This window comes from Accipiter gentilis, chromosome 7 (genome assembly GCF_929443795.1).
Source record: "Accipiter gentilis chromosome 7, bAccGen1.1, whole genome shotgun sequence".
Lineage (NCBI taxonomy): Eukaryota > Metazoa > Chordata > Aves > Accipitriformes > Accipitridae > Astur > Astur gentilis.
The window spans coordinates 5,747,350-5,865,432 of record NC_064886.1 but is presented as its reverse complement, the minus strand read 5'-3'; the positions used below and the strand labels follow the sequence as shown (position 1 = coordinate 5,865,432).

The following is a 118,083-nucleotide window of genomic DNA, read 5'->3' as shown; positions in this document are numbered from 1 at the left end:
AACCATCTATATGAAGCACATGAGCTGTTTGCCGTGTCTTTAGGGGTTCATTGCTTGCAGCGGCTCTGATGCAGGCTCAGGTTGCAACCTTGCAGCGCTCAGATGCGACGGCTCGGTAGCTATGGATGTCAAGGGGCTTTTCTGCATGTTATCTGAAAAATATTTCCTATCCTAGGGATGGATTTATACCTAATAAAATGCCATGTATGATTAAGAAAAGGGCATGTGGCGGGTCTGGCTGGAGTGTAATCTAAGGCTGTGAGCGCATCTCTGCCCAAACTTCATCCCCTTGTGTTTTGGGAGCTACACTGTCTGCTCCGGTAGCGCTAGAGGGGGCCCTAGGACAGAGAAGAACAAGGGAAAAAAGAAGGGGGGGGGGGGGGGAGACGGGAAAAAACCAACCCCCACCCCAAACCGTAACATGGATGACCAGGATCTATCTTTAAACTTCTGAAAGACTAAATTACATTGCTGGGTTTTGACCTTACTTACTTCTAAAGGCCTTCTGCTACTGTACCCCACGTCTTTTTCATGATACATAATCTGATTCAAAGCAGAGGGAATGAGAATCCTCATAGTCTGTTTACAGGATTCTGTCCCATGTTCCTGGCCATAGCAAAAAAAACCAAAAAAAACCCAAAACCCCTCACTTCTTTGCTGTTAACATTGCAACTTAGTACAAAAACAGATCTGCTATAGACTTGCTTTTCACACGAAATCCGTTTGCCCCATAACTACGGTGGGGTTTTGGGGGGTTTTTTGGTTTGTTTGTTTGTTTTAATTCCCCTATAAAAAGCCTACTGGGTGTTTTCCATTTTCTTAATGTGCAGCGTATTATAATGGGCAAGAGGAGTATCTTTTGACAGTTAATCTATTGTAAAAGGACTCAAATAATGCTTTTAGCTTCATCAGTGTAAATCTTGATTAATTCAATCCTGGTTCATTGCAGTGGCATGGGGTTTGTACTGGTGTAACTGAGCCCAAGAGTAGGTGATAAATCTGCAACTTGTGGATCTATGAAGTGTTTTTAATATAGTTTCATTAAAATAAAATTCTAATTAGGGATGAAAATGTGTATGCAAATGATGGAAGAAATACGTAGCTTTCAAGCCTGGAAAAAATCTTGTATAACAGCCTCTGTTATCTAAAGTAGCCAGGAGGTAAAATCAAGCACTGTAGTCATCTTGCAGAAATACCGATGAAATGGGATAGTGAGATGGCACTGAGGCCACGAACTGACTGCAGAATCAGAAAACCAAAGTCACTTCTACCAAGGGGAAAAGTAAAATCACACTTCTGCCTGCATTTAAGATTTATCTGCGCAGTTAAACGATTGCGTATACAGCTCGGTACAAAAGCATTCAATTATATAATCCCAGTGGGAGGAACACTTCACAATGTCTCTCTAAGTACATTGTCTTACTGAAGGAAACTGCCTATCTAAAACCAAGTCAATATACATGGTACAAAGTAGTTTCTGCTTTCAGATTGGACACAGGTATCCCCCTCTCAATTTTTATTTCTCAGCCTGTTTTTTTTTCCTCCCTTCTCTTTCAGAGACCCTGCAAACAACAGTGAATTCCAGTATAAATAGAATATAAACAAAGTTCATATATGGTATAAGCATATGAGAACCACATTGGAATGGTATTCGTTTAATTTTAGTTAGTGATATTATTCTAACTACAAGTGAAAGGCCATGTAGCAGGCCAAAGGTATTTTAGACAGTGCTTCCTGTGTGAGTGCGTAATTGTTATGTGTAACTACAGTTAGCTTAAGACCCTGACTACATATTCACATTCTTTTCTTTTTACTTCTCTGAGGTGTTTGACAGATATGGAAGGCTGTTCACAAGAAATAATATGCAACCGAGTTTTATTTGCAAATATGCATTGCATGAACCATTATCTAATATAGCACTGAACACATACTGTTCAGTAATAATTAGTGAAAGATGTTGTATGAGGAGAAAAGCTTCATACTTTAGAAATGTTTTTTGATTCCTTGTAATGCAAGTCACACCAGAGGTTTAATTTCCTTAAGTTACACTAAAATGTACGAAGAGTCACATTTTCTCTTCTAAACGCATCTCCTTTAATAAGATTGCAATGATCATTTTCTTTTTCCCTTAAGAAATAGCACTAGATGTATTCTCAAAGAATAGCTTAACTTGTTAATTGAGCCGACATATAAAACCACTATGCTATATGAACGTCAGAAAGCAGTAGTTTGAATATGGAAATTTGTCACTTAGGAATGTCTAGACTGTGTATTAGAATTCCATTAAGTTCAAGTGGGTTAGAAAAAAAAAATGTTTAGAAATTCATAGTGGAAGTTACTGAGCTTACAACATCAATTTGCAACGCTATGCCCTCAAGAAATCAATGCAAGTTCAAACAAATAGCAGTGCCGCTATGACTTTCCCAATAGACGGCACTGCTGGAAATGCTTCCTATACTTAATAAGTAAATGGGCTTTCCTGCGAACGCCACAAAAGAGTCTGATGTGTTGTCTCACAGCTAGTAGCAGTGGTACAAGATGACTTTTTCACTTTGGCTTTCTTGAACATAGTAACAGCTCGGGATCGCACAATGTAAAGTATTGCTGCAAAAAGAAGCACAGGAGTTTCTTGCTGATAACCTGGGTCCGGTGATCCCCTTGCTTCGCTGGCATAAAGAAGCCTTTAAATTGTGCCAGCGCAGTTAGAACTAGCCGTCGGCATCTAGGCAGCGCTGTCAGTTCATGTTTTAATCGTGAGAAGACAGAGATGTGGTGGGTCTTTCTGTAGAAGCCAAACAAGCCGAGTGCCTTTACTGGTGGTACACTCTCGGATGCACTGTTTCCAAAATCAATCTTCCAATGAACCGAGTAAAGATTCTCCTACAATGCCAAGTTTTACCAGGACTGTACTTCTCTTTGGAAGTTGTTAATACAGCGGGTTTTCTCAACGTAAGACGAAAAATGAGAAAGCGGTGCAGGGTTGCTAGAAAGCCTGTAGCCTCAGAATCATTTTAATCCCATTTAATCATTTCCACGGCCTCCCTCTCGGCCTCAAATATGTCCCAGTTCAGCTGGGCTGGCAGGTGCTGAGCCTGGTCTGAGCGCAGCAACCCTCCGCTGCGGGAGCAGAACGACTCCCCAGGCTTTGCTCCTCCGACATGTGGATTGGCAGCTGTTGAGAGGCAGACACAAGGTCCTTTAACAACTGCACATAATTCAGATGATGGCTCTGGAGATGTTGCCGTCTAAATTAATGAGTTCGCTTTTAGACAATTGATAACTCGATTAAAATGAGAGAGAGAGTAAATCCTCTGTGCTTATACGCACCCCTGCTGCATTTGCTTTTTTGGTAAGGTGAACTTGCGATTTCGGTGAAACTCAGAAATATTTGCATTACCATTAAAATGCCTAGTTTGTGTGTACGGTCACATTTCAGTAATGACAACTCAGATACAAAGGCAGCACAGTGTAGCAACTGTCGTGTTAACTGGTACTATGAAGACAAATGGAAAAGTAGCTGTAAAGAATATGAAAATATGGAAATGTTATTTCCAAGTGCAGAGAGTCTGCAGAGGAAGAGGGAGAGCAGAGGAAGACAATGTTTCTTCTCAGATATGTGCTTGATTGAACAAGGTACCTAAATATAAATATAAATTACTACTTTTGATTTCAATGAAGGTAGCGAAGGGCGTCATCAGCTTATATTTCACCATAGGCTTACATTGTATGCATTTTCTTCAGTGACCTAAAGTATTTCTGCAACTAAAATTTCCATTGAAAACAGATGCTTTAAAATAAACAGACTTAACTTCCTTAGTACTTGCCAGCTCAAAAGTTCACAGTTAACCACTGAAAAATGTGGAAGGCCAAAGAAAGGTGGAAGTATCTCGCTGGTAAAAATTTCAGCCCAAATGAAATTTGTGAGAAACTGAGTGACTATAAAGAACAGGCTTGGGTATGGTAGGGTGTGCAAATAAAAGGATAATGTAATGTGAGGTTTTGATAACAAATCAAAGTAAACAGGAACAAACTATAGTTTTAAAATTGTGCTACATCAGTTTGAGAGCAGTACTAAAGAAGTCAGAAATCCCCAATTAATTCTCCCTGAAATTATGATGGTTATGGCATATAGAGGAACTTTGGAGAATAACTGGCATTATCTACAGAAGTTCCAGGAAGGGAGATCATAAAATGAAGTTCCGTTTAGTGATACCTGTCTTTGTGTGATCCCTGGGGCAGGTTGTTTACTGAGAATATAATTTTCTTTAACAGCTTTTTTTCTCCCCTCCTCAGTGGTTGATATTGTTCCAGCAAGGAAGTCCAGGTAGCTTTCAGAACAGTAGCAGCAGAACTGGTGATATTTACTGAATATGATGGACTAGAAACTGGCTTATTCTTGGTGGGTTCTGTATCTGGGCTTTGTCAATATTCACTTTCCGCACCTATTTCATAATAACACCATTGATTTATTGGTTAAATCATAAGGATCAAGAGAACTGCGTTGTGCATCAGAGCTTTCCCACTACCTGGTGAGTTTTTCAGTTAACCATTTATCTTCCATTTTCTAGCTCCATGAAATGGAAACTTGTCCGAAAAAAAATAAAAATCCCCACCTCCACCACCCCAAATGGCCGCTGAATTTGAAGCGAGGACATTTTTATATAACTTAAGTTGTTTATAATTTTATTTTCTAACCAATTTTAGTTAAAACTATGGTTTTTTTCATTTTGAGTGAATGAATATTAATATCCACTAATAACCACTCCTATAGTAGAGTTAAACAAGAGCAATACAGAAAGTCACCTGGATTTTTGTCATGGTGGATGACACAGAGCTTCCCACGAGCAGAATTCTGGAGAAGACTAACAAGTGTCTGCTCATGTAGGTGTAGAACATGCTCAGTTTTTTGGAGAGTCCTTAGCCCCGACTGCTGAGAAATTGGGATAATTCAGTGTAGCAAAACCAAGTCTTTTTTTCTAACCAAGATTTACTTGGATTTTTCAGTTTTTCCCATTCCTCAGTTGAAATTTCCTGTGTCTTGTAACCATTTAACAATATGTTAGTAACCATCCATTATGTCCTGCCTTATTCTCTTTTAGATGAAAGAGCCATGTAAAAAAAGAATTCGCCAACCCCTGTGACTGAATTTGAGCGATAATGTCAATGGAATTAACACATTGCCATTGTTGAATGGTCTCCTGTGGCTATATAAACATCAAGGTAACACATTTCCAAAGCAGAAGCCATCACTGCTGCGATACTGTTGTTTTGAGAATACTTCCTTACGGCCAAAATACTAATGTCGATTTAGTATTTTGCCTGGTCGAGGATGATGTTGGAGGGGGGGAGGTTGATAAAAAGGTTGATTTTGCTGCTTTTATTTTTGCTGAATTCTGGTTTCTTTGCTGAAGAAAATCTATTACGTTGTTTGGCTAAACGTGGAATGAGATCACAAGTACATAGAGGTTTATTTAAGATGACCTCTCATTGGCAAATACATTTACGTGACAGCTTTCTTAAGGGCCTAATGCCATTTCTGAAGAAGACCTGGAAAAGCTGAAGCAGAATGCCTTCAGGAAAGCCAGGATTCTTCAGCCTGGGGAGAGTTTGCCCAAGAATAATTGTCTCCCGCACTAGCTTCAGCCATTAGCATAACTTTCATCTCTGAGAAAAGAGATGGACTTAGGCTCAAATACCTTTGGTACGTTGCTGAGTAGAATGTTAGTAAGATGCGAGTTTCAATTTTAACTTTGAGGATGGCAAACAAATTGTGAGGCCAGGCTAGTCAGAAAACTTTTTAACTGTGATGATCCCACTGTAGGCTCATTGTCACTGTCTCACATAATGCAAGAGAGAAATAACTAACATGGATGTTGCACAGAAACTATAATTGCTTGTGTCACAAAACTATTGACAATGGCTGCACTACAGAAGCCAGAGCTGGTCAGTTAGGACATTCAGGTAACAGTAATTATTTCCTTTATTAGGAGTTTCCTGATCCTGGTTGCAAGTGGAAAAGAACCTGTACTTTTGCAAGTATATTTTCATTTATCCTCATGCAAGAAAAAATTCAGGCAGTAAGTGCTAAACCAGAACCTGACATGTTCCTTTCCTAAATACCCTTTGTTATGTGAGTTTTATTTCTCTGCAGTCACCTTTAAACAATGAGTCAATGGGTTTGCTGCATTTCTACTAATCAGAGACCATAACCCAGGTATCAAAAGGTGGGAAGTCAATCTCAAGGTTGACCTCACCAGGCAAAGACAGACATAGCCCTCACCAGAATCCATGAAATGTACCCACTGCCTCTACCAGAGCTAAATCAGTTCTGGAAAAAAGGACTTCAGTTTGCAAAGCTGAATCTGGCACTTCCATGAACATTCAGGCTGAAACAAAAGAGAGGGAGGTATTGTCCATCCCAGTTGTTTGTTGCAAGAAACAACCCTGGGTTGGATTCCTCAAAGGAGAAGACTTTTCTGCACAGGGAATGTTCTGTTTCTGGACTGCTCTTGGGTCATAAGGGATAGAAAAGAAAGTTGTGATGGAAGGAGGGAGGAGCTGCCCATGGCAGGAGTTCGTCAGGACACTGAAAATGACTTGGTGAATCATGAACACTGTGCATGAATTAAATAAACTAAGTGGATGTGGTTTGTGTGAACTGAAGTCCTTTTTTTCTCCCATGAGGGCTGTTTGAAGCTCTCTGAAAGCAGAGAGGAGAACAGCTAGTAAACTTTGTGCTTCAGAATTGCAGAGAACCTTCTTCTTTTATCCATGGGTCAATCTTTTGTCAGCCCTAACACAATGGTTGATGGCTTTAGTGTATCTCCACTGTCACCGAAAGGCACTTCTTGGGAAATGAAGCCCAGTGGCTCAATAACTTGACACCTTTCCTATCACTCTGGCCTAGGCCTAGGAGTGGGGAAGAGAAGTGCTTTACCAGGCTCAGCAGCATTTAGATAGCAGTCACGCCTGCCTTGGGAGTCAATATCTGGTCTTTTGTAAATTATGATGTGTGGAAATATAGGCTTTTATTTTTGTAAATCGTCAGCTGGGTACGAAAGCTGATGGCAGGACCACTGAGGCCAACAAGAGGATACCAATGGCAGAAGCATGCACAGCCCATTGTATTTATTTTTATTTCACTGTACCTTACCTTCCATTTTTTCCCTTCTTTCTTTCTACCCTCACTTTTCCATACATTTTTTTTCTCCCACCGACCCACTCTCTCTCTTTTTTCTTTTTGGCAAGTACACAGGATCTCCTGAACAAGTAAGAGACAGCTCTTCTGAAGAACAGAAGTTACGGAGCCCTTCTGCGCTTCTTCTCTGGGCTTCTTCAGGAAACCTGTCTGCAGATGGCTCACAGCACCAGTGCCAAAACAGGCACCAGCCTTGTGACAGCTGCAGCTTTGGCCAGCGGCAAATAAGACCAGTGGCAATGCCAGGTAGGAGAAAGTCCATCATCTGAGTCAGCTAATATGCTCGTGATTTTATCACCTCAGTCTGTAGTAAAGTAGGTGTGTGTGTGTATTTACACACATATATATATATATATGTATATATACTGTGAGACCTAAACACCTAGCAGAAAATCTTGTGGGGAAAACTCAGCATGATTGCTGTGGTTTATTTCTTGTTAATTGACACTAGGTCTCTGTTGTCAAAATTCGGAACAAAAGGCAGGCCTAACCGCTGCTCAGGGTTGTTGTTGAGGTTCAAACTTGAGCATGAAAGATTATTTCTTTTTGCATTTCACTTGATTTGCACTTTGACTCCCTTCTGGATGATCAGTGTTTCAGCTCTGGAGCCCTCTTAAAAAACTTGGGTAGCTTTGAAATGTATCAGTGTATGGTGTGAGCAGATTATCTCAGAGGAGAGGCAGAGCTACTGTCCCAAGAGATAAATGAGGATGAAGGGAGTGGGTAGAGGGGAAGGCTTTGTGTGTTGTGTTAGCTGTCCAGCATGTTCTGTTGGCAGTTTCACTATTTTGCTTCTAGTGGAGCACTAGGTAAGTTCCAGTATCAACCCTGAAGCGACACCATTCAGTTCTGCTCTCACCGTTCAGTTCAGCACTGTGTAGTGCTGTAATCCACAGTCCGTAAGTAAGCCCTGGTTACGTTGCACTGGGAAGCAGTCTGTTCATATGCCAGTAGAACATACATTCTTTGTGGTCCCAGAATTCACTTAGTATTCATTTAGAGTCATAGGAATAAGACATGAGCAGGTATCTCACAGCCTTCTTTGCTGCTCATGTGAAGGCAGGGTTGTTCTCTCCGATACCACTGGTTTGTGCAAAAATCAATTAGAAGTCTAATACAATAACGGCTTGCCTGTTATTCTGTGAACAGGCTGCCCTTGCACAGCCGCTATGTTTTATCCTGGATACTCAAATTGCTTCTCTCTCGTTTTCATCCCTACTAATGAAGATAATTATATCCCTCTGTAGCATATTAATGCCTCTGTCATTTGTATGTTTACATGCTGCGGACATGTTCATTTCTTCCTTGTGCACAGAGCCATCAGTCAGTGAAGCTTTACTTACCAACTCTTCCAATCTTTTCTGATGTTCAGTTCTTCCAGTCTCCCTCCAGTTCCCCAGTAGCTTTGATAATCAGGTGATAAGAATTACATGTAGTTTTACCAGTTTGTTTTACAGCAGACTAAGAGAAAGAAGCCCTGCCACTTCTCCGCTCAACTATATGCTATTTTCAGATATGCATCCTCTGGTTATATGTGGCTGCTTTTGTTTCCTTGTTGGAAACAAATGCATCACACTTACTGCAGAAAACCGTATGAACTTTCTATATTGTAGCCTCCTTAATATTACCATGTTTTTTGTAGGTGGATATGGCTGAACATCACTGTCTTCAAAAGAAAAGTTTAAGTGATACTAAGCAGCTCTTAGGGGAAAACCTGGAGGCGGAAGCGAGGAACTGCAGAAGTCGGCAATTCCTCCCTTGAACAACTCCTTGACAATATGTTGCGAAGGGAGGAGAAGTAGTAGTTCCATCCTGGAAGAGGAAATACAAGACAAAGAGGTCAGAAAGACATAACAGGGGACCACAAATGGGCTTAGATGTCAAATTTTTGCCTCAGGTTTCCGATAATCTAAAGCAGTCCTCTCAAGCTGCTGTCATAACTTCTCCACTCTGTCCTGTAGAGCACAAGCACTCTTTAAATCTGGTAGGCTCCCTCTGGTCCATGAGTAGTTATTTGAAGATGAAGTAGAATATTAGCAACTTCTCCAAAACCATAGCTGCCTGCAGGGATGCAAGCAGGTTTGATACCATTGTCCAGTCCTCCTGATTGCTTGTGTCGTCTTTGGCTCCAGATCAGTTTGCACTTGCTGCACAAATACCAGCCCAGCTTCCATGTAGTGCTAACCAGCCTAGATGCCTGCACCTTACCCTGGAGTGTGATAGCTGCCTTTGCATTCCTAGAAGTGATTTTTTTTTTATGGCCATGACAACCTATCACAATTGCAGGGGGACATTTTTAGTGGTTTTTTCACTCCATCCATCTTCGACTTTGCATGCAACAAAGAAACATCTCTCGACGCAAAATGTGCATAAGCAGGGAGAGAAAGATGGGCAGAAGTTTTGACTCTAACAGTGTTAAGTTAGAGTATACACAATTTAAGTTAATTAATGTAAGTTAGAGTATATATACAATTAGTATAATTGATCATTTTTCCTACTTTAGACATAATAAAACCCCTAGAATTCTGCAATGGAATTTTGCCACAGCTTTGTCCAGTAGAAGACTTTGAAACCTCAGACCATTGCAGTGGGATATTCCCCAGAGCGCAGGAGTATTCTCAACATTTGTTCTTCTGAGATTGCTTCAGGTTAGCTCTTGATCACCCAGAATTCATGTGGCGGGAACGTTGTGGAGAGGCAGGGAAATTAAATGCTGAATTGTCCTGCCATAACCAGTCCTTAACAAGTATATGTGAAACATATCTGAAGATTTGCTTGATCTTGCTGCCTGCTTTTCCCTTCTAATAATACTTTTAACCCAGTCTCCCAGTTTCAGCCCAACTTGGCAGAAGTGTATTAGTCACACAGATGAGTTAGGTCCTATGGGTTTCTTGAAAACGCTCTGTCTGAGGGAATGGCTGCAATGTGAGTTAACATAGTAGTAGACAACAGAGAATCCAAGTAGGAAAGCTCCTTTTCAAATGCCTCAGTCATGAGAAAAGCATCAGTTGAAGCTCAGGATGGGCCACAAGGTGCACGCTGTAATAAATGCACAAGTGTGAGCGTTCCTTGCACCCTGTGATAATCTGGCTGGTTTGGATTTTTACTTTGTATGAAGAGGAAGAAACTGAGCAGCACCAAGCAGTAAAGCAAGCTAGCAGCGAGGAGGAGCTCCCTTGCGGTGAGTCCAAACCTGCATTGCAGGCAGACTTAACTCTCGCTGAATCTGACCCTGGCAGTAGCTCTCTGCAGAAGCTTAAACCAGTAACTGCAGTATTAGGGGGTGGCAAAACCAGTGACCTCATTATTGATAACCATCTAATCTGTGCTCACAAGGAATGCTTGCTCTCAAATATGACTTCGATTTCCTCCTGCACACTCCCCAGCACTCTTCTTAGCAGAATTTAAATATTTCTGTTGAATTTACATTATATTGTTGTTTGTATCTACATTTGGTTGGCAGGCATAGATTCGGTTGTAGAGTGCCAGTTGTTTAAAAACAGTTTTGCCATCACAAAAGCAAAGATTGTGTTTTTAAGAATGATGCCTATTATGTGTGTGTTAGTGATCACTAGGTTAGAGAGGAGAACAACTCTTAAGTCATTTATGCCTAAGTAGATGAAATCCAGTATTTCCAGTGTTGCACGTCTCTGTTGTCCTCACTCCAAGTGGAACTTGTCTGTGTAACTGTTTGGATAGCTCAAAGCCATGCGTCGTTGCTCGGTTTCTCAAGGAATTGCAACCAATGTATTTAAATCATTTCAAGCGCCTGATGTTCTTAACAACTTAGAAGCATTTGTCCGTTATAGTAGGGCTAATTTTTAATTTATTTTTCTAAACACGTCTATCCAAAATGATGCTAGGCTTTTATATTCACAGCAGGGAGCACTGTGAGGTTTAAATATCCCTTTAATCACTAAGGATGTAATAAAAACAAGAAGAGTTCTTTGAGCTGCAGAGTGTTACCCAGGGAAAAATCTACTCTGGAGCTTACAAATGTGAGCTGAAGAGACAAACTGGGCAATAAAATCCACAACTACGGACCAAACTGGCTAAAAGCTGGTCTGTAGCTGCCCATCAGGAGCTGAGACTTGGAGGGGGGAAAAGGCCATTCAGCACCTCTAGAGCCATAAGAGCCAGGTCATAAACATTTCACAATCTGCTGGGTAGGGGGAGGGAGCCCTGGGTCTGTGATCCTGCCTGGAGCTTGTACCCTGGCCCATGACTGCAGCAAAGGATGAGTATGAGGAATTTGCCTATATGAGAAGAATGGAGGAAAAAATCTCGACAGATTAGGGATTGCAGGAAAAAGTGGTAGCTGTGATTGATTATGTTAATTCATGTATGTTTATGACAGCCTCCTCCCACTGCTGACTTGAGGAATCCAGGAAATCTGACAGGTGCTTTTTTCTATTATTGGTGATGTTGAAGGATTCTTACCTGAATATTGTTGCTGTGGACCCCAGTATCATTTTGCTACAAGGTGATGAACAAGTTGGGTGAGAAAAAGAACAGCTCAGAGTTTATCCAAGGACTTTCTGCTTAAAATGAATGCATATTTCCAGCTCCTTGTTACTGACTTCAGACTTCCCTACAGATTGTGTATGTCCCATCGTAATGCTCTATATCAGCTTTCAAAAACTGTCTTGTGAGATGAATGTCTTGGCGTTCATTTTGATTTTTATGGGAGACCCTATAAGTAGCTCAGATCAGACTCTCTAGGTTAGTTGGACATCCTGTGGGTTCCATTCCCTTCTTCCTGTGAGATGTATGCGCAGTTTTATGTATCTTATGGCTATATAATTTTTTATAGTTCTTTTTTAAAGAATCAAAATCTACTGCATATGGTTTAATTGTTCTCTTCTCTTATGCTTTCTGATAATGTTAATTATCTTCCTCAAAAAATTCTTTAGAGTCAATAGTGATGTTGGAGGAACTAAGCTCTACTCGTAGAGCTTGCAACAGTTTTTATTTTTACATTCCAAACCCTTTAAATCTTAACAGTTTTAATTTGCTCTTTGAAGATAGTTCCTTTGATCGGGAATTATACTGTTTATTGATTTCCTGTTTTGATTAGAACCTTGCTGTGATGAACAGTATATGGAAACTTTCTTAGGAAACTGATAGAATAAATCTGTCTTGGCAAAACAAAATAACTTGCAAACTGACTTGTGTGATTGAAATCTGGCTTTTTACCTGTGGATTTCTTGGTTTTACAAGTGCTTGTGCACCAACAAAAATAATCTTTAGCAGAACCCAAAGTAGCGTGACAGTGTATCTGCAATCTCGAAAGTCCAAGAAGTTTAGATAAAAGCTTCTGGGTTTGAGCTGCTGCTTTTTCCTGAAAACGTCAGCTTTTTTAACTGAGGTTGTCGAAGCATTGTCAGCTGGGCTTCTGTTCAGCAAAATCCATTCTGCTCAGGATTTTGTTCAGGTCTCAATTCATAGTTAAGTGAACTGCCAGCAATATTCAAGCTCAGCGTGATGCTCCTCTTTGCATATGAGTGTGTGCGCTTGTGCATAAATATAGAAGTATTTATGTGCGGATGTTAAGCCAGAGCTATTTGCTGCCTGTTTTCTAAGGCTGATGCTTTATGGCTCCTGATGGAGAGCAGTGGGTTTGCTGTGTCCCCAGGTGTGGGGAGGCAGAGAACCTTCCCCCAGGCAGGAGAGCACAGGCAGCGCTTGCACCGTGCTGCTCGGTGGCCCTTTCCCGGTTGCAAAGCTCTTCTTGCTGCTGTAGAGTCCTTTCAGTATGTATTTTTTTGTGGATTTGAGTGGGACAGAGTGCTGAGCTGCGTCTGGGAAACACAATGGGTTGACAGGAAAACAGTGCACCTAACATCAGGAGTCTGTGAAAACTTGAAAGAGCTCTAGACAGAAATATTTTGCATTTGACTCTGGACTGTAGCCTTTGAGGCCAAACTCAGCCTTGGGTGTTAAGTGGCTGCTAAGTATTTCCCTTCTTGTCTCAATGCTAACTAACTGCTGGGAGAAGGGTGCATATTCCAGGAGGACTGGGGAGGGCGGATGTGATAAAGGGGAGACAGGAGAGCATCCTCTTTTTCTTCAGTTCAGGAGCACAGCTTTGTGGCCAGATACCTCAATCCACAAACCTGCAAGAGGAAAAGGCCTTGCGTTACGCTTATAACGTACAACTTCTCATTGACACGAGCTGCTTTCCTACGTTCCCTTCCAAACCAGATCCCATTGCTGCTGAAATACAGCCTCCTTCACAGCACACTGCGCCTCGGGCCGGGGATCCTGTTGGGAATTAGCATCGAGCTGTTACCAACACGCCCTCTCCAACCGGTCTGTTTCGCCAAATGTGATTTTTGCTTCTTGAGAGCACAGGGGAGATCGGGGGTGATACAAGCGGGGGCTCAGCATGGGGTTTTCGGCCCTACAGAGGTCTGCCTTCTGCGGGGTCCCTTGCATGGGCCCCAGGGTAGGAACATCTACAAGGCAATGCACATGTAACGTGCCTGATGACACCAGACAACTTTTCCCGGGACAAAGCAATCAAACCCAACTGTAAAAAAGTGGGGGAAAAGGCGCCATTTCCCGCCATCAGAAGAAAATGCTGTATTACGTGAGCTGCCGTAAGGAACTGGGTAGGAACTGTTCCTTATGCCACCACATGACAGGAAATTATATCTACTACTTCTCAGAGGACCTCAAAACACTTTGCAGGCTTTTACTATTCCTGTAGCCGCCCACAGAGACTGGCTCATAAAGCTGGCCAAATTCAGGCCATCAGAGCTCAGCCGCTCTGTCCTGACCGACCCTGCTCCGTTCGCTCCATCAGCTCAGTGCTGCCTGAGGAGTTACACTTGTATTTCCTTTTTTTCTCCGAGATATCGGTCACTAACGAGGACAAGGGGTCACGTGCTTCGAGGCTGGCACAGCCGTAGGAGCAGTTGTTTCATCAGGCTTTTTCTCTGGAAAAACACGGCTTTTCCCCATGGCCCTGTGTGCATCAACAGGCCCAGTTCGCTCCGCAGCGAGCTGGGGCTGTATTTAAGGGGCAGGTTTGTGGATTCTGAAGCCGTCTGGAGAATCTGAGGCTACTTCATGTTTTTAGTTAAGTATGAAAATAAGTAGCTATCAGTGTAGGGCTATCTATTTATTTTCTTTTGGGTCCTGTTAATGACACGCTGTCTTTCCACATTTTCAGCGTTCATCCCATGCAGATGGCAGAGTATCCTTCGTAAAGAGCTGCCAAGACGCTCTGGAACGGTGGCCTACGTGTGCCAGGTGGGAATCTGCCAAGTGAGTCACATTTAAATGGCAGCAAGGCTATCCTCATGTTTCAGAGGGGAGTATCTCTTAAATGCAGTTTGCACTTCTCCATGTTATTTTTTTCTCCAACTCAGGCAGACAACACTGCTTCGCTTCAGCCCGGTTGTATTAAAGCTGACAACGATAACACTTTCTCACAGCTGTGCGCGCAGAGGGAAGCCTGCAGGGGTTGGATTACTGGTTACTGCACCCAAGTGCTGATACACATGAGCAATAATCCAAGACTCCTTCTTTCCAAAGATTATTCTGTTGCATTTCAGCAGTCTCCCAGGCAGTAACTTTAAGCCTTGCACTTGAGCTTGCTCTCAGAATGCTGTCCTGGAAGTTTTGCCTGGACAGAGGTGGTGGTGCGTCCTCTGCAGCCACTTGCAGACGCAGGTCCTGCCAGCTGAAGCCTCCTGCTAGCTGACACACGTTATCTGTTCTCCTGCAGTCTGAGAGCCCCTGACACCAGCAAGATGATTACCTGTCTTGGAGAGCTCCCAGTTCAGGAGGTAGGAATGGGGAGGGGTATGTGTGCAGACCAGTTCCCTACAGGATCCTGTTCGGTGTTAAGGGTTAAAGCTTCCCGTAAGGCAGGAGGAGTGCCTGAAAACATTTGCCTTACTACAAAACCCAGAGGGGAATGTTTCTTTCTAATCACCTCCTCAAAGAGATGCAAAGCAAAAGCTCTTGGCCTCTGCTTTTGTCATCACACCTCCCCTCCCTTCTGCGCTGCCCTACCTCGTCTCCTTCACCTACTGTTAGAGCTAGGCACAGCAGGATTTTTACCTGCCGCTGTAAATGAGCTTGGAGCAGAGCTGTGTATGTCACTGACTTACACATGTCAGATCCACTCTCTCTCCAATCCCTTTCCACACCCCCAGCCTCCAATTTGCCAGTGAATTGTTAGACACCAGCACATTCACCTCTGACTTCCCAGTAAACTGCCTGAGGGTGCTGCACGGACAGACAGACAAGAGGGTAATGTGCTAAATTCCCCCTTTGCTAGTGATGAATTTCCTGGGGATTGCTCCTGTTAGCCACGCTTTCCAGCAATAGTAACAAATTCACTTTTTTTTTTTTTTTTTTTTTTTTTACTTTTAAAACCTTTGCAGTGTAACTAGAATGGCAGAGAGAAAGCTAGTTGTTAACTAGTCATGGGTAATTAATGATTCCACCTTCCCCATCAATCAGCTGGGAAAAGCCAAAAGGATTTGAGTACTTGGAGCAAATGTGTGTTCTCTAGACATGCTGATAAGCAGTGTGCAAATGGAGTGGCAGCAGGAGACCATCTCATACCCTTGCGTGGAAGAAGCAGCAAGTCATGATACACATCCCACGCTCTTGTCAGGTGAAGAGTCTGAAATTCCCAGTGCTGCTGCTGTTGTGCAGTTTCTGGCTGTGTGGGATGTTGATCCATCTCGCTGCTAGCTTGAAGCTGACCCAATTTTTGTTCTATTTTTCCTTTTCAGATTCTGATTATGGTTGTCTTTTCCACTTTCTACAATTAAAATACTAGCATTAGAAAATCAGGACGTGGGGTGGGGGGGCAGGTTTGATGCTGGCTCTCCTTTTGTAGCAGAGCAAAAAAAGCATTTCTGCATCCTGTTTTGTTTGTGTCTGGTAGTGGCTGTGCAAGTACAAGCAGAGGAGATTTGACCTTGATACCATTTTCAGCTATCTTTTTCCTTCCGATTTATTTTTCCACATATGTAATAAATAATCTCCAGTTGAGCTACAAGTTGATGTTGCTCCACCACGTGATAGTCCTCTCCTCGGTGGTACTGAGACTCCCCAGCTCTGGATGTCCCCGAGTTAGCTGAAGGAGAAGAGCCTGTGGTCTTCTGTATTATCCAGCAGTTTTAAAGGGATGTCAGGAAGGCTGGATGTGGTCCTTCAAAGGTGCCAGCAGCCAATGGACCATCTCCTGCTCTAAAATCCTCCTCAGGACTTCTCGAACTCTCCAACCCCTTTCTTTTAAACGTTCTTCCTTGCCACACTGGGCATTGGCTTTTCTCTCCCTGTCTAGTACTGGGGTGCCTACAATTCAATATACCCTTGAAAGAGAGCCAGTCCCTCCTCTGATTAAACTCCTTTGTCCTCTTTGCATGTCCTTGCACTGCCCACTCCAAACAGCAGTAAAAACAGAACTAAAGGGATGTTGTCTGGGTATAGGAACTGACTAAATAAATTCAGAATATGTTTTGCATGTCGGGCTAAAAACCAGATGTCCCAGTAACATCACTGACAAAATAAAAACCTGTTCATTTTCCTGGGAGCAAAACCAGACCATGAATCAGCTACAGCCTTACAGCAAGCTCTTTGAAATGTACAGAGCTCCTGAATTTGCTGTGCAGGCTCCAACACTGGCCCATCGAGACCCATATCCTGCTTTTGACCTCCACTTTCGGAACAGTCTTCGACCTTTGTAAATGTTAGTATAGCCATTTCTGTATGTGTGTGCGTAGAACTCCCTTCTTAACCGAGGTGTAGTGGCTGTTCTGTGCCCTGAAGCGTGAGACTTGATTGCTGTCTCTTAGCACTTGTAAGCACTTATAAGTACAAAAGCTAATGGTGACACTTGCAGAATAAACTAATTAAGGGAAAATGCTCCAGTCCTTCAGTTTCTGCCCAGCCTTCCTTCAGTAAGAGCAGTGCCTTGAACAAGGCCTAAAACCGGTGCCTGACCCACCGTGAGACTCTTGGATCACTTACAACAGCCCTGGAAGGTGCCAGCCGAAGGAGTTTGCTCCAGTAAAATGATAACGCTAGCATGGCTGTGTCATTAATTGCAACTTTCAGCGGTGAAGCTCAGCTGAAAAGATACTGCACGTAGAGCAGCCTCAGCCCTGAGCTTCAGAACAGATGGGGTGCAGCGGTGGGGACCCCGCCGCAGAAAAAGAGGAAAATTAACGGTGCGGTTAAGGGCTGTGACTGCAGAGATTGGGTAGGTAAGTAGCTTTATCTCATCAAATGGAGAAGGCATCTGTTGGTGAATGAATGCGTTGCTGCAGCATCCCAGTTGTGAGAGCAAACTTTACCACAGACTGTTAATCACCCACTTGGGAAGGAACAGGCTTGACACAGTCCTGATTCTGATAGCAGAAATCAAGAGTAAAATCATTCCGTGCTCTGGAGATGAAAATTCTATCAAATCCATGGAACAACCAGAAGGAGATTTTTCCTGCTTGCTGTTTAAGGGATTGTTTTATTTTGTAGGTAAGTCTTCAACTGACGTTTTTGGTCTTGTCTCTATTTGTTTAAAAGTGCGTTAGCAGTAAATCAAGGTGCATTTCCCCTGTAGGGTTTCCTGTATGTCAAAGCCATGTTAATTCTCTTTGATTTTCTTCCCTTAGCCCCAGCCATTGCTGCAGATCCTTCCTCTCTTTGTCCCTTTGGACATCAAAGGATCGCAAGGGGACAGCCCTGGTGAGAAGCTCCTCCCTGCTCATTAGCCTCCATAAAACAGGAACTCACCTTGGCTAGCTGTGCTTGGAGTCCCATCCTCATCCCCGTCACTCTTGACACTGGATCTCAGAAGGAAGGGCTTTTGCTTGCTTCAGGAAATCGGACCTGCTTTTGAACTGGACTATTTTGGCTCCCCTTGTAAGAACTCTGGTGACTCTCTTGGCCGTGCAAGCTCCTAGCTTCCACAGCACATGGAAAAATGCAAGCTTTACCAGGTAAGTAAAGGACTCCTTTCTTTTCCTTATTGCACAGAAAGATCCTAGACTCATGCCAAGAGTGTACAACCATTTTAGAAAAAGAACAAGTGCTCCTGAAGGGTTACCAGCATTTATAGGAGTCTGTGTGTGGCTAGAGAGGATTTCTAAAATGTTTTGGGTTTTGGTTTGGGTTTTTTTTTTTTTGTAGGAATAGATGAGAAATTGTGGGTTTGAGTGTTCTTTATGAGTCTTGGAAAATCTTTTGTAAGGTAGCAAAGTTTTACTCACAACTGTGTCCAAAACTCCCTTATCTGTATCACCTTGTGCAGTGTGATCATTCACTGAAGGCTAGAGGTGTTATTTGTATATAGTCTGCAAAGTAGAGTTCCTTCAGGCTGAAGGCCACGGAAGGCTTGGAAATACTTGTTATATTGCTAATGATAGTTCTGATACAAACTATCTGTTTTTTTCTTTTGGTTTTTCTCTGCCTTTTGGAAGTATAAACCCCAAGCAGGCATACCTCACCTCTAATAGGTTCATGCCCAAGCACAGGATTTTTGTGATTTCCTTAGGGTTTTATTTATGTTTTTCTTCATCAGTCTGTCTGATAACATGCCGTTAACCTCTTCTGCGTGGGGTGTGATCAGATTGGGCACAGTGACAGATATGCATTGGGAAACTAAGGGCCGGTCCAGAGGCATTTGTCAGTATAACTGAAACCCAAATTTAGTCTTGAGTTTTACTCTACATCAGAAGGAAACAACTCTTGACCTAGTTTAGGTATGCAGTTCCTATGTACACATTAGAGGTGACTGAGTATTCTCAGCTTCCTTTCTCTACTTCTGCAAGGTGTTATTTCATTCAGAAGCAAAATATATGTGCAGCGACTCCAGTAATTTCCACCTTCACTGTTGTTTTGGGTTTTTATAAAGCAATCTGTACTGTGTTGATCTGATTTGTACTGATTTCTGCCACTGCAAGAGAATTTTGAGTTGAAAAGCAAAAGAGCAACAATGAAAAAATACAGACTGTATTACGGTATTTTATCATGTTAAAAATTCCAACTATTGCAGAAGTCGCCTCATTTTCTTATTGAGTTGTTTCTGGTGTGTGACGCCACACAGCAGAAATACTCCAGGTGATGACTGGGTGCATATGAGAGGTGAAGCCATTGCATTTGTAGAAACACATACTTTTGTTATTGCCAAAACGCTTTCAGGTTCTGAGAAATGACGTTCCTTCCAGAGGGTTGGGGTGTTTCTGCTGACATTTATAAGATCAGAGAATGCGGGTTTGTTTTGGTTGCTGGCAAGATTAATTTCTCAGATAGCTTTATATATTGACGTGCATTTCTTCCTGGTGGACACTGGATAGCTGTTAGCGTTGGACTTCTTCACTCAGAAGGTAACAGCAATAAATGTAATAATAACTGATTTTAGTGAAGGTAAGAAGCATAGCTTTTGCCTTCTTGGAGTTTTTCCAGTATTGCAAACGCTATCCCATACATTTTGGGAAGGCTGCAACAAATTTTCTGACATCATAACGTTGTCTCAGTAATTGATAATGAATTGAGGGACTGCTTTAAGTGAGTGGATTATACTTTATACTTCGGCATCTTCTATGCAAAGATCTTATCCCCTCTGCAAGCGTTACTGAATTGACTCTCATTTCTTTTTCTTTCCTTTCCACCTTCAAGATAGGAAAAAGATATGTACAGCCTATTCGAGATACAGAAACTCAAGGACAAACTGCTCATATTTGTCTAGGGACTTTAAAATCAAGCATGGAATAGAGTGAAGATCTCTTAATTTTCAGTGGCTTTATCGTAGCAGCTATCTTCCTTTGCAACCTCATCTTGGCATAAAGAATATGTTTTAAAATGTGCCACGTGATGTTACCACCACAGTGATGATGATAATACTTCTAAAATAGCTTAGAACTAAAATTCCTGGAAAATGTTTAAATCTCTTTCAAATAATACTTAAAATAAAAAATAAGTTACATAGAAGAGGAAACAACAGAAGTACAGCTTTAACAAGTTCAGTTCAGTGCTCGGACACCCTGCCGCAAACCTCTTCGTGCTGTAGTTCCGACACGCAGGCATCTTTGAGGGGGAGATGTCTGCGTGAGTCTTGGCGTTGGTTACACAGGCACAAACTAGGAGTGAATTTGAAGTGTCTTGCAAGCCAGCCTTTGGCTCTGCGGAGAAAATCCAAAGTGGTTCCTACAAACGGATCCACCGCTGCAGAATCCCGCTGAAGCCGATTGCACGTGACTGTGTAGTCAGCTGTGTGGATCCATTAGCAAGCTCACACCATTGCTGGGGTCCAGATCCCCATGCAAACTGTTAATGTCCTGTTTTTCAGCCTCAGACTGTGCACAAAAACCCTGCAGGGTGAAAGGCATTAACTACATTTTAAAATCTTTGCTGCAATGTTTATTGTATGTGCAGCTCTTTTTCCCTGTCTCCTGTAGCTTCTCGCTCATACAGGTGGATTGTGGACTCATTTTGGTAAAAAGCGGATTATAGCATCTGCCTTTGATTTTTAATTCAGTATTGAACTCCTTTCACTTCAGTTCCTCCTGATTTCATTGGAAGTCTCCCCTCAGTAAGGACTCCTGGGATCTGCCTTGTAGTAGTCTCATTTAATGGCACTGGAATTTGCTTACAAAAATGTTAATTGTAAAATTCATTTGGGGAAGGAGTGAGCATCTGTCTAGCTAATCAAAATCTGTTTACATGTATTTGTGACTCAATGACTCCAGTGGGAAATCAGCCCAATTTTATTGTAACTCCTTTTGATACATGTGCTGCACTGAGCTACCGAATGCATCGTCTCATGGCAGCTTTCATGTCTTTGCAAGAGGATATGGGGGAAGCTTTAGTAAGAAGATGTTAACAGGCTAATCTTAGTGAGCAAACTAGGTGTCACTTCTTAGCCAGTTCATTAATGTTGGATCAAAGCAGAAAAAAGGGTAAGAGGATATTTTTTTAAAATGCCTAAAGACATTTACAAACTGACAAAATTACATTTAAATGGTTTTTACTTCCTAATACTGTGGGAAGAACCCCTGAGACTCGCATCGGGTTGTTTTTGTGGAAAGATGTCGCTTTCTGAAAAAAGCTAATTCCTCTGGAAATAGTTGTCTACCTTTTATGCTCATTCTTTTAAAGACATTACACAGGAAAGCTGTAACAAGGTGAAAATTCCCTTATTTCTGATATGCTCTGAATAAGAGCCGATCAGGCTGAGAGGCAGAAAAATCTCACTTTTAAACAAATAGCCGTGCATGATAATGCATCGCCCAGCAGAAGTGGCCAGCCGGCACTGAACTGAGGACAGCACTGCGGCTGTGAGTGGACCCAAGTCGAGCAGGCTTATCAATACCTCGTTCAGACCACAGGGCAGTCTTTGTAAAGCCTTACTGGGTGTGAAACCAGTCCACCAGTAGCTATACCAGGTCAAGTTTTGACCTAAAATGAAACTTTTTTTTTTTTTTTTTTTTTTTTTTGCCTGGGCTTTTCAGTATGGCAGCAGCACTCTCGTGTGTGTTACAATATAGTTAGGAGCGCCTCTAGGAGGTTTTTAATCCAAACAGCTTTCAGAAGTGGTGGGTACCATCGACACCAAAGACGGTTCCTCCAGAATAGCTTCCCTTTCCTCTTCCCCAGGACCGTAGGTAGTCCTCTGCCTGTAACAGAAAGCGCAGGCATATTGCAGGCAGCTCCTCGGTGGTCTCCATCTCCAAAGTCCAGTTCAGACCAGCCGTCCTCTTTTCAGAATATTCCATGGTCTGGCTGTCACCTCCCTTTCTTGCCTTGACTTACATTTGGGTCTCCCGTCTGTCCCTTCTTTGTCCTCTGGAGAGATTTTTCACCTCTGCTACCACCTATCTGTCGTTTTCTCCCACTACCCGCTGGTACACTTAAAATCTTTTCAGTCTTTTCAGCTTTTGTTTTATTCTCTTGGGTAAAATGCTTTGTGTAACTCTGATCACACCAGAACCGGAATGACAGTGGATTGTGGCTACCTGCCAGCATGAGTTTTGGAACAAAGGAAGTCAGGTTGTGTTTGTACAACACACAAATCTTTACAAATGAATTTATCAGTTGAAAACAAACCTGTTGGAAAAGCCTTTACGCCTTCTGAGCCTACTAAGTAACAAAAAGCTTTTGAAGAAAAAGAATGGATATTATTTAATTGTGGCACAGGCTCCCTCACTCTCAGCAGCGCCTGGACCTTCGTGGGTGGAATCCTGGCATTCGGCTCCCTGAGCTGAACCAGCACTGTGCACTCTGCGGTGGTTTGGGGCTGAGAGGTACCCTGGCCAGACAGGAGGAGCGATGGCCAGACGTACGGACCCCAACGGCCTGTGAAATTCTGTAGCTCCCTGTACTGGAGGCAGCTGGCACTGGAGGGTACTGGGAGGGCCGACGCGGGCGCTGCGTCCCAGGACCCTGTTCCTCAGCAGGAGGGGGCTGCTCCGTGCCGGCTCCCCTCCCGCCTGTCTGAAGTTACCGTTTTCTCTCTCTCCTGGTAGACGTGAAAGCGCCGTGTGAGGCACTGCCTTCCCCCAGCCTGGAGCCCTACCCGCAGAGCTCCATTGTGGTCACCCTCGAGGACATGGGTCTCTGGATGAAGTTTCATCAGATAGGAACTGAGATGATCATCACCAAATCTGGCAGGTGAGGGGAAGCAGGACAGCTGCCCACACCGCAACCCTCCATGCTGTTGTCGAAAAATCCGAGTGCTCGTTTTTTGAATGATGTTCCTTAAACTAGTTTTGTAGCCAATTACGCAATCTGCCTGCCCCCGCAGAAGGATGGCACTTTCAGGATGTCGTAGAAGGCCACGCTGCGAAGTGCAAAAGGTCGCCGTGGGGCTGATGTGCTGAGAAAACTTCTGTACTCTTATCTCAACACTTAACGCTGATGTTCTTCCTGTTGCTGCATTGCGAGGTTGCTCTGGAAGGTGCCCTGGGCTTCCTTTGCCTGTCACAGGCAGCAGCAGTTGAGCAGTAAAATACCTGGTTTTGAGTGTGCATTTGCAGACAAGAACAGGGTGCAGAATAGTAACGATCTGTGCGTGCAGACTACTCTAAAGTTTAAATGAGTCATGCATTGTGGAGCTTGCAGTGAAAGAATATGAAATTGTGAAATTGTAATGCATTATGTCAAAGCTGCTGTGAGCCGAAATAATCCCTTTGGGTAGGGAGGTAGGTGTCAAAGCTTTTTTGCAGAGTCAGAAGATGAAAGTGGTGGCAGGGAGTACTGGAATGGAAAGCTAGATGTGCTCTTAGATGAGAGCACGTTTTCTACCCACACTAGAAAATGCTCTAATCTATCCTCCAGGTCTGTGATAGCTGCAGAAGGCTAGGAACTATGTGCAAATTCCAAATACTTTAAGATTCCCACTGTTGTGTTACAGGAATCGGAACAATAGCAGTAACAATGTCAGGCCTTCGGTGGCTGCTGCCCTGTTAGTGCCTATTCCACCTAAACCCATAGGATTAGACAATACATCAGTAAAATGGCAAAAATGTTCAATAGGTGGCCTGTAGAAATGCTGCTACCAGAACTTTGCACAGTAGTGAGTAAACATGACCTGCTGCTTGATATTGGACAATATCCACTTCATAGAGAAATCCTTATACTGTATATTTCATTTCTCCTTCAGACGAATGTTTCCACAATGCAAAATCAAAGTCTCTGGCTTAATCCCATATGCCAAGTACCTCATGCTGGTAGATTTTGTGCCAATGGACAACTTCAGGTACAAGGTAGGTACTTGAAATAATAGAAGCTATGCTGTCCTTCCATCTCCATTTGAAATAGATTAATCTTTATGCCTCACTGGCCAGGCTGATAAATACATTGCCTGTGGACAAAGTTCAGAAGTAATTGGTGGATTTTATGCCTCTCTGGAGTTATTTGTCAGTTTTGCTTGGGGAGCAGCTGGAAAGGGAACAAATTTTCATTGTAAGCAGTACAGTCTTAATCATGATTAACGTCAGACTTCTCTGACAGCCACTGGGAGAAAGGGAGGAAAAATGAGGCCTAAACTTGGCGCTGTTTTGGTAACAAGATTATCGCTTATAAGAGACAATCTACTTCTTGTCAGGACTGTGCTTGAGAGGAGTCCACTAGATCAACAGTGAAGCAAAGTTGCTGGAGTTTTCCTATAATGAAAGTAATTTTTGCTAAGCTCTAGATTTCTGTCTTTCCCTTCGCAGTGGAATAAAGATCAGTGGGAAGTTGCTGGAAAAGCAGAGCCCCAGCTCCCTTGTCGCACCTACGTCCACCCAGATTCCCCAGCTCCTGGCAGCCACTGGATGAAAGAACCTGTCTCCTTCCAAAAACTGAAGCTCACCAACAACACTCTGGATCAACATGGGCATGTAGGTCGGAGCTGGCCTTTGTGCTGTGCTCTCTTGGGATTCGTTGCAGATGGATGTTAGGGGACGTAAGTGAGATTTGTGAGAAATTAGATCATGTGGAAGTTCAGACGTACTCAAGTGCCCTCTCTTCCTTCCTCAGCCCAGCCCTTGTGCTCTCTTAACTACCTGCGAGCGAAGGCTTTTGTCTGTACTGTCACTATAGAGGCATGGTGGGGACAACGTTCCCGGGCAGACATCCCTGGTTTGAAGTGGATGTCCTGGGAGTCTCCACGGGAGACTTTGCACGGCGTGTTGGCAATGGTTGCACGTAAAACTTTCTCCTTTGTCTGTCTCTGTGTCAGATCATCCTCCACTCCATGCACCGTTACAAGCCTCGCTTCCACATTGTGCAGGCAGATGACCTCTTCAGTGTCCGCTGGAGCATCTTCCAAGTCTTCAGCTTCCCTGAGACTGTCTTCACTTCTGTTACTGCCTACCAGAATGAGCAGGTACAGTGTGCAAGTACTGCTCTTGGACACGTTGCTACTCTGTCTTTAGAAGAAGGTGTCTCCTTCCAAGCTAGTCACCCTGGGCGCCTGTGATGGACAGTGGAAAGAAATAGGCACATTATGGTTCCTGTGGAAAACTTCTGTTCTGGGATGAGATGAATCATGCACCTTAATTGTATTAAGTGCACTGTCGGTGATTAACAGAACCCTAAATGCAGTAACAAGTATGGGCAAAAGTCCAAATATAGATACTGACCCTGTATATTTCTCTAGTCAGATGAATCCCACCCAAATTTCTGCTGACCCTGGCAAAGTCACTTCTCTCTGTCTGTCAGTTCCTAATCAATAATGGGAGCTGCTGGGAGAGCTCAGATATTGTGGCAAGGATGTGCTCAAAATCCTCAGGCAAGCTGTTGTGATAAATACTGAGGTGAAGGTCTTGAAACAACAGAGAACCCAGACAGTCATCATGATACTGAATCTTGTTCCTTTTATTTTAAGATTACAAAGCTCAAGATTGACAACAATCCATTTGCTAAAGGTTTCCGTGAGCATGGGAAGAACACTCGAAGGTAAACTGTTTTTTCATCTTTATTTATTTATAACTGGAGTTCACTTGTGAATTTTACCCAAGGCCATTGAGCAAAACTGTACCAGCTAGCTCTGCAGAGCCTGCTGCGTTGTGCACTCTGCGTTTCCCTGTATCTGGGAATGATGTCCCACTGTGCAGCCTCCTCCCAAGAGACTTGGGGAGTGGGAGGAGATACAGGATTTCCTACAGAAATGTGGGAAGTGTGACAAATTTGAGACCTGCACACCCTTGCGAGTTGGAGCTGGGCTGGAGTCTGACACGTGAATAGCAGTGATAACAGGAGTCCGCAGTAGATCATTGTGGCTCTTTGAGATCAGCTTGATTCTGACGTTTGGAGGCTCCCTCATCTCCTTTCCCTGTGTGTGGAAAGGCATCTCTTCCAACAGGAGATTTTTGTCTGCAAGAGGAAAGATGGATACCAATACCAGCGAGATCTTCTGTCTGGTCTGAGGGCAGCTAGTGGATGAGATTTAAAAACAAAAATGAAAACAAAAAACCAACTGAAATGCAACCATACCTTGGCGATAGAGAAGGAAAAAATGGTTCTTTCCAAGCAGAAAATGTTATGAAAATATCTGAGGTTTTGTTTTGTGTTGTTTTCTGGCTGAAAAAAATCTCATTTCCTGATGAAAAAAGGCCAAAACTGACTGTATTTTACTTAAACATTGAAAATGTCATGGATTTTCTTTCTCCTCCTAATAGGATCATTTCTGACTAAGCTTAGACTCATTTTCCATTTAGGAAAATCTGCTTTCAAGTGAAAGACCCACCCTACTGTACACCTACCTTTGTGCATCGTATGTATATCCAACATCAGACTACACTTACAAACTCAGTACCAAAACCTCTGGTGCTGAGTTTCCATGTTGACTGTGCCTTTTGTACAAACATGAAGTGGGCAACCCCTTTACAGATTTATCCCCAGTATCCTGCAGGGCGAGGGCTCTTGCTGGAAGCGCACGCTGATGGCAGGCAGCATGGCTAACCCTGTAATTGGACTGTGGCAAGCGTATTCCCCAAGGATGCTTCGCTAGGAGAGGTGTAAGTCACAGAATGTCAGAGAGGTTCATCCCATCTTTTTGTCTTCCAGGGCTTGTCCAGCATCCCTTGCATACTTATCTAGGCAAAAAGCTTACATACAAGCTACCCTCATGTCTTGTTTCTTTCCAGGGAAGGACGAGCCAAATGCCAGAAGCCCAGCCCAGCCAAAGGCCAGAAGAGAAAGCTGCCCGAGGAAAAGGAGTCTGGTGCTGAGGAATGTGGTAATATTGATCACAGCAAACGCAGGGAATGATTTCCAAACAGTGCGCAGGCCACAGAAAGGAACAGCAACAGCAAGGAACCCCCCTCTCTGGGTGGAGTCCCTAAAGAGTGCTGTGTACGGCTTTGAGTCTCTGACTTTTTTTCTGGGAACGATCCACAGGAGACTGCTCGCAAGTCGCTTGTCATTATTGACTACTCATCAGCTCTCTCACCACCCTCCCAGCCTGGCCGTGCTTTGTGAGCACGTGTGATTGTAGGCTGTGCTTTCATAACGTTCTCTTCAATAGCGATATGAGCTTGCGGTATCGCCCGGTGCTTTCTTCTTGGTTCTCATCAGTGCAGTTGTGCCAGCAGTGCTGTTTGTGCAGCTGGGTTGTGATGCAGATGTGGGAACTGATACCATAAAAAAAAAAAAATCTTTACTCTTTCTGTTAGGTTGTTTTTTAACTTTGATCATTCCTTCCTCCAGTTCATGGTGCTGCTTTCAGTAGCAAAAGGCAGTAGCACAGCTAAGGAGAGGACAGGGCAGGACCGGACACCACGGTGTAAGGGCAGAATAAGGCTGGAAAGGGCTAGTCCCTTCAGACAGTATGACCTGCAGAAGAGGCATTAGTGTGTTTCCTGCCACCGTCCTGCAGTTAATGCAGCTGCCAGTAGACCATTGTGAGCTCTGGCTCTCTCCTCCCCCTTCTCATTTTTTTCCATTCTTTCTTTTCCCCGCTGTGAGTCAGATTTTGAGAAAGATGAGAATGTAGATGTGAAGGAAGAGAGTAACCCCGTCGTGGTCAGCAGCGGATACCCCTTCTGGGTCTCGGAGCAGAATGGCAGCCATGCCTTTCCTGCGGCGTCACCGGTGCCAGCAGACCAGAGGGAAGGTCTGGCCAGAGAGCAGCAAGTGTCTACACCATCCTATCAGACATATCGGTGAGTCGTACCTCCTGGTGCTCATGTCCAAAGCCACCCTTTAATTGGTGGGATTCCTCCTCTTCTACTGGGTATTTCCTAAGAAAATCAGCCAGTGGGAGTAAGAAAGAATGCTTTTCTCTCGGCCAGCATACCTGGGTGGTAGGTGCTAGATGAGCATGGAGATAACTCCACTACAAAGCCTTTCTGTGTTACTTCAAACCCACTGATTCCAGGCATACTCATGTCTTGGTAATGCTCTTTATTTCCCTGTCCTGAAATGCTCCCCTAGCCAGCTCTGTGTACCTCAGAGCTTGCCTGTCCTTTGGAGGAAGTGTGTTGGAGGAGTGGCAAGACTCCGGTGATTTTTTTCCCCTCCTTCTTATCATTGCAAATTTGGGCATGAGTTCTAGTGAGCCAGAACTAGTGTAGTCTGGGCTTACCTTCTCTGACATTTAGTTTTTCTGTGAGTGACAGCGAAGCTTGGACTAAAATCCCCACTAACGATAAGGTGAAGCCGTAGGCAAGGGGAAGAGGGCATGCTAAGAGCTTGCCCTGTCTTTCCGCAGGGGATCTGTGTGGGTTTGCAGCGGTTTTCCGCTGCGGTAGGTTTTGACTCGCTCTTCTCTCTGCCCTCGGGGCTCAGGTTCCACGAAACTGGGGACAGCCAGCAGCTTCCCACCCGCGATGCCGCAACCTTGAACGATTTCCGGGCAAGGTGCCACCCCTTGGATCTCACCACGGTGCCCGAGCACGACTCCAAACAGCTCCCGGAGGGCTTCACCAACCTGCCTCCGCTCCCTCCGCCTCTGCCTCCTCCCCAGGACTACACAGGAGTGGTGAACATGGCTCTAGACTCTGTCGGGAAACCCGGGGCCCGAGCACCCATGTACAGTCCCTACGGCACCGAGCAAAGCCTCGGCCAGTGGATGGTGCCTTCCCACAGCCAGTACAGGGCAATGAGCTACTCGGCCTTCTCCGCAGAGTACAACACACAGGGGGCTCCAGGACATGCCCATGGGACCGTGGCAGAGTGGAGCCAGTACCCTCTGTTCCCTTACGCCTGCTGGTGAACGGGGAAGACCCTTCCCAATGAAAAAACTGAAAGAAAATTGTAAATGAGATCAAATTTGCTCTGGGGTGTTGACCTTTTGAAGCCTTGCCTACGCTGGGCAAAGAGGTATTGCTGCGAGCGGTAGCATGGGACACCTCCACTTCCTTGTCTCCTTGCACAACAACCCTCACCGTATTTCACAAGCAGTGGCTAAACTGGTGGCTGCCCCGGCCATGTCAGTGTGGGTCTGGCTGAATCAATGTGTTCCGCAGTGGTTTTTTTCACAGCAGGAGTAGGAAAGCACAGGAGCTGCAAGAGCAGTACTTAAAGAGCTGCCTAACTCTCAGTCCCGGGCTGTTTGCATCTCGCATTTGGCCGTTGCCAAAACCCTTCCTCCCAGGACTTGCATGCAAGGAGATAGGGGCTGAGGTGAGGCCATCCAGGCGGCCAAGAAGCTGTAGAGAATTATTGCAAAGACGAGCAAAACAAGCAATCCTGGTGTCCCCTTGAGCAGTTTCCTCACTTAGTATAGTCAAACTAAAGCTAGAGTCTTGCCTTCCTCCCAGCAGCGTATGAGAGTAAAATACACAGCAACGCAGGTGTGTCTGGAGCGCAGCAGTGGGTCCTGCAGGCAGGGAGGAATTTGTCCCGTGCAGGAGAAGCGGCAGCAAGGCCGTGTGTTGTGTCTGCATGTCCCCTGTGCCCGTCCCTCTTCTGTCACCCCTAGATTTGGAGGTTAGTGAAACACTCTTCTTTCTGCCGGTCGTGGAGGGAGGTTGTTCACAGAATGTGGGGGGCCGCTCTGGGCGTTTCCAAAGTCCTGTGGTTGTCAGCAACAGGGCCACAAACGGCAGCGCTGGCTGTGTCACTCTGACCTCTTCCTTTCAAGGGAAAGGAAACCTTTCACTGTGAACTTCTTCCTTCTTCCACCCCCCTGCCACCCCTGGAGAATATAATTTATAGTTGTGGTTACTGTGCTACACTCGGAGCGAGCTTCGTCAACAGAAAGTTCTCACCAGCCTGGCATTGCTCATCAGGCACGTACTTTAATTGATACCCTGTAGGCACGGAGCTGCGTGCTGCGTTGCTGGCGCGCTCGGCACCTCCCAGGCTGGTCGGCGAAGTCATCTTGCCGCTCTTTGGGAGTCTGTAGGGATCTGCTTCCATGGTTAGTTATCAGAGCAGTTTCACCTCCCTTACCTCTGTGCTCCCATCGTGGGGAGGAGCTGTTCTGCCAGCGAGCAGCCTGCGTGCTGCCTTGCCAAGAGGATTTCTTTTTATCTTCGTGTTAGAAGGGGCAAGCATCCCCTGTTTGCCCAAGTGACAGAGTGGCCCTGGCAATGGGGTCTTGTTTGAGACAGGCTCTTTGCTTCTCAGGGAGGATAGACATGTTCCTTGGTGTTATTTAGGGAATGTTTTCTTGTAACACTTTAAATAAACTGCTCTGTGGCTTGTAGCCATCACTACGCAGCGAGGTGCATCTTTTAGCTATCATTTAGCATGTACGCCAGATGGTTTTCTCTCTGTGTGCCCGTACGTGTGTGTAGCAAGATGTTGTCTATGAGCAGACCTGGGTGGGTTCGTGACCACCAGTGCATCAGGACCGGTGTGCGGGTACACCGGGAAAGGCTGTGCGCTGGTCTGGTCGGGTACCAGGTCGGCACTGGGCGTGTGCGTAGCGTAGAGGTGTCGAGCCATGTTTATTATTGTTAAAATGATTTGGAAAAGTAACCCTACAAATTTGTAAAACTCGACTACAATGACTACTTCCTTATTTAAATAGTATATTGCCAACTGCTTTTGTTACCACAATTACAATACGTGCAGAGCAGCCAAGTACTTCCCCTCGGGTTCACAGGATGGGTGTGAGATGTGCAGCGTTTAAATAAAGGTCAGACTTCACCACGGTATATGTATATAATACCCTAATAGCCTCTCCTCTGATAGCACCCTGGCCAGGATCGATTTATACCTGCTGTGCATGACACACACGTGGATGCGCGTGACTCACTAAAAAGAAATCTGGTTGGGGAAAAAAATGTGGAGGAGATTGTTTTTAACCCCAGAACATTGTGATTTCCTGCTGTCCAAATGCCAGCTGAGTGAAGGCAGGTCAGCTGTAAAAGGCCGTCCTCTGGGGATGAGAAAAATATTCTGTCTCTGACCATTAGTAGTTGATTTTGCCACCAGTGTTTTCCACGTCTTGGAAATCGGATGAGAAGGCTGGCTAGGGATTTTGGTGCCTTGAATCCCGAGTGTGGGGACCCTGGGGGTGGTAGTTTCTGCGAGGGAGTCCTCCTGGTACCCTGCCGTGATGGCTGCCAGTGCCATGCTAACAAGAAAAGAGAAAGTAATACATCACCCTCACAGGCTACTTGGTTAGATCTGTTTCTTTATCTTTGAAGTGGGGTTGTATTTCCCTCTTGTCACAGGGTGCTAATGAGGATGAAAACCATGCTGTGGTGAGTATGAGTAAGTGAGGAGAACTGGGCGGTACAGGGAAACTCCTCTGCAAATATGGGTGTAATGTTCTTTTTTTCAAACCTTCAGCATAGTGTTGCAAGTGGGCCTGTTGGTAGAGCCGATTTGGCAGACGGCTCTGCACCGGGGTAAAAGACTCAGACTTGTGCCTAGGACGAGCCATTAATTACTCATCAGCCTTCTGTTGCAACAGGACTCCTTGCCCTTTTTCAGTGAATCATCTGGCTTATTAGAAAAGTACCTTTAGTTTCCTCGCTCGCCTGTCTCTGGTTAGAGACTGCGGCTTGGCTTGTTTGTGTGAAGCCTTTGGAAATTTTTGCCCGTAGGTGTGTGCTCTGGACTCTGCTGCCGCCTCCTCCCTTTGCAGTTCCCACTGTCTTGTTTTCTTCAGCTGTGGCATTTAAAAGTCTGTATGAGCTCGACTGAAGCGCTGTTTTTGCACGCATGTGAGATAATGTAATGCCTCTCTGACAGCTTCAATAAAAGGAAATGAGACATGCGGAAGGCAGGCCATTAAGAGCAATAAAATAAACTCTAAAGTGTGTTTTTTGTGCATCTCTTTCAAGCACACCAGTGGCTCCACTTAAGTCACGTTACCTGGGGCCAGTTTGTACAGGCATGACACACGTTGATCTCACCATTCATTGTTCTCTGCAGCGTATTCAGCGAGCCCCAGGTTATCCGCTTGCATTGCTAGATGTGAGTCAGTCTCTTGCACTAATTCTTTGCAGCAAATTATTTATTTTCTCTGTGTTTTCTGCTCCTCTGCTGCAGAGGAGTTACATAAGGATGAGGGCAAGCGGACTATAAATGGGATCTAGGTAGCTCTCCTATGGGAAATAAAGATCCTGATTTATTTTGGTTTCTCCTCCTGGTTTTTGCAGCCTTAAGCCTTGTCTGACACTGCTTCAATGCAGATGGGAATGACAGAAAAACGCTTTCTTGCCAACGCTGCAGTTCTTCCACAGCCAGCCACGTCCCAGTGAGCAGCCGCAGGCTCGAGAGCGGCACCTGTGATGCCGCTGCCCTGCAGCGCGGCAAAGCACCCCATCTCCCCACGCCTCTCAAAAGCTACGGCGGGTCCTCCCAGGGGCGCAAGGTCCCCTCTCCCCCGGCCCAGGATGTGGCCCCTGCGCTTTTACCCACTTGGTCACCCTCTGGCTCTGTGGAAGAAGCTACCAGCTGGTTTCAGTAAGAGCTTCTCTGAATTCCAGGTGCTGGAGGGAGAGAGGTGCGCTCAGCTGGCAAAAGCCAAACTCCCCGTCTGGTGCCATCAGATCGACCTCCCGCGCCAGCTGCTCGCCGGCACCTTCTGCGGTGCCTGGTGTCAGCAGCGAGTCCTCACGTGCACGGCGTGGGACAGGGTCCGCCTGTCCCCGTGGGGGCTCGCTGGGGACCCGGGGAGGCTCCTTGCCTGCGGAGAGGCACGAGGATATCCTGGGGAGCAGCGTTTCTGTCCCCAGCTGGGCTGGGGCTCTTGAATCGCCTTGTAGCTGGACAGCCGGGCTGAGCCGGACTCGTCGCTTCTTTCGGGTTGACCCGACCGCCCAGCATGGGGGGTGTCTGTCATTTGGTCCTTAGTGAGCCTCCCAGGAGATTCCCGCAGTGCATTTCCTTGGTTAGCATATGTACTGGCTCACCTTAAGCAAATCCAAGCAAGCAGCGCAAACCCCCTTCCAGGAATAATAACATTCTTCAAGTCAAATGGCTTTTTATTGCAGAGCTTAAAAGCCACTTAATTCCCGAGCCCCAGGTTGGCATCCCATACGGAGCCTCTTAGCAGGGGGAGGATGCAGCATTTGGCCGACAACAACAAACAGCAGCCGTCACCCACCGTGCGGGGCTGGACCGGCACAAAGCCAAATACCTCCTGCCCGGAGCTGCAGGCAGCCGCCAGCCCCTCTCTCTGGGCTCATCAGCGGCCAAAAGTGTCTTCACTTACCTCCTTCCCCGCCCGCAGCCTGAATTTACTTTGTAAATGGCCAAGAGCACAGAGAGAGGGGGTAAAACTCTCCAGGGCCGGCTGCAGAAGGGAGGACAAAGGGCTTTCCCCAAAGCGTGGGGAAGGGGTGGTCTGTCGCGCTTTCCCCCTCTGCCCTGAGCAATGCCTGCCCAAAGCCCACCCAGAGGCTGGCCGGGCTCCTGCGGCGCTCGGAGGCACGACTTTGCCGCGGTTTTGTTGCGGCTGGACGGGGTGCCTGTTTCTGCCTGTTTCTCTAGGGCTCGGCTCTCGGTTCCCCGGGCGGTGCGAAGCAGGCGTGCTGCTGGCCTGGTTCCCAGCAACTCCAGGTAAGCTGGTTTTGCTGTCGTGCTTCGCAGAGATGTAGTAAGGTTTAAAGTTTAAAGTCTGCGGCTTCCAGACTTTACAGCAAATCTGAGCAGGAGAAACCCAGGGAGAGGCGACGCGGCTGTTTGCAAGCTCACAGGACAAAGTGAAGCAAGTCAAAAAAGTGTTTTTCCTCTGCGGCCCGTGCTCCCCGCAGCAGGCGGTGTGTGCTGCCCAGAACAAATACTGAAGCGTTCTCGAGACCTGGGCCTGAGCAGCACCACCAAACAAAATTTTAACCAAGGGTGAAACAGTCCTTCAAACAAAATTTTAACCAAGGGTGAGACAGTCCTTCAGTGCAGGGGTGAAGAGAGGTGCTGCAGCCATGATGAACAGTCTTGCTGCTCAGCTTGATTTAGTGTAGTTCCTTTTTTGTTTTTCCAAGTCATGCGAGTTTGGTTTATGGCATGAAGTACTTTGCTGTAGGGTGCTGGATTGCCTTTGACACTTCTGTAATACTCCGGTTTTTTTCTTTGAATGCGCAGGTGTACGACTACAGTGTTCCTGCCCAGACAGCACCCTGCTTGGTGAGTGTAATGGATGGATTTAATTTCCCTCTCCTACAGTTCTTTGGGGACGTGCTGAGATTTTTATTTCTTCCTCTCCTATTTTTACTGAAGAGGGAAAATGTTGTGCCTCCATAAAGGAGAGTGGGAGTGGGTAGCTGGCGACACAGGACAGGCGCACCATCAGTCACGCAGCCAGGCATAAAACATTGCTTAGTTTTGGTATCTCTGCCTCTCATTGTAAAAATAAGACTGTACATGTAAAACACAGCAGCTGTTCACAGGAGAGACCTCCTGCATGCTGGCACCGTCACTCCTCCAGCTCCCATCTGTGGGGTCACAAAGCGCCGGCACCTGGGATCTGCTCGCTGGGAGATGGCGTGTGAAGGGTAGACCTGCGTGGAAATGCTGGTGCAGAGCAGAAGGGGGTGAGTCAGGCCTGATTTCTGTCACACCGTGGGGTCGTCCCCGTGCTGGCTCTGTTCGTGCTGAGCAGCCAGCCCTCTGCTTGCCCACAATCTGGTTTTGGCTCTGTTTTACCATCTAGAAGAGGCTCTGTGGAGACAGAGCTGTCCAGAGCAGCTCGGGCAGCACCCGGCAGCATTCAGGTGAGGGGGTAATGAGAATTGCTGCAGACCTTGGTGAGTGTACGTCAGCCCTCCCGCATCCTTTGGGGCATCCCCGGTCGTCGTTCTCCAGGGATAAAAGCAGCGAACGACTGAGCAGCGGAGGGGATGCGATCAAAACTGCCCCGCGCACCAAAGGGCTATGCTGGCTGAGCGTTGCACTGACGTAGGCTGAATGACACTAATGCGCTCCCTGTAGAGCCCCTGGGGACACAAGGGCATTTTGAAAATCGTGGATGAGAAAGCTAGGCCAGGACAGCCCGCTTTTCAACTCGCCAGGCTGGGCCGGCAATGTCGCGTGGAGCCGTGCCACATGTTTCTCATCCCTCGCTTCATCCTGCCCGTATGTCTGTTAATGGCCCTGTCCTGCCTCCCTCCTCAGGGACTAATTGCCTCACACTTGAGCAAATGTGCTTGGTGTTTTAAAAGGAGTCTATCGATTTGTGCGTATTCCTGAAAGCCTCGCAGGGCCCTCTTTCCTTTGAAGTGTAAAAGCATCTGTCTGTCTCCGTTTCTCCAGCAGTCTGCTGCTCCATTTGCATCTCCTGTCCGGCTGGCAGGGGCAGCCGGGGGAATCCATCCCTGGCCCCATGCAGCGCTCCGGTTTCGGGCTGCTGAGAGGACTCCCTGCCACGGGAAGGTGGGACTTGAAAACAAAGGTGCAAAGCTTCAGTCTAGGCAGGGGGTTGAGCTCAGCTTGCGGCTCGGGGTGCTGAGGATGGAGCTGTTTCTGAAGGTTGGTTTCCAGTACTCCAGACTTTGGGAATGCTCTCGCTGCTCATTTATCTGCGGTGGGGGCGTTGATTAGGAAGAAGAGGAAACGGTCCCTGCCTTCTTCCCACTGTGGTACTTGGCTTCTCATGCCAGACAGCACTGGTCAGTAGGGAAATAAGGTCAGACCTGGGCTGCCCTGGATAATCCACCATCCAGGAGCTGAACTCCACAGGGGGGACCAGAGGCAGTGATGATTCTCTGACACACATTCAAACAAATACTGTTGAAAAGCAACCAAGTCCCAGCTCTCTGTGTGGACAATTTGGCCTGTGATTCTCCCCATCCCACCTGCCCTGGGCGGTGGGACTGGCCCTGGACGAGCTGCTTGTCCCCACCGGGGCGTTTTCACGTAGGCGCAACCTTACGGGAGCGACTGTATTTCTGGAGCCAGGACTAAAAGCTCTGTCACTCCTTGGTTATCCCCGGGGTGGTGGTGAGAGGACGGTACAGATAAATCCAGGCCTGAATTGCAGAGGCCGCCCTAGCCGCTGCCGTCCAGCACCTCCCAGATGGTTGCACTGGGTTTCCTATTTCAATGGGGCCTCGGCGGAGCAGCAGTGGCACCTCGCTGTTGGAGGCAGTAAATGGGCTCCCATCTGGTTTTAATGATCAGTAGCACTTCGGTGCTTGTTTATTCCCATGTTTTATGCTTCAGCAATAAAATACTGCCTCAGTTTGGTCAATCCATCCTGGTGCTGGATGGAGATGAGTTCACAGCCTCTGACAAAGAGGTCCCAGCGGTACGCAGGATGTTGGTGGTTTTTTTTTTTTTTTTTAGACAGCTGGGCAGGATCAGATGATGTAGTGGCAATTAGTTTGAAATACAGACGTCAGCGGACAGTATAGAAGGTAGGGAGGGCAGCTCGTCGCGTGCCTAGCAAAGAAATCTTGTCCTTGGATTAAGGGAGACTTTTGGTTGTGGAGCTGGAGCTGTCCTCCCTTCTGTCCCCCACGGCGCAGAACAGAGCTCTGGTGTGGACTCCAAATGAAGTTAGTCCTAACTTTAAAACCAGGTACCTGAGGTCATTTGAGTCCCAAAGGGCCACGTCTCGCCGTGGGCATAGACCAGCTCTGCTGCAGGTTACCAGCACCGCGGCACTCGCGGCAGCTATGGCGAGACTGGGAGCGGTTTTACAAAATTCTCTGGAGTGAATAGTGTCTAATATGAAATTACTTTCAGGAGGAGACTGTTTGTAAGGGGCTGTGAGGATTTCTGATGTTGCTCCCTCTGCCCCGCACGTGCATGTTACCTGCCCGGCGCGTCCGGGAGCAGAGAGCCTGTCTGCCGGCAGCTCTGGTGCCGAGGAGGTTGTCGTCCTCTGAAGGGACGAGCAGTAACACTGTGTGCATCGCTGGCAGCCGGCGTCTGGGGATCTTGAATCATTTTTGCAAACGCTAGTTAAGCTTTTCAGCACGTCTAAACGTGACTTTCTCCCACGGGGTAGGTGGGGACAGTAAGGCAAAGAGAGATTAAAGACAGTAAACCACAGAAGGGAGAAATGGGCTCTTTGTCTCCCTTCTGACTTTTATGGAGACCTGGAAACCTTTTGCTTTCCCATCTTCCATTTGTCTTCTACCCTAATGGTAGAGCAACAGTCTCCTCCACTTTATTTCCCAACACTATACTCCTTGGAGGATCTTTAACTCTTACCTCTAAAGAACATTGATTTTCAGCAGAAATATCCTTTTTCCCAACTCTGTCACAGCTTGGAGCTGTAGGTGGCAACTAAAGAGAAGGATTTCAACAGACTAATCAAGCCCTTTCCGAGTTGTTCAGGGTCCATTCCCTCGGTGCCACTGATGTTGCATTTGTGCTGATTTCCCCTGGGAGGTCTAATTTAGGGGAGCGATTAAAGGAGACTTTTTTTGGGCTGCTTTTATGCATCAGGAAGAAGGAAGGTAGGCAGCAGCTGCTCTGTTTGGTCACTGCTTTCCCCAAGGTCACCCACCCAGCCACTGCTGGAGCCAGGACCGGGCTCCCTGGCGTAGGTTTCAGGCTGATGTACATTTGGAGCACGCCACCGAGATCTGTCGGGTCCCAGCAATGCGCAAAGCGAAACCAGTCCCTCAAACCCCGCCAGGTACCCTCCGAAACGGGGCTCTGGGTTACGCCAAACGCGTCACCTCCAGCTTCCCAAACAAACGCGGGGTGTCGGTGTGGAGGGAAGGGGACTTTTACAGAGCTGAGTGGGTTTTGCCATCCTCATGTCAAGAAGGGCTGTCTGGTCCTCCCCAGGGTGAGCCTGGCCTCCCGCTTTCAATTGCAAATGAAGCAAACGGCAAAGTGTTTACGAAGAAACCTCCCCGGCCTCTGCCCTGGCCCAGATCTGGGTCCAGCATCTTGGCCCTTGACTTGCCCTGATGGTGTAAAAGTTCCCAGAATCGGGGCAGAGCTGTGTCACGGTGCCCTGGAAAGAAGAAAACCCTGATCCCTACGGATGCTCCTAGCAGCCTTGTGCCACTGGAGCCGAGTGGGACTCTGGCTGGCGGGAGACAAGCGAAGGCAGGCAGGCATCCAGGCGCCGCGCTCATCCTCACGCTGCTCCCAGCCCAAAAGGGGGGACGGTGGGGAGAAATAACGCTGCGATTCCTGGGATTTGGGGTTGGGACAGCCTGTGAGCTGCGGCGCGAACTCCTCGAGTCCAGACTATAAAATACTTCACAGGGCCGTCCCAATTGCCTGGCCTATTAGTTTTATGGAGGGGGATATTGTAAAGATGCAGTTGATCTCCTTTTGCCATGGTAATGAAAATGTAACCGTAGCGGGGAAAGGGAGCCTGGCAGGGAGGCAGCGGGAGCCTGTGTTTGGGTGCCGGGGGGTCATTTCCCTGCGGGATCCCGGGGTCCCCGGGCATCTGTCCCCTTCCACCGTGGCTGAGCGGGGCTGGCTGCCGTGCGTGGGTGCGATTTGGCGAGGAGACCCTTCCTCTCTTGCCCTGGCTGGGGGTTCCTCCAGGGTACCCAAAGAGGAGGAGGAGGATGGAGCTGGGTGGCTGCACAGGCAGGGGCACAGTGCCACCCAGTGACTGCGTGTGACCTGCGAGGGGACAGCTGGGACAAAGCCGTGGGCAGCCTGCGGTGGGTTTGCTGCAAAGCTTTTGAGGCCTGGAAGCTGCAGGGAGGGCGTCGCAAGGCGATGGAGAGTGTGGGAAAACCCAAGAAACCAACCGCGTTGCTGCTTTGTGATGAAACGGCACGAGGGGCGAAGGTCCCGCGCTGTCACGGCGCGTCCGGAGCGAGGGTTTCGCGTGACTGGTCTTGTTTGGGTGCTGACGGAGGCTGAGTCTAGGGCAAGTTGGGGCTGAAGCAGCTCACGTTTTCGGGAGGGACCCTGGCAGCCAAACAAGCGAAGGAGGACGCGTCTTTGCTTTGGGAAGCGCAAGAGGGTTCCCGGGGCGGCGAGGCCGGCTGCCGCCGGGGCTGCCTCGGAGCCGCTCGGTCTCTGCCAGGCTGGGGCTGGACTGGAAGGGACCCCTTGTATCAAGGTGTCTCGGGCATTAGATGACAGCCGTCTGCGGTGGCTTTCTGGCTTGCATCCCAAGGTTAATGCAGGACCTTTCCTCCTTTCTGCCCAAAGCCTGCCTGCATTCCTTGCTGGGTCAAGCCCTGCGTCAGGTTCCCAGGCTTATAGCAAGCATCAACAGGCAGCTTGACTGGTGGGGTAAAGGGAAAGGAGCCAGGTACAGTGGGGTGCGGTGTCAGCAGCTCCCAAGGTGGCTCCCTGCGCTGTAAATCGCTGCCCCAGCAATGCCCCGACACGTTTCCAGCAGGGACTGTCTCTTGCAGGAGGCACAGACTATGGCTCTATTTTGGGTGATGACTACAGAGCCCACGGAGCATTTGGCAGCAGGGAGGGGTGTTAAATCAGCCTGTCCTTCTGCAGGTCCGTTGTCTCCTCCCTCCGCTCCCCTCCATTTTCCGTAGCTGTTTCAGTGTCGTGCTGCCACTGGGCTGCGGGACTGCAATGTGCGGCTGAAATCAGGGCACTGCAGTGAGGGAGGCATGAGCCCTGCGTGCTCGACAGACGAAAGTCCTACATCTTTACTGCCCTGTTAAGGACTGTGCACGCTTTCTGTTCCTAGGCTGCTCTCTAATGTGTCTTTATTTTTGTCTATTTAAATGTAGGCCAGCGTTGATACCACAAAGGCTGCTGTGGAGGTCTGTAGGCTACCATTGCTGTACAGCTCAAACCCTGGCTAGAAACCCAGCACTTTGTCCCAGCGGTTGGAGAGCTGTTCCCATCCCATCACCTACCTCTGCCTCGATCAGATGGTCACTAGTGATGGTGAAGGTGGGTCACTCCACACAGGCAGGAGTTGCTACTGAGTACTGGAAGTAACCTTTACGTTGCTACTGGGGTGCATCCTGCAATTGGGATGATTTCAGCCAGAGGTTTCCAATACTGCCGATATCCCACGTGTGTTGGTCAGACCTGCGTTAGCCCATTCAGCAGAACCCCAGACCAGAGCCAATTTTAGCCTTTCCATTTCAGACTCCCCACGATGTGTGCCGTGTCCAGGCCAAGGTGTTATTTCTTGGAGGGAAATTACCTGTTAATTTTAGATCTAGTTCTCCAAAGCGCTGATTAGCCACAGCTATTCCAGGTAGTTGGGAGCAGCGGGAGGTATTCGATCTTCGAGGGATGTGGCTCTTTGTTACATTAAGGAGACCAAGTCTGATGAATTACATTTCCTTTGTGGCCACGCAGCGCATTAGGCTGGATGCTCAGCAGGACGCCAGCCCAGCGCTGTGTGTATCGGTCATCCCTGCGGACTTGGAGCCAGATCACCAGCTGCGATACCTGGAAAGAGAAAAGCTGTTTCTCTGCAAGGTCAGTGGATTAATGATATCACTGGTCACAAGATGAGGGCAAAAAAGAGACAGTCCAAGATTACAGAAATGGATTCAGCATGTAGAAGTCCCAGTGAGAGTCCCCTGAACTACCTCATAATCCAGATCAAATTAGTAAAGGAACATAAAATACATTAAAAACCCATGGGGTTAGAGTCAAGAAATACATGGGGCCATTACTTCACAGTAATGAAAAATGGGCAAGTTTGATTTTTATGTTTTTAATGACAAGTTAAGGATAGCGACAGCATGCTCTAAGACCTGGCGGGTTTGTCAGGAGCATCCCCGGGGGTCTCATTGCCCGGCTTGGCTGCCGAGCGGTGGTGGGCTGAACAGGAGCCGAGTGCCAAGAGTTTCAGACCAGCTCCTGTTGTTCACTTATGTCAGTCCCTTCTGTCTTTTCAAAATAGCATCCTCTCCTCTGACTTATCGCTCCCCCCGAATCAGTCGAATCTCGGGTGCAGGGGCAGGCGGGGGAAGGCAAAGCAGCACGTCCAGCGCTGCCTTTCTGCCCCCCCCCAGCCCTCTGACCTGCGAGCGAGAGCTCTTCTTGCCCCAGGGTCTGGAGAGGACCCATTAGATAGCGCAGGTTGCAAAACACAGTACAGTGGAGGAGTGTTGGCAGTCCCTGGGATCCACGCTTTCTCTTGTGCTTTAGTGCTTAATTTCTAGACCAAATGCAAGATTACAAGTGCAAGATTTTTCAGTGCTGACTTTCAGCTGCCCTTGTTGGACCAGCCAGGACGTACAAAGCAGGAGCCGGTTCCCTGCGGATACCCCAGATTTAGCTCTGATCCCGATTGTCTGGTGCGCCAGCGGCGGGTTAGACTAATAACTCGTGCAGGCAGGATTCTGGTTACAAAGCGCCTGGAATGAAGCGAGCAGGTGCTGGGAAGGTTATCTGAGGAGAGCGCGCTGTTAATTCCCGGCCGACTCTCGCTCCCCCTGCCTGCCTCAGCAGCAGCGTGGATGGCATCTTCCACGCGAGGCCGTGGCTGGCACACGAGGGGCTGCTGGGTTCCCCCGGTGAGCGGCCATCACCGCGCTGAGCAAGGGCAGTAACTCAAGCTTTTAGCTCCCGAGGGTCGTGCCGGGCTGGAGCAAGGAGCCCCCGCAAAGCGGAGATGGGTCCGAGTCGCAGTGGTGGGCGCTGGGTTCCCAGGGTGGTCCAGCTGGAGCGGTGCGTTGATAACCTGGCTCAAGGTGGGCACGCGGCAGTCTGTGTTAATGAGTTACAGTAATTTGGCTGTAGGCAAGCTCTTGGGGCTCAGGTTTCGGAGCAGGAGGCTCGCTCTGTGACAGCTGTGATGGTTTCTTTCCCCGCTGCCTGCCTGTCCCTCTTGGACGCGCGGTCCTGCTGCAGGAGGGCTCAGCTGTTTGCAGCGACTGCCACGGTTTGCAGCTCGGGGTATTAAGGTAACCTGAAATTGGAACTGCTTTACCTTACCACGCTGAGCTGTGACTTGTGGTTCAACAGCTGCTATGGGAGCAGCTGATCTGCCCTCTAAAAAAAGGCAGAGGGGACAGTGTAAGGGACAGAAACCACCCCAGCTGCTCCAAGGTGAGTCATCCGGGCTGGGGAATACAAACCTGAAGAGCCTTCCTAGGTGCACAGTCCATGCTATTGTAAATCACGTAAAAAAATTACAAGGAAGCGCGTTCTCTCGCTGTGGCAGTATTCCATTTGAGTGCATTTAGGCATATTTCCTACTGGTAGAATCTAAAGGGGTGTTTGTTATTGCACCGGTTTAGAAATAAAACCTTTTAATTAAACAAGGGTGACAAACTGGTAAACCCAGCTCATCCCAGCTAGCTTGCACCTAAAAATTAAGGCTTACGCTGCCTGTTGTTGGACTGACCTAACTAAACTAGTTCAAATCTAAATTACTTTATGCAGGTAAGCCAGAAATACACCCAGCTTGAGTTACTGCTTTTTTCTTGTTACCTTTACTCAGCAAAAAGTCAAACTTTGGCTGTTGCTGGAGCTTTAGGTAGCTGCTGGGCTTGCTGGGCACTCCCGGCACAAAACCCGAGTCCTGACTGCAGCAAGGGGAGAGCTGTGTCAGCCTGTGGAGAAATTGAGCATTAAGAGCAGTGGTCCCCAGCTGGAAAATTATCTGGGAAGTCAGTGCTAGGGGTAGGAAGCTGGGCAGAGGGAGGATAGAATCAGTTCCAGGTGCTGGGGATTTGTGTGAGGGCAGGCAGGAAGCAGCCTACATTTTAAAATGCAGAGACAAATCACAGTCCCTTGCAGCCCACTTGGACTATGGAATTTGTTCCTTCTGATAACTGACATGTGCCCCAGTAAAGCACCGTAGCTCCTGCGTCAAGGGGTAGAAAGGAGTTATTTCTGAACACGTAATGAATTAAGGGAAGGTAGAGTGTTGTGGCCTCGCATCAATAGGAAGTGGTGCAGATTTATACTTGGTGACACCTGATGTGTTTTGAGACACAAATAAAGTCGTTCTGTACAGAACACAAGTATTTTAAACTTCCCCAAGCCCCCAGCTATGAAATCACTTCATCTCCCACTGCCTAATAACAGTGTGTGTAGATATTGCTTAGTGTCAGAGAAGCCTGGATATTACCAGAACAAAATGCAGTTGCTGCTCGTGGCCCACCCTTGCATTAGGGAGTGCAGCACCTACGTTCATTTGCATCGTACGCATCTCACCACAGACAGGAATAGTGCTGCTGCTGTGGCACCCGTGGTTGTAATTCAGGTTGTAGGAAGCAGACGGATGGTATAGCAGAAGATAATTGGTTTTGCTATATAAACAGTAGAGCAAGAGCTACTGAAGATGCCACCAGAAGCAGCTGCAGCAATGGGCTGGCACTGCCAGCTTTTGCAAGAAAGCTAAAGGCGTACAACGTAGTTTGACACGGGATTATCAAGCCTACTGCATGCACCTTACCTGTTCTTGCTTGCGTATCTGAAATACTGCTGTTTTACTCTGTAAATGTTAACTTGCCAAATGTGAATATTGGATGATAAGACACTATGCAGAGTTGGCTATGAATGTTTATTAACATCACATGGAGATCTGTACTCCAGAGAAGACAAACACTAGGCGCTAAACATACCTACAGAGCATCCAGGGAAACAATGCAAGCTTTTTAGACTTCTCCTTTGCAGCAGCTGAGTGTCTGACATTCTTCTTAAGTAAGTTTTTCTCCCATGTAAGATCATCTCAAGTTTCAACACATTGTTAATGATTTTACTGAATAATCCAAACATTAGAAAAACCTTAAGTTCTAGTTAGTGCTATCGTTGATCTGGATTGACTCTAAAAAGACAAAAGACGACCTTCTGGTTTTGACTTGCAAAAGCAGGTATTTGTGACATACTATGCTGACACCTTCCCAGAGCAGCTAGAATGTCAGCTATTCCACTCTCCAGTACCTGCGCAGGTTACGCCTTATTCACTCGAACAATCAGAAGCTAAATTCAAACCGTATGCATAAACGAGTCATTCTTACAAGCACAGTCAAGGGTATCACAGTAAAAGGTGGTCATGGTTTCTACAGAGACCTTTAAACGCCTCAGCAAAAGAGCAGCGTTAAGTACAGTGACAGGAAGCGCACTGAAGCGTCGGCTGTGAGGGTGGAGGAGACAGTGATAATCTGTATAACCAGAGATGCATCTTTTTCAGGTGAACCTCCAGAGCACAGCAGTATAGTCTGAGAAGAGGCACGAGGATGGAATAGGAGAGTATCATTCAGCCTGGCAACAGCATTTTCTCCTGCTTCGTTCTTCCTTTGACTCCGGAAAACTTCCATTGGCACTCATTCACCCACAAAACAGGGCATCATAATGACAGAGTAAGGACTTGAATACTCTGCTTATATTGTCAAGGTTTTAAGACTAAAGACAACAAATAATACTGCAAGTTGAGGCAAGTTTTATTTAGACTGTACAAACAGGGCACTGGGAAAAAAAAAAACAGTGGCTTGATGTTGGGACCAGTTCTATGAAATAAGTGTAGTAAGAAATTAAAAAGGCACTAATCTTAAGAAAAGACACTCCATATATTCTAAGAATATAATTCATTTAATACTGTTAATCTTATAGCACAAAAAATAAAACAAGCTATGATCCCCAAAATAAACTTTAAAAGCTTACACTTAATATTATTGCCTGAAGATCATGGTCTTTAAATTACATATTGTGTTTTAAAGTTTACACAGTGAAGACTGTCTCAAATACAAGGCCACCTTTCCCACTGCAATAATTGTATCCTTGTCTCAAAACACACTTTTCATTTAACACAAGTAAACAGAAAATGACAACTATACAAGAATGCTTTCACTGGTCCCAAAAGGCAGTCTTTTAGGCAGGTCTCACTTTCAAATGCAGGTATTGAGGAAAATGCTTGAAAACTTGACTAGAAAACAAAGGCAGCCCACTCATTCCCAGGATGTTAATACAATATAAAAAATTACTTTACAGGCACGTGAAATGGCACAAAGAATGCTGTTTTTCCCTTTACAAAAATAATGCTCAGGCTCTTCAGAGCCCCAACCCAAACAGGATATTCCCTTTTGTTTATTCTTTCCCAATTTGTAAACAATCATGAATTAAATTAGCGCTTATCCAGTGATGGACACTGATTAAAACAGTTTTCATTTAAACTTTCAGACTGGTCAGAGGCTTCAATGTCTATATACACATGTACACAACAGGAGGAAGTCAAACAGTAAGCCTTTCATGATAGTTAACTATTGTGGCACCAGGTAATTAAACCAGCTCCTAGTTCAAAAGCAAGAACAACTTTAATGGTGCATAGACTGAAGCCGTCACTTGTAGGCTCTCATGCTTCATGTTAAGTATACCCTACACGCCCAAGGAACATTTATGCTGATAGTTTATCACTCAAATTTAAGAGGCTTCATAGAGCAACAGACAGCACACATGTAAGCAAGCAACAAGCGATTGAGAATCCAGAGTCCTTCAAAGAGAAACACAAACTGATCAAATGCGGTCTTTATATGAAAATACTCATCTTATAGTAAAATAGCAAAGACACATTTTGAAGCAAGGTTACAATCAGCTTAGGCTGGTCAGTATGCTACATTTAAACCACATTTAACATACCTGAACCACACCACTGCTACTCAGAGAAACGCTGTTCATCCGTGGCCTAAAACCAGGTTCACAGAAATTTAAGAATTCTTGTCTTTGCATCAGATGCCACTACACACAAATTTTGCATAGTTTTGAAGGTAGAACATTTTGCTTTTTTGCAGTATCAGAACATAATTAAACCTAAAACAATGCTTGTGTTCAAAGTGTATTCCTTATTCAATGAGGGGATGAGTCAAGACATTTATTTCAGTGAAAAAAATCCAGGTTAAAAGCTGTGGTCGAAATCTCAAATCTCACAGTATTTATTTACCATGCAAAGGAAGAATTCTACAATCAGTCTTCTGAAGAGCTGCCTGTAACTAGGTCAGGTCTGAAATAAGATTCCTCTGCAGCAGACTGAGTTTAGTGCAGTTTCTGTATTCAAAAGATGACTTTCAGTAGTACAATCTATGTAGTAAACTTACAGATATAGTTGGGGCACAGAAAAAGCATGACCTTCTTTAGTTAAGAGAGCTGCATAGCTTTTCAATGCAAGACAAAATGTCAATGCCTATTGTCAAGAATTACTCTTACAGCACCAAACATTTCAGTCAATGCTACTCTACTTCACAGTTAATTTGGTAGTAAAATGCTCTACAAGAACTTCTAGACTGTCAGCCACTTGATCAATACTACAGAAAATAGCTAATAGATGAACGGAGAGACTTCTTTAAAAAAAACCCCGGCATTTTGAATGTCTTGTTGCAAATGCCATTTTTGCATTTCTTCAGTGCCTTCCAGTTAAGGATCTCATGGCACTTTCACATAAGCTAAGGACAACATGCTTTTATTAGGATCAAGCAACACAAATCAACAAGAAAACATGCTGGAACTTAAGACAACAACTTTTATATAATTTGACATTTATACGAACTGGTGAGATTCTGCAGGTGTTCTTCATTTTGCTACAACTGACAGCCTTCAAAAGTTGAAAAATGGGGGCTGCTCTTCTGTCAGCTTCCACAACAGACATTTTTCTTTAACCAGGCTGTCTGAAAAGGGAGGTTTTGTAGTTGGTAGTCTTTGCAGACATATATTGTGATAATTCAGTGTTCCATTATTCTTAAAAGAGCATTCCAGTTCACCTACAAAAACACATTTAAAGGCGGTGGCACAGGATCACTGTACCTAAGCTTTCATATCCTGTACACAGGCTAAGGACTTAACCTGCATGGCGTGAATTGTACTTCTTTAGCTGCAGCTATATAGTTCCCTACTGTAAGTACAATTACAGCAGTATAGCTTATGTACAGAAAAAGGGAAAGCAGCTATACTGGTAATAGACACCATTGTGGCCTCCTCCAGCCTGAGCATTAATTTATCACATGGGGGAACCCAAGCAGCTGACTCCAATTAACCGTTTTCTAGAGGATGCTGGGAAGGGGAAGGATCTGGGGCATATATAAACCAGAGCCAACTCATTTGGAAGGTTAAAAAAAGATGGCAGCATGCAGGGGACTTGGGATGCAAGCAAGGAAAAAGAGGAAAAAAGAAGATGAAAGCAGCTCTGGAAAAGAAGCACAGCAACATGGAGACACCCTAGGAAAAAAAAGGTACTGTGTTCAAAAAGGAGCTGTCGACAAGCTGGGGCTGGCATAGCTAGGAAACTCTGGAGAGATAAGGGAGGCTGCAGAGAAATGGGTATAAAAAGTGTATGTTTAAATAAGAGGATTTTATCAGTATTTACCAAGTTCTTCTGTCCCACTTCTTTTCTCCCTCTTCACACCATGGCAATGATCAATCTGTCTACCAAGTAACAGCTTAGTGACAAGCACTTCTATACTAGTAAAGCTACACTTCCAACACTGCAGAAGAGCTGTATGTAGACCAGGCCAAAGTGTTTCCCTTTAAAGCTCACTTTTCTACAGTTAGTGCTTGCAAAAATCAACAAAAATGCATTAAGTATGTCAAAAACAGGTTACAAGTATCAACCCCTCCTAAGTTTCCTTATAAATAAATGCCTCAGCTTCAATGCAGCTCAATCAATGGTTATTTGCATTTAACACACACTGTTTCAGGGAGGTCAACAACAAGCTTAAGAGTTAACAGAAAAGAGCAGCTTCTAATACAACTGCTTAGAATACATAAGCTTCAATTATTGTTCTTTAAAGAGACCATAATTTTAAATGTACTACCTTAGGACAGGTTCTCTTAAAACTAAGTCGTCTTCAGTCCTAAAATTGCATTTTTGTTGTTGCTTTTTGTTGGACAGTAATGCACAAGTTGCATGTTTGATCTAAGATTAGGGCTCTTCCTACTGAGCAAGCCAGAAAAAAGTCCATGGAAGTCTCAACAAGAAAGATTTTCTTCCCATACTTCTCTGCTATATACTGGTGCAGTCTTCTCCAGCTTAAGGCCCAAAAGTTTTAAAAGTGAAACTAAATTCTGGATGATGCAACTATGGTATGAAGGTCAGGCAGTGACTTCAGTTGTATGTATTCCAAATGTACATTAAAAGAATCGTCAAACTGCAGCAAGCTGGAAAATGCGCAATGCTAGCAATGTGCCATTAAGTCATCATCCCACCTCAAACAATGCTAATGATAGCCAGGAAAATGAAGCAGCAGTATAAATCAGGCAGAGGGAATCATTCATTCTCATCTGGGTTTTGAGGGTCAAATATTTTGACATGCGTGAATGGGAAGAGCCCTTTTCGACCATTGACTTCTCCTTCCCACTGACCGTTTATATTCATCCTTGTAACCTTCACAATATCTCCAACCTGCATAATTAAAAAAAAAAAAGAAAAAGTCATCACACATGGGAATCTCACCTCTGATACAAATACAAATCAAATGAAGAGGAACAACAAATACAAGCCCATCATAGGGAAAAAAACCCCCATGCTCTTCTTGGCGTAAGGTTCAACTGAAAAGAAAAATTATTTTTCCTTAACTAAAATACCAACATTTTGCTGCTAAACATGATAATGTTGTCAGCACTCTTTTTCAGACTCTTAACTAAATGTATATTTACATATTCAGGCAAATTGCTGAACTACACCTTTTCCTATAGGAAAGCTTACAACTTCATGCAACAGTATTATTTAGTTCAGATATAAATTAACATCACTAAAGTAATGAGATGCAACATCCATTCAAAAAAAGCACAGTACTCATACTGGTTTTAGCATCAGCTGGCTTATTTTCAAAGGAAATTTAGTTTTTTCAAAGAGAGATTCCTATGGCATAGAAACCATTACTTTAAGTTCTAGTTCTGATTATCACAGTGTAAGAAGCTTCTGTCATTTTAAAAATAATGGCACACTTCTGAAGCAGGCAAATGCGTTTTTTTAATTTTTTTTTTTTAATTTAAGCATTAGATATACAGATTCTAGCTTTATTTGTTGTTTTCACCTCTACTTCCTGGCAAGAATTTGAAACAGGAATGACGACATGTCAGGCCTTTCCTACCATAACTGTTCCTCTTCCTATTTGGTGCTGAAAGATGAGAAGAGCTAAACTCTGATAAAGCAAGAAACAGCCCAAATGGTGATAAGTTATACTTTTATCATTGTTCAGTGCCTGTATTTGATTTGGATTAGGATAATTTACAAAGCAAAATATCCAATGTGACAAGTAGCATTTAAGACTAGCTAAATAGTCATTTCTCCCTTAAATGCTTCAGAATAGCTGCACATGTGGTTTGTTGCAGCAGCTCTCTAACTTTACACCTCCCTTCCTGTTTACTTCATTTACTCTATGTGGTGACTATAGTAAATATTAGAAAAGTGACATTAGCAGCTGATAACTAACATCGCAAAAAGTAGAACCAGCCTATGACCAATGGCAAAGAGTTCATAAGTTTCTTCCCTAAACTAGGTCTAAGCTCTGTGTAGCTGAGTCTCAGCTTACCAAGCTACTTCTGTGAAATCCAAAGGTAACTATCTTTGATCTTATTTAAGGAAAAACTACATTTTAGTCCGGATGCAGTATGTATAACAATTTGCCTACATTATTTAAATAGTATTAAAATTCAGAACTGATGCAGATAGTTTAAGGACCTTGGCCAAGGGCCTTAGATCAAAACTTTTCAGGTAAGACCTGTATATTTTCTGTCAAAGAAAGAAACTCTGAGTTTACAAAATAGTGTGCAGGTCACTAGATGATCTGAAGCCTGTTTAAACCAGTTACCATTACTCCGATAGATATTTTTTGAATATCACCCAGAAGCAAGAACCCTTAAGTGAAGTTTAAGATACTATAATAAACTCCTTGGCAGTCACTCAGTGTTACATCTCTTAAAATAAAATTTCTCAAACTTTAAAACTCTTTTTAGAGATTTAAGCTTTATGTTGCATATTAGAATGAAATTGGGCATTTAAGCAGAATGTATTGCTCCTCCCCAGCCCCCCAATTTTTTCTCCACTACTTGTAGGGTTTCACATGTCCCGGCTGCCCGCAAATTCGAGACTGTCACACGTGGAACAATTGTAATCTTGAGCTTTTAAGAGAGGAGAAAACTCTCTGGACTCCTGTAAGTTCCTGGGATATAACCAAGACCATGTTACTTTCTTAAATGGACATCTTTACTTCTGCTGTTCCTGAACTCAAACGTGAAGCCAGCATATACTATTAAGTAGTTATACACTGCCCACGATAGTTAGCACATACATGTAGCATTAGTTTAATTGGTATTCATTCCTTCATGGACTACTGCAGCATGCTTTACTTGTGTATTTGCTGAAAAGCCCAATTTGTCAGATTTTCACTGAATAGAAAGGCTAGAGAAAGCTTTAAATAGTAACAAGATGACCTAAACAGGAACCTAACACATGTCTCTTTAGGAAAAGGCTGATAATGTCTATAAATAATCACTGTTACATTGCTAAATTTAAATAACCCTTGAAAACAAGTCCAAGTTTTAAACCCAAATTCAAGAAGATGCAGCCAACATCAAAATTAAAACCTAATAAGAAACTGCATTTGCACCACACTGTAAACCCACTCACTCAAACACTTTAATCTTATTTATGGAAGACAAAAAAACATTTGTAGTACAATGGATCAAAACCATGGACTTGCGTTTTCTGAGAGTCTGACAATTTAATTCTGCTCATGTGCCACAGAGATCAATCCATTTTGAAACTCCAGAAAAAGATATCCTTCAATCTGACTCTGATTTCTACAACATGAATAGGTTTGGAAGTCTTGCTTCAGCTGAGTGAAAAAAATATTTACAATGTAAGTCTATTGCATTGCAACAAACTGCAATGTAGATTAACAATGTAAAATGATCTTTAGAGTGCTGGGTGGGCAAAATTGCCACAAATCTGAATCTGCCATTAAGGAGTCGGGGCTGACAAAAGCTACTCAAAAAATACTACCATATGCCAAGAACCACTGGAATAGTAAATTGATTTGCAATAACTTTATATTATTTTTTGAGAGTGTTTTTTTTTTTTTAAATGAAAGCTTCTGAATATCCTCTTGTGCTATCTTATTAAAAAAAAAAGCCGTTCTCCTGAGAATATTAAATGAAACAGCATGTTGAAGCAAGATTTTTGGAGAAGGAACCTTGATGTCATGATAGAATAATTCATGGATCTTATGTTAAAGACCTCCGTTTTGACAACGTCTAGAAGAATCTGGTCACATAGGCCCTCTATTTGGTAAATGCTTTTTAAAGCATCTATAACAATAATGTAATTATTATATATCTGTAATCTCAGCTTAGGTGTGATCTCCCACTAAAATTATTTAACACACTATCTTTTTCAGAGAATGTTTTAAGCCGGTCAGAAGGATTGTCTTATGATTAGGCACAGGACAGTCAGGAGACCTGGTTCTATTCTCATCTCTGCCACAAACTTCCTGTATGACTCTGGACAGCTCATGGCCCTTATCTATAAATTAGGATAATGCTTCCTTAGTCTCAGCATCTCTCAGATAAGTTAATTCACTTGTAAAGCATGCCAGCATGGCTGGATGGAAGTATCAACTGCTGAAATGAGTAATACTTCTGAAATGCAGCCATTTGGTTCCACCCAAATGATAAAAATCAAAATGTATTTTAGATAGCATCCTTTCATTATGTCCCTGTTACAGCATGAATTCAAAGCCCTGGGGAAACACAAGCTGTGGAACATGCCAGTCAGAAAGGTTACTTCATTCTCTCTAGACTCTTCCATACCTGTCTTCCATTTGAAGCTGATTCATGTACTGCAAAAAGGTTTCCTGCATGCCACTTTAGTCACACAGTCAACCAATTCACCATATTTTACAGATATTCCAACAATAGTATGTTGTTAATAGTTCTATGGCTGATAGAGTTCTGTAATATAAGTTTCAGGCGATAAAAATGCATTAGAACACTAAATCATCATTTTAGCCCACTGGGTCAATAGCTATAGAAAACATTGCTCTTGAATTTACAGGGTGTTGAATCTCAGTCATTATCCTAATTAGTGTCACAACTCACCTTCTTTGCTAACACTAGCATTAATACCAAAACCAAAACAATTGTTCAGACCAGCTGCCTGTTCTGGAGAAGAATAAACAAGGCTCAACACCAAGAAATTACCTGATATCCCACTGTCCCCAAAAGGTAAAAATCTGAGCTACACAAAAGAGGCAGAGTTCAGCCACGCTGCAAACAGGACAAAGTGACACTGAAGTAGCTGGTGCTTTACATATTGGAAGATTCAAGAAACCAAGAGGCTGAAAGCACAGCTTAATTATCCTTCACTTCTGATGTTGTGTGCCAGAATAATAATAGTTGATGCCCAAACCAGAGAATCAGGTAGTTCAGAGGAAAGATCTTCAACTGTTCTTGAGGCATGGAAGCAGGTCAAAGGGCAGCATAGAAATGTTGAGTCCTAGATGCATTTAATCTAGCCTTATTTAGGAACAGAGTAGAACAATAGAAGTTTGCATTTCAAGTATAGCTAGGACAATTGCCACAGTTGGGGTTGCAGCACCACAGAGAAAGTGCTGCTTTTCATTAAATGATGGTACCCTATCTCTATCTGATTAAGCCAGCTGTCATGATTGGACAGCTCAAAACTCCCATAGACCAACATTCTCAAGCTATGCTGAATCTCACTGTAGCACAGGATCTTGTCTAGGTTATCCATAACACTTTCAGTTTCATCTGAAAACAAATGCCGCAAACACTTCTGAAGGTGAATGCATATTAAATTGTGAGGCACTCAGCACTAGCTTGATGGGAACCATCAATAACTTTGACCAGAAAAGGAAGTTACAAAGATTAAGACTGCACACAAAATCTCCAAAGTAACTGTTCAGTTGTATTTTCAAAGTTAGCATACTGAAAAGTTGGTGCATGTCAGCACAGGAATCCTGCTGTCAGTGTCACTTTCAGTTCAATAGTTATCAGAACTAAAGCTCCCCAATCAACACTTTACACTACATGAGTATAGGCTCAATATTTTGCTTAAAATCTAGACCTCGTGGGTTAGATGCGTTATAATGCTTAACACAGCAATACTAAGCTTCCTTGGCTTAAGAAAAGCACAATGCTTGTTGTCTAGTGAAAGAAATAGCCTAATTTCCTAATTACGATAGCACATTTTGGCCTACTTGTCTCAACTTCCCTTTGAAGAGGAATAAAGTTAACTGTAACCTAATTGTAACAAGCTCAAGAGAAATACTGTAAGTCAGTTATATAATTATGGTGAATGGATATTTATTTCACCAAAACATTTCAGTGACAGGTTAATGCTTGCTATATCATGAACAGATAAACTACTTAATACTATAAATGCTGGCACAGCTCTAGAAAAAGCCATAATTAGTATATAAATTAGTACAAAAACATTGCTATAAAAATATAGTGAAGCTCTTGTTTAAAAAACCCCCTTCAGATTCTATAACACTGTCATGTTAAGTATGGAGATGAACTCTAGAACTACTACTGCCTTCAAATTGGTCTATGACACTTATTACAGTGTTTGCAATGTATTTAAGAACTATTTTTTAAACACATGGCAGACATAAGTCTAGTGGCTGCTGCTGGTCTCTCATTTTCTGGTTCCTTATGCCATTTCATTCCATTTTACAAGTAAATTTGGAATTTGTTGTTCAGGTCATGAAGCACCCCTCAAACAATTCACTAATTTTTAAGGGAATTATCCACCATTAGTTCATCTGCTGACTATGCTGTACATAAAGAACTTTATTGTGTAGAAGTTAGTGATCAATCAACTACTTTGGATAGAAGCAAGAAGTACCCAACTACCAAGAGATAAACTCTCTTTGAGATAAAACGTACCAGGTCTTAGCCTACTGGGCATTGCACACACATCACGTGCTAGTTAGAGCATGGCAGTTTAATACAAGGCTTCATTAGCGTACTATTGTTAACAGGCTGGCTGTAGAACTACAGGTTATTAAATGCCAAGAAACTTTCAGGTAGGCTTCACTGCTTTGTATCATAGTAACAGTGCCAAAGAATCTCTGCTCTTACAGAATTCATCACCTTAAAGTGCTATCCTGTTTAGCCTTTGGACACAGGATTGCCCTCCTAGTTTGCCCAAAGAAAAGCAGGACTGAAGAACAGCAGTACATAACCCAGTAATGTAGAGTTCTAGTCCCAGTAAGTACAGGACACTGTATCCCTGTCCTTCATATTCCTTCCTCTACAGCACCAGAAAGGAAGGAAATTGCTTCTTGGCTAAAAGGACACAAGTAAAGAAACGGATCTGGGTCATTGGTTGTTTTGTTTGTGGGTTTGGGGTTTTTTTTGGTGGTTTGGTTGGGGTTTTTGTTTTGTTTTGTTTTGTTTTTTTTTTAAATACAGTATCCATGAAAATACTACACACATTAGTTGTAAAGTTAGTTAGTTGTAGTGAGAAACTGCAGACTTCAATCATTTCATTAAAAACATTAAATCTGAACTGCCAAGGTAAATAACTCAACTGACAACAGTACACTTAAATCTTAGAAATACATATAATTTATTGTAGGCTTTACTAATTGTTCACTGGTGCAGGGAGATGCCCGAAGTTATATGTATACCAACTGTATGCTTTGAGATAGTAGCTATACTTAAAACTTTTATTTTAGCATGTAAACACATTACTATTTAATTTTTTTATTTTTCAGAATAAAAGTAGAGCATATAATGCAGTAGGACCAAGTCAACATTTAAACGTTATTCACTGCAGTAATACCAATATGAATGCTAAAAAATTTTAGCCCCAAGTCCAAATTATGATAAATGCCATATAAACTAGTACCCTCACAGCAACAACACTATAGTTGCCCTTAAACTGTCATATTTTAAATACTATTTAAAAGTTAAACACTCCATCATCATCCAACCAAACAGATCTCTTTTCAGATTTTCAGTAGAATATTCACTTGTTTTACAAGTTACATTTTCATGTGAGAAATTTAAAAAAATAAATGTATACCTTCCTTACAAAACAAACTTCTCTGTAACAGGCTATGAATCTTTACCTTTTCTTAAAGAAAACTTCCAACAGCTTATGTAAACAATAGTGTGCAACAGAAAAAACTGGACTTGCCAGCAGAGAACTTGTCCCATTTTCAAGCTGAACCCAGGAGAATGACATCCCTCCACTTAAAAGGAAGTCGAGCAGATTACTACGCAATAGCTTTATTTACTCCAGATGGTATTCTCTTCCTTTTAAGTACTGTCTGTGTGCTGACCACACAAAGCTAGAGCCAGCAAACAGATATTTTGCTCTCATATTTTTTATCAGTTTAAATGAGATTACACAATCAGGCCCTGTATAATTATACTAACAAGGTGTTCTACCTGTACAAGCTGAACTGCGATTTAGAGTACACCTACACTAAGGTGGAGTACTGTCAAATACTATTATTCTGGAAGAACACCATTAACTTTCTTCCCCAAAACATTCCCATAACCTCTTCTTTCTCTACCACTAGCTACTTTCAGTGCTCTTAAAAAATAGAAGCTTCAAATGGTCCAGATTTAGTGACATGTAGAGCCCTGACAAGGTTGGGATTAAATACGTCATCAGGGCCCAGCAGGTGTTAGGCAACCTAAAGGAAGATCACGAAAAGAAGTTGGAGTTTCTTCTTTAAGAGTAGTAATGTGAAAAAAAAAATACTGCTACAATGAGGTTGCTAAAGTTCCCTATGTGCGGATAGATATGGAGAAGCTCTAATCACTGATTTTAATGAAAATGTAGATCAGTTCCCAGAATTCTGCTTCTGAAGCCTCTTGAGATGCCACAGTGTGGCTAAGGTACACTTGCAAAGAAAACAGACTACATAGGAAGACAAATGTGCCAGTGGTGGGAGACACAAAGACATGAGGCAATAAGGGATTAAAATTCAGTGGAAGAGAAGAATCTCTCACACAAAACTTCAGCAATTTGAAGGTTCAAAATTCAAACCTACATGTTGGTCAGAGAATTAATCCTACTGGTATATTAGAGGAGTAGCTAAAATGACAGGATTAACTAGATCACTAAAGACCAAGTCAGAAGAATCTGTTTGTGAGGGCCACCCTTCCAAGTGGTTCCGCTACCCTGAAGCAAAGCAAGTTCCCTGAAGTAATTTCATGACACACTGATAAGGTAACAAAAATCAATCCCTTGCCTTGCTTTGTTTTCAGAAGCATGAGTAGTTTTGGCAGGAATCTTCTGTACAGTGCAGTTGGCAGTGAATTTACACTTTGCCCTATGATAATTTTCACACACTGCTCACAAATAACAAGCTGCTAGATTTCATAAGACTCAAGGAAAATCCAGTGATACATATTTAACTTTTAACCCCATAAGAGTAGTCACCTGTAGAGGTTTTACACATACAGAAGGCAAAACACTTAGGGCAACTATTATGAGTAACTGGATGTCACCTCAAATTTTAGTCAAAAGTAACAGCTATAGGCAACAGCTTTAACTTGCAAAGTAACTGAGCAAAAGCAACAGGAAAAGTTCAAAAGTATTTTTAAAGCCACTATTCTTCTACTAGCTAAAATGCTGTTGCTTCCTTTGCTTGCTTCCTTGCATTTGCTCCCTGAAGTATTGTAGCACGCTCAAATTTCATCTTTGAGACTGGCACTTTTTCCAGGTGAGACATTTTTGAACTACGGGTTAACTAGCCTTCAGTATAATCTAAATGTAAAAGTAACAGTCTCAGTGTACTGGATATATCTTTAAAAACTTCTTCCAATCCATCATTTACACCAGTTAAACTAGAACTGTAACATGAATTCTTTACCACTTAAAGAATAAAACTCTAAAGTCTTAAAGACATCCCTAATAAAAATAAAATAAAAAATGTTTTGGCAAGCACAGGAACTTCCTAAAGGTTCAACGCAAATTTAGAGGCGACAATACAGCCTTTCATCCAACCCCTTCATCCCCAATTTACACCCTAAGGTTTCTCAAATTCCACTTTTGAAAACCAAAGTAAAAGGGACTAGAGCACTGCTGATATATTTCTGCCTGGATTTCAGCTCTTAGCACCAAATACTTGAGTGCATCTCGTACTAGTTGAGGATCAGAAAACTATGTTTATCAGCAATCTTCACCTTTCTCCGAAGGATGCTACTGCCAGTTCTCAGCCTGGAATGCTGCAATGATTAATGAAACATCTCTTTCCTTCCCCAAGATTAGGTGGAGAAGCAAAGTCATCCTCTCACTAGCACTTACTTCCACAGCAGGATATATACATTCCACTACCCTTGTAACATATTTGCACTGTTCTTGAACAGGCAAGAAGAGAGCATAAATACAGGCCCCAAAGTAACCTAGTCACTTTTCTCAAAGGAAGTGGTATAGATGAAGCAATTTTTGTAGATCTTTCTTCAGAATGTAACCTAACTTCTTCTTGGTCCCTTGACATAGATAAGCAGACTCCATATGAAGTCATCCACACCAACTTTGCCACTAACAACTTTTAGTTTCTTATTTTACAAAACAGTTGAAAATGGTAAGACTTGAGAGGAAAAACTTACCTCTAATGCCAGCGCAGTCTTGTCATAAGCACAGGGTACCCTCTTTTGGATAGCTTTGGCATAGACTGGTCCATTCTGTGTTGATGGCAGAGGATTGATCACTGCTCCAGGTGTACTGGATACTGAGGGAAGGGGACTTGCGGTTTGAGGCTGAGCATAAGCATGGGCAGGTTCTGGAATACCGTAACTGTTGGAATTCCTGTTTCCATGCTTCCCATGAGAAGATCTGACTAACTTTTCTACATAAGGAACAGGAATCATCCCAATCCGACCATCCTTGTTTCTAGCACTCCACCACTGTTCTTCTGGCTTCTCTACTATTACCAGTATCTCGCCCTTTTTAAATGGAAGATCCTCAGCATCATTGCCAGGAAAGTCATAGAGAGTCCGAACATACTCCACATTTTCTTCTGCAGTGGACAGAGCAGGGGCAGATCCAGATCCCATTGGTGGACTTGGATACCTAAGTTTAAAAAAGATTTGGTATAAGCGATAGTTATTGTTTTGTATTTCCAGTAACAAAGCTAAGTACCAGTTTTACAGTAGGAACACCAACTAGAGGAGAATTATTTATTCAGCTTTGTAACAAAAGTATTGGCTTGGTAGCACTGTGAGGCATTTCATGAGTAATTCATGCTTTCAAGTAATTACTTATGTAGCCAAATTAGCTTCCTCAAACCCAATAAAAATCTAACATGGCTGCAGAAAATTGGGAGAAATAACGCAAAATCTTCATCCATCTGCTTTGGACTGTTGTGAGGATCTTAGGTTAGAATAAAATTAATTCTATAGCTTAAGTTATGAGAGTCATGATACATTAAAAAAAAGAAAATTATTTGGGTGACTTAGGGTGGAGGGGCTCTTGAAGAGCTAAATAATCCTCTTCAGTTCATCACATCTACATTTTTAACTTCAGCATCCACTTCTAAAGAATTCAGTAACTCTAAATGCTAGACTTGAGGGAGCATAGCAGAAAAAGGAAACAAAAGTAAGAGGAGGGTATAATAAACACTTAAGCTAGAAGTCCAATGTTGTCTTTCTGATTGGTATTACAGCATCTTTCTAACCAAATCCTACTACTCACACGCAGAATTGTGGGGACTGCCAGTCACATTTATAATGAAAACTCCTTTCTTTAAGAAAAGAGATAGGCAGACCCTGTGTTTTTAGAAGGCAACACTTTTCCCCTCTTTTCTGGAAAGTAGTACGGAATTAAGCTCCCTAATCTTATTTTTATAACTTCAACTCTCAAAGGGCTGTTATAGCAGAAAAATTATTAGTTTCAAAGTACTTATCTTTACTGCATATTTAAATACCTAATAACCTGAAAGTGACATCTTCATACAGGACAATATGAAATACTTGTGTCCAGTGGTAAGAATGGAGTAAGAAGTGAAAAAGCTAAGCATCTAGAAATATTCCTTTGCCTTATTAACCATAATATTACTCTAATTTATTCACATCATTGTTTATGATGCCATCATCAGTCCAATACAGTCACTTGACTATGGTAATATAGGATTGTTCATCAAATGAGACTATTTTCAGTGCAATCCATTTTCATCATAAATTTTATACATTTTATTCAAAGCAGCTGTCAGAAACCTTAATGTATATACACCAGAGCAGATACTATCTAAGCTACGATAGCAAAAATCCATGTCATTAGCCTACTTCAATTCTCTTTTGCTACTTGCAAAATAAGATGGATGTCAAATCCCTGATTTTTGCAAGATATGCCAGAAGCCCTAAACAGAAAGATATGTGCTTCTTTAAGACACCCAGCCGCAGCCAAAGCCAGGGAAGAGAGGGAAGCCTTCAGAGAGCAGTCACTCTGCATAAGCAAGAGCTCAGGAACATCTGCAATGATGGTCAGAGCTCACTATTGACACAAAACGAATAGAAAGCTTAAAACAGTCAGTTTTCAACTGTTTTACAAGTTTAAAATGTCATCTCCGAGAGCTAAAAGTGTTGTATGGCTATATACAACAAACTATTTAATCCTACCACAAAAACTACCTCTTCATACTGTACTGTATGAAATGAAAACAATCAACAGCCTTCAAAAGCACAAGCACTGGAGTGCGATGTTCCCCTGAAAATGCCAGAGAAATAAGAATTAGCAGTAACAGTTCTGAAGAACATACCTACCTACCCCTATTCTAAATCTAGTCCATTAACTAAAATAAATAAATAAATAAAAACCCAGAAATGCTACCTCTCATCCTCCCTCTTGCAGCAGTCTCCTTCAAACAGAATTTCAAACCATCAACCGTGTCACTGATTTTTCTAAGTGTTCAGAACAAAAAATCATGCTAAGGAAAACCATCTAGTTGAACCCATTTGTAGCTTTATAAAAAAGCTTGTTAGTTCACAGTAGGCTAGGTCCCATGAGCCTCTGTATGCTGCGAGAACAATATGCAATCAAGACCTTGAAAATAAGGTGGTACTAAAATGTTCATAAAACATTTCACACAAGACTCCTAACAAATACCAAGTAAGAAAGTGGAATCATCTAAGTTTTCAAGTGTTTTAGAAAGCCAAGTCAGTCATTGCCATAAATGATTAAGAACAAGTTTTTACATCCAGAAAGGCACAAAGGTATCCAAGTTAAGGAGAACAGAGATAAGCATAAAGATTGCTTCAGCATAGACTTCTTTCCTCCCAACTGTCCACAAGTTTAAACACGCACATAACACTGGGCAGCTCCATTTAAGCGTTCCTGCAATGAAAGTGATTTTTTTTTTCACCTACCAAGAAGACTGCTCAGCAACTTTAAGAGTTCTTGAAGCTAGTGCTTTCTGTCACATCCCTCCCATCACCTGACAGCTTTACGGAAAGACTTTTTTTGACTACTTGAGTTTTTCAGCTTGACAAGCTAATGTCAACCTTTGACAAGTTACTGATTGTCATTAAGAACTGGCCTATGCCAAGGTTAAATTGTGACTATAAACCTCAAAGTTATCCTTGCCCCCTAAGAACTGCAAAACATAGTAAGATTTTAAACTGCAGAATTTAGAATCAAACCAACTTGAATTTCTTTTCTTAATGTGTCACTACTTTTCTAGCTTTTATTTCACTTCATTTTATCCAGGAAGCCCAAAAGCTTTGAAATCTGATACTGGGAAAAGCTTTATTAATTAAAAATATATGTTCTAGGGTTCTTGATAAGCAGTTTACTGATGCAAGTTGCAGGTATGTCCCATGTTGGGAACAGGACAAAGAATGAGCTCATAGCCAAGTCACATTTTCCCATCCTCCTAGAATAGCATTTCTCAGTATAGTGCATGGACTATGCAGATATAGATGAACAGTGCCATAACCAAACTGTGAGAAATAAATGTTTTACATTTTGTTGGGGGTGGAAATGCCACTCTACAAGTTTTGGAAATGCTGTCCTAGAATGTATTAAAGCTGACTTAACAGGGTGAAGCAGTCTAATCACATAAAGGCCTGTTCTATTATAATCAGTGTGGATGCAGGGGCAGAGAGCAACTCAAGCTCAGAGGCTGTACCTCAATCACTGACAAGACTTGTGAACCAGCTTCTCAACCATCCTAGGAACAGAAGGACAATACAGAAGAAAAGGTTGACACAAAGCACGACCACACCCTCTTGGAAAGCAATTATAGCCAGGGGTACAGAGGTACACAATACTTTCATATATGCCTATACACACTGTAAGGACAGGCCCCGTGCATGATATGGATGATTTGACTGAAAGAGCAACCCATAATGGTCACTGAGACCCAGAGTGCTAAGAAGGACCACCGTTAGAAACAGCTTCAAACGTGGGCCATAAACAAGTATTTCCTTAGTATACACAGCGTGGCCCTACAGCTAATGCTAAGATCCTGGAGCTACTAGGCTGGACTAAGACAGCCCTCCCTCCTTGCGCCACCTCGAGCAAAGATAGCAGTGGGTGGGGCGGAGGGTGGCACTCACCTGGGCGCAGGCTCGATGAGGGTGGTGGTATCCAGGTAGTGGATCTTGTAGAACTCCAGCAGGGCGGGCAGGTGCTCAAACTCCTGGTCGCCGATCTTAAAGCGGCGGTTGGGCAAGGAATTAATGATGTAGTGGGAAACCCGGGAGTTCTCGGACACCGAGAGCACGTAGTCCCCCGGGCAGGTGGACGAGTCTCGCACCAGGAACATGCCATGCCGCTGCCCTTGCAACCGCGTCTGCGCCTCCGCCCGAGACACCGGGCCCACGTACCAGCTGGAGCGGTCCGACGAATCGAAACGAGCGGCGGAGGACATGGCTCCGAGCGGGGAAGGGGAAGGGAGGGGAGGGGGGGGGGGGGGGAGGAAGGTGAAGAGCCCGAAGGCCCAGGCGAAGGAAAAGACCCGGCGAAGGGAAGGCCTGGGCAAGGAGGCCTGGGACACGGAGCGGGCCGGGGGCTAGGAGGAAGCGGCTAGTGCCCAGCCCAGAAGATAGGAAGCCCAGGGAAAGGGGGATAAGGGAGAAGGAAGCTCCGTGCCTCTGGAGGCGAAGGACCAAGGAGCGGCTGGGGTGGGGCTGGCCAGACGCGGCGGTCAGGGCCCCCGAGTCTCCCTCAGCGGCGGGGTGTGCAGGGCATCCTTCCCGCCTCTCTCTCTCAGGCCTGCGGCGGGCCCGGCTGGGCGGGTAGCGAAGAGCAGCGGCGGCGGCTGACAAGGACAGGCGGCCCGGGAAGGTGGTGAGGGTAGCCCGCTACGGTGCCTCAGCGCCGGAGCCAGACGGGGAGGTGGGGCGGGGGAGGCAGAAGCGCCGGGCTCCCGCTTTCTCCTATGGGTTCCCTCCCCTCCCAGAGCCGAGCACCAAAATGGCGGCGGCGCCGGGCGGTCGGAGTTCTCCGGAGACACCGCCCCGCGCAGGCGCCGCTGCGGCTCGCGCCGCTAGAGGGGCGGGGAACGACGTGGGGCTGCCGCGCGCCGCGGGGGGGGGGGGGAGGGGCGGCCGCGGCTGTTCCCGCCTGAGGGAGCGGGCGGTTGCGCTGAGGGAGGTGGCGGGCTGTGGGGGTGGGGGGGGGGAGGGGGGGCGAGCTCCGTGGCTCGGTGCCTCATCCTCGCGTGTGGAGGAGCTCTTTCCCCGGTCCCTCTGGGCTAGAGTCATTCAAGCCTTTCCCGGCGCACCCCCGGTTGGGGGAGGTGTGTGTGAATGAACGTGAACGGCCTGGGGGGGGTGTTGAGTCCGCCGGGGTGTGAGACCCCCGCGCCTTCTGCAGCCCCTCAGAGAGCAGGGCCGTCCTCCCCATGCACGCTGCGGCACGCTTTACCACAGGTTGCCCCCCCAAAACCGCCCAGTCCTTGGGCTGAAGACATCTGAGGGGTGCCCACCAACATACCTCTTCCATCTTCTCTCCATCCCTCTCTCAGCACATCCCTCCTCGGTGCTGCCCAGCCCCTGGCTTTCCCTGGTTTGCCATGGCACCCCAAGGCACGGTAAGCTTCCCTTCCTTCCAGGGTCCCTCCGGCCCTGCCTCGGGCTGCCTTGGGCCTCCCATCCCTCTCCACACCTCTTTCGCTCAGTGGGATGCCCCGCAGCCAGGCACCCTGACCGCAGGTGGTTGGGACACAGAGATCACCTTCTCTTAAGTTTTGCTTTTATTAGTTGATTATTTTTTTAAGGAACAAAATGGACCAGTGTGATAATCTCCTCTCATCTCGAGAGAACTTCCTACGTGCTCTAAGAGACAGTTTCCTGTCTCTTTATGGCCTTGTTCCCAGATAACGGGGTCAAAGCCCTGTCTGTCTCAGGGCCCAGGCGGGAGGGAAGATGGTGTTGCAGCCGCTGAAGAGGAAGGAAACCCCGGAAAGGACTCAGCAGGCCTCACGGGCAGGGGCTGGGCAAGCGTTTGCCACATGGTACAGTGTGAGCTGTTTGAATTTTAGAGGGAGGTTGGTGCGCGGTGACCTCAGACAAGCAGTGTGGGCCTTTGCGTGGTCTGACTCACGTTTGGGAGGGCTGGCAGTGGCAATCGGCATGTCCAGCTGCAATAGGCAAGGGCGTGACAAAATAACCGCACTAATTCCCCAGACGTGCTAGCAACCTTTGCAAATAGCATGATTTTAGCTCAGTCTCATGACTGTTTAATTTGTGCTTTTGTTTTTTCATTTTGTTTGGGGCTGGCAATGTGAAATGAAGCAGCACTTGAAAGCAAAAAACATTTAAAATGGAGAAATACATTTAAGATGACTGACTTGAAGTGCCTAATAGGACTGTTGTGTAGTCTTTTTCCAGCTTTGCTATCTTTCTTTCATGCTCTGCCTTCTAAAGCTCAGTCACATCATGGTCATTTTTCTTGTCTTTGTTCTTCTTCCTACATTGGCAACTAGTGCCAACTGAGGTGTTTGGATTGGAACATACAAGGCTGTGTCTCTGTCGACATTTAGCACAGTTCAAATCAACGAAAATGGAAGACTTATCCAGTGTCATTCTTATGCTTTAGACAAAATCATCCAGGAAAGTCTCATAACATCATTAACACGAAATGATCTTAAAGTAGACCCTGAATACATGTACAGGTATCATTTTACCAGCCGCTGAAATACAGCCACCTCCTGGGTGGAAAACAACAGCTGTTTAGTCCTGTACAGCAATACTAGCAAAACAGTAGACCTAGAGATGAATAATACCATCTGAAAATTCACATCTATGCAAAAATATTTCATCCGTTGCTAGGGAAGCTTACTTAGTAGCTATACCTTTGAGCTGTTCCTACTGGTTTAAGTGCTTGTATCTGCCAATGAGAGTCAGTTTTAAACACGTAGATAGGCTACATTAGATTATGAAGGTTATTATGTTTTCTTCTGTCATTTGAGCAGTTTTGGATCATTTTCTATTTGGCCATGGCCAAAATATAGATTAAAAGATAGTACTTGGACTTGCAATAACATGCTAAATAATGTTTAAAAATAATTACAAAAGCCATAAGTTAGCAGCAGATTCGTAACACATAGTATATAAAAAGGAAATAAAAATTCCTATTGCTGCATTTTATTGAATTATAATTTTTGTTATCATAAAAATCAAATGTAGTAGGTCAAATACATAGTTATTTTGCCTCCATTTCATATAGATAATACTAAAATCTCCAAAGAGCTGTAACATGTCAGGAATAAATAGTATTTAATTATAAACCAGTTTTTGTGCAATACTGCACGGGGCTGGACTAACGCTAGAGAACCAGCACACCCACCTTCCCATCCAGACAGGATTCTAAGGCACGGAGAGGTTTTCAGTTTGGAAGGAACTGCCACAATTAGCTGTTCTGAACTTGTATTCATGCAGGCTGTGTGCATCTTTCAAGTACTTCCCCCCCTCAGTTTCACTAACTGTGGTTGAACTAGGCTGGATCTTCTAGGTAAAAGATCCCACGTTCTGCTTACGTATGAGAAAAAGGTGACTTGTTCAAGATGATTAATGTTATCTGATAGGACTGTGCTTTAACTTCTAGACTACAGACCATCATCTCAGGTATATTACATCCCTACAACTGCATTTGCTTTAAGAAGAATGGATAAATGTATGGTACCACCTTTACCTTTTTATTACATATAAATACATTTATGCTCTTTGTCTTACCTGTTGGCAGCTTCCACCCTCAGACCATGGCCAAACAGTTGTAGCTCAACTGTGGAGGTGGGGAGCTCTTAAAGTGCATCAGCTGCTGATGAAATAAAAACTCAGTTGGCAGAATATTCCCTTGAGAAGGTCCCGTCCCTCTTGCCCTGTGCCCAGCTGCTCCTTCTTCCTTTCGCCAGAAGCTTCTGACTGCATCAGTTGGGCTGAATGCCAAATAGATTGTACATGTGGCTGGTCTCTAAGTAAGGAGAAGTAAATTTCTGTCAAGGGTATATAATGAGAATCCTTATTGTTTCAAATCAAGTACTGGGTATGCTTCCAATGCAAAATTAATGACCCTAATTTAAACCATGAGGAAATGGGAAAGAATATGTTGGATTTGGAGGTAGACAGCTGGAGAAGAAATAACAGTAGTGAAAGCAGTTATGAAACAAAAACTGAAGCAGTCACAATCACTTCTCCAAATGTGGAAGGCTGAAATACTTCAGGATACAAGTCCACTAATTACAACTCTAGCAAATATGCCTATACAGCTTTACCTCTGTTCTGGCAGGAAATAGGAAAATAGATCATTAAGAAACCTAGTTGTTATTCTTGTGGACTTCCTAATGTATCAGCAGTTTAAGTGTTGGTATTTTGATCACTCAGTTCTGGAAGAGTTGTTTGGCTATTCTCTTACAGACCAGAAATAACTTAAAGCTTGCTTAGTTCATTGACCATCTGTCCACAATGTCTTGTGCTATACTGTCTGTGAGGACTTGCTGTAAAAAATGAATGCTTTTTACTGTAAGATACAAGACTGACATATTTAGGAGATCAGAGGATTTATAAATAAAAAAATATGGAATCAGCCTAAAATGCCTATGAGCACATCTTTTTCTTGAGATAACATAAAGTTTAAGTGGGCTCTTGAAGGCTAAGTTCCTGAAGCATTATTCCTGATAGGAAAAACAATGAATAATAATTATAGCTCTGTGTATCAATCTGTGATCTCTCCTGCAATTTCTTTATATAGGTAACTGTAGTAAACAAGAAGAACAAAGTGCTTTATATATGCCGAGTTAGATAAAAATTGCCAATTTTAAAGCAAAGCAATTTTATTATTGTTTAGCCTATGTGTTAGTTTGAAAAGGTACATGCTGGACTAAAATGAGCTATTGCTAAATGATTAGGATGGTTTGAGCAGAGCTAAGCTAAGCTCCATGTTTTTTTCCCTAAACAAAATACATGCAAATAAGATAGCGCATACCATAACTTTTAACAGTCACATTACGCGCAGATGAAAAGAAATTTGGGGGATGAAAGCAACAGCATTTTTGTAATATCAAAATAATCAAAATACAGAATACCTGCCTGCCCTTAGGTTTAGTTCATGTAACTTAGGGGTATTATACCAGTAACTAAAAAAACATAGGAAGAATAATTCAGACTTCTCTGTAAGATAGATGATCTGCTTTAAGGAAAAGTAATTTCCTTGCAACTGCATTCTAAGCCTTATATTGATTTGCTTTGCACAGCATCCAACAGCAAGATTTAATAAATAATGTAATCACAGAATTCCATATACTGATAAATGGAAAAACGGACCACCTGACTATCTGAAAATCCGTATTCAAACACAGGAGTGATACAGTAGAAGCTGGAAAAAAAAACCAACCCATGTGTTTTCTCAAGATGTTTCTTTATCTTAATAATTACTCATAGATGTCTTAGTCTCCTATGTCATCTAAGAATTAGCCTATCAGCTTAGTTATTTGTAATAGTAAGTTATACCCTCTAGTGGTTTACATAGGAAAAGGAAAAGAAGCCAGCCAAAGATTGATTAGCTTTTTTTTTTATCGTGAAAGAGGCTAAATAACATTTTCAGCTGTATAACATAGGGTATCTCTGGTCTCTTGAGAAATGCTAGTTAAAATGGAAAAGGCACTGCAAGCATTAGACTTGAGTTAGATGTCTGGGTTTAGTTAGAACAGCTGAGTCTAGAATATGACCTGGACCACTAGGAGAACCACTTGTTTGCAGACCAAACAAATTGCCACTGCAACACTTGCAGTCTGGAAGGAGTGGTTCTACTGATGTCCATGTCAGAGAGATGTGTCCTTACATCTGAGGGCTACATGTAATTCCTACACATTTAAAGTAACTCTGTAGGCAAAATAGGAATACTCATCAGTCTCCAATATTGCAGTGTAATAGAATCTGTATTTCCAGACTCCTTGTGCAGTTCAGAGTTCATTATCAAAAAAGTATTTTCTGAAGAAGCTCATAATCAGGGTTACTTGCAGTTACCAGGTCTTTTGTTTTATCTGCCAATTGGCAAAGGTTCAGAGATTGAGGTGAAAACTGACAGTGCTGGAGAAAATATCCAACAAATGCCCCTCTTACCAAGAAAAAGCTGTTGAGCTTATTAAAAGAGTTGTGCAAATATTCTTCAATCTTTTCCAGAAGCCCAGTCTCCTAATGTAGAGTCATCTAGGTCCATTTTAAAATCATCTTTGTTTCCATAAACAAAATATCCCTAAGAATGGTAATATCCAGGAACTTCTTCCATTTCTCTAAAGTAGCACATCAATGTACAGTATTTGTCATAAAGTGACGATACTTGACTAGTATCATATCATTCTGATTGTCACCTTGGTTTTGCCCTTCTCCTGCAACCCCATTATTGCTACAAGATGTAAAAGCTTTTGGTAGTTCTTAATGATCTTCTGGTGGCACTGATTACTTCCCGGCCCTCCAAGAGGAAGGATCCCATGCTATTGGGTATGACACCGGATCAGACTTTACATCATCTTCTAAACTAATATTAAGCAAGATGGTAGTCAGAAGCCAATTATTTTAAGGCCTCATGAAGGATGGATTTACTATGCCTTATCTTTCTGAGCTGTAGTAATTCTGTATTATGTTGCTGGCATTAGTTCAGCTACTGCAGGGTCTTAGACCAATGTAATCTTCAATACCTCTAGTCATCTCCTTATTACTTTTTTTCTTCTGCTCTGGCAAACCAATCTCTGCTCTCCTTATCCTCTTCTAAAGCATATAATAAAAGAATGAAAAAAATTTGCCCATCTCCCAAGCTGGTGTAACTTCACTGATACTAATGTAGTACTGTAGGATCTAATTAAGCTCACTAACTTCAGACTCCACATCACAGTTAATAAAACTGAGACAGCAGTTAAAAAGAAAAAAGTTCTGACAAGGATTTATTAATTTATGCTTGTGAACACATGTGTCTGACAGTTGAATGATGAGATTGCCATACTCTGTACAGAGAGTTTTTTCTAGAAATCTTCTTTCCACTGTGTTGACAGAACTTGCAGTATAGAAGTTCAGGAGTGGGTGTCAGTTCACAGGCTCTAACCCAGTTACAAAGATGGCTGCATGCCCAGATGAGATGAAGGTTCAGACTTTCTCGCTACTGCTCCTGTTTCTGTATGTTCAGTCTTGCTGAAGAACCAATCAAGCTGTCTGACACCTGGCACAGGAGGGAGACACTAGGTGTTACCTTCCTGTGTTAAGCTGGCTAGGAAGTTCTATTACCAAAAAAAAAGGAAAAAAAAAATTTTTGAAAAAGCTATTTCAAGCTAAAAGCTGGAAGGAAAGAAGCTAGTCAAGCTGAGCCTTCTCTGTGCTTTTTCCTGTCCATGCTGAAGGCTGAGAAAAGTCTCCTTCAAAGCAGAAGAACCTCTATACTTTAACTGGGGGAAAATGGCAGTTCTGTAGTTACTTTAAAAATGCTGCTTTCTCGCAGGTGGGCAGATACTGACTGTAAGTGGCATTTTGTGCAGAACACTTGCAGATGGGCAGATATTGACTGTGAATGGCATTTTGTGCAGAACACTTATATTTCAAACCTTTAAATACTTATTTATATATATAAGAAAGACATATAAAATCTCTTAAGTATTTTCTCCAAGCCTTAGTTTTCTCATCCACTGGCAAAAAATAAATATTAAAGTTTTCTAATCTTCACTTGAATTGTCAAATTCCTCCCAGTCTGATACGCTCATAACTTCCGATGGAAAATCAAGGTGATACTTCATGCGGTCTGCATGCCATTCTGAGAACCATTTCTCTGTTTCCATTAAAATAGCCCTGGGCAAAGTGAGGACACAGGCAGCCATCCCAGAAATATCATCCTCCAGCTGGGGTCCTTCTTCCCAACAGTCTCTCTCTGCATCATAAATGTGGACATAGTCCATGCGGATTCCTCTGTTGTGGGATCTGCCTCCCAAGACATAGATCCTGTTGTCTAAGACCGCAATGCCTGGCTCTCCATGTCCTGCAGGAAGTGGACATACATTTGTCCACTGATCAGTGCTTGGCCTATAGCAGGCAACCTGTAAAAAAAAGAAAGAGATTAGCCAAAATCAAACTTGTATCTTAGTGACAGAGCCTGGCCATATGGCAAGCTATTTAGGAAGCCATGCAATATCATCAGTCTTTTGACAGGGTGTTGATAATGGAGAGAGCATATCACTATGTCGTAAAAGTACAGTACTCAGCAGAAAACTGTGCATAGTTGCCATATAGCTTTGAATCACAAGTTCTGACCGTGCTGCTGGAGTAACAGCTGTACGTCATTAAAAAAATGTATACAAAAGTGAAAGAGATGAGGACACATGCTAATATAAGCTCAGACTTAATGCATCTGTTTGCATTAGAAAAAAATGTGCTGGAACATACAAATATGACATATCTGCTGAGCTGTCTCTGCACCATATGTTGAGAAGCTTTAGACTTCACTGGGTACTTACTTGGCTAACTGCTTTTATTTGTAAGCACCTTTTTATCATTCAGATATACTTTTCAGCTAGATTTAATTCTGCCATCTTCATTCACTTTATAAGAGCAGTTACTTTTTGTGTCTTCTCTTCATGTCTCTAGCATTTCTAGAAGCTGGAATAAGACTCCAGAGAATTCTCACCAGCCATCACTTTTCATCAGGTACTGTATATTTAATTGCATTATATAATTGCCATCCAACACATCCTTTACAAATCTGTCCTGCAATTACACATTGGTAATTTAAAAGTCCTCAACTTAGAAAAAAATGCATGTGAGAAGACAATGTAAAGTAAATTTAGTTGATGTGCTACTTATTGGGTATGTGCATGCCAATGAATGTTATCCATGAAAGTTGTTTTAAAATTGGTAAGAATTCCAAGTGCTAGAGCTTTAATGCTTTGTGGGTTAGACTATGCGTTCAAGACAGAGAGCAGTAAATAAATCATTGCAAATTCTGCAATTGAGTGGGGGAGAGCTGGTGCAGTAGCTGTTGCTGGGCAGACAGTTTTATTTGCATACTTAGTAGGAGAAAGACATTACATCACGGTGCAAGCATCCATAAGAAACAGACTCTTCCAAGAAAGACAGGTATGACATGCTCTCACCTGGTGAACATCCCTTCTGTAGCCAGAATCATTGTTGCTTCCTCCAATTACATAGAGCTTTCCTAGCAGTGCAGCCATCCCGTGCCAAGCACGTCTCACTGGACCATCTGCTAAAACGTCCCAGCGGTCAGTCTTTGGGTCATAACATTGTAGCTCCTTCAAATAGTCTTCTCCTCTCCTCCCACAAGTAATATACATCTTCCCATCCAGTGCTGCTCCAGCATGTGCGTATACCTGTATCACCACATGGGAAAGCAAGAGGTTGAGGTCTGGGTTTATGTATTTCTACCGGTTTCAAAGTATGGAATAGACATTAAGGGAGTGACATTCTTCATGTATTACACAGATATCAACATCTGGAAAGATTTTCTTACAGACAATTCCTTTCTAGGTGATTATGCTATAAGTGTGAATTTCTGAACAAAATACACTAAAATTTCTAAAACTTCCAGAACTGCAATGGGTTCTCATTCTTTATTGTTCCTTGATTAGAGGATCATTCATACTATTACTTTTCTCCCTAGTCTACTTGGAAGCCTTTCTGTTGGAGATTTTTCTTATACAAGCAGTGTTATCTGAAATGCAAGATATCCTACTTAGTAGCACTCAATTGGATCTTAAGGATTTTTATATTCTCAGCATTGACACACATTTATTATTTGTGACCTCATGCAAGCTCTTCTTCCTCTGCATCCCTTTTGTAAAATGGCAGTAATATTTGTATTTTTAAGGTGTCCTGAGATTCTCAATTGAGAGGCATTATGAAATCAGAAATATTATTTTGTGCTGATCACTTGACCCAAAGCTTTTAAAAGGTACAGTAGCAATTAGCATAGTTTCTTGGAAGATTACTCAGGATTTTAGTTTTCTTCCCTAACCAAGATTCATCAAGCAGTTGTTTGTATTTATCTTCCTCCTTTGTAACACTTTTAACCTGAAAATGGAAATTATTGCCTTTTTTAGCAGTGTTAGAACTTAGAACAAACTTTTCCACTCATAACCCCAATTCCCATGTCACTATACCATTTCCTGGTTCCTGAGGTCACGACTGCTAGCTTGGCAATTGCTGTTCTAGAAGGATAAATGCTACTGATGACAAAAGACAGCTATTCACTCACGTATTTCAAATGAGTAATGGTCTTAGGTTAGCTCACCAAGATGTGATTCTGCATCACATAAGCTATTGTGACTAGAACTTGTTACCCAATCTCAGTTCTGTGTGCAGGAACTAAGCAGTCTATAGAAACTGATGTACCTTCTTCCTGGGGCATTATCTCTTCTGATCAGGAGTAAAACAAGTTGTCAGGACTGTAAGTGAGAAGCTGGTACTACTGTGGCTCATAGTTTACCTGCGTAGGAGGAATGGGAACTTCCTGTTCCCAGAGGTTATGTGCAGGGGAAAATGACAAGAAAACAGGAAAAATAAGCATTTAACCTCAAAATGTAATTTACATGTATTATTACTCTCCTTTCTTGATATTTATCCCATATACAGAGGCTACTGTTTTCCATCTGACTATCAGCAAATTTAAAGCTACACATGAGAAAAGCATCTAAAAATATTAAATCAGGAATTGGGGAACTGTAGTAGTATGTGTGGCTAATGGACTCCTTACCTCCTTCTTCAGAGGTGTCACATATTCCCAAGTGTTGCTTTTAGGGTCATACCTCTCCACTTCCCTCAGGTCTTCATGGTAATCTCGGCCTGCGACAGCATATATATAGTTGTCCACAACACAAACACTGAGGTCAGCATGCTCTTGCTGTAGGGACTGGATCTGGAACCATTTGTTGTGTCGCGGGTCATACCTTGTAAAAGAATGGGATCAAAGAAAGTTATTCATACAGGCACAGAAACATTGCTGGAATACCAGACAGTACCACAGATGTGGGTTACTGTACTGTTGTTGGCTGAAATTGAGCTCAGCTGTAAGTGAAGTGAAATTTGGCCTTGTCAGCATTTTATTATTAGCAAAGTTGTTTTATTCTATTTTTAGAAGAGGTATTTTAGCTGACATAATCATGCTATAAAAGCCTAGGTTTTCCATTATTTTATACACTGCTGTCAGGCTATACATCAAAATCTCTGCTTGCACAAAGCCATTCTGCAAGGTAAAAGAGTCTAAAAATAGCACAAAGACTGAATCTGGATCTTCAAGAGTCCAAGAAGGGCATAAATATGTGGTGGGTTCTTTGATTCTTTTTCCCAAATATCTGCTGCTCAAAGTGAACCTCATGATTCACTTTGAGATCAAAATATCTATCTGGTCTGGAAATTTTACTTACAGAGAAAACTGGTTGTGAAGTAAAATTATGCATGCCATAAAATAAGGGAAACTCAGCTAAAACTAGTAAAAATTACCACAATATAAAAATAAAAGTTTTGCAGTGGAATGGACAATGAAAGGTCTAAACTTGATCCTTCCTCCTGCTCTTTTCCCTGGCACAGAAGAATATGAGGGGACCCTGGAATGCTGCTATTGTGCACACAGATTCTTGAAAATCAGCCAGTAATAGCATTTTATTTAAAAACTCTTTTTGGTAGCTAAATCCCTTTGTATTGGGACCAAAACTACACTCAGAGGACTTCTAGAAAATCCTAGCTCAAGAGCATCTAGACAATCTAGGGTTCTAGGTTCACTGCTGCTTCCCACATCTTTAATACTTCCCCCCTCCACCAAGGCAGAAAGTAGCACATGTAATACTCTTGAATAAGTAGCTGTTTCTACCCTATCAGGCTTGGCTTAGTCCCATTAGCACTGCTGGAAGCTTCCTGTTACTATGAGGCTCATTTGTTTACTTCTTGTGTTTTTCTTTCAATGAGGCCCCTGATCAGTTCCTAATCTTTCAGCTAGCAAGTGTATAGACTGCGCTACTGGCTTACTGACTCAGAGATGGGCAATAGGGTGGCAATAAAAATAATAGCAGGATTATCCTTATCTTACCTCCAACACCTTGACTCTGCTCGAAAACCACTTACATTGTTGTCTCCGCCAATTAAATATACAAAATTATTGAGAACAGCAATCCCTTGGTTGGACATTCGGGGGGCTAGTGCAGCTGTAAAGTGCCTCCACTCTCCCAATAAGGGGTTCAGATACTTGGCTTGATCACTGAGGACAATGGATGGAGTAGAATGCATCCCTCCAAATCCCACTACACACTGGAACTCTGATCTCAGCTGTGTCTGGGAGCTCTGAAGCATTGGCTGAAGACATTCATTCTTGTGGTACATTAATGCATCTGCGACTGTATCTTTTAAAGGACATGGACTTAATTTGTCATGAAGCCTTTGCAGGATCTGAGGTTCCATCAGAGGAAAACGAACTGTCTCAAGTAGCTTAAGGGGCTCCATCAGGGAGACCTGATCTGTCTCCAGTTGCTCTGGAGAATAATGGTAAAAAAGTGCCCCATCATAAACTTCAAACTCATAGTTAACCTCCAAACGGTTGCTGCTGAGAAGGGAGTAGACCTTCTGCAAGGGTAGCTGTCGGTACACTTGTGTCCTTGAGAAAGCTGCAAAGTTCTTCAAAATGTAGGAATCCAGCTGATCACTCAAATGTCTCAAGTCGTAATGGTCAGCTAGTCTGTATACGTCGAGGATGTTCTCTTCGTCTACCCAGGACATGAGAAAATCACAACAGAACTTAATGACTTCTGGAATCTGCAAGAGAGAGATATTTTTCATTTCAGACACCACTTGCCTCACACTCAAGAGACAGGTGACAGAAGCCTGGGATGACTGTAAGGAGGTGGTACACAAGATGACTGCTGTCCTTACAGTCTGTTCACCATGTTCACTTGTGCCCAATTCACCTTTCTCCAGAGAAAAAGAACTCAACATGGGTATGTAGATGACTATAGTATAGACCTTCTAGCCATGCTATACTGCAGGCCTAAGAGTTTGGCTTCACGTGCAACAGCAATGTGTCTTCCAAGACACATGGGACACTGGACAGCCAGGCTTCCTGGTTCGTTAGCGTGGCACCAAACTGCAGGCTGCCTGGGAGGCAGTCATGAAAACGGAAGGCATGGAGGACATAGTGAAAGCCAGGTTTATAGTCACTCCGTAATTTCAGAGCACTATAGACATACTTCATCAAAGACTGTATCTGTAACAAATATATCTACATCGCTCAAGAGCACAGGAAGCCATTTGAAAGGAAAATTAATATGTAGTGTTCTCTTCTGAATACAATTTGAAGTCATATCTGGCAGGAGGGACTACTGGCAAGTAAAGAAGTAACTGCTGTCCAAGAGCCCCTCTGCTAACAAAGTGGTGCTAACTATGTGTGTACAAACCAACCAAAGCAAGCACGTGGAAAATTTAAGATTTAGTATCAAAGCCTTGTGCAGCAGTTAGCTGCAGGGTAAATTAAGAGAAAAAACTTGTCTTAAAGGCACATAAACTCTGCACTTAGTGCAGAAACCATAGTGGTACAATTTCCTGTAGTGACGGGGTCAGGGGAGGTTATGTGCCGGTGGACTCAATCTGGGGAAGACCTTGAGCAGCACAACAATTTCTGAGCAGCAAGCCCTGTCCTTTACCATAGGCCAGAGGTATTCTATTTCAGGGAAGCTTTCATAAGCAGATCAGTAGAAGTGAGTGCTAAATAAAACAGTTCTCTAGATGAAATGGTAAATGTTTAAAAGTAATAAAACCACTGGCACAAATAAGATGTGCAAGTACTCATTCTTTGTTCCTACCCTTCCATAATTAGTTCCAGTGTATACAGCATCCCAGAGAAATGCTTCTCATCAGACCCATGCTCTTATTCACCCCCTAACCCTCCATCTAACCAGATATCCATGTCTTCTGTTTCTTTCATTCATTGTTGCTTTTTTTTCTTGCTTCTTTTTTGTCACATCTCCCAGTACCTCACCTGAAGCTGACAGGCTGCAGCTAAGGTTTCCTGTACACTGTTCACACTGAGTTCCAGCTCAGAAGTGTAAATGAAGTTCAAGATTTTACACATTGCATTGTAGGAGATGCCATGAATATGAACTTCTTCTTGTTCCATCTCTCTCAGTCCTCCTGCAAACATTCCTCTGTAAAAAAGACAATGGCACATGCTATGGCAGATTTGCATTGAAGCTATTTTCAGTTTGCTTATCTTACGTTGTCCCAGGAACATAAAAAAATATTCAGAAAGATAAAAACCTAGCCAGACACTTCTATGGCATTACCTCTTCTCTAAGCCACTGATACCAAGAGTACAGGCCTTTAGGACCTATAAAAGTAATACTATTCATTCTGCAGGAAAACAGCAGGGGCCATGTGAAAGGTACGATTCACAGCTGAAGGACTTAAATACAGACCCAGTACATATGGATAGTCAATGGGCAGAGGCAGATACTCTGGGTATGGGGGAAGAGGAAAAAGAAAGGAACTTGGGACTGTAGGAATTTTTTCTAAGCTAGAGCAGTTTTTCTTCCAGTTAGAAGTTTGCCTGGATTGCCTTGGGATTTATTTGTTTGTTTGTTTGTTTGCTCTATGAAAATAAAGTGAGTTCAAGAAACTGCTAGTCAAAATGACCAGAGGAGTGCCTGATTTAATGGACAGTGAGTCACACTATAGGCATGTAACAGAGGAGTGACCCACTTCCAGTGACTTTTTGTGTATTATGAAATGATCACCATAATGGGCAAAGTCTTCCAATGCTAAGGATATGTTAAAAGCCACCCAGAGATCATTTATGCAGAAGACAGCTGTTTAGATAGTCTCTCCTCTTTATATACCTCCAAGTACCACAGGCAGTGAATTTAGTGGAGGTAAGCTCAGTGTGCAGGAACAAGAGCTTTATTTCTGTAGAGAAATAACAGAAAGATGAATAAAGCCATACTTATTATTTTGAAACACATTCAGCTCCATCTTACAGGTCTAATTTTACATCCAGAAGCAGTGTGCTGAGAAAGAAGATTTGGATGTTGCAGGTTTGAGTAATATTCAGACACATGCTTGTTACTGCTGTATGGAAGTGTACCTGAAATAGTCACAGGATGCAGCTAGAAGTATGCGATGAGCCTCAATAGGTTTCTCTTCCACTACCAGAACTACATCGAAGAGGATGCTGCTGTCTCGGAGAGATACCAAACCACTGAGCAAGGCCTGAGAGTGCTCTGCACTGCGGTATGTGTTGCTGGTGCGCTGCTGAAGAGAGGGCTCGAGTTGAGCTTTGTGTGGCTGAGTCAGCTCCTGATCCTCCGCCATCCCAGGCAGAAATGCTCAGCCACCAGCTGTAGCAGAATGAAATCTGTGAGACAACAGAATCAGCAAAGGTTTGTGCCTTTTGCTTTACTAACGGTCCTCTGACCCCCGCCTGTCACAGAAAATAAATCAAACCAATTCTTCAGTCAATGGAGACACAGTTCTACCCTGAATAAATTATTCTGAATGATGATACTGGAAACAGACAGGTGTACATCAGCACACCAAAGTGGCAGAACATGGTTTTTCAAACAAGTATTCTGACTCTTGGGTTTTCAGTCCAAGAGTCAAAGTATGTAGCATGTAGGGATATTTTTTTTTCTTAGCAAGAGTTTCACTTCCCAAGCCATTACCAGAACCCCTTGTTTCTTTTGCATTTCTACATCATTTATAACAAAGTACAGACATATTTTTGCTAAATTGCCTAATATCCTCAGATAACCTTGCTGCAATATAAACTGCACGTTTTGTCCTTCTCTTGATATTTTACCACAGAATCTGAAAGTTCTCCTCTCTCCCTGTCTTTGCTTTTTCATTTTCCTTAGCACATTTCCAACTGTCATTCTATAAAATACTATATGAAACTGTAGGCTTCAAAGTGAGTTTCTTTATTGTGACAACTTCAAGCTAGCATGCACAACTGCTTTCCACTTCACTCTGATTCCCTGCAGAGACAGGGTATTTCCTCCAGTGTAGGCACTGTAGAGGGCTGTCCTGTACTTTTTTCTAGGGCTGCCACTGCCACTGTAGGAAGGTCCTCTATGGCGCATGGGGAAACACCTGTAAAAAGCTGGAAATGGTTGTGTTTCATGTCTATGGTTAAGCTCTCAAAATCTCATGAGTCCTCTTCTACCATCCTGTAATTTACCCTTTCCATTGTCTTTGAAGAATGTCAGAAGTTGTAGCAGTTACAGCTCATAGACTCTATCCAGTTGTCAGAGCGCATTAAAAAACCCCTCACATTACCAAAAGGAAGTAACTTAGCTGATATGATGCTTAAGACACAGTTGTAATAGCGTCTCCTCCAGCAGCCTGGGAAATAGCTTAGTGGCACAAGGGATAGTCACAAGGGGTTATCAGCAGTCAGAGAAGCAAAAGCAGAACAAACCCAGCAAATCCAAATAAACAATGAAGAAATGGAACCATTGTTTAATTGTGCCAGCTATAGACAGCGAATGCAACACTGGAAATCTCTCAAAGTACTGCAAGGTATTCTGTGTATGGTCAGTGAGGAAGGAGCTATCTGGATGACACCAAGAAATATGAAAATGTTTATTGTTCTGCCCGAGGGAAGTTACCCTACGCTGTCCAAAACAAAAGGAAGCTAGGTGGCACTGCATGGTAAATGGGATGGAAAAAACCCTGAAAAAGCCTGTTAATGGTTGTCTGCTCTTTGCCAGCAAAACCAAGACAAGCAGCTCAGAATAGGAGCTCTGATGAGACAGCCTTCTAGGGAGCACATTCAGGTCAATTATACAGGGGAAACTATCCATCATCTGCTGAAGAGATGAGTAGTGGATTATTTTTCATGACAGGTAAATGCTTTTCCTAGAAATAAGATGACTGCTTTTGAAGCAGACAAAACATTACTGTATCATTTTATTTGCTCCTGGGTAATACTAAAAGTGATGGATTGAGGCAAGGGAGATAATATAGTAAAGGCAAGTGAAAGAGTGAGTGTTACTAGATGTTGATCAGAAATTTCCCATTTCACTAGAAGGGAATAAATGCAGCAAAACAAGGTCAGGTGAGATATGGTCCAAATGAGGAACAGATTCAGATAAACCACATTAACAGGGTTAATGTGGTTTAATGTGGTTAACACTCCAGAGTTAATGTGGTTAATGCTCAAAAAAAGGCTGCATCTTTTCAGCTACTTAGAGAGCTATATCAAAGAAGTCTCTATAAAAGTAAAATCGTTGCATCAAAAAGCAGAAGTGAACATAACAAATGAACTATTTTCTGAATTCAAAGACTTTTGTTGGATAGGGCAAACAGCATGACCTTTGATACAAGCCTATAGTGTGTCATGTAGTGTAGGGATTGGTGGAATAGGCTAGGGAGAAATAAGTGAGATATATTAAAACTACACAGGCCATTGACCCCGTGTAACAAGTGTTAGCAAAGAAATGTATTGTAGGAGAAGTGGATTCCAGAGAGAGAGAGTTACATGTAGGGTAGAGTGGGAAACCTGTATAATCATGCCAAGCCTTTATTTAAATCTACCTTTAATTAATATAACTGTAGAGTTACTATTCAGAGAACATTCTGTATCCAAATAATCTTAAAAAGGAACAGAAAGGGGGTGAAGCTTTCAGCAAGTAAAGCTGCAGAAAGGATGCGATCTTACAAATATGGTAACTGGAACCAGGAAGATCAAATGGTATTATGAAAGACAGTAAATAAAAATCATTGAAATAATTCAGGGATTCTGAAGCCTGTATGAGCATTAATATCTGCAGAGCTTTCAGTGACAAATGGGGCTGTCTCAGAGATATGCAGCAAGTTTATCTCACTGCTAGTTCTACTAGATATGGACTTGAACTATCCCACAACTGTTAGCAATAGCTGAACAAACCAACCCTTCTAGCAGACCTGTGGTAAGGCCAGTGTGGTCAAACATAGATGCTGGGAGCAAAGCTGAACCATCCTCTGCAGCTGATTTTTGGCTAGTCAACAGCTGAGCCTACAGGTATTTTGCTATGCTTTATTTTCTGAATTTTGGCAGTCCCTACTTCTTGTTCTCAACTTCTGCCCCTAGATTGTATCTTGGCTGTCAGTAGTGAGCTGGCCTGTCCGTAGGGTGGTCACTCATGCACGTACACCAACACAAGAGCTGCCTTGTGCATTTGGAGCACAGAGACACTATAGTATGGAAATTCACCACACTCTGTAGCTACCTGTGAATTTTTTTGCCATCCACAGTTATTTGCTGCTAACCAATTTTGGGTGTGTAGGTTGAATACCAATGCTGCTGCGGAAAAAGGGTAGAATACTATTGAGCAGGTACAGTGTACATGGCCTAAAACTTGCCCGCACTCATAAGCTCTTTTTGTGCACAGATACATGAAGTTTCTTAATTTACTGTGGCTACTCAGACAACCTATATCCTGTTATGTGTACCTCCCTACTCTCCTAAACTGGGCTTCAAGGCTTGTAAGTAAGTATGCCTGTCTATTGTCATAGTTTTAACCAGTGGTAACAGACCACTCTAGGAAAACTCTCACTGTAGTGATTTTCATGAACTGTTCCCAACTTAAAAAAATTAAAGGTGGACATGTGTGGTATTAGTCTATGATGTCTGACTGACATAGGTGGTCAAGTCCTCTTCTTTGAGCCAAAAGCCAAGGAAAGCCACTTAACTCCTATCTCGGTAGTCTTAGAAGCTGGTAGAAAAGACCTTTAAGACAAAGAAGGGTAGAGAACCATTAAACAGCTTGTGGGGGAACGGCCAGCAAGATTCATTTAGCTGATTACTGAGTGTGCTCAGCTTTGTAATAGCTGTACAAGGAGCAGCTGGGGTTGGGTGGGTAGGAAGTTACAAAGAGTGGCTGTTGAAACAGGGTTAATGAGGTTGTGTTGTGGGTTGCTTTGAAAGAAAAGTGGGGTGGTTTTGCCATTTGAGTTTTCTGGATTCAGTGCAGTGTGCTTGGTGAGCTGATAGTTTTGCATATTTCTCTGAGTATTGTCCTAAATGCTAACCACAAATTTGCTGGGGAGGGATATTAGAGTTAGCACAGCACCTTGCCTCTCACACGGTGTTGTATAACTGTGACCAGTGCGCTTTGTGCCTTTGTTACTGTCTAAAAATCTGGTAGCCAAAACAGTGGAAGTGTGCTGTTTAATGTGTGGATACCAGCTCGATGGGGGAATGACTGTTAATCTATCTAGGAATTGTTCTGTATTGTAAAGTGTCCATCAGTCTTAAAAATTACAAGGAAATTTACTGAATAACCTCTGTATATTTTGAGCTGAAAGTAATTTAACCCTATCTCCTCAAACTTGTATTTTGCTTAATCTTTATTGCCCTTTATAGAAAAAAAAAAAGCTAAATGTAGTACAACCAGTACAGTTCTGAATGGAGAGACAGAACAGGTTTGTTCAGCCTCTTGTATGCTGTAGAAAATCTTCTATTTACTGTTTTTCCTTCCTGGCCACTCAGAACTCTGCTGGATTTTAGGGCTTGGGACGCCATTTTCACAGACTGGCGTATCTGTCCCTGTAAATGAAGGGGCTGTAGGCAGGCCCTTGCTAGCTAATGTAAATGCACAGTCCCTTGAACCATGCAGTTAAGTTCCCTCTATCCTGAGCCTCTCTCCTATCAGCTTCTTGCTTGTAGGACGTTCTTGAGGCCTCTCTGTTCTCTTACTTCTATTATTGAGAAACTAACTCTGTGACTGAGCCAAGTTCCTAGAAATCTGAGTGATAAATTTGGGTTTTTTTTCTCTCCTCTTGTGCAAGTTTCTCAGTGCTGGTCAGCTGTTAACAGTGACGTTCAGTGGCTGAGTGTTGCAGGACTGACCCTAAGTAGGAAGAGATCAGGAACTCCTATTCATCATGCTTCTTTAATAGTAGTAAAGATAAAAAATATTGTCTCATGTTCTGTGGGATGCTGTCTCCAGAAACAAGGGAAAGCAAGTCCTTGTTCCAACCACTTTGAAAGTGCAGAGAAGATCAGACTAGAGATTTTCTTAGCTGGCTGCACAAGGTATTTGAGACTGCAGTTATGTTGGTTTGCATTTGTCTTTTAGAGGACATGGGTTAACGTAGTGATTAATTTTAGGGTACTACAACTGAGTGCTCACTACATAAAGAGGAAGGAGGCCTATGAGGTCAGTAATTGTATGTGCACTTCTATAGGCAGTGCTAATGTAGGAAGACATGCACTGTTCAGTCACTTCAAATCAAGGAGTTAAAAACCCAAAGCAAACAAAAAAATCCCCCATAAATGGCAAAACCCTCAGGGGTATCTAGAAAGACATGACTGCTCTTTTTCAATAGTTTTCTATATTCCATGCCTGGATTCCATTTAGGAACCAGGAGAAAGCAGCCATGCCTTACAATGGTAGATATGGAGGGAGTATGAAGGAAATACAGTATTTCCTTCTATTTCCTGTACTACCTTCAAAGTTCCCTGTATCGCTAGTGGTCTCTTGTAGTAAGCTATGGACATAGTGGAAGCTACCAGTGTCTCAGTGGCTTGCTGATAGCTCTGTGTGATTGTCTTGTATTCAAATTCCATTACCACAACATTCTTCTGCAGATTACTTGTATGAAAAATGCAGAAGTGTTAGGCTTCTGATTATTCAACTGCAATAATTGCTTATCTGTACATGAAAATAGTTGTGGTTGTTTTTTGGTTGGTTTTTTTTGGTGTTTTTTTTAACCAAAATCCCCTCTCTGATCAATGACAGAATACTTGCTTTCACAGCAAAGGTACGTGGTTTGAGTGAGAAGGTTGGCACGGGGATAGGAGGAATTGAGGGAATGGATTGTAGCTTGATCATTCAAATGGCAAAATGGTGTGAGACCGGTATGCTGGCTTGCTCTTGTGCTCACTGAAAATCCTTATCCTTTTAAGAACACAGGGTATAGGAATGGAGTAGCTCAACTAGAACAGGGAAAGGAAAAGTTAAAGGCATGGCAAAATAGATATGGTAGAAGAGAATGCAATGTCTGTCCTACCTGAATTTTTAAGCGCAGAGTAATTGTTACACCATGCTGTTTGTATGCTGCTCAAGGAAAGAACGTTCTGGGGAGTGGGAATTCACATGCCTTAAACCATATGGTTCCTGAGGTTGAGAAGAGTCCTGCTTCCCTAAGAATATATATTGTATCTGGGAGCATTTCCCAGCAGCTGGGTCAGGGTGTATGTCCTGGATGCATCCTGCTGCCATTATAGATATACTCAGCCTTTATTTTCTGGTGAGATATGCTGTACACTGATCCTGTGCTTTAAACATAGTGTAGATAATTTATAATTTACAGTGCTGAAGGCTGTTATTGGTATTGCATGGTATGATACATACCTAGGCAAGTATTCACCCCTTCTATGACTAGCATCCATGTCATACAGTGATGCTTACTAGTGTGTGGTGTGGGGGTGGGTTTTGTTGGTTTGTTTTGTTGGGTTTTTTTTGTACAGTTGTGCTGACAGCCTTAGTTCTCTACTGTAGAGAAATGGCTGGATACAGGAAGGATTATCCAAGTTAGTTTCTATGGAAACTCAGACATTTTTGTATTCAAGAGCTTGTAGCTGTCAGTTACATCTCTACAAAGAGGTGTTTTATGCAGATAGTGATATTTTCTTGTGCATCAGCTGTGCCCAAAATAAACTAGAGCTTGCTGGTGTTGGGTATCCAAATCTGTTTAGCTTACTGCCATATGGACAGGTGGTTTGAGCTTGGTGGGGGTCCCATGCTTTCTGAGAATTGTGGAATAATTTAGGCTGGAAAGAAACTTGGGAAGTTTCTAGTCCAATCTCCTGCTTGAAGCAGGGAAAACTTCAGAATCAGGTCAGGATGCCGAGAGCCTTGCCTAGTCAAGTGCAGAATCTCTATCCTTGTCAAGAATTGGAAAACTGAGTGCTTAACCATCAGATTTGTTTTTCTTTTTTATCCTGTCTCAGTTTCTTTTCCTGCAATTTGTGACACTTGCCTCTCAGCCTTGGCACTGTGTACCACAAAGAAGAGTATGGCTCTACAGCTTCCTGTACCCATTAGCTTAAAAAATGGCAACTGGCTCTCCCCTTAGCCTTTTCTTTTCTGTATTGAACAAACCCAGTTGTCTTGCCTTGCATGTGTTTGCCTCTCCTTGTATGTGCTCCTGCCCTGTATGGTGGTCCTTCACTGAACTCACAGGTTTTTCTTTTGGTATGGAGCTCAAAGCTGGGCATGGTATTCAGCTTTTCTGGGCTTTTAAGTGCTGAATAGAGTGGGAAATTATAATTTCCCATGACCTACTGACTATGCTCTTGCTAACACAGCCCAGTATGAAGCTGGCCCCTATTGGAGGAATCATATTCAGCTTGCTGCTCATCAGTACCCCCAGGCTCTCTTAAAAAGCTGACTTCTAGCCAGCCTTGTCTCCAGTCTGCTCCAAGATATGGAATTACTGTGACCCAGGTGCATGACTTTTGCTATTGAAATTTGTGTGGTTCCTCTTGGTCCATTCTTAAAGCTTGCTGATGCCCCTCAGCCTGCAAGAAAGAGGACAGAGCTGCAACTATCTTCCTCATAGCTTTTTTCTAATACAGAGCAACCAGTATGGTGTGCTGACTGTGATCCAAATAGATTAGGCAATTAAAAGTCATAGTGCATTGGAGGAAGTTTAAAATCGGTGCCCTAAGGCTTCCCACACCTTCATCTCTCCCTAGGGAGTAACAAGAATTAGGATCCAAGCCAAGCTTCAGCTGAAAGCCTGACAAGAAGACAAGATACAAGACTAGAGTAAAATGCTAGTTATGCTGACTCTCAGGGGTTGCAAATGCAAATAGGCAGAACCTGGCTATGTACCAGAATTTTAACAGGGCAGAGGACACACAAACAAATAGATCAACTAGTCAGGGAGTGTGCAGAATGGGGAGGCAGCTGGGTCCCTGCCAAAATAGCTCAGAAAACAGATGTGATGCCACAAACAATGCAAATTGAAAAGCAAAACTATTGTTCCTTCTAACTGGAGTGCAGATACTGGAATAATTCACCAACTGTATCATAATTTGTAATGGGCACTTGTACGACTGTTTGCTACATGGCAGACAATTGAGTATACCATTATGTGTAGCCAAGACTTAAGCCAGTTTCATGCCTTTTGAAGAAAAGGGGAAGAGGGGTGAAGGAAAAACAAGCTTTGCTCGGCAGTACTTCTTTCAGAATTACACCTCTATGCATTCACAACTGTGCAAAAAAAAAAAATCTTCCTGAAATACCACTTCACTTTAGGAACCTTGTACAAATATGGGAAATAACCCAAACAACTCCTTTTGACTGAGGTCCTTGCAAAAAGAAAGACATCTGGTAGTATATAATATCTCAACATTAGTTCTGAACACTCATCAAACGATGAGATGCTTTTGCTAGGTCTATACGCACAATCTTTCTTTAAGTCACTAATGGAAATATGCAAGCACATCACTCTGGGCTGAATTTCTGAGCCATTTTCAGTTTCTAGCATTAGTAGTATACTTGAAGTGTGGGAGGAAACCACAAGGCGTGGTTTGGGAAACAGCTTTTGCAAACTATGCTGTCTCACAAATTTTGGCATTCATTCCTTTCAGAAGCAAACACCTGTGGTTTGCTGTTTTTTTCCTCAAGCCTATTACAAGTTATTTCTAAGACATATTGAGAATAAAACATCTTGTATTTAATATGTATGTGGCTAAACTCCCATGAAAGGTATCTATGTTTATATAAATATTTTAAAATATTTTTTCCCCATGAATAGTAGCATAACCTAAAGAGTATGAGCTTTCTAACTTGACTATTTTCCCTTATCTATGAGTAACTTGCAACTTACCCAGATTCATAGAGTTGTAAAGTTTTCTGTGGTGCATTTTTGGGAGGTGGCCTGTGGCCCAAATGCTACCAAGAAATTGTAATAAGGAAAAAATTATCCAATGCAGTGCTAAAATGCTTTCTCTTATGGCTTCATCATCTTTTTACAAGTTTGATTATCTCTTACTATTTTTCTTTTTCTCTCGTTTCTAATTTTGAAACAAGATTTGCTTTTCACCTGAGTCTTTCAGCAGTCATGTTCCAGTTTAGATGCAGTGGCTGTTTGTGTTTGAGGGATGGTATGTTAACCAATTATATTCAGAGAGGGTGTACCTGCTTACCCTAAAAACAGACGTCCTACCATTAAGGCTCCAGCTTTTTCCAGAATCAGGAGGTATTGTTTAGTTCTATGTCCAGATATATCCGGTAAATCTGTGAGAAATATGTTCTTTTGACAAAATTGTTTTAGTTATCCCAAGAACTCTCAGAAAGCTCCTCAAAAATCCTAAAGTCTTTTCCATAGAACAACAAAGCTTCTACAGGATCAAGCTCTCCAAGTAATAACTATGCCAAAATTGCCAGTTTATAAATTAGCCAATGATATATGTTCTACAAATCGTGAGAGACTCAGCTAGTTGGCAAGACTTGAACCTGCTTTGCTGAACTGCGTAAACCACATCATGAATTTCTAATAGTCTAAAATACAAGGAGGAAAAAAATTAGAAAGTAATTAATTCTGTGCCAAATACAACAATTAAGTGACCTGGAAGAGAGCAAAGGCCTCTCCCTGCGTGCTTCAGCTCCGATTTCTGTACCAAACGTGAATTCATTCATATCATTTGCCACGTTAATTTTGTTCCTGTAGGGACCTGTGGGGTTCCCCCCTGCCCCGTAACTTATACATTTCCCATCAGGAGCACAGAACGAGCCGTTTTCTCCGCAGGGGAAGGCTACCTAGACTTGCCCATCATTAGAAGAGACAGCCTGACTCCAGAATAACCCTGTGACGACAAGGTGAAAGCCAGTTCAAGCGCACTTCTGGTTTTACTTTCTCTTTCCCCGTTGAAAACACCTTTGCAGGTCCCGAGACCCAAGGTCCTCCCCCTTGCTCATCCCACGTCCCCTGCGGGCACAGCCCGGGCAGCTTTGCGAGGGGACGTGGGTCTCGGCCTCGCCAAGGGGATCCTCTGGGGCTTCACGCAGGCAGCAGGGCCCCGGCTGCTGCCGTGGCCTGGCTTGGGGCCGCCTCGGTGGCTTCGTGTGGGCGGGCGGCAGGGCCGTGACAAGGGGCTCGGCGGGACCAGGGCGGCCGTGGGGTTGGCAGACCCCGCTCCGGTGCCTGCAGCGCTTGCCCCCGGACCTGCTCCGGCCGTTCCCCTCGCGTCTGGGCGTCCCGGCGGCGAGCAGGGCGAAGCGGGACACCGCCTCGTCCCGGGGGGCTGAGCCGGGAAAGCCTCCCGCTCTCGGCCCCCCCTCACCCCCACCCCCCCGGGGGAACGGGTGACACCGGGGCCGCTCGGGGGTCGCCGCCTCCCCGCAAGCACCGGGGGGCCTTGCGCTCCCTCTGTCCCTCCCCCGCCCCGGTCCGCCGCCGCCCCAGCCACCTACCGAGAGCGGCGGCCTCCGCCAGCGGCTTCCGCCTTCATGTGCGACCCGGAAACCACGGCGACCGCGCGTGACGCGCCCGCCCGGCGAGGGAGGGGCGGCCGCGGCCGGAACCGGGGCGGGCGGCGGGGGCGAGAGCCCCCAGCGTCGCTCGGGAACCCGCCAGCCCGAGGGGGCCCGGCTACCGGTGGCGCTGCTCTCTGTGTGTTTGTGTGTGTCCCTGGGCGGGGGTAGGCTCCGTCGTCCAGCCGGGCCCGTCGCCCCCGCGGCGGGGCCTGGGGCTGCGGGCGGCGGGCAGCCCCTCGCTGTCGGTGCCCGGGTCGCTACCGTAAGCAGCGTGCAGGGGCGGGACTACATTTCCCAGCGAGCCCCGCGGCGAGGCGGCCAGCTCTCGCGAGAGTTGGCCGGACCGGCGCCGAGACTTCATTTCCCTCAAGCCTTCAGCGCGCCGGAAGTGGGTGCGAGGCACTTCCGCGGTGGCGTGCGGCCGAGGGAGGGCGGGGGAGCGCGGCGGCGGCGGCGGGGCAGCAGCGGCGGCGGCGGTGGTCGGCCTTCGCGGTGGCGGCAGGGATGGACGTGACCGGGCCTGAGACCGACTGGCGTAGCACCAACTTTCGGCAGAAGCTCGTCAGTCAGATGTGAGTGCGGGCCGCGGTCTCAGCGCTGAGTAGGCCGCAGGCGGGCCTCGGCCTCGGCTAGAGGGGCTTCAGCGGCTCCCGCTGTTCCCCGGGCCGTCCGCGCCCGGGTGGTTGTGTCCCACCGGTCTCCGCTCCTCTGCGAGTCCTTCCTGGTCCTCCTCTTGCTGCCTGGGTTCCTCCGTGGTCCCCGGTGTTTGCTCTCCCCCGGGCCCTTCCGCCGTCCCCCTGTGAGGGGGCCTCGTTACCGGGATTTGCTCAGACCCTACGTTGCGGGTAGACGTGCCTGTTCTTTGACTTCATTTCTCCGATCCTTCTTTCCTTTCACTTTCCTCTTCCCCAGGAATACTGGCTTCCTGTCCCGCTTGACGGCGTCTGCTTTAGGGCTTCGATTTTGGCAGTGACCGTAGTGTTACCGAGTTTGACGTATTCTGTCCTATGAAAACTGCTGTTATTATCTTGCATCTGACTTTTTAGGGCGAAACCGAAATAAAAACGTTGGTGATTTAATGTAAAGGTCAGCTTGTTGCCTTTTCAGTTGTCCTTTGTAAAACAATCGCTCTACTTGATTTACTTTGCTGCTCTGCATGTTTCTTCTATTTTCTGGAAGGCTGTTCTACCCTGCGAAAGGTGGTTATTACAGAAGTGAAAGCACTGTTCAATGCTTCTAAAGTAATGTTGAAATCCTTATTTGTGTGTGCTTGAAAAAGTTGATCTTGCCTTGTTTCCTATAAGAATCAATATTTAAAAACAGACTGTCTTTTTTTATGACACGTAAACAGTATGCTGTTTGACTGCATGTGGTTTTACTCCCTGACTGTGGGCTTTACTTAAAGTGCTGGTTCAGAAGCAAACTGTTATGGTATTCATTAAAAAAATGTGTGTCTGTCAAAGCCATGCAACCTTTCTCAGTGCTCAGAACTGATGTTTTACTTTTTAAACCTTCCGCAAAGTCATTAATCTTGTTAGATTAATCTCTTGCTTTTTTTTCCTCCTTTTCTATTGCTTCATCAAAACAAGGAAACAAAAGTGCCCTCAAATGCTGTGTAACTTTGAGGAAATAAATATGAGTAAGCAGATACAAACCATAATGCAATAAACGTCTGGTTTTGTGTTTGCCCTGCAAACTGCCTGTTTTTTCTCTGAGCAGGAAACAATGCTGATAAATGTTTCAATAGAAGCATACAGAAAGAGATTAAAAAAACTACTGACTATTTTTTAACTTTAAGGTTAATGCCATATGAAGAGATGACAGTAATCTTAAACTTCTAATTTGTGTGATGAAAAAGTAGAAATAAAATGTCCTCAGTTTATTGTCTTTTACATATGTGTGCAGATGCCTGTGTATGATCTGTGTGCTTTTTGTCATAGCTGTATTGATGTAGCCTTTTTTCTTTTTTTTTTTTTTTTTTTTTTTTTAAGATTGTGTCTGTAAAGCGATGTTCCTTGCGCTCCATGCAGTTTTGTAGTATACATCATCTGTTTGTATTCACTGTCTTGTTTAAAAAGCAAGCAAACTTATTACTGGGATAAGCACACAATGACCACGACAGAGTTTCTTTTTTTTGTTTGTTTGGTTTTTTTTCCCCTGCTAGGTGTGCTAGATATCTGAAAACAACTTGGCTTGGTTTCGTGTTGGTACTTGGAATAAAGTGAAGCTAGCCAGAAGTGGAGTTTATAATAGATAGGTTTGTTGAATGAGAAATAGAAGCAATATATTGGCTAAAAAGACTTGAGCTCTGTATGCAACAAGTTCCTATTTCTTTCCATAAGCTTTCAGTTTTGCCATTAGTGAGGTTTATGTAGTAGGTGAAAGAGGGAGGTAATTAAAATAAATATCTGGTGAATCTGAATCATATGAAAGTTTTCTTAATTTTTGGGAAGGTTGTTCCTAACAGTTACAAAAATACAGTTTTACATGTGTGTATATCTTCCAGTTCATCCTGCAAATAGCAACCGATATTTATTTGTCAAGATGAGTATTAACACTTGGTCTTAAAAGCTAACTTAAACGTACAGAACCATTCACATAAGTCATGTTGAGTGCCTTGTTACAGCTTCTGGATTTTACCCTTGGGTTTCCTTTACAACACTGAATTTAAGTTGGGGGGTGGTTTAGGCTTTTTTTTTTTTTTTTTTTTTTTGAAGTGACATTATGTCGATGAACGTTTCAGGGTTGCTGTGTGGAATAGGTATCCTAGTGAATGTGTCAGTGGTCAATGTGTATGGTTTGGTTATCATCATTTGAGAGAAAACTGCATTTGATGACCTGAGAAGCCCCCTTCAGTATTAGGTTCTTGTGTGACTGCAGGTCCAAGCAGGACTTTCATACTGTTACAAGATCCAGGAAAGCCTGAGCTTAGATAACTGAGGCCAGGGAGGTACCCCTTTATTCTGCCCCTTACAGGAAGCAGGCACATACTGGTTTCTTGGGAGTCTCCTTTCTAAAGGCCTTTCCTTAATATTATTGTTTTCAAATGTTGGTGTTGCCTGAAGGACAGGTCTAAACTGGGTTGTGTGGTGGTAAACTCCATACGTGGTTGTGTGCAGTTGCTGCCCCAAGCTACTTCCAGGCTACGTTAGAAGGGAATCATGTAGAGTGCAGAAAAGGTGTGTAAGTTGGGTGACAGACCATTAATTTTGTGTTCAGCTTTTTGCTTGAAGTTTTGGTAAGTATGTTCTGATTTAAGATTGAATAGGTTTAGCTAATGGTTCAGCTGAATGAGAAAAAAGAGCATGTGTGAACAGAAATAAGGATGGGAATGTGGAGAGCATGTGGAAGGAGGTAGAGGTGGAGTCTGAGGAACAAGCAGGCAGATTAGTGGATCAGCTGAAGTTTTGGGGGGGTGGAGGGGGTAGGGAGAAAAGATGATCTGCATTACTGCTCTCTGTGATACACTTCACAAAACCAGTTCATAAAGGAGCCTTAATTTTATACTCCAGCCTAGGTTGTCCGATGAGAATTCAGGCAAAAAAGGCCAAGAAGGCAGATGCTTCTCCCTTCCTGGGACTGTAGAAAGTGAGGGATTAATTTTATAAATGCTAATTTTGGCACAGTTGTAAACTGAAGAAGCTACTGCCTTTGCAATACCTCTTCATTCCAAGTGTTTGGGTTGCTATGCAGTGAACGTGATAGGGAAATCTCTCAAAGTTAAAGATAACTCAGGGTAAGTGGTTATTGATAACCTTAGTTGTTCTTCAGTACTGCTGATGGCACAGCCTAAAGCTTGTACTGGCACAACTTGGAAGGGGCGGCTTCTTACCTAGTCACCTCTGCTGGAGGATATCACTTCTGCTGGAGGATATGCTTGTGAAGCTATGAAGGGGTGATTCTGTGTGTAGTGGGAAGAGTTGTTTTCGTTATGTTTCTTTCCAGTTCTGCAGTAACACTAGAACAAGGCCTTAGGGAGGCTGGATGGTCCTTTACTTTTCCCTCTGTAGCTGAAGGCAGCATTCTGGGGACTGAGGCCCTTCAGGCCTTTATGTGTTCTGTCCAGCAAATGTGAATAAAATAATATGAGTGATTCCTGGTTTGGGTCTTCTGCTGATCTGTGTTGTTATGTGGGTATTCCTGCAGTGAGGGCTGCTATTGATGAATTTTGTTATGTCCAAGCTGTAACTAACAGAAATATTGTGTGGGACAGCATCACGTGCATAAGATCAAGTGATGAAAGTTTAATGAATTTGTTGGTGTTTACTTGGAGGTTTTTAAACCATGTAATGGGGATAGATGTGGCTAACAGCTTACCAGCACACTTTTTTTGAAACCCCCCCCCCCCGTTGTTGTTTTAATCAAGAAAGGTTTGTTGAACTGTTACAGTGATCAGATAGTCTATTTCACGAAACAGCATTTGGTGATGTTACACAGCTTAATGTGGTGTTGGCCCTGGAAATCATTGCCCTTTTGTGTCATTGGAACAACTGATTCATGCAGTCATGGTGTGAACTGGATAGGGGAGCTGGTATAGTTTTGAAGGAGAACGTGTTTTGCAAGATTTTTCAGCTAGATCAGCTGGCCAGAGTGAGAAGTTGCACGTCGTTGGGCTGGAAACAATTTTCTTGGGAACGGAGGGGGAATTCCTGAAGCTGGTCTTGGTGTTGAATGCTTCATCTTGTGAAACCGCAACTTTAACTGTTCTGCGTGAAATGAAAGAGGCAGAGTTTTAATGCGCATCTTATGATGCGTTTAGTAAGTGATTATGAGGCAGATGAAGGTTGAATTGGCTGGTACCATCTAGTTTTCAGAGTTTTCTTGAGTTTGGTGTTCTGCAAGGATATGATACATTATTTGGTATCCTTAACTCTGTGCTAAAGCTATGGTTTGGTTTTTTTTTGTTTTTTTTTTTTTTTAGTGACTTTCCCAGTCTTTTACTGTAAATATTGTGTTGATTGCAAGATGAGTATGTGAACAAAGAACAAGTTGTGTGGAGTTTTTTTTCCTCCTAGTCTAAACCTTTATTGGAATGCTAAAAGATATGAAATTGAGCACTTGGAGTGACGTTATTGGTAATGCAGGTGTAGTCATTATAAAATGTCTTTCATGTAGATTATATATAAAAGTAGATAAATTCTTTGCTCTGGATTTTTTTCCAAGTTCTTGATACCACATTGATCACAGCCACTAAGTACTACTTAAATGTTACTTCCTTTACTTGTCTCTGCTTTTTCTTGTCTTTCTGCCTGCTCGGTTCTTGCTGCTCTTAAAATGAGAGGCTTTGTCATTGTACGATGGGACTGAGAAGTTAAGGAGGATTATAATGTGGATCACAATGTGGAGTAATGTGGATTTAGAGGCAGCCTTTCTGAAAGTGAAAGCGTTAAAAAGGGAGGTGTCAATAATGAATTGGATATAGCTTCTTCCTCTGCAGCAGAGCTCCTTTATGAGCAGCTCACTTTAAGGCTTGTTTACACATGGAGGAATAATTATTCTGCATTATGTTTGGATTCTGCTTTCCTTTAAGTAACCTTCATGTATAAACAGCATTTTTTAGTGTCTGCCAGACCACACGAACAAGTTACTCTGAGAGAGCCTTACAGCAGGTAGCTATGTTCTACTGTCTTCTACTTTGCAGGCTACAGCAGGTTAGCTGTATGCTACTAGTTTGCAAGGTAAGGGTGTGAGTTGTGGCAGCCTAAAGCTCCTGCATTTTAAGGCTATAGCATCTGCTCTTCTCACTTATGTGACTGCGTTATGGAGTTAATTCAGGAAGCTGAACCAGTTTACTGCTCGTGCAAGCACCGTTCCTGCTGCATGGGGGGTGGTAGAAATTCAGGGGGAAGAAAACAGTAGTCCCCCTTCAGACTGGCTTGAACTTTTCAGGGATCACTACCCTGACATGCATTTAGTGTAGGGTAGCTGCTCATGCAATAGCAGTTACTGAGAACTGAGTTGCTGAGATGTTAATTACAAGGTGAAAGTATTTCCTGGTAACTTGTTTGTGGAATTTAGACTGTAGCTGCTAGGCTGCTTTAAAACAGAGCAGGTTTTGCAGTGAAGTGAAATGTTTCCAAGAATGAGAATGCCTGGAGGGTTTGAATAGGACTGTTCACTTGACTAAACTCCTTGTTTTAGGGTGTCTTGTTGCATGTGTCACAGTTGAATTGCTTGCTACTTTTTGATGTACTGAGAATTCACCTTCTTTTCCACCCCATGACCTTAGCAGTGTGTGGCTTTCTGTGGGGTTGGGATGTTTTTTTTTATTTTTTTATTTTTTTTTTAAACTTTTCATCTTGCATGTTCAATATCCCATCCAGAGGGCAGATCTAGATCCAATTTACTAGAGGTGTGATGGAGAAAGGACAGCAAGTCCCTGTGATTCTGGCTGGTAAATGGGAAAGAAGAGTAAGGGAATTGAAAGCTTTTTATTACCAAACCTGTTCTTTTTCTTCCTCTCAACTTTCCATGAACAGGGCCTTCTTTTCATCTTACTGTTTCACCTGCTGCTTTCATGTTGATTGTCCCTTCCCTGCCCTGCACATCGCTGCACATCTGGTCTTCTCTGCCCCGATCAATGCTCCTACTTGTTCTTCTCACGCATTGGTGAAACTTCTATGCCTTTAGGCAATCTTTTTAAAATTTTTTTTATTCTTCCACCTTATGTTTAGAGGATTCTCTTGGAAATGCCTGACGCTAGGCAGGCTCAAGCGCATTGCTCGCCAAACGGATTACGTTAATTCTGTCATTCAGCTTTCCTCAAATGAACAGGTCCTGGTATTTTGTCAAAATAATACATCAGGTGGTAAAAATAATGACTTGCTTAGCAGTTGTTCTTGAATTTCTGGAAAGAATAGTTCTGTTGGCTTTTAGAAATTAGTTGGCTTTTTTCCATTATTTGAAGGAATTTTAAATGGTGGCAATTTTAAGGATGGTCTTTTTGTTTGTTTTTTTTTAATCTATAAATGAGAGGGGGATAAAAAGCTGTTTCACAGACATTTCTAATTACAGAAAGTATTTTCTGATGTCCTCCATTAATACCCAGGCTTGTTTTTTCCTCTTTTTTTCAGTGATGATGCTATGAGGAAGGCTGGTGTTGCGCATAATAAATCCAGCAAAGATATGGAGAGTCATGTGTTTATGAAGGCCAAAACAAGGGTAAAGCATCTGTATTTGTTTCCAGAAGTTACTGGTGTGTCCAAAGAAGTTTGGAACAACCCACAGAAATAGCAGACCCAATGTACTTAGTTAACTGTCTCTGCTTAGAGTACCTAGTTATGCAAAATTTTTTTATTTATATGTGCTCCTTTTACCCTGAGGGGAAGTGAGGTGTTTTGCATCCAATATATGCATCAAACTGGACTTCAGCCCAAGGCAGCTTTGCTGATGCTGCAGCATTTAATGTGTATATGGGACCACAGTTAATTCTTACCTGAAGACTTGTGTGTAGTGAATTGCATAGAATTTCCTTTGTCTACCATGCAGCACCATTCTGTATGACCAGTTTGGTGGTCAGGAGAGACTAAGATATCGATGAAAAGGCTACGTCAAAGAGTAAGACCAAAGGAAGTGCTCTGGTCTCTCTGAAAGTCTGGTTATCATGTACAATTCTAGACTCTACCAAAATAGAAACTTCTTTCCTGAAGCTGTGTTACAAGAAATTGGATATTGTTGCTGTCTCCAAACAAGCCATGTTTGAGATGGAACTTGTCTTGGTGAAACTTTATAATGCTGATGTCACAAATTTATGCCTGCTGGTGGCATCCTCACTGGTGAGTTGGTAGTTTCATGGGCAGGAGGGCTATCTCAGCCCTGTGCAGTTTCTTTTACGCATTATGAAGCACACTAATAAAATGCTGCAAAGAATATTTGTCTTTTCACTTCTGACACTTCTATCATATGTTAGTCAGTGTACCAAGAAAGTAGGTTCAATCTTTAAGAAAAAGGAATTAGCATGGATAAGAAGCGGAAAATGGATGTATTGCTTTATAATTCTTGTCATGTATTGTGATCCTATTGGTGTGACTGTCATGGAGGTTCTTTCTAGGGAATTTTGTGGTTTCTTGGCCTTCTTGTACCATGGACCACAATGACCTATCAGTAAAAATATTATCACTTAGTCAATGAACAGTCTGTTCCTTGCAATTGAACTGCTCTGAAAAGCCCACAGACATTGTAAAGTAAAATCTGTTGTGTTGAGGAAGAATACTGAAGAACCAGAAAGTAATGTTTGCAATGTTTTTATTCCCTATGCTAAAATACTAATTTTCATCTTTAGGAGGAATATCTTTCTCTTGTGGCCAGACTTATTATCCATTTTCGAGATATTCGTAAGTAATTGTTTTGTTTTGGTTTTTCTTCTGAGTAATGGGACTGTTCATCCCATCCTCCCAAAAAAAGTAAATTTTAGGGTTTGTGTGTGTGGTTCTGCATGTGACTCTTCACAGGTTGCTTTAAAAATTTTCCTGTAATATACATGCTTAATTTCTAAATACTGTTTCTTTTGCACATCCATCTATAATAGAAAAGTGAGAAATTATTTAAAACTTACTACTTTTTCCACCTTCCTAATTTCTTCCTGTATTTTTGCTTTCTTTCCATTGTTTCTATAGCTTTCTGGTTACCAAATTGGCTTAGGTTAATGTATTTTGCTAGAACTACAGTAGACAGTGGTGGGGTTTTTTTATTTTTTAAATTATTATGTGAATATATTTCTTGTAGAGAGTATATCTGAAGGGCCAGATGTGTGTGACAAGATTAACAAAGGCAATTAATTGTTCTTCCTTTGCAGACAATAAGAAATCTCAAGCCTCAGTCAGTGGTAAGAGCTCTTTTTTCTTTTCTTTTTTTTTTTTTTTTTTTTCCCCCCCTTCCCTTCCCTGCCCCCCATTTCTAAATTGAACAGCTTAGAAATCAGGGCTGTGGTGTACTAAGAATAAGAAGGCTGTGGATTCCCTAGCTGGAATATTAAATGCTGCTAGAGGAAAGGAAAGGTAGCATAATAGTCTTGGAGTTGTTCAGAAATGAGGGTGACAGGCATGGACAGTGTTTTGGATGTAGAACAGGAAATTTGTTTCTTTCCCCGTTTGTACTTTTGTTAGCTCACAACACTAAGATTCTTGAAAGAACAAGAGTGATTGAAAATAATCCGCTGAACAGCCCAGGTTTCTCCCCTTTTCCAGCTTTGGGTTTCTCAGTGTTTGTTGCATGAGAGGCAAGCATTTGTGGAGTGTACATGCTCTGCCATTTGACTGAGATTAGATCTGATCATGTCTTCTGCCTCTGTGCTAGTTCTTACAGTAGTTGTCTGTTAGGAACATAGTATGACCCTCTGTTTTATCCCCCTGTAGGCTAAATATGCAGTGTCTGTGATTGATTAACATCCAGCCTAGACAGTTGGAATTATTTTATAAGTATTCCTAAGAAAGAGGAGGTATTGCATTCTGTACCTGATTAATATTGCTTCTGCACCCCATGTTGTGTTTTGCCCTCTTGAATTACCATTCCCGCTTTGATTTTACTTTTCTGTGTGCCCAGGATTCAGATTATAACAATCGTCTTGAAAGGCACTGAATTTATTCACTGCATAATAAATGTGATGTTGGGGGGGAACTGTATAGCGGAGTACTTCCTCTGGTCTTCCTCTGGTCTGAGCACTGCTTCTCCGTGTTGACCTCAGGAGGAGGAGGCTAATTGGATCCACAGTGGGACTCTCTTCTTGGTTTTTGAGGTTACAAGCTGGATATCGTCATGGAGTTTTGTTGGCAGCCTGTTTTGACTTGCATATAAATTCAGAGGTGGCTAATAAGTTCCTTTTCTCTAATGTATTTAGAATCTATTTGGAACTTTGCGAATCTGAAGTACTTTAAATAATCTCCACTCTATTTACAGAGAGGCAAAGACGTGCCAGAAACCTCTTGTCTTACAGGCAGAGGAGTGAATGTTAGATTCTCAGGTTATTGGACCTAGTCATGGTCTTAAGCTGACAGCTCAGAGGGTGGATGGTGGAGAAGAGGATTTTGGGGAGGCAATTGCATGGCTGCTGCATATTGGTAACTATTTTCTTTGTAGATCCAATGAATGCCCTGCAGAATCTAACTGGAGGTCCCCCAGCAGGGGCGCCTGGAATGGGCATGGCTTCCCGAGCTCAAGGAGCACCGATGAGTGGGATGAGTGGCCTTGGCCCAATGGGACAACAGATGAGTCTCCCAGGGCAGCAGCAGCCTCCTGGAACCTCGGGAATGGCCCCTCATGGTATGCCTGGTGTCTCTACAGCTACTCAGCAGAGTAAGTGTTCAGTTTGCCTCAACCACTAAAATTGTTAGATCGGCCTTTTAGGACGTAGCTCTTTTCCACAAGGAAAGGGTGCTGAAGAGATTTCATACTTCTGGCTAAAGCAGCCAAGTGAACTGCAGGAAGAATTGATTTCAAATACTGCTACCTGATGGCATAAATGTCTTCCTTAGTATAGTGAGGAACAGTCTAGCTGTTGTAGGAGCAAATGCTTCTTTTGTCCTACAAGATGTCAACTTCAGAACTTTGTTTTTGTACAGTGCACCTATGTTTTCCATAGGTCCAGTGCTTCCTGCTTGTGACCTCTGTGCATATTTCCTCCTGCATGTTTTTACATTCTTTATTGAGGCTGCTGACTCAATATAGGCAGTGAGAATTAGAGATTGGTAGTAGGAAGTGTCATTAATTCTGCTGTTAATGTGCCTCATCCATTTGAGGAAGCAGAAGTATATGCTGCTCACGAAGAACATTAATGTACTTTAGGGATTATCTTCAATTATTATGAATTATACTGGGTAACTGTCTCTCGCACTGGTTGGGTCTCATGTTTTGAGTACAGTCTACCTTCTTTTTAGCCCAACTTCAGCTTCAGCAGATAGCTCAGCAGCAACAGCAGCAGCAGCAGCAATTCCAGCAGCAGCAGGTGGCTTTGCAGCAGCAGCAATTCCAGGCTCAGCAGTCAGCCATGCAACAACAGTTTCAGGTCCAGCAGCAGCAGGCGGCAGCAGCTGCAGCAGCCCAGCAACAGCAGCAGCAACAACAGCAGTTGCAAGCCGTCCAGCAGCAGCAACAGCACATGCTGAAACTGCAGATGCAGCAGCAGCAAAACCAACAGCAGGTGATGACAAACAATTACAATGGCTATTGAGGTGATCGATGTTCAGTTACTTGTCAAGTGAGGCTTGGCTTGCCTGGAAGTACTGAATATCAGCTCTGCCTGTTACTAATGCATTTCCACTCTAGGGTAGGACTTCAGTTTAGACTGGCAAGTTAATTGGCAACAATATGTCACATCCCAGAGGAAAGGCTTAACAGTTGTTTGGTTACTTTCTTCTTTCATAGCAAGAGAATTAAAACCTATGTCTCTTTCTCTTTATAAACATCAGCATAGTCTTTCATTCTAACAAGAACAGGGGTGTGGGAAAGAACTAAAAGCCCTTGTGTTACTCTAGAAATAGTGGCTGTTTTGTCGTTGTGTGAATTACACATTGCCACTTTAAAAAATGTGTGCTGAGCACATCATATATATGTATCAGCCTTAGGCACCAAAGCAGAAGAGGCAACTTCAGCTGTCATGCTCTTGTGTGGTTTCTGGTAAACAGTGGTGCTGATGCAGGCTGGTTGGTTTAAAGAAGTGCTTCTGAGCTCATTTGTACAGGAGGAGCTGATGGACTTCATCTTTGCATTTGAAAACTGTTTTAGTAGCAAGACGAGCTTGTAATATTGAAACCATGGGATGTGCACTATGTAGAGTTCAGATACACCAAGAGTGAGTGGATGAAAGGGTTGGGCTTTCCCTTTGGACTTAAAACCTCAGCCCGATGTATTAGGATTCTGTTTGCTCTTGGTTTATGCTATAAAAATAAGGCTGCTATTGCATTGCTGGAAGCTTTAGCAGCCTGGCTTTTCCTGCTTTTCAGATGCAGCAGCAACAGCAGCAGCAACAACTACAGCGAATTGCCCAAATGCAGCAGCTGCAGGCAGCACAGGCTATGCAGGCACAACAGCAGCAGCAACAGCAGCAGCAGCAACAACAGCAACAAATACCACAACAACAGATACAGCAGCAGCCACCTCAACAAGTAATGCAACAGCAGATGCAACAGATGCAGCAGCAGCAACAACAGCAGCAGCAGCAGCAGCAACAACAGCAGCAACAACAACAGGTTGCTCAGGCACAACAGTCTCAGCTTCCACCACAATCGCAGCCTCAACCCCAGCCCATGGTATCTCAGCCACAGGCAATCTCAGGACAAATTCCTAGTCAGGTTATGCCCGTTACTCTTACACCACAGCAATTAAAAGCAATGCAGGTAAGGAGACTAGTGACCAGCTGATTGTTGGTTCATTGTGATCCTCTAAAGAAATAAAAAAAAAAAAAAAATCTTTGACTTTTGCTAATAATGAAATAGGAAAAAATATAGCTTGTGAAGAGATCTGTAGTTACATGTTATGAGTATGGAGGGTTTAAAGGTTTATGTCTGGGTGTGCCAGTAGAGAACAATTTTGTGTCTTAAGAGTAGGACTTCTGGAAATCTGTGAAAACCATTTCTGCAGCTAATATTTAAAAATAATTTCTTGTCTTACTCTTGAATGGACAAGTGAAAAAAAGAAACAAACTCTGGTTAAAGAAAAATCACCTCCATGATGTTAACTGTTCTAGAACGTGAGCAAGTGCTTTGAAGTGCTTACCGCATGTGACTGGAGCCAGTGTTGGCTCTCTAACATGCTGGCTTTGCTTCTGCTGCCATGTTTAGATGTTTTGGTCAAAGTTTAAGATAGCAGTAGTTCCTGCCTTGAAGAGAATGTGGACAAGACAATAGTTTTACTCAGTTGAACCTCTTGCTGAGTCATCCTCTTAATGGTGCAGCTTTTTGAACTGTTGCATTAGTCAGTTTTTTCTGGGCTTCGTACGTGCTGTTGAGCAAAAGCTCAGATGTAATTCCAAGACTTGCCTTTCTTTGGGCCTTGCTGGGGAGGAGTGGAGTGTCAACCACACTTGAGAAAATATTGACTCCCCATGGATGAGTTGATACATCCACTTTGTGCTCCTACCAGCTAAGCTAGGAGTAGTTAGATGTTATATACATCACACTGACAGTCATAATGAATGTATAAACATTTGAAATGCTGGTCATTGGTAGGTGCTTAATACAGTGTGCTTGAGGGAAATCAACACATACGTGGTTAACTACGTTTGCCAGAAGGTTGAAGTATCTATTATTGTCATAGGAAGACCTGGTAGTACAGGGAAGAAGGTACAAGAAGTCATTGAATCTTGGGTGCACAGTCTATGGGAAGACTGTTCTAAATGTTAGAAACAGGGGAACTTGTTTTCATGTAGAAGGCTCAAAAACTCTGGAGTATGTATGTGAAGCTGATCTTGTCTCCACACCCTTTTTTATGAGTAGAGTCAATACAGTTGAAACAGAAGTGTCATACCCTAATCAGATATGTATGTTTACTTTTTTCTTTCTTTTCATACTCAAGGTAAGAGCTCAGCTGGTCCAGCAGCAGCAGGCAGCAGCAGCAGTGCAAGCAGCTCAGGCTCAAGCTGCTCAGATGGGAGCTTCAGGGCAGGTAAGGGCCCAGGAGCCAGTATCACTAGTTATAGGCCTGTAGCAAGTGCATGCTAGAGATGAGCATGGAGATGGGTTTCTGGTGGCTTTCTGATGAGGGGTCTGACATCGGTCATCCCCTTTATGAAGGTGATATGGGCTTTTATGCTGTTTCTCCTTTGCCTGGAGTCAGAGGCAGGATTTCGTTGACAACCTCTCTGTGCATGCTCTCTGTCCCGAGTAGGTAAGATTGTTGCCTGTACTGACACAGGAATGCACATCAATAAGATGGCCTACTGTGGTCATGCTACAAGTCTGACTGTTGGTACCTGGACTGTATCATCTCTTCTTTCGTTAAACCTTCTTAGGTGACTTTGTTGTGTAAACTGGTTTCTGTACTGTGAACCTTTGCCTGCTGTCTTTACTCTCATATGATTTACCTTCCATCTCCATGTATCGACCATAAAAAAATAGTATAGACAATGAAATATCTCTGCACTCCCCTTTCATTCCTTTCATCTTTCATTCATTTTCTGAGTGAAATTGGCAGTAGATATAGATTGCTCTTGTTCTGGATGTGAATTGTGAAGAAAAAATGGCATGTGTCACAAGTGCAGATTGCATATTAAAAAAAAAAAAAAAAAAGAAAAGAAAAAAAAGTGCTGGGTGAAAGCTTATTGTCTAACACAGTTTTCTTATCCTGCAACACACTTGTAGCCCCAGTGATTGTTCCTTGATGTGTGTCTGGTATGAAGGAGGCTTGGGGAAAAAAATTGGGAATGGCTTGAGCTGAACCTCTCATCCCATTTTCCACAAGAATATGAAATAGTCTGTTGTGGCTTACCTCTGTAGTGTTTCATATTGAGGCATTTTACAGACATGGGTAAGTACAATTATCACCACTTTGTAGATGAAGAGGCTGAGGCAGACAGGTGAAATAAGGTTGACTAGGATTAATGGCAGAGTTCTTTTCATATAACCAGGTATTCCATGTCTGCATGCACCATTTTCCCTTCAGTGCACAAGTAATATAGATTCAGTAAGACATTTGGAAGCTTTTTACATGGACTCTGCTAACAATTGGTTCTTCAACATACATCTCGCAGACTTGTATCAGGAATAGTGTGTTGTACCATCATAACTCTCGTGTGGCCCACATCCTTGTTGGTGACTAAGTTCTGTTTCTGTATTGGTCGTTTTGCTTGTGTCAACATAACACAGGATGTAAAAGCTGAGCAGTGGTAAGTACAGTTGGTATAGTACCGGCAGCAATGCAGAATTCTCTTTCTACAGTTGAAATGTGAATTAAAACTTCTGTTTGTTTCCTAAATAATTTCCAGGTGGGAGCTACAGGGACTTAGGCTGACTGGAAGGAGAGTCTTGACTTTTTTTTCTTTTTACTAACTTAATGGTGCTCTTTTCAACTTCTAAGGAGATGGATTGTGCTTATATAGAATCAACTTAATTCTTGCCCCATTTATTGAATTCATATGCCAGTGGCTTAACAGCACAGTGCATTTGAAAAGTTTTGGCTGCTAAGATGGTTGACAGCAGGTTTTGTGTTGCAGCTTTATTCAGACTTACGTAGTAAACTCAGGAATTGCTCATTATCTTTGATGGGTGGAGTTTATAAAATTCCACATACAGGCTTTACTCCATTTATGTTCATGCCATTGCAATAAGAGTCTACTAAAATTCACTTAGCACTGTGAAGTCCAGTAATTAAATGGGTTTCTTGTACTTCTGTAGATATTTTCTGTATATAATATTTAGTTTTAAGATTGTGGCTATGTACAATATGACAATGCAGCTTTGGTATTGAGACTGTATATGCATTTTCTTTAATTTATAAGAAGTTTCTTCTAAGAGTAGATTTTGCTTTGTATTTAGTACATTTTTCACTAGCACCAGCGTTTTTAATAAATCTGCCTTGATTTCTTAATTTGGTTCAGGGAAGCTTTTGTTATAAACAAACCCTATCCTAATCTTTGCTTGTTACATTTAAACTTGGTCTCTAGGGGCTCTCAAACTGCAAATTTTGGTTGACATAGTTGCATTTTTCCTTTTCAGTAAAGTTTCTGTTCATCCTTCCTACATAAAAGTAAAAGCAGTCCCAGGTTTAAACATGGATCCATGTGAGTTCTGAAGTTGTAGATGCCATGCAGGTCAATGTTACCCTGCTTGGGTGTCTAGTACTTGTAAGCGTGTAACTGTGAAGCAAATAAAGTAGTGTCCTAGTGACCACAGAGCACTACACAAGTGCTTGCAGCACCAAGAGAGAGTCTGTAGTCAGTTGGAGTTAAGTATTAATAAAGTTTAAATCACTGTTCTGGTGCAGCTCCTTCAGGCGCTCAGAATGCAGATTGGCTGTTGCCCTTTGAAAGTCAGAGCTGCCTTTAGTGGAGTGACAGTGGCACAGAACTTACACTCACCAGAAGCTGCATATTTATGAAATTATGAATCTTTGGATTTTAGATGAAAGAAAATTACAGGTTCATGATTCTAATTGTTATATTCCACTTCATTTTTACCAAATAATCAGTTTTGTATCTTAGAGTGGAGGGAGACTCTTCCTCTGCTTACTCTCTTTTTATGGGGTAAAATTCTAGATTCTGTAAATTGAGATAAATCAATTTCACTTGTGGAGGAGGATTTGTCTTCAGTTTAAATCTTTTTCAAAAGTACTTGAACACTTGTGGTTGTCTTCTGTTTTTAGACTGACAAGAACAACTCCTGCATGGATATATTGCTTTGCATAAAACAAGTGCAATCTTTGGAACCCCCTTTGTCAGAGGGCCACAGGTTTCATAAATGTAAATTGGCTGGAGAATGGGAAAAATAGATTACTTTTTTTAAGAGAGTGGAATTGGTGTCATCTTATATATACACTTCCGTTCCAAAGCACACATTTAAAAAAAAAAAAAAAAAATCAAACCCAAAATAGTGTGCCTGTGCATACATGTTTGACCAACTACAATACCATAAACAGCTGAAAGCCTTTGAATCTAAGTTTGTCGTGCTGGTGTTCAGTGGTTTGCCAGGCACTTGAACTGTGAATATGCTTCTAATTTCCTTGACCTCAGAGGATGTAATCTAAATCTTCGCACTTTGGTGGTGTGGCATGAGAAAGAGGACCGAGATGGGACATGTGGGTCACCATAACATACCTGGGATTTCACACGCTCCAGAGATCCATGTGCATTCACGAGGGTCTAAGATGGGGTGATTGTGCCTGGAAGGATATGTTCTTTTTTTTTTTTTCCTAGCAATTTCCCTTTTTCGTTTTTTTTTTTTTTTTGTTTAGTTTTTTTTGTTTGTTTGTTTTGTTTTGTTTTGTTAGGGTTGTGTTGCTTCACCAGCTCTCATGTTGATACTGTAGCTCTTCACTGCACTTTGTAGCATCCACCTGTGCTTTGTGGCAGTGCTGGGTTGTTGTGTTTGCTTGTGGTGGCTGTTGCATGCTGTGTGTGTACATGTGCATGTGTGTGTGATGTCTGAAGTGCTCTCATTTGTTTCCTTTTTGAAATCCTGTCTCTGACCATCCCTCTTTGCCTGGATGGAAAGGGACTGCATTGCTCTGATGTTGTGAACTAACAGCTGTGCTGAATTTGACACTATTTTCTTTACCAGTTATTGCTTTCCTTTTCAGTCTTGCTATGTTGTATTTAATTTTATTTATTTTTAACAGTTGTAAGCACATGCATTCTCTGACTCTCTAGAGACATGTTGCTGGCTGCTTCAGTCCATTTACATAGAACACTAAGCAAGAATGCCCCAAACTGATTACTGAAAGGAGATTTCATTAAATTGTAGGTTATTTAGGGCCTGTGTAGGTTCCTTGGTAATATGTATGCTGGAAATAAAAATAGCCCAGAGAACTCCACTGTACATCTTTGAAGTACCAAACAGAAGCTTTTACTGATAATTGAATCTGCCAGTTACCCAAATACTACCTCAAAAATATGCTGTATTTGTTGTAAATTCACAGCATATGTGGTGTAATGTCAGATTTTAAGTAACGGGGCTATAAAGATATATATGATTAAATCTATGTGGCTTATGCAGGCTGATGGTTCAGAAAGGTACTTCTAGACACTGCAGGGTAGCATAATCCTAATACTATCTTAGAATAGAAATCTATTCTAATAACCTTCATCATTTGTTCTAAATGATTATACCTTAGGGTATGCTCACTCTATACACCTGGAGAATCAAATAGTGCATGAATTAAGCTTAAGGTAGATTAGGGACTCATAACAATATTTTAGCACAACTTAGTAATAGAGGAATGGGTATTTGTCAAAATGATGGAAATTACAAGGATATATTTGACTTATTCAGTGAGTTATAAAAGGAAGGAAATAGCTTTTTCAAACCCAGAAGTCCTTTTTGTTGTCTTTGGCATTGTTATACTGTCATAGGTTAGGTTGATCTGAAATTTTGCTCACTGTGGAGCATTCCTGCTGACAGTTGCTGTTGAACTGTCTGCCAGATTGTTTTATAATGAAGAGCTAAATCCTTTGAGTCCACAGTGGGGGAAAGCACATCAGAAACCTATGGCATTATATAGCTTCTTACATGGAGCATTCTTGACAACAATCTTAGAGTACTTATTTCCAAGAATTCTAGAAATTCAAGATGTCAGGCAAAATTTAGGAAAAGCCCTTCATGCAAGTGATAGCATAATCCACCCTTGACCCACCAATCTGAATCAGCTCTCTCAAGACACCTAGAATTCATTAGATGCTTTCTGAAAATGGATAGAGAGAGTATAAAAAGGAGTTTGATTTATAAGTTAGCATGTTAGGTTAAACTTTAGAGAAAAGCTCACTAACCTTCCCTTCATGCTCCCCCTCCCCCTAATTCCTGGAGGTTGCATGTGCTTCTCATCCTGCCAGTGCACTGCATTTCTTGTTTTGCGATTACTTTTGTCTGTTGTCCCTCTGTCCTCAAAGATGATCACCGCACCTATGGCCCGAGGTGGGATGCAAATAAGACCACGGTTCCCGCCTACCACCGCTGTGTCTGCTACGCCGCCAAGCTCCATTCCTTTGGGCGGACAGCAAATGCCACAGGTATTTACTGAGTCAAAGCACGTTGTGTCAGGAATTGTGCAAAGCATTCAATACGTGATTGTATAGTACTTGCTGTCAAGCAAGGGGAGGTTCACTTTTTCATCAAACAACTTACTTGCTGGTGTTACTCAGGGTATTGGGCTGTTGAGGTTTTTTATGGATCCCTTTTCATTTTAAGTAATAGGTTTTCTTAGAGCTTGGAATGTCAAATAAAGCATTTTTAGAGCGGCATAGATCTTTATTTTAACATTTAAAATGTTTCCATGTTCATAATTGATTTAAGTCTCAAATTAGAACTTTGTGGTTTCTGTTTAGCCTTTGTCCATGCTCCATGAGTGTGCATTTATGAGGGTGTTGCAAGTCAGTACTGCAGTGTACTGGCTGAGTTGTGTCAGGGACCTTACTTACCATGTGTTCATGCTCTGTACAGGTGGTTCTTTCATCAGTAGAAAACTTGGCTCATTTCAGTTTGAGTAGCTTCTTGGCATGGTATCAGGGACCAAGAGAAACGGAGCTGTTCTCTCCTTTCATGGTTGTGTAGGAGGAACTGCCAGAAGGATTCCACTTGTACCTGCATCAGAGAAGAACCTGTGTAGGCAGGCTGGCAGCACATATCCAGCTGTTGCTGGAAGATGCATGAGGTCAGAGTACTGCATTTGCCTGGTGCAGGTCCAGATCTGCTAAATACCTCACAGTCATGTTTTACAAGTAAAATGTGTCATTTTTGAGGAAGCAGGAATGGGGAGAACTAGAATGAAGTAGAACTGAATTCTTACCAGTAAGTCACAAAACGAGGCACTGCTCTCTGCTCTGCAGAAGTTTGCTGGTCCCCTATGTGATTGGTGTTGGTTAAAATACGTATCATATTATGATGGTGGAATAGTGTTCAACTGCATTTTTCTGTCTGTTATTCATGAACATCATGTCTTGTTCTTCTAGGTGCTAATTTTCAAATTTAATACCAGGTGCGGTTTTAGTTCTTAATACCACTGCGTTTTGTTTATAGGTTTAATGAAAGTTTCTTCACTCTTTGCGTTTTTGTTTCCTTTGCAAGCTTGTCATGGGGCTGTGGAATGTCTGAAACTCTGCTTCCTAGTGCTGCTGTATCAAGTTTAGTAGGCACAGCCTTTTCTTCTCAGGAATTTGCTAAGGTAGATACAGTGACCAGAAAAATTCTGCAGACCGAGGCAAACACCTCTGTCATTTCTGATTTAAGATGGATGGTCATTTCAGTCCAGGTCACTTTTTATATGTTAACTGAAATAAAACCCAGGCATAGCTGTTGAGTCAAAGGAGAATTTACTTCAAGCTTTATTATCTGTAGCAGTTTATATATACTGACAAAATCATCTCCCATATGAAATATTCACAATGTTTGGTTTGACGATGAGGCCTTCCGATAGATATTTAAGTATTAGATTGGCTTATATTTAATATCTGTGTCATAACAGAAGACCTCTAGTTTAAGCATTCAGTGCCATAGGCTGATCTTTTAGTGCTGTCATGTCTGTGGTTATTGAGGAGCTTTGATTTCTGACACCAAGTGAATTGGTCATCAAGGAGTGCTCTCAGTAGCATGCCAAGGATTGTGAAAATGATGTAGAAGACTGAACAAATAGAGAAGGCAGAAGAAGAAGAAAGGAAATTTCTTTGTGAACAGTGATTGGACTGAAAATGGCTCCTAAGCAGCTGGTAGGATGAGTGACTGAGTCATGGTTTAATGGTGGTGGGAAGCATGTTTTTAAAGGCAGTCTGACATGTCGTTTACTTGACAGCCCTGAATCAGCATGAACCTCTAGTGTTGTCTGCCAAAACGTTTTGTTCATGTTCTAGGTAGATTAGAAATTAGAAAAGTTGTCATTTATGCCTCTTAATTTTGTAAAATGCTTAAATAATATTGTCTGTTGGATATAACTTCCCTGTTGTCAGAGCCCTTGCAGCTGTTCCCAATAGGAGTAAAGGGCTGTAGCATGTATCTGGTTATTAATTACTCATTTAAGAGTCTGTCATCTCCTTGACTACAGTATCAAAAGTCATTTAGACTTGGTGATAGGTAGTTCAGAGCATCTTTCTCTTTAGAAAAGGATCTTGGTATTGCACTGAAGAATCTCTTTCAACAAAAAGACCAGATGTGGTATCAATACTGTGTGTCTGTCTATTTTTACCCCATATGACAAAAATGTCAGTCTGTCATTTTTTTATCACAAGGTTTAGTTGATTCTGCATTAAGTTTTTGGTTTGGTTGGGATTTTTTTGCTATTATGCTCTTCTCAATCAAAAGAATATATTTACTGATATGGCATTGTATTCCACATTCTCCTGGTCTTTTGAATTGCCAGAGATTTAGAACTGACTTTTTTTTCCTTTTAGCTGAAGTTTGTTTGTGCCTGAATAGTTACCAAACATGAACTACAATTGATATTAGTGGCACTTTTTGAACAGCTAAGAGAAGTTTCATAAACTGTATTTCAGTTGGCTCAAGAAACCTGCTGATCTTGAAATTTTAGAAGATTAAACTAACCTAACACTTAGCTTTTGCTTTAGCAATTAGATAACTAATGTGCAATCCCAATCATTCTCCTGTATCTCTAGTATCAAAAGCTTCAAGTTCTGTCTACAAATTTATTGCAGTCTGCAGTAGTATGAACTTCCAATTTATTGTTGGCACAGAAATCTTCAGCAAGCTGAAAATATAGGAAAAAAGGTAAAACTGAGTTAATATTAAAATAAAGCAAGGGATACTGGCCTGACTGAGAATATGGAAACCTGTATCTGAACTTATCTGAAGCTCTGCAGGGTTTCCATTTTGTCACGTAAAACAGCATAATGGTGAACTTTAAACCCAGTTTGCAACAGAGTAGGCAAGGCTGTGCTTACTGGCTTAACAATGAAACTGTAAGTACAGTAGTGTAAATGCTTTCTAGAGTTTTCCTTTAGACTAAAAGTGTTTATACTGTTCCTCATTATTACCCATCACTTCCTTGTTGCAGTCTCCTTTTCCTTGCTGTTAGCTTCTGCATATTGTACACTCTCGCTACTGGGAGCTTCTGAAAAACTCTCGTTAGCCTTATCTACTGAGTTCTGTTCCTTGCCTGAGACTCAGCAAACTGGAGGTAGGCCTCATAGCCAAGTTTACCTTTCAGCATGGTGTGTTCTAAACACTAAGAATAGCTTTGATTTAGTGGACATTAAGTCCAAACTTTTGTCATGTAAGCCTAAATATTGTTTGGGCAAGACTTCAGTAAATTAGGGCTTGGTGTCATCATCAGGTCACTGTAGAGTCGCAGAGTAAATTCGCGTTCAGTGGGCTGTGATAGCTGTCCATGAATATGCTTGTAGATGCAGAAACTCTCATCCTGCAGTGAAAAAAAGACATAGTTGTATACCTTTCATCTTCAACATACATAAGGAAATACAAATGGTCAGTAACCATGGCTTAACTCTGGAGTTAAATGAGGGGCTAAATTAATTTAATGGAGTTAAAGCTCCAGAGGGAAGGGGTTTTTGTCTTTTGAGTTTATTGGTGGGTTTGGTTTTTTTAAACCTTCTTTTTAGTGGGAGTCAGTTGGAAAGAGCATGCCCTAGAAGTTGAAATTTCATTAATCGTTATAATCTTAATCGATATCCTGCAAACAATGTAGAAGTCTAAAGCTGAAACCATCTTTAGATCTGTTCTGTAGAAAAACATCTGAAATTATTATTAGCAAATTAACTGCTTTCAAAGAAAATTAAGGCAGTAAGTTCAGAATTGCATACTTCTGAGTGCATGTTTTTGAAAATATTGCAATTTTGCTTAATATTAGACATTAGCCTTTGGTATTCTGAAATTAAGCTGGCTGAGAGCAAATTTATTGCAAGAAGGGAAGCTGTTTGCCTATGCATGTACTTAAATGAGAACGGGTAATGCAAAAAAAATCTAATTCATTCTATGCTTATATGCACAGTAGATGCTGCATGTTCTTTTCTTTGCTTTTTTCAACATTTGTAAATTAATGTGAAGGGACCTTGGTGTTGAAGTAGATACAAAAGCTTAAATCTGGCAAAAAAACCTAATGAAATCTTTCTCCTTCCTTCCCAAAACACAAGGATTTAAGTTTTCAGAAGTAATTTTATGTAACCAACTTGAGACTCTTAAAAGGGGCCTGATTTTCAGGAAGTGATGAACCACTCAAAAGTGGTCTTAGTTTGACTTGATGAAAAATGGGTGCAGCATCCGTATGGGTAAGTTCTGAATCAATTGCTGTTTAATAGAATGTTAAATAGAATTGTAAAAAAATCAGGGGAGTGCTTTTTGCAGTGTTCATCCTAGCTTCCTTCCAAACAGTGGTGAGATGTTTGGTATCTGTGGGAGGCAGACCATGCTTTTCAATCTTAGAAATGCTTTTCCGACTGTTGAGGAGACACGCTGTTAAAGAATCCACCTCCTATGAAAACCAGTAAGCACAGTCTCAGTATTTGTTGATTATGGAGAAAAGGAAGCTGATTTAAAACATCATTTCAGCCTCACTTGTTCTAGACATTATCTTTGTAGGAGAGTTTGTGAAGGTAATGGGGTTATTAAAGATTAAAAAAAATATAAAAATCATAGCATGTCAGGCTGCATTTTATTTTAAACTATGCTTTAATGGATGATAAACTGGTATCTTCAAGTTTAGTAGTTTTACATTTGCACCTAGCTAGGGATTGAGCCTTTTTTTTTTTCTTTAGTGGAGCGTGACCTCTTGCATAGCTGTAATGTGATATTCCAAGTAAAGCATTTCTTGTCATATTCAGTGTGTACATGTAAAAGTAGACCAGGCAATACTTAGTTTTTATTGTTTAAATATCATGTCCTCTGGAAACAGTTGGATGATTTAGATGGGTATTTAATGAGTGACTGAAGGACAATGCCAAATAGCGGTGCCCATGAAGTGTCTGGGACTTGTGGATTTACTGGGACCTTTGCTTAAAAATGGTTTAGACTGAGGGAAACAGAATTGTTAATTCATAAGGGTGCTAATCAATGACTTGCAGAATGGACGAATGGGTTACTGAGTTACAATATGTGGCCTCTGTGGGCTAATTCAGTTTATCTTTGTAACTGCTTATTTATAGCCTCATGTCATAAGAACTCTTCATGTGCCTTAAACAAAAACGATCACTGATATCTGCATTACTATACCATGCTCCTGGCCATGATACAGGGTTTGTTTTTGTTTGTTTTTGTTTTAAGTGATCAAGGGGAAGAAAGTCCCTTAGAAGAAGGGTGAGAAGTTGCTCTAATTTGAGCATCATCTGGCTCTGGCACTTTAGAGTGTACAGAATAAACTTAGTTGTTATCTAGAGTTTGGTGCTGTTCTGGAAATGCTGTTATTCATATTTTTGTCCTTCAGGCACACCTCATCATTCTCCAAAGGTCAGAAAGCTACTTCAATTTTTTTTTTTTTCCACCCAGACATGCAGTTTAGAGTGTTTCTATCTCCACCCAGATATTCAAACCTGAATATTTAAACAAGATGTTGGTGGTTTGGCATACTTTTTTTTTTTTTTTTTTTTTCTCCTTCCTTCTTCCTAAAGAAAACCAGTTGGGAGGCTACAGTCAAGTCTGACAGACCTTTGAAGGCTGTAATTAAAATGTCAAAATAAGGAGGGTTTTTTATGGCTGTTAATTCTCTCAAGTTAGAACTGTCTTTTCTTCCTGCTTTTCTTTACTGTAGTTCTAATAAAATACAGGTTTTTCAGATGGCACTTCTGACATTTTAATTGCAACATCATGGTTTGCAAAATAAACCACAATTATTTTACAGTTATTCAAATTATGTGCAGTTTTAATGGTTATTTCTAGTAAAGTTGATATGAAGTACTGCCCTGAGAGCCTCAAGAGTGGTACAGGTGGGACTGTCATTGGGGGGGAGAACAGGAAACTAACATTTTCATTTCTTGTAGGCCTGAGGATACGCTTCTTTCCCTAGGTAAAGCCTTTTAGTTAGGTTCCCATCCTCTACACGTTTTTGTTGTTATTGATCTTACCTTTTTCCACATTTCAGGTCAGCCAGAACAATATTACCATGATGTCATCCCCATCTCCTGTGCAGCAAGCTCAAACACCTCAATCAATGCCTCCACCACCACAGCCGCAGCCATCTCCTCAGCCAGGCCAGCCAACTTCTCAGCCAAATTCAAATGTCAGGTGAGCTAGACTGCAAGTTTTGAGGACCTTTGTCAGTGCCGTAAAGGTGAGGTTTTCAGAAGCATTCAGTATGTCTTACTCTGTTTCCATTGAAGTGAATGAATTTTAGTATCAACTTCAGTGAGAGCACAGGTGGGATTGTGCCAAATACACTCTGAAAACACCCATTTTAAGTAAAGAAGCTGTGTAGGAAATCCTCACCAAGTCTACTGGCAGAGCTGCAGTGCTATAACAATGCTTACTAAAAGCATATCTGCTCACAGGCTGATCGTGATTCCTTGTCAGATTCTGGCAAGTTTGATTTTATGCTTATTTTTCAGCTCGGGCCCAGCTCCATCACCCAGCAGCTTTCTCCCCAGTCCGTCGCCACAACCATCCCAGAGCCCAGCAGCGGCACGAACACCTCAGAACTTTAGTGTCCCATCCCCAGGTCCTTTAAATACTCCAGGTAAATGATCTGAGAACTATACTGCAGACCATGAGTTGGGGTATGTTTTGGTAACTGCAATAGTTCCCAGGAAACCTGTTACTGTTTGACACGTTGTAAACTTTAAAGAGCTCTACAAAGCAGCCAGCATTGCAAGTAGTGAACATGTCACATGCACCACATAACACAACAACATGAATATCAAATCAAAATCAAGTGAAACCTCTTTTCTTGTCGCTGAACTATGTAATGGGGTTTTCTAACTTCCCCAATCTTTTGAAAAAAGAATGATACTTAATTTAATAGAGCAAGTTTATAGAGTCATAATGATTCCTTGGTTCCATGCAGGAAGGAACCCTTAGCAACAGCATGCAATTGTAAAGGAGGTAACCACTTAATCACAGGTGGCAGGCTGCTTTGCTCCAAAACACCTTCCTAGGTATACTATGACATTTGCGCTCTTCTGTCTCCCAGATGTAATAAGCAGTTTCTGACATTGTGAATGGAAGTAACATAGTGGCTCCTTTTCATACCAGTGTTGTGTGCTCTGCAGTTTGGAAAGCACTGACTTAAGGAAGACTGCAGCAAATTCAGTGTGTTGATTTAGTGCTTAATGCACAGAGTGAAGGCAAAATGAGGACCTAGAAAATGGGTATATGAAACTTTGGACCTTTTCAGAAAAAAATGTATCGAATGGGAATTGCTGTTCTGTCCACAGAACATGTTATTTCTACACAAAGACTAGAGGGTTGGACAAGCATTAAACTGTGGAGGGCATCCAATTCTGGGTTTGGATATTTGACATGAGCTACACTTTGGAATGCCACATTTCAGATGTAGATTCTGAAATGTAAGAATGCTCTTCTGCAGTACCTTTTATCATACCTGTGACATGCAGTCTTTACTTCTTGCCAGGAAATCCAAATTCTGTCATGAGTCCAGCCAGTTCTAGCCAGTCAGAGGAGCAACAGTATCTGGAGAAACTCAAACAGCTATCAAAATACATTGAGCCCCTCCGGAGGATGATCAATAAAATAGATAAAAATGAAGGTGAGGTTCACTATATTTAGTCAGGTGTTTCTCTCTCTCAGCTATCCCTTCTGATGAAAGAAGCAATACCTTGCCTTTTGTGATGGTTTCTATTCCAGGGATTAAAAATGACAGTGAAAGTTAGTTGCTCTTTCTTGCCAATAACTGTAAAGATTTTACTGTGAAGAGTGGGTAAAATCCTCATCCTTAAATTCCCATCAGTTTTCCTTTACTTCTGATGTTTTTGAGACACACAGAGCTTATGCAATGGCTATACTTATGATTAGATGAAAGATCTTTGATCCTCACTACTTTCTTCAGTGTTGGCTCATGTTTTCACTTTTAACAGTATACTGTATTTCTGTCTGCAAGTATGGAAGCTATTGTAGTCACTGTTTGTGTCTCTGATACTATTTCAGATAGGAAGAAGGACCTGAGTAAAATGAAGAGTCTCTTAGATATCCTGACTGACCCTTCAAAACGGTAACTCTTTTTCCTTTTGGCTGGACATCAGATTCCCCAGCTCTTCCAGAATTTGTTGTTTAGCATCCAGCCATGTTGGCACTGAGGCTGTCTGTGGGGCTCAGATAGCAGAAACGCTTCAGCCAAGGTGACCATTTTGTGGTGATGAAACTTCTCCTTTTCTGTAGGTGCCCTCTGAAGACACTGCAGAAATGCGAAATTGCTCTGGAGAAGCTGAAGAATGATATGGCTGTGGTACGTAATTCTTTGCCCTAGCAAGAGATAAACCGTTAATTCCAAAAAGTCTTATGATTTGGCAAGATAATTTTTTGGATTTCCTGTTGCTCATACTGTTAAGACTTCAAGTAAGGTTGGACAAAATAAGAAAATGGGAAAAAAATGGGCAAGCATTTACTTCATGTAAGTCACCTGTATATCTTTTAACTGAACTTTCAAATTCTTGTGCTTTGTGCAAAGACTTCAGTAATTCTTTCTGTGATCTTTTGCAGCTGATTTCAGAACAGACTTCTAAATGAAAGCTGCAGACAGCTTTTTTCCTTTGTGTTTTTTTTTTTCTTTCTTAATGTTACTGTCTGCAGTTTTGAGAATCCTTTGCATTTTGTGGATTGGAAGTTTACTGCTATAAAATTTTGCAGAATCAATATTAGAGATTTCTTTTTTGGTGGTGATTAAAAGAAAAGGGGCTTCTCTTGTGTTTTAGCCTACTCCACCGCCTCCCCCAGTGCCCCCCACCAAACAGCAGTACTTGTGTCAGCCACTTTTGGATGCTGTTTTGGCCAACATTCGTTCACCAGTCTTCAACCATTCCCTTTACCGCACATTTATGCCAGCTATGACTGCAATTCATGGACCACCAATCACGTATGTATCATTGACCTGCTGTTTGTCTTAAATGTTCATTATTTAAGGAAAAAATAATTATTTGTAGAAACTATTAAAAGAAAAAGATGGGTTTATGGATGGGTGTGAGTTACATCTTTCCTTTTTACTCCTGTAAAATATTTGACAAATGTAGCATTGGCGTAACATTTTAACCTAGTCCTTTTGTGGGCTGTATTTTACATAGGGCCCCAGTTGCTTCCCCTCGAAAAAGGAAATATGAAGAGGATGAAAGACAGACCATACCAAATGTCTTACAAGGGGAAGTTGCAAGATTAAATCCTAAATTCCTGGTGAACCTGGACCCTTCCCATTGCAGTAATAATGGCACAGTTCATCTCATATGCAAGCTAGGTAAGCAAGAAGAAACTAAAGGCTGAAATCAGAAAGAAGTGCTGAGCTTGATTGTAGAAATTTGAAGAGTTTTTTGCTAGCAGTCTTGAATCTTGCCAACCTGTGACTTCTGCACAAAGTCTGTACTTAGCCAGATTCGTAGCATAGACGTTCTATACAGCCTGCTTCAGGGTATACCTGGAGATGTCATTCACACTGATCCTTTCTTTCCACTGAATTTGCAATTGGTAATCTCATTTAGTGTCTAGGAAATTACTTGTTGCTAGCAACAATCTCGATTCCTGATTTGACCTACACTGACAAGTGAGAATTGTTCTGCCTCCAACAGCTAGGACAGAGCTAGAGAAATGTTGAGTTAATTTTTGGGAGGGTTTATTTCAGTCTGTAGTAATGAACACTGACAATGTCATTCAACTGATAATGTTCAAGAAAGAAATTCGGATTGCATCGTTTTTTCATCTCAGCTGAATGATCATAAAATGTTGTAGTGTATTAACTTGTTTTGCTCTTGGACACCAATGGGGAAAGTAGGTTCTTTCCTCCTACCCTTCATTTGAGAAATCTGAACTGCTTTTGTCCTGAATATTAGTACATGAGGCACTTAATTTTCAAAAATGAGCTGTCTTACTTAGTGAAGTTTAGCTGATGAAATGGTGAGATTGGCAAGGTGCGGAAATGTGTAAGAGATGGAGCTATGTTTGCCAGGCTTATCGTCAAAGAATTTAGGAGTGTTGCTAAAATGAGCAATGAGATTGCCTTCCAGTAAAAATGGAGATGTACAGCCTCGTTCCTCCTTGGGGTTCAGAGGCTAGAAACCAAGCTGAATTGGGCACAGAAAACCCCTCTGTCCAGCAAGGAATGCTTTGTTCTGATGGGAAGTGTGTTTGCATTCTAGATGACAAGAATCTTCCAAATGTCCCACCACTACAGCTCAGCGTTCCAGCGGACTATCCAGATCAGAGCCCTCTGTGGATAAAAAATCCTAGACAGTATGGTATGAGGATGCTAGCGTGACATTTGTTGGGCATGTGTATGTGGTAGTAGTGGGGAAATGTGAACACCTAATATTACACTTCTAAAAATTATTATTTTAAAAATTTTATTTATTTTATTTTTATTATAACTCCATTTATCTGTTATCTTTTTCTTCCAGCAGCCAATCCCTTTTTGCAGTCGGTGTATCGGTACATGACTTCAAAACTATTGCAACTTCCAGACAAGCATTCAGTCACGGCACTCTTAAATACCTGGGCACAAAGTATTCGTCAGGCCTGCCTCTCTGCTGCATAACATCTCACTTTCTAAATTGTGAAGCAAGAAAGAAGATCTTGACAGCTGGCCTCTTCCACATGCCACTGGAAAATCACAGGCATTTTGGGGAGGGTACTTCAGAAGAAAGAAGCCTTATGTTGTTTTGTTTCTAGGTGTCAGGTTCAGTAGAGAACCTGATGTTAGACTTAGCTTTCATGCTTTTTATCTTCCGCCTCTGTGGACTTTTGCCAGCATTTTCAAATATACAAAATGTGTATATATGGTTCTTGAGACTGTATTAGGATGAGTTTTTATTGTCTTCTTAGAGAAGAAATTATTTGTGGACTTCCGTCAGGGAGTCTGGTATAAGAGGGAGTAGGGAGAAAATGTCCTAATTTGCTTCAAAGTTTGCTCAGTGCCAGTATTCCTTTCACATTGTATGTTTTGTGACCTGATAATGCCCCACAAATAAATTAGCTGCAACTAGAATGTGCTTGCAAACTTCTCAGTGGTTGCAGGAATCTTTTTGCCTATTAGCTTTGCCCAGAGACAGGATAAATTGCAGCTTTTTACGGCATCCCTCAAATATGTGAGATAAATCTGGATAATTATACTTGGGGGTGGGGATGGGGAAATAGAGCAAAGAAGTAATTTATAGCTTGTTTTAAACACTACTTTGTATAGACAGGTTTGGTTAGCATGGACCACATGTTTCTCCAGAAGAGTGAGGTGATGAGAAAGAAGATATATTAATGTGCACACCGACTTCCTCTATAAAATCAGTAAATGTGTATAAAAAGGTGGGAGGAAAAAGCCCAACAGTATAAAGCCCTAGTAACACAAATCAATCCAGCAGGCTTGTAGCTACATTTCTTCTTTTACTAAGGGTCTCTCTGAGGCATCTGGCTTCCTTTTGGAATTGATGCAGTTCAGTCACAATGCTTCTATGCTACATCAGTTTGTTTAAAAAGAAAAGGAAGAATAACAACATAGCTCAGGAGTAGAACTGACAACTAATATTTTGTGCCTTGAGCAATGATGGGCACTCATGTCAGTCATCAGCTGCCTTATTGTTGGGTACTTCTAATGAAAACATTTGCCATGAGTAACTCTTTAATTTCATGCATAATGTGATTGTTTTATTTTCCCCATGCTTATATTATAAGTTGCTCACTCAATATCCTGGTGCAGAAGAATTTCAGATTTCAGATGTTCCCATTATATCCTGCTCCATTTCCCTGTATTGTGCAGCAAACCTTAAAGAGTAGCTGGGCTCTCTTACAGTAGTGTCAAGAAATTGCTATGACCTTCGTAAATCTGTGTGGTGTCATCGGTTTTAGGATGTTTTTAAATGTGGGTACTTAGTAAGCACTGACTGAGGCAGCAGAATGCTATCAGTATTTTGTACATGAACTAATGCATTATCTGTTTGTTTCTATTGTAATAAATTTATTATTATTCCTGTGTTGGATGCTAACATTGTACTGCTTTTCCCATGTTGATCCTTAGAAGCCAGTTCTGTTGTGTCCTTTGGCTGATGGTTACTTTGTTCTATGGTAAGTGAAAACTCATATCCTTTGAGTTAGGGGAGGTAGTCATAAATGGCTATTCATCCCATGCAACACTATCTTTACTGTCCTTGTAGTGAATTGGAAGACCTGGTCAAGAGATTAGTAATGGTGTCTACAAATGAAAGACATAGGTTTTTTTTTAACTGGTACTGTTACATGGCTGACTCTTTCCTTAGGGCAAAAGAACCAGCGGCACCAATATAGTTTGTAATATATAATTAAGTCATAACCCAAGAAATGAGGATAGAAACAGGTGGAGTTTTTAAAGATGTTGCCAGAGTCTAACACTGAGACATTTATAGCATTTCTTTCTTAACAATTTGGTTAAAACACATCTGGAAATAGATGCAAAACGTGCATGTCCCTCAGGTTTACAATAACTTTCCTAGTGCAGTTTTCAGAGCTGTCACTGCAGTACCTTTCAGTTTTCCTTCAAACAAGATGTAATGAGATGTTAGACCAAGAGGGTGGGGTCGGCATCGTGATA

The 118,083-nt window shown here is 42.8% G+C and overlaps 4 protein-coding genes across 11 annotated transcripts; 2 read left to right on the top strand and 2 right to left on the bottom strand.

Annotated features, from left to right (window-relative positions):
• Nucleotides 1–16,011: 16,011 nt before the first annotated feature.
• Nucleotides 16,012–44,142, top strand: LOC126040585 (T-box-containing protein TBX6L). Its single transcript, XM_049805215.1, has 15 exons — nucleotides 16,012–17,701; nucleotides 17,839–18,165; nucleotides 22,690–22,834; nucleotides 23,826–23,928; nucleotides 24,382–24,546; nucleotides 24,888–25,034; nucleotides 25,536–25,606; nucleotides 26,797–26,888; nucleotides 27,621–27,813; nucleotides 28,439–30,737; nucleotides 33,548–33,616; nucleotides 34,139–34,180; nucleotides 39,685–39,850; nucleotides 40,268–40,390; nucleotides 44,064–44,142. Exons 2-10 carry the CDS (start codon nucleotides 18,150–18,152, stop codon nucleotides 28,863–28,865), a joined length of 1,359 nt encoding a protein of 452 aa, XP_049661172.1. The 5' UTR covers nucleotides 16,012–17,701; nucleotides 17,839–18,149; the 3' UTR covers nucleotides 28,866–30,737; nucleotides 33,548–33,616; nucleotides 34,139–34,180; nucleotides 39,685–39,850; nucleotides 40,268–40,390; nucleotides 44,064–44,142.
• CRKL (CRK like proto-oncogene, adaptor protein) lies at nucleotides 43,420–62,272 on the bottom strand. Of its 3 annotated transcripts, none has more exons than XR_007506676.1 (4): nucleotides 61,400–62,272; nucleotides 57,455–57,917; nucleotides 47,671–48,257; nucleotides 43,420–46,527 (listed from the first exon to the last, which is right to left on the bottom strand). XR_007506676.1 is itself a non-coding variant. In XM_049805216.1 (3 exons), exons 1-3 carry the CDS (start codon nucleotides 61,711–61,713, stop codon nucleotides 48,123–48,125), a joined length of 912 nt encoding a protein of 303 aa, XP_049661173.1. In that variant the 5' UTR covers nucleotides 61,714–62,272; the 3' UTR covers nucleotides 43,420–48,122. The 3 variants fall into 3 exon arrangements, 1 of the variants encoding a protein (XP_049661173.1); XR_007506677.1 differs by having other exon boundaries at nucleotides 43,420–45,551; XM_049805216.1 differs by having other exon boundaries at nucleotides 43,420–48,257.
• A 5,922-nt stretch (nucleotides 62,273–68,194) lies between these two features.
• On the bottom strand, nucleotides 68,195–87,059 carry KLHL22 (kelch like family member 22). Of its 3 annotated transcripts, none has more exons than XM_049805580.1 (7): nucleotides 86,722–87,059; nucleotides 76,398–76,667; nucleotides 75,297–75,462; nucleotides 73,359–74,077; nucleotides 72,030–72,222; nucleotides 70,414–70,647; nucleotides 68,195–69,360 (listed from the first exon to the last, which is right to left on the bottom strand). In XM_049805580.1, exons 2-7 carry the CDS (start codon nucleotides 76,622–76,624, stop codon nucleotides 68,983–68,985), a joined length of 1,917 nt encoding a protein of 638 aa, XP_049661537.1. In that variant the 5' UTR covers nucleotides 76,625–76,667; nucleotides 86,722–87,059; the 3' UTR covers nucleotides 68,195–68,982. The 3 variants fall into 3 exon arrangements, with proteins under 3 accessions (XP_049661537.1, XP_049661538.1, XP_049661539.1); XM_049805581.1 differs by having other exon boundaries at nucleotides 76,398–76,650; XM_049805582.1 differs by lacking the exon at nucleotides 86,722–87,059 and adding an exon at nucleotides 76,153–76,219 and having other exon boundaries at nucleotides 76,398–76,478.
• A 154-nt stretch (nucleotides 87,060–87,213) lies between these two features.
• On the top strand, nucleotides 87,214–117,491 carry MED15 (mediator complex subunit 15). Of its 4 annotated transcripts, none has more exons than XM_049804917.1 (18): nucleotides 87,214–87,356; nucleotides 93,858–93,945; nucleotides 95,066–95,117; nucleotides 95,579–95,608; nucleotides 96,859–97,074; nucleotides 97,656–97,918; nucleotides 98,721–99,113; nucleotides 100,291–100,380; nucleotides 105,314–105,433; nucleotides 111,460–111,602; nucleotides 111,923–112,050; nucleotides 112,945–113,079; nucleotides 113,478–113,541; nucleotides 113,709–113,775; nucleotides 114,242–114,402; nucleotides 114,608–114,774; nucleotides 115,670–115,768; nucleotides 115,931–117,491. In XM_049804917.1, the coding sequence occupies exons 1-18, from the start codon at nucleotides 87,289–87,291 to the stop codon at nucleotides 116,062–116,064; spliced, it is 2,418 nt and encodes an 805-aa protein (XP_049660874.1). In that variant the 5' UTR covers nucleotides 87,214–87,288; the 3' UTR covers nucleotides 116,065–117,491. The 4 variants fall into 4 exon arrangements, with proteins under 4 accessions (XP_049660874.1, XP_049660873.1, XP_049660876.1 ...); XM_049804916.1 differs by having other exon boundaries at nucleotides 115,928–117,491; XM_049804919.1 differs by lacking the exon at nucleotides 105,314–105,433 and having other exon boundaries at nucleotides 115,928–117,491.
• The last annotated feature ends 592 nt before the right edge of the window (nucleotides 117,492–118,083 follow it).

Bases quoted from the DNA above. Each gene is read 5' to 3' on its own strand.
- LOC126040585 (XM_049805215.1), top strand. The intron at 22,835-23,825 runs GTGAGGGGAAGC...TTTCTCCTTCAG, and splicing joins ATCATCACCAAATCTGGCAG to ACGAATGTTTCCACAATGCA. The intron at 26,889-27,620 runs GTAATATTGATC...GCTGTGAGTCAG, and splicing joins GTCTGGTGCTGAGGAATGTG to ATTTTGAGAAAGATGAGAAT.
- CRKL (XM_049805216.1), bottom strand. From the start codon at position 61,713: ATGTCCTCCGCCGCTCGTTTCGATTCGTCGGACCGCTCCAGCTGGTAC. The intron at 57,918-61,399 runs GTGAGTGCCACC...TTTTAAACTTAG, and splicing joins CTCATCGAGCCTGCGCCCAG to GTATCCAAGTCCACCAATGG. The intron at 48,258-57,454 runs GTAAGTTTTTCC...TTAATTATGCAG, and splicing joins AGACTGCGCTGGCATTAGAG to GTTGGAGATATTGTGAAGGT.
- KLHL22 (XM_049805580.1), bottom strand. From the start codon at position 76,624: ATGGCGGAGGATCAGGAGCTGACTCAGCCACACAAAGCTCAACTCGAG. The intron at 74,078-75,296 runs GTGAGGTACTGG...TCTCTCTTGCAG, and splicing joins CTGCAGCCTGTCAGCTTCAG to ATTCCAGAAGTCATTAAGTT. The intron at 70,648-72,029 runs GTAAGGAGTCCA...GTGGTGATACAG, and splicing joins TGACACCTCTGAAGAAGGAG to GTATACGCACATGCTGGAGC.
- MED15 (XM_049804916.1), top strand. From the start codon at position 87,289: ATGGACGTGACCGGGCCTGAGACCGACTGGCGTAGCACCAACTTTCGG. The intron at 100,381-105,313 runs GTAAGGGCCCAG...CTGTCCTCAAAG, and splicing joins AGATGGGAGCTTCAGGGCAG to ATGATCACCGCACCTATGGC. The intron at 112,051-112,944 runs GTAAATGATCTG...ACTTCTTGCCAG, and splicing joins AGGTCCTTTAAATACTCCAG to GAAATCCAAATTCTGTCATG.